General features: G+C 40.3%; 1 protein-coding gene across 2 annotated transcripts; it reads left to right on the forward strand.

The window, feature by feature from the left end:
- The first annotated feature begins 1,577 nt into the window (after positions 1 to 1,577).
- On the forward strand, positions 1,578 to 68,207 carry CTDP1 (CTD phosphatase subunit 1). 2 transcript variants are annotated; one of them, XM_044426327.1, is made up of 14 exons: positions 1,578 to 2,312; positions 9,962 to 10,045; positions 11,303 to 11,396; positions 12,241 to 12,369; positions 13,387 to 13,537; positions 23,616 to 23,706; positions 25,059 to 25,225; positions 27,737 to 28,804; positions 29,487 to 29,628; positions 31,654 to 31,884; positions 36,587 to 36,746; positions 49,860 to 50,032; positions 52,297 to 52,431; positions 67,243 to 68,207. In XM_044426327.1, exons 1-14 carry the CDS (start codon positions 2,011 to 2,013, stop codon positions 67,382 to 67,384), a joined length of 3,069 nt encoding a protein of 1,022 aa, XP_044282262.1. In that variant the 5' UTR covers positions 1,578 to 2,010; the 3' UTR covers positions 67,385 to 68,207. The 2 variants fall into 2 exon arrangements, with proteins under 2 accessions (XP_044282262.1, XP_044282263.1); XM_044426328.1 differs by lacking the exon at positions 52,297 to 52,431 and having other exon boundaries at positions 1,579 to 2,312.
- The last annotated feature ends 75,972 nt before the right edge of the window (positions 68,208 to 144,179 follow it).

Below are 144,179 nucleotides of genomic sequence, written 5' to 3' on the forward strand. Positions count from 1 at the left end.
ACATACACTGTGGATGATAGTGGATGATATCTTGAATATCACTGTAATTCCAGTGTCCTGCATGTTTTAGCTGAGCTGCAAACATTTGCAGCAAAGAATGGAAACTGGTGGTAGCCCCAAGGCATGGTCTGGGGACACATGATGCAGTTGCCTAGCTGCAACTAAGCAGGTCTGGGACTGGTTGATGGCCATATGGGAAACTAACTGGGAATTCCATGCACTTTGCTTTTAGTTCCACAGTGGAAGAAAGGTGGGATAGAAATGGAAGGATATATATATATATATATATATTGCCAAATTTTATCATCCCATTGGGACATAAAGTCTTTACAATCTCATTATAAATGTCTGCTATGCTATATTTTTGCAAGATTTATGAACTTTACTGATGTGCAATGTCCAATACATTTACTGAAGGCTCAGCTACCACTTGAGGAAAAAATGTGTTTTGTATATGGAAAAATGGCTGCTGAACAGCTCCCATCAATAAAAGTTTTGACATCCTCCAAAACTCACTAGACCCACCAATAATTCACTGTATCTTCCATCAACCCAATGTATGTGTCATGTGATGGGAGCCTTATTTTAGGTGATAATAGTATTCTGCCATTCTTGATGATGTTATTCTCGTCTTACACAACTGTAAAGCTTCAAATGCTTGACCAGCTTGTTTACATTTAGTGCAAGTTGGAACAGACTGTTAACTGAGGGGAACCTCAGGCATGGAAGCAAATGAGGGCATAGCCACCCCCTGTGCAGCTTCTGGTGACAGCAATGTTTGTAAATGGGAATTCCCCAACTTGGTAACCTCCAGATGTGCTGGACTGCAACACCCGAAATTCACAGCCAATATACACACAGGTACGTAACAGCCAGTGTGGTGCAGTGGCTAAGAGCACGGGACTGGGACTCCATCAGGCGATCTAGTCCCAGCACAGCCACGGAGGCAACCCAACTCAGTCCTGCCTACTTCACAAGGTTGCTGTTGTGGGGATAAGCCTGAAAGCAGCAGGAGAATAATGTGAGCCGCTTTGAGCTCTTTTTAAAAGAAAATATAAATTTAATAAAGAAATAAAATATCCGAGGATAAAACTAGACTATATTAAAAGAATTGTCACAAGTCAGGTCAAGCATCTCCTGCCACAGTGCGCTCGTTTTAATCTCCCTTCTCTTTGCATTTACAACGCAGAGATGATAATACTAGCCAGTTCATTTGGGATTCACAAACATTTCGAGCGTGATTTTATTTAAACACTGTAAAATCCATACTCTCTCACACAAGCATATTCATAGAAGACAATCTTCTGGTTTTGTTCTGCTGGCAAATCACTGTCGTTATAAATCGAATTTCTGTAGCTTCCGTAGGCAGTCTGTCTACTACTGTTGTATGCATCCGACCAGGGAATCAAAAGAATTCTTGTCCGAATCATTGACCTAAGCTAGTTGCGCATGCGCCTAACTGCCAAAGAAATGCATGCCGGGATACGTAGTCAACGTAAAAAGAACCTTTGGGATCCGCATCTGTATCCCACAATCCCCTCCGCCGGGGCTAAGAACATGGGATCGTATGTTATGCAGTCCACGCGTAGGGCGGACGAAAGGGTGTGCATTTGCGTCACTACTGAGCGATGCCGGAAAAAGCACTGAAGGCGAGGCTAAAACTTCCTGTTGTGGACCTGGAAGCGTGTTAAGAGCCTTCTTTACCGCTTCACTTCTTTGGCGTGTTGAGGTTTGCGGTGCTGTCCCTTTAAGGCTACGCGAGCTCGAGAAAAAAAAGGGGTGCCTCGCGCCTGCGCACCGAGCCATTGACCTCGCGCTCAGTCGGCGCTGCTCGTGACTACTCCTTGTTGTTATTTTTTTTTTGAAGGTAGTAGTTGTGGGGGGAGGGGAGGAGATAAGATAACGTTTTCGTTCGATTGTTATCACTGAGCCGGTAGTGTCGCTGCCGTTGCTATAGCGACCTATCCCTGGACGGGCCCGGCCTGGGATAGCGCCCCAGTAGCCGAGGCCATGGAGGAACCGGGGGCCGCCGCCGCCTCCTTTGGAGGGGACGGCACCGCGTCTGAAGTGACGGAGATCCGAGTCTCTGGCCCGCAGCCCCTGCGTCTCTTGGAATGGAAAGTGTCGGCAGGGGCGGCGGTGAAAATCGGGTCGGTGTTGGCGGTTTGCGTACCTATCCAGGTCCCGGCCCGGCCTGGAACCTCGCCCACGGAGACCGGCCCACAGCGACCGCCCGAGAGAAAAGTCAAGGCGGAGCGGCCCGGAGTGGTGCGAGAGCTGTGCGCTCAGCTTGGCCAGGTTATCCCGCCCGGGTAAGGACAGAAAGGGAAACACGCGCGCGAGGGGGTGCTGGGGTATCGGGTGGTAGGGCTGGGGCCCCCGGCGAAGGAGGTGGATTCCGCCGGGACTCAGAAACGCCTCGCGCCGCTGCGACGGTAGTTCGAGCCGCTTCGGCGCCCGCTCTCTGTTTGGCAGAGAGCGAAGTGTGGTGCACGGCGAGTAGAGGCAGGAAAGCGCGCGGAGCAGCAGCCCGTCCCTTCCCCGCCCTCTTGAGCTGCGGCGCCTGTGACAGCCGAGCTCTGCCGCACCGCCTCCTCCTCCTCCTCCCCCCCTGCCCCCCCCCGTTGCAGCCGGAGAGCTACGCAGGCAGAGAAACGCGGTGGTTTGGCCCGGCGACCCACCTGGCCACTGCGATGCGCCCCTAGATTTCTCTCTTACGATGACTATTCTGTTACAGAAATTTGGGTTTGAATGTGTGAAGGAGGGAGAAAGTGTTGGGCAGTGCAAAGAAAAGTAAACCTGTCAAGCAGTGAGCTTTGTTAATGAACAGCTGCAGTAGCGGAGGCTTTGTCTCCCCCGCATCCCAATTCATAAAGGAGATGAGAGGAGTGAATAGCGAGGACTGCATAGTGAAGCAGAACGTGGTGACTCAGATGGAAGTGCTTGGCTATGCTGGCTGGGGATGATAGGAAATACATGCTAATACTTCTGGAGGGCACCCGATTGGGGAAGGCAGTTGTAGACCATACTGATTTCTTTTTATCACATTTGAGGGAATTTTCTTGTATTTACTTTCACTTTCAGCACTCCACTAAGATAAAGTAGACAAAGAGTTGTATGCTGATTGTTCATTTTGCTAAGAGACAGATGTTAGCAAAGAAGAGCATAGTTTAGATAGTTACTGATCTGCAATCTGCAGCTACCTTGACGGTTAAGGTGGGATTAAAATGTTTCAATGTACTATATATTGTTTGTATGTCACCGACTTATCCGTTCTTACAATGACTATTTTTGCATAGTACAATTCTTTTATTGTCATTGGTGGATCTGTTATGATGTCAAGGAAGGACCTTTCAAATGGGTGTTTTATATTTGCTGTAGTTGTGGTTGACTTTCTTGCTCCAATGCAGAGATAGGTAAGCTGGTGCCTGGCATATGTTTTGGCTTAAAACTCCTGTCAGTCCTGGCTAGTATGACCAGTGGTTAGGGGTTGTGGAAAGCTGCAGTCCAAATCATCTGGAAGGTGCCTTTTATTATCATAAAATAAAAATTTCCAACGTGCCTCTCCCCAATACCCCTAATGCTACAGCACTTAAATAGTAACTTACTGGTTCAGAATACCAATAACACAGGATTTTTTTTTAGAAGACCTGAGAACTAAAATTTTTCACCTGGTACCAAGTGAAACTCTTTGCAGAAGGGCATTTCACAGTTGGGGTACCAACATTAAGATGGCCTGTTAGTCCTAGCCTTCTGCAGGGAGTACTTGCCCCTAATATTTAGCGAAATGTGCTGCAGATTTTGGGAGATGTTGAATCAAACCGTGGTAGAATGTTGGACAAATACTTGACCTGATCCAGACCTCCATTTAGTTGCAGAACTTACTGGCTTACTTTTTGCCAAATGCTGAATTTGAGGTTAATGTACATCAAAGGGATGCTGTGAGGAGAAAGAATTGGTAAAAATACAGTAGTCTGTGAATTTAGGTTTGTTATACATCCTACCTTGAAAGGTTGAAGTGGGCAAGATATACGGCCTTGTTTCGGAAGTAAATACAACAGTGTTGGATCAGTTTTAAGACAGAGCTGCTACCCTACCGGTCGACAGTTAAGGAAACAGAGAATACAGTAGCAAAATAAATTCTTGAATGAAATATTCTGAAATTTACCAAAATTCAGATTTGTTTTTACAAATGTAATTCCTGTTCTAATAGTCATGACAGCATTAGATAAGTCTAACAATTACTGATCTGTATTAATATATTAGTTCAGGACAGTTTGTTGCTTTTTTTAAAAAGGACAATTTGAACTAACGATTATAGCATAATTTCTTGAGTAATTTTGCCTTATGCTATACCAAAGCAAAAAGACTGATATTAAGGAGATGTCATTTTATAAGTATAGATTAAATCTTTGTGTGTGTGTGTGCACATATTAGAATTAAATATTCAGAGAGATTTGTGTGTCTTCAAAATCTAAGTTAGATAGAAATTTGTGTTTGATAACAGGCCCAACAGTAATTGACTGTTTGCACTTGTAGCTTTTTGTCACTGTGTTGTGCATGCGTGTGACCCTTTTTATGGGTTAACCCATTTCCTCAGCATATTGCTGGAATGTTGCTCTAAGCATGTTGTGCAGTAGCTGTTTCCTAACTACAAAGCATTTTTACACGTGGAATCCTCTGGTTGACTGGGTGCTTTTTATGCCCAGTTTTATCATGGATAGAAATATTCAATAAAAATACACTTTAAAGCACTCTTAAACTAATAGTTCAGCAACATAAAAAGTCATGTAACCAGTGTGTTCCTTTTAACTAAATATAGCTAATGGATCTCAAATAATGGATGGTTGTTTGAAGGAGCATCTCCTTCTGTATACACCTGCCTAAACTTTAAGATCTTCCCCTGAGGTCCTTCTTCAAGAGCCAACCTTGACAGAGGTTAGAAGAGTGGCTTCCTGGAGAAGGACCTTTTCTCTGGTAATGTCCCAGCTTTGGAATCCGCTTGCTGACGCTTTAGTATTTCCAGTGCCAGTCCAAAACCTCTTTATTTGCCTAGTACTTTAAGAGTAGATGGGTTCTTAAATTGGTATCTTACCTTTATTGCTCTATTTTAACATGCTGTTATGCATTTGTGGACCATTTTGAGATCAATTTCTCAGCTAAAGTTGGGGTAAAAATGTTTTAAATTTCTGGTATTTTAAGCTCTGAAAAGAAGTGTATTTCTAGATTCTGTGCAGTGCTCCATGTCTTTAGTATCATCTTAGTTTTATTTCTGGTGAATGTTTGTATTCCATACAAGGGAAAGCTTCTGTCCCACGTTGCCAGGATTTTTAAACTTTGTTTAAAGTCTTCCCACCTTAATTATTCTAATGCCAATTGTGAGCTAAGGTCCATTATAATTGCATACATTTGTAAAGGAATCATGAGTTGATGGGAAGGTTAGCACAACCCAGCATCCCACCCTGTAAATAAGATACACAAGGTATTTATGAAACAACTCATGCTACAACCAAGAAATAGTGGGGTTCACCATGGCTTATCTTCCTTCCATTTGGTTATATTATGGGTATCCCAGGACACCCCTTCAAAGGACCCATCTTGTCTGCCTGCCCCACTGTGATCATAAGCACTTTTCATGAGCTTTTTTTCACTCGCTCTACCCACCTTGGAGATTGTGCTTTGAGATCACAAGAAATTTGCATTAGATTTTTGTTTTAGTTGGATTTGCATAAGCAGGCACCCATCATGGGCAGTGACCCAGAGAGACTGCAAAGAGGTGTATTTTCACTTTTCATTCTCTTGACAGATGCCAAAAGGCAAACTATTAAGAGAAATCAAAGCATCAAGTGAGGAGGATGCAGTAGCTCAAAGCTTTCTGATGAGATCCTCTATGAAGTGTTGTTTGTTTTTGGACCTGACTATTGTCAGTTTCCACTCTTTTCTGAGATTCTAAATGCTCAAAAATGTGGAAGTTTGTGTCCCTGTCAAAAGTAAAACAAAACATGGATATCCTTACTTTCCTGAAGTACCTGTAAAAGGACCCAGAGTTTTGAAAGTAGATGTCTTTCTCTGAAAAGGGGGTTGGGAGGATTTTCACCACCTTTATAATAAGTTCCTCCCCTCCCCTCCCCTCCCAGTGCACATTATCAGAATGCACATTTTGTCAAGTGTCTAGGTCAGGGGTTGGCAACCTGGGGCTCTGGAGTCGCACATGGTTCTTGAATCCCTCTGCTGCGGCTCCGTCGCTCAAAACACGCGCTGGCACAGCCACTGATCTGCTTGAAGCTCCACTCAGGAACACAGTGCTAGCTAGTTAAGGAAATCAGCTAGTTAAGTAAATTGCTACATTCCTCTGCTAAACAAGCTTCCTGCAAGCTCTCAAGTTACAGGAAAAGCTGCTGAAAAGATTCTATTTGGCCCAGTGTAATCTCCTTCATCTGAATGTTAAAAGCTGTGCTTGGGACCTGTCACAATTCACAGCACTTGAATGTTTATCTACTAATCAGTCACTAAACACACCTATATCTCCTCTGTGCTGATTTACTGAGCCCCCCTCCCCCCACAGTAGGCCAACCATGGATAAATCAAAGAAAATAAAAGTTTCTGAAGAAAACCAAATGGTTTTAATGGTGCGTGTGTAGATTCACTTGCTTTCACTGCTGACGAACTTAGGGGGTTTGCTGTTTAATGCATGCAGCCCTTTAGCACTGACTTTGACTCTTCAGGAAGCTGTTCTCCTATTCAAAATATATGAAAGGAGTCCTACTAGTTTATAATGTAAGATTAAAAATAACAGTTTTTAGTGACTGAACAAGAGCTGCAGCTAAATCATACTGAAGCTATACATAGCATTAAGGTAAAAAATGATATATGCAGTGTTATCTTCATTTTAGATGTCAAATGGGTTTTGCGGCTCCCCGTGTTTTCTTTTGTGTGGGAAACGGGTCCAAATGGCTCTTTGAGTGTTAAAGGTTGCCGACCCCTGGTCTAGGTACACAGGAAAGTGAAAATGTAGATTCCCTTTCTCATACTTGATTGCCTTAAAATGTGGGGAGATGAGTTAGAAATGGATGATTTCAACTTTGGTCTGTTTGTCCCAGACCAAAAGCAACCATTTCTAACTCAAACCCTTTTTAAAGGGACCACATTTTATGACAGCCAGATGTAACAACTGTCAAAACCCCTTTTCCTTTGTAAAAGTGGGGCACTGCATGTTTGTACTTTCTTAGATACCTAGAGGCTCAGGAGAAAGTGCAAAATGTGTACCTCAATGGGAACAAAGTGAGGAAGGAAAAAAAACGACGATCTTGCTGCATGAAAATCGGGTGAAAATCCCTAAAAGCTCCTCCTCAGCAATTAATTATTCGTGCCTTCAGTTTATCTTAACAGATCACTTCTTCAGCCTGTCAAAAGGTACCAAAGTGGGGTGATGGATTTATTGACTCTATTATCATAATATTAAGGGTGAGGAATTTTGGCAGCAGCCAGCTTCCTGGACATTGCTTCAGCCAAGGCTTCAAACCTTCACAGTGGCTTTACAGATCACAGTTGCACAATTGCACAACTTTTAAAATTAAACATTACTTTTCACATTGTTACATACAAAAATAAAAATACTGTTTGGTGTCAGTTTTGTATCCAAACCATTTTTCCAAAAAAAAAAAAAAAAAAAAAAAGCTGGACAAGACCTCCAAGATGTAGCTGGGGCACTTTTCAAGAACTGTGCAAAATGGGGATCATGAAGGTCAGCCTGACAGCCAGCTTTTGCAGTTTCCCTCAATGCATTATGTTTCAAAGGGTAAGAGAAGCCACTGCAAGCCCAACATGGCTTGCAGCATGATAGGGAGTAGGAAGACAGCCGTGCCAGATGCCCTCAAGCACCACTGGCACTGGAGCTTGCAAGTGGAAGTTGGCAAGAGTAGTGGTGGGGGAGGGGGGTTGTTGCTTTTGCCACATGGTTGGTTAACCTATTCCCCATATCCACTATGGGGTCAGCCATGTGGTTTTGGATGACATTATAACCCACTGCAGAAACAAGAACCTATAAAACAGTTTATAGATTCTTGGGATGGCTTGTTGTTCATGCACAAGCCATCCTGGGGAAATGGTGTAGGGTTCTTATTACATGACAACCCTTCATGGGTAGCAATCCACAATCAGTTATTATGTCCTGTAAGTTTGTCAGTTTGGCCAACAGTGCAAAACCTTATTTATTAATTAATTTTATTTATGTAAAGTTTTTATATGTCGTCCTAATACAAAAAGTCTCTGGACAGCTTACAAAAAGCAAAAAACCCTTATTGAAATATTAGCTCATAAATTTTTGAAGTTTACTTACTTATTAATGAAAATTGCAGCTGTGGCATGTTGCTTCCAGAAATATTTTTTCTTTCAAGCATTCCAGTTCTGAATATATAAGTTATATATTAATGAAATGCAGTGACTGTAAAAAAGGTGGTGCTTCACTACCTTGGAAAGTGTGTAAAGAACCTGTTAAAATAAACGGAAGACAACTAAGATTTCCTAAGCTGTTAATGTCTTAACATGTTTGATTATTTAAAATGTGATTTTTTAAAAAAAAAGTGATTATGTAAGCTTTGGAGCCCTGTCTATGATTACAAAGCCTTGTAGCAACTCCAGTTTTAACTCTGGACGCTTATGGTTGATTTGGGGAAAATGTATTAATATTGTACAAATAGTATAAATGGTATATGTTTATGTGACATTGAGATGACTTGCTTAATTTCATTTCTGCTCATTTCCTTCATAAAATCATGATTCAGTTCTTCTGGAAGAAATTGGCCAGCTTTTTCAGTACTGAGTCCTGCATTCCTGGGCAAGTTAGGCACCTTATTCCTGCCCAAGTCATTTCCCAAACAGGGTGCAAGTGGTGCAGGAAGGAATTCAGGCAGAGTCTTCAGTGTAGGATCAGCCAGTTGTTATATCTGAACAGAGATAACAAGGGAATTCTTCTCCCCAGGCCAGGGGGCAGGTCTTAGAAAGGGAAGAGAGGAGTCTGCAGAGAGTGCTCAACTCTCCCTGGGCTATATTGGGCAACCACACAGACCAGATTAGACTCATGGGCCAGATCGTGCCCTCTTGTTGGTTGGATTGAGGTAAACTGCCTAATTTCAGTTCTCCCTCATGATATTTATTTGATTTTGGGCACAACTTCGCAACTAACAACACTGCCCATTAACCAAGACCAATGCTTGCTATTACATCGTGACCTATGCACTTCATTGGGTCTTAATTTTAACAAATACATGGAATTTTTCTTTTCCTTTTGGATGTTTCATGAATATGTCATTTATGTTAAGTTCCATGTGCTGCCTCATTTTAGGCTGTTGTGTTGGTAATGCTGACCATGATTTAGAGAAAAAATAGACTCCAGGATCATGTGTTCTTTCATACCAATTAAGAGTGTTAAAGATAATAAAAATCTGTATTACCTTTATGCACAAGTAATGTAGAGCTGCACATACTCTGTAGATTTGTATGTTATATTTGGGTTATTCCCTCGTATCCAGTGGCCTATTTCAGATGCTGTAACATTTAAAGCCTGGGCAGTGTGGTAGTTAAAACCTGGGTAGTTGTAAATATACAAACTGTCAATCCCTGGGTTAGTGTTTTACATGAAACAGGAAGTTGGTCTTAGTGGGGGAGAATCAACAGAGTTGGAATCTACTTGGAACATAGTGCTGAACAACCCAGGAAGAAATTGTTCCTACATTGTTCCTGTTTGGAATGGGAATGATCAGGCAACATGTATCACCTTGCTCACAATGCAGGGTTGTTGGTTTTTAAATAAACACTTGGATAGATGTGATATCCAAACTGGGTCAATGTGACAATCACAAAAAGAGGGAAAATACATATTTATAGTTATGTAGCAGATCAGATACAATAGAAAATGTAAAATAATTATTTTCTCTAAATCAGATTTTACTTTATTTCCCAGGGGTGTTCTGATGAGGCTGGAAGGATGTAGTCACCCTGTAGTTATGAAAGGTTTATGTGCAGAATGTGGCCAAGATTTGACACAGTGAGTACCGTTGCATTAAGCTGGACCTTTACTTATTACTGATTACAATGGATCAATTGTGAAATTTGATTGAAAACAAACAGATCCACTCAAATAATGTACTTCTCATGTATTAAGAGTAATTTTTGCCAATTGTAAAGCCAGTAGGGCCAGAAATACTTGTCAGAAGAAAGTGTAGTTAATTGTTATACCACCCTGGCTTTGCAAAGTATAAATATGCCATAATTTGAGGATAGGCGATGTATCAGTCTACATGAAATGCCTACAGTGGACCAAGCATTTGATAGGTATAAGCACAGGTATACTGATATTAAATCAAGATGATAGGGTAAAAACTGAAAATAGCAAATTGCTGAACTAAGAGACATGCATGTGATAATATGCACCAAATGGGTAACTGTTACTTTCATGTAACACTCCCTCTGCTTTTAGCACCTCCCCTCCTTGAACTGTTTTTATCCTTCCTGGTCATTGTAAGAATTATGTAACTCTAAAAATAGTCCCCAAGTTTGCTTTTTTGTCTACTTTTCCCATCCCCTTTTTCTTTTACATTATATTTTTAATTTTATAAGCCCGAGGGCAGGAACAATTTATATTGTTGTTATTACTGGGGTCCTTTTCAGCTGAATAGTGGAGTGAAAATACTTCAAATGATTGCACTTAATATTGGGAGTAATCATTACAGTTCTAGTCTTCTGGCTCTATAAAGCACAATCTTGTATCTCACCAATATAACTCATTGAATCCATCTGAGTAATGTATTGTAGTTTCTTTTTCTCTGGAGGCACTTCTATTTTTGGATGTTGGTAAAGAAGAAAAAATGGTAATAACCAGTTTTATACAGCAAAATACAAGCTCATAGGTGGTAAATGTTTATCAAATTTCCAACCTACCCTAACTATAAACATAGGGACTGTTCTAAGCATTTTCTTATGTTTACTTATGGGATCCTGAACAGTAAACACTTATATTCTGTATTGCAATTTCTTGGTTACTTTCTTCCTAAGAAATTGTATGAAATGAGTGTGACATGAGCTTCAGTATCAAAGGCATACTGTTTGTTCAGTTCTCATGAATATTTAGAGTTCTACCTGCCAATTAAACATGATGTCAATTAGTACTTGTTTTGTTCATGTGATAAGGTAGTGTTCTGTGAAAATTCATGCTATAGTAAACCAGTTAATCCTCTTAGTATATTTTTTAAAAATACTACTTGCATTTGTTTAATTTTTTTCTTTGCTTTCCTTCTGTTATTAGACTCCGAAGCAAGAATGGAAAACAGAACATGCCAGTATCCACAGCAACTGTATCAATGGTTCATAGTGTCCCAGAATTGATGGTTAGCTCTGAGGCAAGTATACGCCCATTCACAATTTTGGCAGACATTCAAAATTCAGTAAATCTAATTCCTTCATTATTTATATATGTAATGGGGCATGCCTATCTTAAGCAGGTTTAAAGTCAAAATTATTGGATGGAATCCCAAGTCATTTCAGGTGTTGAAACTGATGTCTGTTTCCTTTCAAAGTAATGTCAGTTCTTAGAGAGTTCTTTGAAAATGTCCTTTTGTTGGTATGTTTTTACATAATTATTAATGGAACATTGGAAAGCCAGTGTGGTGTAATGGTTAAGAATGCAGGACTGGAACTCAGGAGATCTGGGTTCTAGTTCCCATTCAGCCATGAAGTTCACTGGATAACTTTGGCCCAGTCATAGACTCTTAGCCCAACCTACCTCACAGGGTTGTTGATATTGTGAGGATAAGATAGAGAGAAAAAGGAAAATTATGTAAGCCACCTTGTGTTTCCTTAAAGAGGGGAAATATACATATATAAACAAACATTAGACAACTTGGGTTGCAATCTGTGCATACTTTCCATGGGCTTTTGGTTTATGTATGTTCGCCTCTAGCAAGCCATGCCACCCAGGTTAGAATGACACAACAAGCTACACTTAGGCAGGTGATTAGGTAAATGTTCCAATATCTGCCGTGGTTTAAACTAGTTACTGTGGCTGGTTTTACTCACAGTGATTGTGTAAACCAGGTCAATGAGGCTTGCTTCTAAGTAAACATGCATAGAATTGGTCTGTATTCTTAAGAATGTGCTTTTGGATAGATGAGATATATCCACTGGTGATTAAAAATTTGAACTTTTCTCAGGTATACTTAGCATGTTCATTTCTTTGTATTGTAGCAAGCTGAACAATTGGGAAGAGAAGACCAGGAGCGGCTACGCCGAAATCGAAAACTGGTGCTAATGGTAGATTTGGACCAGACATTGATTCATACCACAGAACAGCACTGCCAGCAGATGTCTAACAGAGTAAATCAACACTATAGATTATAATACTCTTTGATCAGGTTTAATATATTTGGTTAAACATTAATATATTTACTGTTGTAGGCTTAAATATTAAAATACCTTTGAGTATAATTGACACTGGGCAAGACTTCAACAGATGAATGAGTTCCAAAAAAACTGCCACCCACTGCCAAAGACTGATTTTGGTTCCTGAACTTACATGAAGTAGACAACTTTCCAAGTCCTGCAGATCATAAGTGTAGAATTAATTTTACTTCTCAATATCATTGGAAACACCAAAAGCACTGAAAAATAAAGAGACCTTTGAACTTTTAGCATTTTAAAAAATGTATATGCTTTAATACATTGTGGAATTTATTCTTTGTCTTCTGAATATATTGGAACAGAACAGAATAAAATCTGTAATGTAAAATTTCATTGTATGGATAAAATAGAAAAGAATGGCCACATTGTAAAATTCCTTGTTGTCACACTAAAAGTATATAGGTATTGGAACATTTCAGGAATTCCTTCTTCTACCCTACCCTGAAAGCTTCTTCTGAAGGCAGGAATTTGCTACAGAATGGGATTTTATAAAGATGAAAGAAATAGTTGGTAGTCCACACACACACACACACACCCCATAGCTGTCCTGGCTATAGTCTTGTATGCAGGTCCCTCCATGTTAGCAATACAAACAAAACTGAAGTTAGGTGTTTCCAGGTAGTCTTCCTCAAATTTACCTCATTAGAAAATGCTTATTTTCTCTGCATATTTTCAGACTTTGAGATGTGGTGTTAATATAAACACTGAACAAAAGAACCACATGATTCTTTTTATACATGATATATTTTTATAAGTGTATGCAAAGTGGTCAAATTTAATCGTTGCTTATTTAGTTCAACTTAGAATGGTAGGTTCATATTTAAACACACAAATCTCATGTGGGAACTCATTCTATATAAGCTGGAAAATTTTTTATTTGTTTATGAGACCTAGTTTCCATAAGTCTTACCAAGCATGTTTTGTCTCCCATAGGGAATATTTCACTATCAGTTAGGTCGAGGGGAACCAATGCTGCACACTCGGTTACGTCCTCATTGTAAAGAATTCCTAGAAAAGATTGCTAAGCTGTATGAACTACATGTTTTCACCTTTGGGAGCAGACTGTATGCACATACGATTGCAGGTAAATAACACAGTATGGAATAGTCAATATTAAGTGGTATAAGGCTCTTTCTGCGTTGCTTTTCAAGTCTACTTGCGCTAAATTGCAGCAGTTGCAATGAGACTAAGGGCAGTATCCAACACAGTCCATCCTTAGGTAGGGCCTGCTGCTTCCATTCTGAAAGTGGCCCACACCACCAACTCTGTTGCACAAGCAATGTTAAATCTCTGCACTGCAAACCCCAAAGGAGACAGTTAACCCCACCAACCTGCCATGTTCCAGAAAGTGGAAAGCATTATCGGGGGAATTATTTGATAACAATTTATGTAATTGATTGTGCTTGTCGTATGTAGCTACAATTTGTTGGAGGTGTTCTTACCCCATTGTAATCTATCTTCATCTGAACGCTTAACTTTGGCCAATATAAAGCACTCCATTTTACAAAATGTTTTTAATGAAAATGGTTGAGAAACTTAAACGTTTTACCATTTTGCTGCAGTGTTACAGATTGCTTTAAGGCAGTGATTCCTTCTGATTTTTTAACATTTTGCTCCTCCCTTCCAGACTTTCTCTATCCTCACATAAAATGGTGCTTCTCACAAAACTATTAGTCTGTTCCTCAAATGGAAGTACAAAAGATTCTAGTGTACTTTACATGCAGACTACTGCATGAAAATATCTGTGGCCAAATATCTGTTGGCTATAGTCCAACTTGGCCATGAGCATGTGTTTGACTTATTCAGCAAATGGGTGGCCATGAAATTCCTGTCACTTTTGTAACTGTATTCTTCATAGAATGTGACTCAGATGTACTTGAGGTACTTAGAGTATAGGACTGGGATCCTGGAAGATCTGGGCCCTCATCCCCACTCAGCCTTGAAACTCATTGGATGACTTTGGGCCAGTTACTCACTCCCAGCCCACCATATCTCACAAGATTGTTGTTAACTTAAAATGGAGCTGTGTAAGCCACAGAAGAAGGAAAAAGGCAAGCTATAAATGCAATGCACTACTAGTATATGCCCGACCACCCCTTGAGATCAGCAGGAGAGGCCCTTCTCCGGGAGCCCTCTGTGAAGGATATTAGGAGGATAAGTACTCAGAGGAGGGCTTTCTCTGCGGTGGCGCCCAATCTATGAAATGCGCTCCCCAGAGAGGTCCGCCTGGCGCCATCGTTATTTCTTTTTCGGCGCCAGGCGAAGACCTTTTTATGCAAACGTTATTTTAATTGTTAATTTTATTTATTTATTTATTTATTTAATTCTTGGCCAGGTCGACTAAAATTGTATTGTTTTTATATTGTGTTTATTATTGTGAGCTGCCCTGAGGCTTCAGCGAATGGGGCGGCATAGAAGCCTCTTAGATAGACAGACAGACAGACAGACAGACAGACAGACAGACAGACAGACAGACAGAGCTGCTGCTAGTACTAATACCCATTTCTTTATTCAGAGCCCATACTTTCAGTAAATACCATTTAAATTACTCTTGGTTCTTCTGTTTATTTGAAAGGTCGAAGTTTACACATTGATAGAATACACCAAGGCCAGCATAGGCATTCATATTCTACAGTTTATCCACAAACATTGTACTGCTGTACCATTGAAGTTCCGTCGTATGTAGAATGTATTAAGTGGTATTTCACAGGGGAAGTGGTAGTTCCTCAATTGGGTTGGCTTGTATGCATCTTCCACTTACTAACTTGGTTTCTTCTTCTTTGAGAAGTGTGTCTGTGTGTGTGTGTGTGTGTTAGTGCACGTCATTCATACACACTCCCTCACAAAACATAAATTGGCCGTTATTGATCAGTTTTTTTCCCCTGTCCATTTTCCTCTACTAGAGAGAATAGAGTCAAAACCTGGAGTGGTGGAATGAATGATTCAGTTTTATATTAATTGTGATGAGGTGGGGGAGAAGAACAATGATAAAATTATTTTTGTTGCTGTATGAATGCAGGAGGAGTAAGATGTAAAATCAGAGATTTTCAGAAACATTTTGAGTATTATTCTCTGCCTTTACTTAAGCAATGATAATTTACATGTAGAAATAAAGATTATCTTAACAATGCATTTGAATTTCAGGAGTTAATGTGGAAATGGTGCTACAAGTGTAAAGAAGAGATGGACAAATGCTAGATCTGGATCATATGCAGTTGATTGGCAAGGGATTCTGACTCTCATTTGATTAACAACAGCAACATAATGATTCCTTTCTTATTTCAATAGATTATGCTGCTGAAATGATGAATGCTTGGGGTAACCAGGAATGAATCTTTGTATGCAAGGGCTATTAGCTGCATTCAGTTCTGTTATTCAAATTCCTAGGCTCAAAATTCTTTAATCTTAAGACTATTTCTTTTGCACCAAGGCTCTGGTTGGATCTGAAGGATTCTAGTAAAAACAAAGTAAATCCCACATGCATGACATCTTCAGGTACAGAAGCTATTGATAGAAGGCAAGCAGGAAGAAACTGGAGAGGTTCTGGTTGGTGGAGCCTCTGAAAGGTGCTATCACTGATTGCTTACTATATTAGCCCTCAGCCCCCAAATAGGAACAGTACAACTTCTGTGAATCATCATTGCCTGCCCCACAACAGCTTATTCTCTTTTCCAAAACAAAAAGAGTGCCAGCGCCTGCCAAAAACTTGATAAATAGTCTGAAACTGACTATTCCTCCTTGTTCCTGCTATGAGAAGACAGAGATATCTAATTTAATGCTGTTTTCCTGAAAAGAAATAGAAGCATGTCATCTGAGATACAGGTTTCCACTCTTGCTTTCCCAAATATATATGTGAAACTTTATGAATATCTGGTAAGCACTGAATTCTTGAGAAAAGGAAATTGTTCTAGGTGCATTCAGAGTTGGCAGAAATCATTACTATAGCAGTGAGCACATTTGAACCCTTGGTGGCAGTATTTTACAGAGAAATGCTGTTATATGAAGACTTAAAAAGCTCTATTGAGATATTTGCTCCAAGCTTTTAAATAGTTTTATTCAGTTTGCACCTCTAGGACTATATTAAAATTTGTGGTTGAAAATTTACACATTTCCAAGTTTTCAAAGCATTCCAGAAAAACAAGTGTTCAGTGTGCACACATTTGAAAATGTGCAAAGAAAAATGCTTTCATTTGGAAAGTGTAAACAAATGTTAGTGAGTGAATGCAGATGTTTCAAAATACACATTTTGTACCACTTTTTAGATCACAAAGCTATGTAAAAATGGTATAGAGAAAGCAACAGTTCCAAAAAGCAGCAATCTCAGCCTTATCAGACTAGATAGATCTATCTCCAAAATTTAGCTTGAGTTTATTAAGAATATTTAAAGCACTTGCTGCTTTCTTATCATTTTTAGTTGTATCAGCTGCTACTTTAGTAACAAATCTTACAGGTCACATTCTCTTTCTCAAGTAAAACAGAAGTGTAGTTTGCTAAAATGGGGCAAAAATATTAATTAAATCACTTGATTCAAAGTTTCTGACACTTTAAAAAAGATATAATGAAAAAAGAAGGTCTCTGCTAAATGTTTCAGGAAAGAAAAATCAGTTTCTCCCTTTATAGATAAGATCCATCTTGGACAAGGAAACATGGTCCCCTCATAGCTGCTCCTAACAGAGAATAGAAGCATACTTATTTATTGTTTTTAAAGCAAAGAGAAGCAGCAATAGGAGCCAAACCTTAGGTCTTTCATCTTTATGCCTCACTCCCACTAATTGGGTTGGTCACAATTGCCCTCCTCTGGCAGCAAATGCTCCCTTATCTATCATCTACCCTCTCCTAGTCTGGTTAAACAAGCCCAGTTAATCTTCTGCTGCCACCAAAGAATGTTGGGCAGAAAATAGTTTTCTCCAGCTTGTTTTTTGCATTCTGCTAGATCACTTAGGCAACTTACTTCCAGTTGACAAAGGATTGTCTGGCTCTTCAGTTCCTCTTCACTTTCTGCCATGAGAGTGGTATCATCTGCATATCTGAGGTTGTTGATATTTCTCCCGGCAATCTTAATTCCAACTGGTGATTCATCTAGCTCCGCCTTTCTCATGATGTGCTCTGCATATAAGTTAAATAGGCAGGACGACAGTATACAGCCTTGCTGAACTCCTTTCTCAATTTTGAACCAATCAGTGATCCAATCCATGCCCAGGTCTCACTGTTGCTTCTTCACCCTGAAATAGGTTTCTCAAGAGACAAATAAGATGGTCTGGTACCCATCACTTGAAGAACTTGCCACAATTTGTTGTGATCCACAGAATCAAAGGTTTTAGCATAGTCAATGAAGCAGAAGTAGATGTTTTTCTGGAACTCCCTAGCTTTCTCCATGATCCAGCGTATGTTGGCAATTTGATCTCTAGTTCCCTTCCCTCTTCGAAATCCTGCCTGAACTTCTGGTAGTTCCCGGTCCACATACTGCTGGAGACTAGCTTGTAGGATTTTGAGCATAACTTTGCTAGCATGTGAAATGAGCGCAATGGTGCGGTGGCTCAAAAATTATTTGGCATTGCCCTTCTTTGGGATTGGAATGTAAACTGACCTTTCCAATCCTGTGGTCACTGTTGAGTTTTCCAAGTTTGCTGGCATATTGAGTGTAGCACATTTACTGCATCGTCTTAAGATTTTGAATAGCTCAGCTGGAATACTGTCACCTCCACTAGCTTTGTTGTTGCTTTGACTTCTTAAGGTCAATTTGACTTCACATTCCAGAATGTCTGGCTCAAGGTCAGTGACCACGCCATCGTGGTTATCAGGGACAGTGGTTATCAGGGACGTTAAGCTCTTTCTTGTATAGTTCTTCTGTGTAATCTTGCCACATCTTCTTAATCTCTTCTGCCTCTGTTAGGTCCCTGCCATTTTGGTCCTTTATCATGCCCATCTTTGCATGAAACTGTTCCCTTCATATCTCCAGTTTTCTTGAAGAGATCTCTGGTCCTCCCTATTCTATTGTTTTCTTCTATTTCTTTGCACTGTTCATTTAAGAAGGCATTCTTATCTCTTCTAGCTATTCTCTGGAATTCTGCATTCGATTGGGCGTGTCTTTCTCCCTTGCCTTTCGCTTCCCTTCTTTCCTCAGCTATTTGTAAAGCTTCCTCAGACAGCCATTTTGCTGTCTTGCATTTCTTTTTTTAGGGGTGGAGAGTACTAAAACAGCTAAAACCCACAAGGCACCATTAACTCTTCCATGGCAGATAGGACTTTGAGCCAGTTCACATTACAGTGGGCATCACCAGATGGCCAATACAGAAATCAAATAGTGTGTATAATTGGAAGCTAGAGATGAAGAAAGTGTGTTCTTCATGCCAAGTCAAGACCAGGAACAGATTGCAGCAGTGAGCATGATCTCGTGATATCAAAAATCGGCGTAAAACTGAAAAAAATAAGCAGAAATACAGTGTCAAAATACAGCTTCAGTAGCATCTCTGAAAAAAATTAAAGTCCATATAAAGAACAGATTTGCATTATTCAATTTAATTGATTGTGGATTGAAACAAGAGACATTAGGGAAGAATGCCACAAAAAATCCTGTAGCAGAAAGAAAGAAAAAGCCTAGATGGATGACAGTAAAAGCACTCACAGTTGCTAAGGTCAGGTGAGGAGAAAAGGTGACAAAAAGAGGGTCAGAATCTTGAATGCAGTTTTTCAGCGACTACCACATAGAAACAGAAAGACTTATTACAATGCCCAGTGTAAAGAAATAGAAGAGAATAACAGAAGAGTAAAAAGAGACCTCTTCCAGAATATCCAAGAACTGAAAGGAAAATTCAAACCTGGATTAGGAATACTGAAAGGCAAACAATGGAATATATTATCTGACTAGGATATAATAAAGAGAAGGTGGAAAAAATAAACAGAAGAACTATGCAGAAGAGATGAAAGGATAACTGACTTCAATGAGAAATTTTATGAAGAAGCACTTGCAATATTAGCAAATGAAGTGAAGAATTACAGTGGGGTTTTTTTACTTTTTTACTTTTTATTAACATACACAAATTCATGGAACAATGTAGAATAGATCAATAACCAGTATAAACAGAACTAAAATGGACACAATAAATAAAATTGCCAAGGGAATTTTAAACAGGTACAGCCTATATTACAACCCCCCAAACTGACTCTCTTCTTAACTTTCCAGGCTCTATGAGAGTTTACGGAAAATAAATTATTATTTCATATATCAACAGATACTGCTTTCCATTTTCTTTTCCAAACTCCCCTGAACTTCTATTAATCATGCAGGAATTTCAGTTTAAAACTTCAGTCTGCGCTTTATAGGTTACAGCAAAGTCTTTGATTGTGTTGATCATGTGAAACTAAGGATGGTCCTGAGAGAAGTAAGAAATGAAGGGTGAGTCAGCACTTGATTCTGTTGTTGCTTAACCTGTCTCATGGATGAGAAGCTACTGTTAGGACAAAATATAGAGAAACAAAATGATTTCGTACAGACAAAGGTGTCAAACAACGATGTATTCAATCTCCCTATCTCTCTAATATGTACTCAGAATAGGTGATAAGGAAAGCTAGATTAGAATCAGAGGAAGGCGTGAAAGGTGGCAGTAGACATACCACTAATTTCAGGTATGCAGATGACAGCATACTACTAGAAGAAAGCAGCAATGGCTTGAAACAACTCCCAATGAAAGTGGAAGAAGAAAGTGCAAAAACAAGAATGCAGCTGAATATTATGAAAATAAAAAGCATGACCACAGAAGAATTTTAGAACTTTACTTTAACAGTGGTGAAATTGTAATTGTGAAAGATTTACATATCTTGTCTCAGTTATCAAGTCAAAGGGAGCTAGTAGCCAAGAAATTCAAAGAAGACTGAGACTTCAATGGGCAGCAATGAAGGAACTAGAAAATATAATCAAGTGTAAGGACTTTTCATTGAAGACCAAGGCCATAATAATTCATAGTGCCAGAATTCAGTTTTCAAAACATGGTGCTGAAAAATAGCTTTATGAATACCCTGCACCAACAGAAAGGATTAATGTTAAAGCTTGTTTCAGAGACCTTATGCATATTTCTACCAATTGGGGAGGGTGCTGTTATGCTGTGAGTTTCTATTCTTGAATAGAATGCTGGAGCATGACTGCTCTTACGTTTTTATGTTCTTGGATGAACTTCTTGTTTAAGTTCTCATAGAAATTTACAAAACCCAGATTCATATTTAACTCGCCCAAGTTTCTCCAGTAGCTAGAAAGAGTAGTTCAACTTCAGCATATTGGGTCTGTGTGCACTCATGTTCTCTCTACTGTTCACCTACCTTCCATCCAGGGATATTCTGTATTTTAGAACAACAGAAACTGTAACTCCTGCAAAGAGGAAGTCACCTGATTAAGACCAGATTCGTTCACCTCTCTTGTATATTTATAATTTGAAGTATTTAGAATTGCTACATTCCTTTTGTTTTTCTTGTCCATTGCTACCTTCAGTTTTGGCTTAAAGTTTCATTGAACTGCTTGCAGATTGGGAAGTTAGAGGAAGTTCCATTCTTCTAGTTTTAAGTCTTCTCTTTCTGATCCCATACATTTCCTATAATTGAATTCACTTTTATCATTGAGAAAATAAATCTGTCAACACCCTGGTACCCCACCTCTGTAGTAGGTTGTAGTCATTGCATTGTTCGCCAAGAGTGCCAGTGAGGAGTGCTTGAGAGTTATAAGAAAATTGATAAAACATGGATTTTAAGGTAACTTAATTTATAGAATCAAAATTCTCATTGCCATACGTATTATGGCATTTATCAATAGATAAATTTGTGTGTCTCTATTCACATTGGTGAAGCTAAGCAAGTCTAGGACTAGTTACTATTTGGATAGGCCACTGCCTCAGAATCCTGTGTACAGGAGTTTTAGTTCCCTGGTGATAGAAATATAATAAACATGAAGCCACTTCCCTTTTTTTTGCACCAATCATACAGAGACCTTGTTTACATAATTGAACAGTTACCCAAGGATCATGCAGGAGCAAGCAAAGATGCTTCTGGTGTACTATTTTATATGGTTTTGCAATAATTATTCAAAACAACACTAGTTTCAAACTTTTCTGAACTGATACTTGGTTTTAGACTATTTGCTGTTTCCACTGCTTAGCCTTTTGAGCACAGAGATCTCAAATCTAGTAAAATAAGAAGGTGGTATTTGATGATTGTCATTTTCCCCTTAGCTAGAAGCATGGTGTCTTAAGTTATATGTTAATACTTGAAGATCTATAAATAATCATTCATTGTCAAATCCCCCATATGGATGACCACATACGCAAACACTATTTTTCTCTTACTCTGGTGTAGTGGAAGCTCCTGCCTATTCATGCAGGAAAATATGTGAATCCAGTCCATTCTGAGAAAGAACTCAGTAGCAACAAATGTGAACAAACATTGGGTTAAATCAACCTAGATGGCAAATATCATATGGTGTTTCCTATGTAGATAATGTAGAACAGGAACAAACCATGTAAGGAAGTCTTTTGGTACTGTCATGTATTTTTTGAAAAATAGCCCACTTTTATTTTCCAAACTAAGTAGCTTAGCTCACCTTAGTAAGCCTACACATCTTTCTAAGTTTACTTGGTGATGGTTCTCTCTAGCTAATCCTTTCAATTCATTATGCCTAGGTACTGCAAGGGTCTCACAACAGGGATGATCCTACATGAATTTGCTGAAATTCTTAAGCATAGTCGGGTGAGTTAAGGTTGAACTTATATCCTTAACTCTCAAAATTTTCTTGCTTTTGTGGGTTTTAAGTTATTCATGAAAGAGACAACAGCTTTGGTCTTGACCTACCAATTTTAATAAGTGGCCACTGATACAGAATGTGTATCATTAAAGCATTTTACAGGGAATTGTAGAATATGCTATGTAGCCATCTCTGACTATCCAAATCCCTCTAAGTCTATTTTATCACTGAATCATTTGTCACATTTAAAATGGAATCTGTACAATGAAAGTAGCACATGTCACAATTTTAAAATAAGGATTTTTGACAGGATTCATTTGAAAAGGAAGCTTATACTGGTCTTCTCCAGAATGTAACTTTTGACCAACCAAGTTGAATACAGCCCATAAGAGTTATTCTGGCCTGCCTAGTGTTTGACAGGCATTAAGTTTTTGCAGTACTAGGCAGGCAGCAAAGCCACCATATATAATTGGTGAATTTGTGCAGGCCTGCATTAATCCAATTTATTTATTTAGTATATGGCATACATGACCAGGGAGTCTTCAGTGCTTTTTACCCACAGTAGATGTTCTGACAGCCGGCAGTTGCTTGTCTTTTCTTGCACCGGTGCAACAATCTAATAAAAAGTTGGATTCCTTCCCACAAGCTTTGATGAAATTGTAGTTTGTTTCTATAACAAACAACTGAAATGCATCGTTCTTCCTGTTGTTAGAAACTGGTTGCTGTTCTTCAAATATAGTTTTCTTAAGGTTATTTACAAAAAACCTCTTTCAAGATAGCTCAGAATTATGTATGTAGACATCTTACAAGTATAACTTAAAACCTGCAACTGCAAGAATGTCTATTTAAACTTTTCCTTAACTTGCTCAATTTGCTTAAGTATTGTAGCATATTTTCCACTGCTTTAGCTATTTGTAGACTAAAGGTATAGTATCAAACAGAGGAGGGAATTGTTTCAGTCCTGAAATACGAGCCTAAAAGTACACAAGCTTTTCAGATGGGTATATTGGTAACCTTAAAAAATACAAGCAGAAATTTGGGGTCAGATATTAAAGATTTGTGTATTTACTCAAAGGTTAAGTGACTATACTGCTGTACACATAATCCTAAAAAATTTAGCTTCCATCCCACAGAATCGCATACCCTACTGAATTCATTTTATCATGTTTCCACTAACATTGGTAGGTGTTTATTGCACATTCCTTAATACCTTCCAATCAGTATCTTGATCTATGCAGTTATTTAATTCATTGTATTCAATTTGAATGTAGTAGATCAATGTAGTTGGTGATCTCATTAATTAATTTGATTTATGAACATGATATAGATATATTTGTCACTGAAATGATCCTTAATATTCCAGAAAATACATTACTTGCAGAAAATATGTAAAATAATATTCCAAATAAATTAATTCCAGACTTTTTCCCTTTAAAAGCATTCCTGGACTCCGAAAAGAAGCTTTTCTCTCATCGAATATTATCAAGGGATGAATGTATTGATCCATATTCTAAAACTGGAAACCTTAGGTATGTATTGGGAGTAGAATATTCCTTGGGAAAGCACAGAGTAATACTGCTGGAAACAACCAATTTAAAAATTAAAGTTGGATACCACAGGAAAACAGTATATTCTCATCTTGCCATCCATAACTATACACACAAATACAATTATGTCACTGGCTTTCTGTGCATAGAAATAAAATTTCTTGACTACATAGAAATTCATAGAAAATTCAATTGCCATCACACTTAAGTTGCACTGAGTCCCTGTTGAAGTGATTTGCTGGTGGGAAGAACAGATGTATTACATTAATTTGTAGGAATAAAAATCTGTGCTAAAATGATTGGGCAGAATCTAACATCTTCTGAGTGACTGTTCAGTTGTGTGCTGAAATGATCTCTCCTCCATCCATCATCTCAAAATCCTTTCTGGAGGACCCCCTGCAACCTTCTGGAACAGAGTCAGAACACTCAGTGGGTTGCAAGGAAGACGGGGAATCACCTACTTCTTATTCTACTAATGAGTTAATTAGATTCTTCTTAGATTAGCCTAGATTAGAGTCTCGCCTTCTCAGTGGCTGTCCCACATTTATAGAATGGTCTTCCAAAAGTAGCTCACCTGACACCATCGTTGCATCTTTTAGCACCAGGCAAAAACAGTCCTCTTCTCCAGACATTTTAAAAATTGATTTTATACTTAGGTGTTATTTATACTGTTTTTACATTTAATATATTTTAACATTGATATCTGATCTCAGCTGCATGTTTCTCCGTTTTGTTGTAGGTTGTTTTTATTATTGTTATTTTATGAAATATTGTTATTTAATATAATTTGCTTGGAGAGCCTTCAGAATAGTAGCAGAATATAAGTTGAATAAATAAATAAAACAGATCCCAAAAAATCAGATTTACAGTAGATTTATATAACTGATACTTGCATATTGTTAAGTAAGTGTCGTGAAAGTTAGCGTTTTACATTTTCACTGGTGTTTTGTTTTATTAATTTACATGTTTTTAATATTCAAGTTTAGTATAACAAAAAGCATGTTTTAATGAATCTGATTTGAATATTGATTTAAATGGAAGGATTTTTATATGCATATTCATTTTTCTGATAATTTATATGACAGTTTTAATGCTTTTAATTCGGTTTCTGAAAGGTTTTAAGCAAAATTCATTGATACTAAACTTTATAAAGATACAGATGAAATAATATTTCTTCAAGAGACCAAGCTGATAATGGTAATAATTATAAATACCTGTAAATTTAAAATAAATTCTTGTTTTATCTCTCTCTCAAGTTGACAGAGCTTAATAGCAGTCATTTTAAAATAGCTATCTAATTAGTCCATTTTATTGATTCCCTCTTCTTTCTCTAGAAACTTATTTCCTTGTGGAGATTCCATGGTTTGTATTATCGATGACAGAGAGGATGTCTGGAAATTCGCACCTAATTTGATAACTGTGAAGAAATACGTATACTTTCAGGGCACAGGAGATATAAATGCACCACCTGGATCAAGAGAAGCTCAGATGAGGAAAAAAGGTAGCTCTCATTATATGTATACTTTTGTGTATGGCTGGGAGACTGGGTGTTCGCATTTGCAATTATATTTTTTCTGTACCGTGAAAGTCTTAATCTTTTAACAGTTTTTGAAAACCAACAGAACAGGGTTTGTGGCTTCCAAATTAGTTACTTCACCTGCTTTTCAGATATGGGTTAGTATTTTTCAGATTAGCTACTGGACCTCCTGATGCAGCTACAAAATTTGTCAGTATCATTATCTGCCATTTGGGAGGAATTTATTTCATATGGAAAAGAAGCTAGTGCACTTAGTCTTTGTCCTCAGGCACAAAGTGGTTGGCCAGGAACCCATGATATTTTTAGTGTTCCATATTTGTATTTGTACATTTTTCTTTTGGGGCAAACATATTTGTACATTTTTGTTTTGGGATTTACCAGTTGTTAATATAGTACTAGTAAGCGAATGGAAAGATTTGCATTAAAATACTGCTTCTCAATATTCCAGCTTTTCTCCTGCTAAAAGTATTAAGCAATAGGTGTTGACCCATTACACTGATGTCTGGAATATATTGAATAATCCCCATTGTCTTCCCAGGCAAACCATCACCATACCCTCTGGTTGGGTAGTAAGCACATCTTGATTGCTTACAACATACATTATTTGTACTACCTGCTGAATGTGACAGTCATGCAGCACAATTCCCATGTATTCCAAGAATGGAAGAAGGATATATGCAACCAAAGCTATCTATTCAGCATGTCTCTCTTGGGTGCCTAGTTGGGGGATGAGAGCTGGAAGGTCGCTGCTTTGAGGAAAGAACTGACCTACCCCAATAGGCCCTTACTTGATTATGTGGAATAGAAAATTTTCCATTGTTATATTTTTCTGTGGGGGACAGCAATACTGAAACTGAAGGTCTTGTTACTTGAATGGACAACAGCAGCATATCATGTACAGTTCTTTGGATGTACTAAAATTAATAAGTTCATGTTTCAGTACCTTGATTTTCCTTTTATATTTATTGAATGTTGTTTAAAATTTTAAGCCAAGTAATGGTTAGAAAATTGGTTCTAGCAATGGTTAGAAAATTGCTATTTATTTTATAGAAACTGCCTACTACATCTCGCAACTCCAGTAGTGGAACTGAGGTTGCTGGTGCATGCACTTACTGGTGCGTGTTCTTTTATGTCCTTCCTTATGCTCTTGTGGACTCATAAGTCCCTTTGACACAATGACTGGGAAGCACGGCTGTGCTTCCTGACCTGTCTCTATTGTCACAAGTCTAGGCTAACCACACCACTAATTTCTTTGTACTTAGAAAGAGCACAAGCAAGGACATTTTGCCATGGGAAGTTTAGTTAGGTACATCAGTAAAGTATGAATATGGCTATAATTCTATAGATGGAGCAGAGTGATGCAGTATCAGCCAACTCTCTTGATATATACAGCAGGACCCCTGTATCTGCTGTCTCAGTTATCGCAGTTTCACTTAACTAAGGTTAACCGTCAGCCCTCCACAGGAGTTAGGGGTGTTGGACCCCCACAAAACAGAAAGAAATGCAAGTATCTCTGTGGAACTACACACTCACTTTGGGGATGCCATGCTCTTTCTCTTGTCACTAGCCAGCCTCACTCATTTGTTTTATATCTCAGTGGGCGCAAACACTTTAGAAATATTCCCACTTTTACAGGGGTCTTGTGCCTCTACCCCCTGCAGATGTAATGTTCACTACTGTCCACAATTTCAGGCATCCACTGTGGACATGGGAACATATTTCTCTGGGTATAGGGGTCCTGCTGTATTTTGTGTTCCTTTGCTGTAATTGTACATTTTTGATGCTATTTTGTGATAGGATGCTAATTAAATTGTCTTAGGGATTGAGTTGTAATCTTATCCTTTCTGAGTTGTCATAGTTCTTGGAAAGAACTGCACTGTAAAAGTGTGAACAGTACAGATAAAGGATGATAATTTCAGACTATGCAGGACTGAAATCAGCTTATGTACCTATGAAATAATCAATGAATTCCTAACTGTTTAAGATATCTTTCAGATACCTTTCTAAAATGTCCAAGATAAATTAATTTTAGAATCAGTTAAGTCTCCGTATTATTTTTGAGAAACTTAAACTCAAATTTTGCCCCAAATTGCATTCTATGAGTGGGACAATCTTTTATTTTTATTTTTAATGGATATTAGAAGAGAGAGAGAGGTTTTGATAGATGACAGTTGCTGTTCATATTTTTTATGTGATTTTCAACATGTTGTAATAATCCCCTGTAATCCCAGGCTTCTGATCTAAAAAAAAAGATAAACATAATTGGATAAAGTATTTTAACTTTTGGGCTGCAATACCCACTAATGGGTATAGAATTTACCTCTACCCAGTGGTATTTACTTCTGAGTAAATGTGTAGAATTACATAGTTAAGCAATAAGGGATACTTTTTTGTTGTTTCCTTCTTTGTTACTAAGCATTTTAGCAGGCTTCAGAGACTGATTTTTTAAATATATCTGATTATTTTTAAATTTAGCAAATCATTCCTCAAAATCAATGGAAGCATCTGATCCAGCAGTAGTCACAAGGGATGTTGAAGTAGCAAATGTTGAAAACATAGAAGAACAAAGCAATGGTATTGGAAAATCTGCAAAGAGAATAAATGGCAATAACTCTGTCAGTGAAGAAACCTCATCCTGGGATTTGAATTCTAATAATAAAGTTAAAGTAAGAGACTCCATAAGCGATCCTGATTATGTAACAGATGTTACTAATACAAATGATCTAACAAGTGCCAAAGAGTCTCATGTGTCTTCAGACCATGATAATAGGACAATTATAGGCAAGCAACAGATTCAAAACAAGGTAACAAATTATTTGGACTTTGAATTATCTAGTGATAGCGAAAGTGATAGTGGGTTAGATGCTAGGAAATTGTCATCCTCTTCTGCCTCCGATAGTGAAAATGAAGGGAAGAGAAGCTGGAGAAAATCAAAGCAGTCTGTACAAGAAGAAAATATAATGATGGGATCGGATACTAATGTAGAAAAGGATGGACAGTCGAACCATTCCGGAGACCCAGTTTCTTCACCTAGCATCAATCTCCATTCCAAGACATTTGATCTGGAAACACATGAAGAGAGTGAGCAAGATAGCCTTTGTAGTCTAGGAAATGGGTGTGTTGACAAAAAGGAAGCTGAGACAGAGTCTCAAAACAGTGAGCAATCAGGGATTACTGTGGGAGAATCTTTAGATCAAAGCATGGAAGAAGAAGATGATGATGATACAGACCATGATGACCATTTAATATATCTTGAAGAGATTCTTGTTCGAGTGCACACAGATTATTATACAAAGTATGATAAATATGTCAGAAAAGAAACAGATGAAATTCCAGATATAAGAAAAATAGTGCCAGAACTGAAACGAAAAGTATTGTCAGATGTTACAATATTATTTAGTGGACTATACCCAACAAATTTCCCAATAGAAAAAACACGTGAGCATTATCATGCTACTACACTTGGAGCTAAGATTGCAAAAAACCTAGTACTGAATGAAGATGATCCCAATAAACCAACGCACCTTATTGCAGCAAGAGCTGGTAAGTGTAATGTAGAGTAGAACCAAACCAAATTTGTGTAATAGCTATAGATTCAAACCATGGCTCTATGTCACCTGATGCTTTCAATGCTCTGTCTAATATTCAGTGACTGAAGAAATCTTGAGGGATGCTAAAGGCCCACTTGGGGGCATTTTTTCTTTAACCTGAATTGTATTTATTACTAGAATTGGTATTCGGGATTATGTAAGTTATCTATCTAAGCATTTGGGCTTAGATAGATAACTAAGCAAAATAATAATGCTGTGCCTTGTTACACTGTAGCATTTCTCCTTAATCTGGTGTCACCTCCATTGTTGACTATTTACTATTCTGGCTGAGGCTGATGGAGGGTGCAGTCCAGACACACTAGGCTGTGTAAGCCTGCAGTAAAGAATTGTGCTATCTTTGCAGTTGGGTCCTGATTTGTAAAAGAGGCCATCCTGTTAAGACTAAATCTGCAGTTGTTAATGTATTGAAGACTAATTGTGCTGAAATGGGATTTGTAAAAGAACAGCCCTGAGAAAGTTAACAAGGTCCAAGTTCAACTGAAATCATGTTTAAATGTGTTCTTAAGCTGCACTGAAATCAGTGGAACTTACGTGTTATTTAGAAAAATTACCCATAGGTTCATTTATTGCAAAATGCTTCCATCAGGAGCACTAATAATTGGTTGTTTAAACAGGCACAGAAAAAGTCCGGCAAGCTCAAAACTGTAAAAATCTCCATATTGTAAATCCAGATTGGTTATGGAGTTGCTTGGAACGTTGGGACAAAGTAGAAGAACAATTGTTTCCTTTGAAGGATGATTATCTTAAAACACAAAGGTAAAACATTCTTTAATATAATGCAAAAGTAAACTTGCACACATCTGGCTTTTTTATTTATTTAGAGCATTTTTATGCTGCTCCCTTTGCAAAAAGCCTTGGGGCAGCTTACAAAGCAAGCATTTCATTCTTGACCTTGCCAAAATAATCATTTTTTGTAATATAAAACTTAACACCCTAGCTTTCCAAAGGAATGCTTGAAAAAATATATAAAGCACAAATGCTCTGATTGGTCTCTTCTCTTCTTCGTGGTCTCTGTGCATCACACATGATGGGCTCTTCATCTGCACTGGACCTTTTGTTAGGAAGATTTCCCAACTGGACTCATTATGGTTGCAGCCCCTCCCCACCCTGTATATCTGGGAGAGGTTCCCGCCCTTTTCCCCCAGTTCTTTTCCAACTGTCCTGGTGATAGAACCAGTGGGGACCCAGTGTTTCTCTGAGGGGGAGATTAGGGACTTGCTATGCCTTCCCACCATTGATGGTCTCTCTTCCCATTGAGGATCCTCTTCCCCTCAAACCAGGAGCAGGTGATGGTGATGTCACCACCAGGTCCAGCCACTCCTTCACCAGACCATCCAGAAAGCATGTTGCTAAAGAGTGGCTTTTAAGCAAATTGAATACATACATACATACTAGGCTAATGGTTACTCTCCCCATTGCCAGCATGGGACCAGGAGATGGAGTGGATGCCTCTGCCTTATTATTAATTTGTTTAAGCTAATCACTCATATGCTTAATGCACAGAGACCACAGGGAAGAAAGTCAGACCTGTAACTATTAATCTTTAAGTGGTCATTTGAACATTCACACAGCTGCCCCACTGTCCACACTTTGGTGGCATTCAAATATTGCCATCACACCAAGTCAGCAACAGTTGGTCTAAACTTGCACCAAAGTCAGTTTGAATCCTCACTTTATTTCCAAGGCCACAAAATCTTAGGGGAAACTGGGAACCCTCTATAATATATTGGCAGTGTTGGTGAAGGAGGGCTTCCAGCCAAAAACATTCTTAGCTATAGAAACTTCCCAAAGAGAAGTTCTGCATGGATGTGGAGCCCATATGTGTGAATGCAGAGATGATCACTTAAAAGAGCAGCAGCTGCAGGTAAGCAACCAGTATATATATGATGCCCAGTTATCAGGTAGGAATATTGGTCTGAGAAGTGGAGCCACAGACATAGAAGAAACTGAAGCAATACTAGTTAAAGATTTTGTCCTTTGTATGCACTGCTGGATATTAATTAACAGGTTTCTGTATTCATGAGTGGATGCAGTTTTCCTTTAGTTTTAACAAATTGTGTTTTAGAAGACGAAAGTAAATATTCTTCAACCAGTTCTGTTACTTCAACACTCTGTGTGTGCATGCATATGCCTGCATATCTGCACAGTATTTAATGTAAATAACAAAAAAATGGTACAATCTAATATAAAATCTGATGAGCAATACTTGTGGATATAAGAAGTGCTCTTTGGCCAGTGAGCTACAAATACTGAACTGTTTGGTGCTAAAGGTAGTCATTAACATGCAGATTTGTACATCAACAGTAGGAGAGTGTGAAGATCAGTCTAATCATAGATAGCTAATCATATTGCAGCTACTGTTAAGAAAATGTTATGACAATATATTAAAAGAAATTATTATAAATAGTTAATGCAAGTTATGCAAACTAATGAATCAGCTCTCTCAAGCGATGTCTTCTAAAATTAGAAAGTAGATGTTCTCTTTTGCACAGTTTTTTTTCTTCCCCTTTTAAAATACCTTGGCTTAGTTGCAATACAAAATTTGACCTTTTTTTAGAAATTTGATTTAGAAGTGAACTATTTGTTTATTTTGCAGAGCAAAACTCTACAATTCTGTAAATGTTTACATTGTTTCTGAATATGCTTTTCAGTATATTTATTATTTATCAGGTCTAATTTCTACTAAACTTACAAGCTCAAGACTGCTATGTATCATATATATATAAAGGAATGGGTAAAGCAGATTACTAACTTAAATGTTTCAAATATTTCATCTATCAGAGAGAATAGTCCTGCCATGTTTCCAGATATACACGGTGCTTTCCAGACTGCTATTTTCCATCCAACTCCCATTCATCCAAAGTGTCAGCCTGGTCCAGAGGTTCGGCTATATGATCCCAACACTGGAAGACTAATAAGAAAAGGATCTCAGAATTCTAGCCAGCCATTGTATATTCAGCCACCAGCTCCACCTCTTACTCTACCAGTCCATGGGGAGCATTCCTTATTCAGGTACATGAATTCAAATGATGTACATTTTCATATAAAAAGCTAAATGGTGGACAGTATCCAGTTCAACAGTACCCTTAATGTGAATTGTGTTACACTAGTGTAGCTAATGGCACAACATCAGTAGTGTTTTCTGATAAGATGGATTTCCTTAGGAAACCCATCATGCCAACAAATGCTTTTGATGTTGTGCTGGAGTGTGCTTGTGTGATACAATTACCATCCAGTGTGAAGTATGACATCATGCGTTAATTCTTCCCACCACCCAGGGCAGGCAAGGAATATGTGATCAGGCTTTTTGCCTTGATCTGGGCTTCTCTGCCTCCCCTGCTTTGTTCCTTGTTCTTGTCTGGGATGTGTCTCGTTCTTACCTTTCCTCAGCAACTTCTTTTTTCAGATCTTTTGGGTCTTACAGTCTTTGCTCTAACTCTACTTTCTACTAGGAGAGTTTCAATATTATCATCTTTCTACATGAGGGGCCACCTCTGTACATTCAGTAAGAACTCTGTTATACTTCAGTAGAATCCATTCTTGTTTCCCAAAATAAACATTCTATTTTCTGAATTCAAAACATAGTTTATTCAGTCTGTACTAATCTTCCTCACCTACTGAACAGGTCTGGATGTGAGAAGGGCCATCAAGATATACCTTAGGGGGACTAAGGAACTTAGATGTTATGGCTCTTAATTAATTTCCTTTCATCCCACAGCCTTAAAACAAAAAGTTTTCAATGATAGGTGACGCAAAGCATGTAATAATCTCCCTAAATCCACACCTATAGCAGACTCAACTGGCTGCCTCCACTGCTTTTTCTACTAACTCCCCCTTAGAGATCTGTAGGACAGCCACATTGTTCTCATTCTGCACATTCATAAGGCATTATAGAATGCTTCTGCCAGATGTAGAGTGTTATGGCAAGTATTATCTCAGTTGTAAAACTGACTTGCTTTATGTCACCTTTGATGGGAAAGGTAGCTGTTACACATCCTATGTTGAATGTCTCCTTTGCAGCAGATGGAAATGGAAAGCACTTATAATGAAGTTCCATTCCACTTCATGCTCAAGAGTCATACCCTCTGGTGGGCTGACCATACTGGTCGATATTAGTATTATGGAGTGTATCAATCTCCATAAAAGGATTTTCCTTCCTTCTTTTCTACCATCTGATTTGGCTTTCTACATTAATGTCTCCTCAGTAATTCTGTCTAAATGCTTAGTTAGTAAAAACTGGCTGGGAGGAGCCATCGAGGATAGGGGCAAGGCAAAAAGCCTGGTCACATGCACAGAATCACTGTGGTAACTTTTAATGGTGTTTTGTACTTAACTATCCAGAAAGGAAATTGTAGAACTGCTAGAGAGTCAGATAAGAATATACCATTAAGATTTTATTATAAATACAGAGGATATTTTTCCCTAAGGGAGAACTATATTTAATCCTCTACTAGATAACATTACACAATCTGATTTTAAATTACTCTGTGTAGTAGATTATTAGAAATTAAGTTCTGAGTAAGTGCTATCACATTTCCTTTTTCCTGAGATAATTGTGTGTTCCAGTTAATGCCAGAGAGGGATTCCAAATACTGCTATTTTAAAACACATGCAGTCTTCTTAAATTGGGAATCACCATTGTATCTGTAGGGCAATTTGTCCGTTTCATTCAATATCTTTTTGCATAAGACTGAGGTCTTAACCTAATTTATTTTTAGAAACCTTCTCTACACCTGTCTTAAACTGCTGATAGAAATCAGCACTATGATCTTTATAAACATCTTTCTCCTTTAAATTTTCTTTTCTTAAAATCTTAACTGAGGAAGAATTGTATACAACTCAAAAAAATGTGAATCAGGGTTGGTCCAAATGGAAGCATTGGGTTTTGTTCCTGCTTTAATTATTGTTCTGATTGTTGCATTTAACTCCTGTCTGTCTAGGAAAATACTGCTTTTTCCAGAGCAGGGGTGGATAACTTTGCAGTTGTATTGGTAGTCGCATTTTGTTAACAAGATTAACTTGTTTTATTGCACTGTAAGACCAAATAATGGTTATATCCCTGCAAAGAACCTCTCTAGTCATAGGTTTTACTTCCTAGTTTTCAAACAGGCAAGAACTTGTGTTATTTAAAAGGTGTTTGTGTCCAGCACTGTGTCATTCTACACCACAGTTCTTCAAAACATCCATGGTTAAGAGGCATCTGAATTTCAACAGATTGGATGAATGGAAAATCTTATACAGGAGCACTCAAGTCCCCTTAGCACTGTTTTTCTCTAAAACCTATAGAGGGTACAAAGGATGCATTTTGGGGGTCCAGCTCTGCAGCATGTATGTTACTGAGAATAATCTTTTGTTATTTGACTAGATTTCTAAACAGTGTTTGGAGGGAAGTCAGTACAAATAATCTCCAAGATAGTGCTAAATAAGTTTAATTAGCAAGAAACTGCTGTGGAACCAAAAGCAGAGAGGTAATCAGGTTTTCCTTTGCAGCCAGTGACTTGCAGTGACAGTCTGTATGTGCTACCATTGCTGTGATCTGTGCTATCACTCATATTTGGCATATAACTTGGATCCAAATTGATGGCATCTAGTTTACATAACATTTAAGATGCACTTAGCCCTGCCCCTGCAGAGGAACTCTTACTGTGCAACACTGCAAGTCAGGCTATACTTCTAGAGCCCAGTATTGTGCCCAATGTATGTATGCTCTCTTCCATTTTCCCTAAGCATTCTCTGCTGCAGCTGTCATCTTCACTACAGCACCTCACTATCAGGAGCTCTTGTTGAGAGAAAATTAAGAGGTAAGGGGAAACCGATCTAGCTGAAGCAACTACCATGAAGAATGCTGTCAAAATACTGCTGGTCACCATCAGTTTAAGTTACAGTTCTCCCCAGGGAAATTTGCCTGGCACAAACTTCATAATCTTTTAGGTTTATCTACTTTTCACATGATTAATCCACTTTGAAAACCTCCTGCTATTGAAAGCTCTCCCCATCCAGTGCTTTATTTGTATCCAGTGCTATAGTTACATTTTTAAAATATCAAGTTGCAAAAAGTGAATGGAACATTGTAGAAAATTACCCATGAACAAAGAGATCATTAATTAAAATGCAGTGTTAATGTAATTTTTAATGTTTTACTGCATTTTATTATCACTACTGTCTAGTCCTTTGGGTGTTGTATGTAGAAAAGTGAGAAAGAGAAATAAATACAATCCGCACACAGCACTTTTGACATCTTCTCTATATTAGGTTTGCCAAAGAGATAAACTATTGTTTAAGCTGAGAAGGAGCTGTCTCCTCCTGGTTTAATGGGAGAAAAATTTAAAGACAGTTTTAGGCTATGGGCATGATTTCTTATACATGAATTATTTCTTTGGTTTGCAGCCATAATGAGTAATATAGGAAATCTGCATTTATACATTATACTGTATAAAATATAAATAAAATAAAGTTTCTGGAGTATACACCAATCCTCCTGCATCTGCTCCTTTTTTGCACAAGAAGTATTGTGCACTTGCTTTACTTAATCCCCATACACAGCATCCAAAGTGGTACATACAGTCCATTTGTGCTAATTAGCCTGTTTAGAAAAAGGCAAACAAATGCTCAATTTAATTTGCTTTATGAATATCCTATCACCTGGTATGCAGGGCTGTGTGTATTCTGCATACACCACCCTACATGCCAACATATAAGAATTTTTTGGGTCAGAGTAATATATAAGGTACTGGCTCAGGGCAGTCTGAATAACATACTGGTGTTAAAAAAAATACATTTAGGTTCTCCAAGCATGTTTCGAATTACACTTTTAAAAATCTGTGTGGAAGAAACTCATTTAAAAATAGATGTGATAAATAACAGGTGATTTTTCATGGCCTCTGTGTAGTCTCATATATACATTGTACTCCCATATAAAGCAATGTTTAGAATTGTCTTGGTGTGAAATCTGTTCCCAGCCCACCTGGAGTCATCATGGTCCCTTCCTTCTCAATCAGTTCCTGCTTGACTGTTGTAGCAGTTGTACTTTCAGAACTTTTTATCTTAAGTGAATTCCTTTGTGAAAACCTTCTTTGAAGAAACATTATTTCCTGTTGCACTAAAGGGTTGTGCTACCATGGCAGAACTAGTAGAAGAGCATCAAAAGTATACAGTATTGTCCTTTATTAGCTTTTACATGATTTACAGAAATATTGGATCCACTTGTGAAACATCATAGGCAATTTGTCTTGTGTCTCCGTGTTCCCCTGCGTGCACACTTTACTTTTTGGATTTTGTCTGACGGGTTGTGAGTTAACCACATGGCCAAGTGAGTTTATAGGGATACAGAACACACACACACACATATGTGCACACCCAGTCTTTTTTAAAGACCTTTGTTCTGAATCATGTAGTTTTTCATCTTGTGCATATCAGAAGGGGACAATTTTGAGACTTTTATCTTACTCTAGCTTTTTTCTCTTGGTGGAACAAACAGAGCTGGAGGGATGTGGGTCATGGGTTAATCCTCATTTTTAATTGACAAAACTATGACACTGCTTTCAGCATTCCTTTAAATGGAGCAGAGAAGAATCCAAATTGAGCAGTATGATTAATGAGATCATGGTTTTCCATTGTATGAGTTTTTAAATGAATCTCTATTCCGTGCTGAATGTGACATTTTAAATTGTATTCATATTATTTTTATATTACAAAGTTTGGGTTTTTTCCCCAGAGTTGTTCAACCACATCAACAACTTTTTGATGAAGAAGAGATGCCTGCAGGTGAAAATGAAGAAGCTGGGCCATCTAAACGGAAACGGCAGCCAAGTATGTCTGAGACAATGCCACTATATACCATGTGTAAAGAGGATTTAGAGAGTATGGATAAAGAGGTGAGCTTAACTAATAATGTTTTATGATTTGAACTTTACCAAATACAAATCAATACTCATGTTAATGTGATAAGAGTATCTTAAGTAGCAGCCTCTAACTTATGGGAGGAGGTGAGATGTAAAGTGAGGTGTAAGCACAAAGGTTAGGTTTGTAGCTTCCAGAGCTAAAATGGGTTGTCATAGTCCTTCAACCAGAATGATGAGCTGTGTAATGTTTTCTCTGCTTCTTATCAGAACATCCAACTTTGAACAGGTGGTATCTCTTGCATTTTTAGAGAGAATGGGGCATCTTAAAGCAATTTGCTGCTGTATATACGTGAGGTGGGTAGCACAGGCAAGAACAAGTTTTCCATAATTTGTCACCTGTATAGAGTAATTTTCATTAAAATAAGAAAAAGTTTATAATTTACCAAAGGTGATATGAAAGGTTGGTGAGCTTGGGAAGTGACAAACTGGTAACTGAAAATTCTATAGTTCCTCATGTGTAAGACTTTCACACCCCATATGTAATGGCATGTATGTGAGCCACATCTACATAATTTTAACTGGGTGCCAGTGGCAATAATCAATATACTCCAGCTTCAGTACTTGCTTTTAGAGCCCTATTCTAAATCAAATCCAATGCATATTTGCTATGAAAAAAATCTTACTCAGGTTAATAGGATATATTGCAAGATAAATGCATATGTTTTGATTTCTGGGAATTTCAAATCTTCCTTATGTTTCTCTTTCATTAACCTGGATCAGTAACATAAAGCATGGATATGGTGAAATGCCCTACATTCCTTCTCAAAGGAAAACATTACTGCCCTTGAAACTTTGTTGTTGTTAGTTGCGAAGTCGTGTCCAACCCATCGCGACCCCATGGACAACATTCCTCCAGGCCTTCCTGTGCTCCACCATCCACCGGAGTCCACCTAAGCTCACACCAACTGCTTCAGTGACTCCATCTAGACACCTCATTCTCTCCTGTTCCCTTCTTCTTTTGCCATCTGTTGTTCCCAGCGTTAGCCTCTTCTCCAGGGAGTCCTTCCTTCTCATTAGGTGGCCAAAGTATTTGAGTTTCATCTTCAGTATCTGGTCTTCTAAAGAGCAGACAGTGTTGATCTCCTCTAGGACTGACCAGTTTGATCGCCTTGCAGTCCAAGGGACTTGCAAGAGTCTCCTCCAGCACCACAATTCAAAGGCCTCAATCCTTTGGCGCTCAGCCTTCCTTATGGTCCAGCTTTCACAGCCATACATCGCAACTGGGAAAACCATAGCCTTGACTATATGCACTTTTGTTGGCCAGGTGATGTCTCTGCTTTTTAGTATGCTATCTAGATTTGCCATAGCTTTCCTCCCCAGGAGCAAGTGTCTTTTAATTTCTTGGCTGCAGTCCCCGTCTGTGGTGATCTTGGAGCCCAGGAAAATAAAATCTGTCACTACCTCCATTTCTTCCCTATCTATTTGCCTCCATTTCTTCCCCATCTATTTGCCAGGAAGTGAGAGGACCTGATGCCATGATCTTAGTTTTCTTAATGTTGAGTTTCAAGCCAACTTTTGCACTCTCCTCCTTCACCCGCATCAAGATGCTCTTTAGTTCCTCTTCACTTTCTGCCATGAGAGTAGTATCATCTGAATATTTGAGGTTGTTGATATTTCTCCCAGCAATCTTAATTCCAACTGGTGATTTATCTAGCCCCGCCTTTCTCATGATGTGTTCTGCATATAAGTTAAATAGGCAGAGCGACAGTATACAGCCTTGCCAAACTCCTTTCTCAATTTTGAATCTATCAGTGGTTCCATGTCCAGTTTTCACTGTTGCTTCTTGACCCGCATATAGGTTTCTCGAGACTGGTACTCTGGTACTCCCATCTCTTGAAGAACTTGCCACAATTTGTTGTGATCCACACAATCAAAGACTTTAGCATAGTCAATGAAGCAGATGTTTTTCTGGAACTCCCTAGCTTTCTCCATGATCCAGCATATGTTGGCAATTTGATCTCTAGTTCCCCTCCCTCTTCGAAATCTTGCCTGTACTTCTGATAGTTCTCGGCCACCTACTGCTGGAGCCTGGGATTTTGAGCATAACTTTGCTAGCATGTGCAATGGTGTGGTAGTTCAAACATTCTTTGGGATTGCCCGTCGTTGGGATTGGAATGTAAACTGAACTTTTCCAATCCTGTAGCCACTGTTGAGTTTTCTAAGTTTGCTGGCATATTGAGTGTAGCACATTTACTGCATCGTCTTAAGATTTTGAATAGCTCAGCTGGAATACTGTCACCTCCACTAGCTTTGTTGTTTCTCAGACTTCCTAAGACCAATTTGACTTCACATTCCAGAATGTCTGGCTTGAGGTCAGTGACCACCCCATCGTGGTTATCAGGGACGTTAACTCTTTCTTGTATAGTTCTTCTGTGTAATCTTGCCACCTCTTCTTAATCTCTTCTGCCTCTGTTAGGTCCCTGCCATTTTGGTCCTTTATCATGCCCATCTTTGCATGAAATGGTTCCCTTCATATCTCCAGTTTTCTTGAAGAGATCTCTGGTCCTCCCTATTCTATTGTTTTCTTCTATTTCTTTGCACTGTTCATTTAAGAAGGCATTCTTATCTCTTCTAGCTGTTCTCTGGAATTCTGCATTCAATTGGATGTATCTTTCTCTTTCTCCCTTGCCTTTCGCTTCCCTTCTTTCCTCAGCTATTTGTAAAGCTTTCCCAGACAGCCATTTTGCTTTCTTGCATTTCTTTTTCTTTGGGATGGTTTTAGTTGCTACCTCTTGTACAATGTTGCAAACCTCCATCCATAGTTCTTCAGGCACTCTGTCGATCAGATCTAGTTCCTTAAATCTATTTGTCACCTCTACTGTATATTCATCTGGGAGATGATTTAGGTCATACCTGAGTGGCCCAGTGGTTTTCCCTACTTTCTTCAATTTAAGTCTAAATTTTGCAACAAGAAGCTCATGATCTGAACCACAGTCAGCTCCTGGTCTAGTTTTTACTGACTGTATAGAAATTCTCCATCTTTGGCTGTAGAGCACATAGTCAGTCTGATTTCTGTGTTGACCGTCTGGTGATGTCCTGTGTAGAGTCATCTCTTGGGTTGTTGGAAAAGAGTGTTTGCTATGACCATCGTGTTCTCTTGACAAAATTCTACCAGCGTGTGCCCTGTTTCATTTTGTACTCCAAGGCCAAACTTGCATGTTATTCCAGTTATCTTTTGGTTTCCTAGTTTAACATTCCAATCCCCCATGATGATCAGGAGATCATTTTTTGGTATTAATTCTAGAAGGTGTTGTAGGCCTTCATAGAACCGGTCAACTTCAGCCTCTTCAGCACCAGTGGTTGGGGCATAGACTTGGACTATTGTGATGTTGAATGGTTTACCTTGGATTTGAACTGAGATCATTCTGTCATTTTGGAGATTGTATCCCAGTACTGCTTTTCCTGCTTTTATTGACTATGAAGGCTACTCCATTTCTTCTGAGGGATTCTTGCCCGCAGTAGTATACCTGATGGTCATCTGAATTAAATTCACCCATTCCTGTCCATTTTAGTTCACTGATCCCTAAGATGTCGATGTTCAGTCTTGTCATCTCTTGTTTGACCACATCCAGCTTGCCTTGATTCATGGATCTTACATTCCAGGTTCCTGTGGAGTATAGATCTTTGCAGCATCGGATTTTCCTTTCACCACCAGATACATCTGCAACTGAGTGTCCTTTCAGCTTTGACCCAGTCACTTCATTCTTACTGGCACTACTAGTACCATTCCTCTGCTCTTCCCCAGTAGCATATTGGACACCTTCCGACCTGAGGGCCTCATCTTCCAGTGTCATATGTTTTTGCCTTTTGGTACTGTCCATGGGGTTTTCATGGCAAAGATACTGGAATGGGTTGCCATTTCCTTCTCCTGTGGATCACGTTTTGTCAGAGCTCTCTGCTATGACCTGTCCGTCTTGGGTGGCCCTGCACAGCATAGCTCATAGCTTCATTGAACTATGCAAGCCCCTTCGCCACGACAAGAAGGAGATCTTGAAACTTAGTTTCTAATTATTTTGTTAATAGATTTAGAAGGAAAGCAATTTCAGACCTTTTTGCTCCAGAGTAACTGTCTGTGAAGATAGTTGTAAACGAACATTGCTGTGTGGTGAAACTTATATGGAACAAGATCAAACAGGAGCCAGCTTCCCTTACAATTTCCTTTCACAGAACTCTGATTGACTGAGCAGTGCTGCAGCTGCATTAATTCTCTTGGTCAGTTTCATGCCCAGGATTTAGTTATATCTAAATGTTATGTTAAGGGCCACTTACCTTATTAAATTTAGGTAATGTTGGTACACACACCTGTGCCTGAACACATGCAAATGCAGTAGGCCTATTTGCATGCCACTTTAAGCCACGAACTATAGATAAATAAACTAGAATAAGAATGACATACTTCCCATGCACTCCCATGTTGTGGGAAGAAAAAATAAGCAAATAAATGCCTGATGTTCAAACCAGGATTATGGTTTGTCATACCCAAATGACCCAGAATTTTACGCCAAGTTTCAATCAGGGTTTGTTCTTTTTGTAATTTCAGATCAGGGACACAATAACCTACAGTCCTCATTGAGATGTCACACACAGCTCTCACAATCCTGCTTTGTATAATCACGCAAAGGAATGTACAAAGTGGGAATCAATGGCCTTCGTATACCAGAATGTTGTTTGTTCACATTCTGGTTTATTAAGCCCTAAGTCAGTGACATGCAAATGAGCTTTTGAAGGCAGAAAAAGATAATACATTAGCACAGTTCTGAGCCAAGATTCTCCTTTCAGTCTTCCTTCCAGAGGTTTGATCACAACACTATCTCAGGAAAAGTTACTTAAATAAATTAGCACATTATTTGCACACATTTGAAAATGTTAGTGTGCACAGAAGTGTTTTGGCGAGTAGCTCTTAGGGGTGTGGAATACTGGTACATTTAAAGATATGGTAACACATTTTTATATATTCATACAGTATTGGATATCCATTCTAATTCTGGTAAAATACGGGTGCTAGTTGCCAGATATTCTGCTGCATTCCCCCTTATACCTGATATTCAAGACATTTGTCAAAATGAATCTTACATTATTGCATCCTTTTTTTGTCTCTGAGTATATTGAAGAATGTCAAGTCAGTGGTAAGCATTTTGCTTTGTTAAACTGTTTCAGAATAGTGAAGTGCTGCAGTGTTTAGTGTAACATACTTGCCCACAAATGTATTATGTAAAGAGTTATTAATGAAGCTTTTTTAAATCAAGATTTTTTTCACTGCTGTCATTTATGATAGGTTGTGGCATACTAAATATATACTAGCTTCTACCACATGATAAAACTTGATTTTTATTTTTAGGTTATTATATTTTTGTAGTATGCTACTATATATGAATCAATATATGAAACCTGTTGGCAGGTTTGGAAACTAGTTCAGTTATGCTAATGATGAAGATGACAACAAGATTACATTTATATCCCACTTTTTTCCTCCTATGAGGAACCCAAGACAACTTATATAGCTCTATTTTATCCTCACCACAAGCTTGTGAGGTAGGTAAGGATGAGATTAAATGACTGGTCCAGAGTCACCAGTGAGCTTCATGGCTGAGTGGGGACTAGAACCCAGATCTCCCAGGTCTCCAGTTCCGCAATCTAACCATCACGACTGCACTTTTTCAGAAGTGAGTATCTGGAATTCATAGACAGATACAGTTTGTGTAGGATATATTTTATCCTCCATAATTTAATATTTAACCCTGCTTTTCTTTCCCAAGAGAAATCTGAAGTATCTACCAGGGAGATATTTAAATGTACATAAGAGATCTGAAATGAAAGTTTGTGCTTATGAATTTAATTTTCATCAGCCTTTTTTTGTAAGTGTAGATTCAAATAAAATTGAGCTATTTCTTAAAATATGTCCTTAAAAAGGACATGAATTAAATGTCCTTTCCCCCTTTATCTCAAAGCAGTGTTTTTGCCTCACATTTTAAAACTTAGAGAAACCTATGAAGTATAACCTCAATTAAAGGTGAAATTCAAGAACTCTCATAAATCTCAGCAGACAGATAAAAGCTTCAGTTCCACATGCAGCCCAGCCCATAATTCATGCAGTGCCCTTACACCGGATGACTTTCAGACCTCTCAGCTGTACAACTGGACATGAACAAGGAGTAAAACTTCTGCTTTTGAATGATACAGGAACACCAATTTGTTCTTTGTTCTTTTAGCTAACCTTGATTTGTTGGGGAGGGGCTGTCTCTGAAATTGCTTGTTCATGGAATAATATTTCAGTGACTTCTAGCTACTTTGCTTTTTTTCTCTGTATGAATTGGAAAAATGTCCTGTATAGGCAATTACCAAGAATACATGCTGTTTGCATAGGCATTTTTTTAATAAATAGGTTGATGTTGGAACCCCCACTGGTAAGGAGAAACTGCTAGCAACTGGTAATCTGAAAATGAATAGTTTCCCAAGCAATTACATGTAATTTTAAAGCAGAATAAAAATTCTGCATAAACGGTCATCTATGTAACCCTTCTAGGAGAATAGAACTGCTTCAGCACTTCCTACATTAAAAGCCCAGTTATTTTAGGTAATTCAGCCTGTGTTGTTCTCCAGTTGGAGTCAAAATGGGCTTATGATCTGCATGGCTTGCATTTCAAAATGACCAGATTCTCATTATTGAAGAAGGAAAATAACCCTGCACATGCCATTTGCATGCCCATTAATTGCCATAATTCCTGTGGCTGGTGCTGCTCATTGTGTTGTCCAAACCCAGTAAGGATAGGGAGTGGGTGCTGTTATAAACCATCTTGGGACCTATAGCCTGTTCTAGTTTTGAGGGATTATGTCAACAAACTGCACCCAGAAAGGGTAATTATGGTGATACAGCAGTGTGCAGCCAGCATTCATGGTATAGGAAAATAAGCTATTATGGGCTGTGTTTCCTCCCTAATTTGCAAACCTCTCCAATGAGTGCAAGGATGTCCTGAGGGAAAAGGTATTTGTTCATACTTAGAACATACCGCATATTCTTATGACACTGTGAAAAGGTATAGAGGCTACCATGAAATAGTTACTTTCAAAATGGAATGAAGCTGGATTACCTATTATGAAGGAAAAGGATTTATAGTGTGTAGGGATCTTCAGTTTGGTCACTCAGTAAGTCAACATAGGTTCTACGCTACAAAAGCCCTTATTCCTTCTAGTCAAGATCCTTTTCCCAGGACAAAAGGAGATTATAGTCTGTTTGTTGACCATAGCAGAGGAAATAAGTGTGATCTGCAACAAATTGTGGCAATCTCTCTGTCTCTTAACTCTGCCCCAGTTCCTAACTTTAGGCATTTACTATAAGCTGTTAGAGGGAATTAACCTGCTGAAACCTATTTCTCCATGCAGTTCATTTTGCTTTTTTCAAATGATGCCCAAACATTCTGTGTTACAACTGCTCTAAAGCTTAGATATAATATATAGTGCTCCTTTTGCCTTATATTTTTTGAGCTAGGGCTGTGGGAGATTTCATCCTAGTGAAATCTAGGATTTAGAATAACTGAGCTAGGAAGGAGTGTGTACTCATCCTTTTAAGGAAAAAGAGTCATAGGAAAGACAAGAGTTTCTATCTTTGACACTTAGTATGTGTCAAAGTGTACACTTTGTATGTTTACACACCAGTTACATTGTGAAAGGCAGGATCTAAAAGCTATACATACGTACGTATGTACGTACGTACATATGAATCTTGAAATTCCACCTTAAATAATTTCTTATCTCTATAGATTCAGGTACAGAAGTGTGGTGATCTGATTGGAATCTGTCTCGCTTACACTCTCCAGACTTTTGCCCCATGCTTTGCTCTGGCCAGAAAGCATGATTGCGACACTAGCGAACCACTTTTTAGCACAATATACACAGTGCCCACTAGTCACACGTGCAGAAGCTGAACTCTGCTTGCCCAGTGGGCAGCTTATGTACAAACCAATGTTGCAGACTCATTTGGACTCACTTCCTGCCAGACACCCATATGAACACTCGGCACAACGTGGACTTTGGGCAAGGAAAAAGTAGGGCCCAGTTCAGTGAACCAGATGTAAGAAATCCCACAGATTCCCACCCCCAAACTAGATTCTTCTCACATCATTAGGTTCATTTGTTATGCAAATTTCAGGAATCCTAAAAGCTTACATGTCCTTGTTAAACCTTTTGGGGTTAGAAAAAATCTTTTGCTCTTAATTTGCAAACTTGCATATTTCTGTGCATCTAAGGAAATCATTACTTTACTTTTGGATGTCCCTGTTTACTTTTAAGCTTGATAGATACTCAAGCACAACTAGAATTCACCGTCAGAGGGAGCAAGAATTCAAAGTTGCTCCTTTTGATGATTTTTACCAGCAAGTTCTGTTCTGATGAACAAAATGTACGCTACCAGTAGGAAATAAGAGCACTGATACCAAAGAATTATTCTTTCTAAGATAAGTTTATTATTTTCCTTCCTTGAGAATGTACTCTGTTAATCAAGAGTTTCCTAGTTGCTATATTAAAGAAGAATTTTCATTGTTTTGTCTTGCTCTTTCCCAAGCATTCTAAAATTTTGCATATAAGCTAATGAGAAGATAATGCCATGAAGCATCAGATTGATCTTTGGAATGACAAGCAAAATTCTGAGTATGGGGAGGGGGCTTGTCTTTTTAACTGCAAGGGTGGCCAACGTTTTTTCTTTTACCCCATATTGAAAGAGAAGGAGAAGCAGCAGCAGGGGAGCTGTTCATTGCTCTTAGCTGACACTACCCCCAAGAGCTCCACAGGGAATAACCCTGTGCCGTGGCTCTCAAAGGCATCTTGTCCCAGATAATGTTACAGCCTTAGATATATTCATTTTTATTGAAATTATTTTTCAAGGTATCTTTCATTTTGAAAGAAATTAACAGTTTTCTGTATCCACATTTATACAAGTCAGGAGTCTTGGCTACTTCAACCACAGTGTTTACTTTTTATTTTGTGGTGTCCATTTTTTTCTCTCTTGTCATGTTGTTGCTTGATAATGGCAAACATAATCTGTGTGGTTTACTTTGTAACATGTTGTGTAAATACAGACTCTGTGTTATACGTAGGAGTCTGTGTACATAGGAAAAAATCAAAACTGAGAGTTCTGAAAGTTCAGCAAGCACAGTTAGCAGCTAGAAATGTCTGCAAAGTCCATTATTCTAAAATCTTTGATAAGATACAGTTCTGTATTTGTTCAGGTTGTGTGTATTAAATGTCCATATGGTAGAACTAAAATGTTGTTCTTCTCCATGGTCTCCATGCATCACATATATGGGTACTGCGCCCTGTGCAGTGCCTGTTTTTGAGTAGATCCCCTAGCTAAGTGATGGTCCTGAACCCTTAATTTTGCAACCACGTACAAAAATCAGATCATGGTTAGAGGTGCTACTTCATTCATCTTTAAAATGAGAAAACAGGTAAGTCCCTTCATATCTTGAGAATGTGTACAGAGACACAGTAAGATGCAGATCATCACAAGCAATAAGACAAGGTTGATTTTTATTTCTATATAAATAAATTCAATTCCGCGAGGTCACCACTCTTCCCTGGTTATTGCTATAATTCCATTTCAAGTGTTCCAAGTACTGAAGGAATGCATTGGGTGCCAGCGTGTCTTGTAAAAATGTATAAAGCCTGACTAGTTATGAAGACCTGACTGTGCACATTAACGTTAAATTGATCCCTCTTTATAATAAATATGTTTGCAGTATTTGTTCAGTGAAAGGCAAAACATAAAGATCTTCAGGCAACATTAATTATCATCTACAGCACCTTCTCCGTAGCCTGCATACTGCTGCAGTAACCCTTTTTCCCTAACACAGTGTTGAAAAGAAAATTACAAGGAAATACAGTGAAAATATTTATGGAATCATTGAGGCCATAGTGTGGGTGAAAAGCAACAGCACAAAAACTGGTTTACATGTATCAACAAACTGGCTGGTTTAACAGGTTGCCAAGAAAGCACAAATGCACTGCTTGCAGTACACCTACCTCTTCTTCTTTCATGCATATATATTAACCTGTGTAACATTACCTTGTGCTGGTATAATGTTTGATTTGAATAATAGTCTTTCTTAAATAATGAATGGACTAGTTTAAATTGTGACTCATGGGTGCAGTATCCATAATTAGCCTCCAATAACCCTTAACAGTCTGTGGTTTATTGAAGGCTTGATTATCTATCAACATGCCATCCAAGGTCACACAAATCAACAACCATGCCTGGGCAGTGATAATGGAACACATTCCCACATGCACCGTGATTTAAATAAGCCATGGTGAGTTATTTTAATCATGTGAACCGGATCAGTGTTCGGAAACAGAACTATAACTTTTGGGCTTGTGATTCCTTGCAGGAAAAAATGGTAGCGAACTGACTGCCTTCAACCTGGATGTGACCTGACATGCTTTCCCATAGCTTCTCTTCCTTGGCCCAACTCTCCTTTCACCTTTCTTTTTTCTTTAGTTAGCCACTTGTTTGCCCACCATGGTTCCTCTGCTCCTGCCTGCCTTCTTCAGTGGAAGGACAAGAGACTCCACTAAGAACCAGACAGCTCAGAGCAACAGCTTCTGAAGCTCCACCACACCTTTGGAGGGATTATGTGAATGGGTGGAGGGATCCACGCATATGAATAGATGGGATGGTAGATGAGTGTGTGTGTGCGAGTGAGAAAGAAAGGGTGAAGATTTGCCATCCTTAACAGCTGTAATAAACAAGACACAGTTTTCATAAGCTAGGACTGTTTAGACTTCCCCATAACTCAATGTGAGAAAAGTAAGCAAATATTTAAATATATGTAGAACTAGAGTCAAATAGATACATAATATATTTGCTAACAGTTTGGATGGTTCTGTTTAAGTGTCGTGAAAGGGAGAATGGTGCAGAGATACCAACTACCAGAACTTTGTACTATGATTCATATTGACCCAGTTTGTAAATAATGGCCAACCATAAGTTGTTTATCCCTTCCACCCATGTTTTCACAACTTCTGCTTTGCTAATATTTTTTAGGCATTTTCAAATTTGCAGAATAGTACTATTTTCAGTTTCTGATTCTTTAAAGAGAATGATACATTTAGTGCTAATTGGTAACTTCTGAGATCTCATCACAAATTCTCAGCAGTTCTCAACAGTCTTTCCATTGTAGGATATGTTGTTGGAATTAATTATAGCAGTGGGCAATGATTTTCAACATCATTGTTGCTTATATACATGGAATGGGGTGGGATTTTGTTTTTGTTTGTTTCTTGCTTGTTTTCTTTTTGGCCACTGTTAGATTTCCTCCAGACCTATATTGTTATATCCTTATCTACCAAACAATGCTGGACTGTTTTATTACTTACATAAGAAAATGTGCATTCTGCTATTGTGATGGAATAGCAGCAGAACATAAACACAGATATTAATAACAGTCCAATCCTAAACATGCTCATTTTGAAATAGATCTTACTGCACTCAGGGGTGTTTTTTCATAGTATATGAATTCATGATTGCAATCTTAATCAGATACTAATTGAGACAAACATCCTTATTACTGTGAGTGTTCACTTTGTCCATGCCAAAGAATGAGGCTTTGAAATGGAAAGTGTTTATTACTTTTTGATTCAGGCATTCCCACAACTTGAAAAAAGAATGCTTTAGAAGTGGTGAAACAGAAATTTTTTCAGAAGTTTTCACCATCATCTCTGCCTTTGCCCAAGAAAGTATTCTTTTACCTCCTCCCCTTCCCATGCATGACTTAGTAGTTATTGATTGAGTACTATACATGTTCACTTCAGCAGTCATGTATTGAATTACCACTAATTAAAAAGATTATAAGCATGTTGAAGCTTCTCATATACTTTACTTTCCATAACTATTGGAAAGCTTTATCTTATTTTAACTTCATTTAATTTGATGTGTCATCTGGAAGCTCAGACACTTTTTGTAAAGATCTAAGTGGTTACTTTCATGTGACTGTTATATTTGTTTTTGCTTCTTGTTTATACTTGTATTATGCTTCATTAAGATATTTGAGAGAAAGCTGGGATTCACTGACAACATTATTTAGCATGGTTAAAATAGAAGGGGGTTATAGAGAGCTCAAATTATCTATTCAGACTGGGGGAATAGATATTAAAACATCTATTGTTTATAAACCACCCAGAGAGCTATTTGGGCTATTGGGGTGGTATATAAATGCAATCAATCAATCAATCAATCAATGCAGTTTCATATGCAACTTGTAAAGTGATGCACAAATGGGGGGAATCTTAATTTCATATATATGATGGATAATTTGATGGAAAGGTTGGCTAGTGTACAGTTGCTATAAAAAGACACGTTCTATGTTGAGGATTGTTGCATGTTTCAGAACTGGAAAAAATGTGGAAAAGGACAACTTGGATGATTATAGGGCCAGGGCAGCTACCCTGTAAAAAAAGTTTGGGGATTTTACCCTAGAAAGAAGGCAAATAATGGGACACAACAGACATGTACACTGTGTTGAGATACAGAAACATTTTTCTCCCTGTCTTATAATACTAGAAGCCAGGCTTACCTACTGAAACTGGGGTTCAAGACAGGAAAAAATAACTATTTCTTTGCACATGCTTAAGCTATGTAGTATAGCAGTGGCCACTAACATGGATGCCATTAGAAGGAGATTAGACAGATTCATGAAGGATAAGGCTATCAATAGTTACTAGTCATGACAGCTAAATACTTCCTTCAGTTTTAGAGGAAGTATGTCTCTGAATATCAGATTCTGAAGAACATGAGTAGGAAGGTGCTAAATTGTTATCATGTCCTGCCTCTAGACTTCCCATATCCATCTGGTTGGCCACTGTCAGAGCAGAATACTGGAATAGATAGGCCTTTGGTCTGATCCAGTATGGCTCTTCATACAGTATTAGGGTAAACGGGAAAGAAAAAAAAGATTCCATTCAAATATATAGATTCATTTTGAAAGTTTAATTTAAAAAGATATAGTAAAAAAAATCATTGATACTTAAGTTGGTATGCATCATTATCTAATTTTTCTGCCGAACTGTTCATTGTCACTACTAATTCTTACTTGGCAGGTTGACGACATATTAGGAGAAGGCAGTGATGACAGCGACAGTGAAAAAAAGAAAGCAGGAGAAGGAATGGAAGCGCCACAGAGTAATGCAAAAGAGACTTTAAATATAAAAATAGAAGAGAGGCCTGTTTCAACATCATCAAGTGAAAGAAGTTTGACAGGCAGTGTACCCAGGTATATGCTGTTTGGCTTGTTAAAATGATTAATGACTGTGCATTTTATTTTATTCACCAACCACTTATTTAAAGTGGCTACAAAGGTTTGGCAGTAGTGCATTAATGGGAGTGATAATTATACATATGTACATGCAGAGGGATAGATACTGGCTTAACATGATTTTGAATAGTGTCTTTTTAGAGACCTTCCTAAAGAAGTAGCACCATTTTTATGGACTTCTAAAACATATTTGCATAATAAAGGCTGCAGGTCCTGGAGACTGAATAAAACAGAAAGTGCATATATTTTCTTCTTGAAACATCCCCCCACCTATCTGTTCTGCCTTGCACTATATGGCATTACGTGTCCTTTTCTAAGGACTAGAATTATAAAAGAAAATGATCTCACACCACTGAAATATATTCTTAACGTTTATATTCCACTCCTCAAAAAAAAAAAAAAATCTATAGCAGCTCTATAGCAACATTCATAACGAAGACAATTTTATTATATAAATAAAACTGCATCTCCCCAAAGCCATGTTTAGTTCTGTGCTGTCTGCAAACGCACGATGTTAATCAGAAAATCATTATGGAATATTGTTAATTTTAGATTACACTTAATTCACCTTTCTCATTGTGCATATGAACATGGAAGGTAACCTGCCTTCTTGTGCTGATGTAAGATTTGGTGCCATTGAAGTCAATGATTAGGGGTAGGACTGTAGAACAATGATAGAGCAATGTTGCTTGCATGCAGAGGGCCCAAGCTCAGTCCCCAACATGTCCAGGCATGGACAGAGAAATTTCTGCTGAATCGCTGCCACAGCTACTGTCAACAGTGCTGAACTAAATGGACCCATAGTCCAACTGTTTCCTATCTTCCTTATGATTATCATCATCATTTACATGTATATGCTTTAGAAGGTTCAGTGCACATATTAATTTTAAAAAATGGCAGTGCACTGAATATCTTCCAATCCTTATTAAAGAGGCTTTTTTTAGTTTGAAGGTACAGGTTCGCCTTTGAGTTCTTTAGAAATTCATGGTTGCATGTCATCTTGACCAGTGACTTGTTAATTTTTAATCTATCAAATAGCCTAGAACAGTGATGGCAAACCTTTTAGAGACCAAGTGCCCAGACTGCAACCCAAAACCCACTTATTTATCGCAAAGTGCCAACACTGCAGATGCAAATATGCCAGGGGGGCAGCACAACATTAAAAGAATCTTAGTCTGTTAATTAGAACATCTCTTTGCTAAATCTTAGATATTAAATTTTATTTTTTCATAAGAAAACTCATAGCTAAAATCTTGTGTTAATAAAACGAATCTATTAAAACTCACAGCCAGTCCAAGCAAATATATATCCTTGGCAACGTACTGACCAGCCATGCAAAAGCTCAGACGAGTCGCAGCAAATGAGTCACGGCTCGTGACATCATTGCCTGTTGCTGCTACTCCTTTCCGAGCATGCACATGGCCCCTATGTGCTCTGTTTTCCGATGCTGTCGGATGTTATCGGCTGCTGGGGTGATGCTGGGGCAACTTGGCTTACATGCCAACAGAGAGAGCTCTCTGTGCCCGCTGCAGCACGCATGCCATAGGTTCACCTTGAACATTCTCTCTCATCTGTTTGAATCAGTTTTTAAGATGCAAGTAACAAAATACTTGCAGACTGAAATATGTGTACATAAATATAGATAGATGTATAATTAGTATACAGTGGTGCCCTATAGTTTGAATGACTAACTTGGAACGATCCACAGTTTGAACATTAGAGTCAAGAGAAAATAGCTGCAAGTTCAAACAATGCTTCTATGTTCAAACTGCAAGCAAAGTGAAAAAAAATGTGGTTGCAGCATAAACATCATCTGTTGTACACCCAAGTTGTCTCTCATATTTTCGGTGCATGTGTTTTCAGGATTTTTTTTTTTTGCTTTATTTTTTTGGTTATCTACAAGGTGTAATCAAAAATGATGATGAATGTTTAAATAAAAATTATTACAGTAAAAGACACATTGCCATTAATCCCCCTCAAACTACTCCCCCTCACTTCAAACATACTTATCCCATAATTCTTGCCACTTTCTGAAACAGTTCTGAAACAGTTCTCTTTTGTGAATGTCTTTAGTAGTGCTGTCATGATTCAGTGTCCTGAATCAATTCGAAACATTTACCTTTCAGTCGTTTTGACTTTGGGGATGAGCCAGAAGTCTCACAGTGCCAGATCCAGTGAATAAGGTGGATGAGGACACACCGTAATGTTTTTTTGTTTGACAGAAATTGCTGTACCAGAAGCATTGTGCATTTTGAATCGATTCAGGACATCGAGGCAGCCACAACAGCACAATTAAAGACACTCACAAAAGAGGACTTCCAGAACTGTTTCAGAAAGTGGCAAGAACGATGGGATAAGTGCGTTCGAAGCAAGCGGGATTATTTTGAGGGGGATTAATGGCAATGTGTCTTTTACTGTATTTTTTTTTAAATTTAAACATTCTCCATATTTTTTGATCACACCTCATATATAACAATTCCGCACTAAGGTACAGTAAATGTACTAACATAACATTACTAACAAATTCTAATACATTAGTATTAATTTGAACCTAATTCATTTCAGGAGGCCATATTTGCCATTTAAGTTTATTGAAATGGGTATGTCTAGAATGTAGGAATGGATTAATTCATTTTTCAGTATTTCTAATGGGGAAAATTGATTTGGACCTCGAATGAGTTCAAACAGCCTCCTGACACGAATTAAGTTTGAAGTACGAGGCACTACTGTACATGTAAGAATGTTCATACTGAGCTATATGTCCTCAGTATCAAACCTTCTGTGTATGCTAATTTTCAATATAAACCAATTTTTGCCAACCAGTCTATAACCACTACCAGAAGAAAACAGGACAATGTGGTATAGATATTTAAGATACATGAGAGTGCATAAATTCCACATGTGCACTTGAAGTGTGGGCAGTCATGAAAACGGAAAATATTAAGGATGTCCCCCTGCATTAATCTATACATTTGTGTGAGTAACTCTTCCTCTACCCATACCACCCTTCTATATTGGAGATCCATTGCATAACAAGAGAGACTGACATCAGGTGAAAAGAAGGTTGCCTCACAAGAACCACCCATTTTCCCTTCACCATACAATTTATGTATACATGGAGTTTCAGTTGTCACAGAATGGAATTAAAACCTGTTGTTGACAATTGCAGTAAGTAGTAGCTAATCAGATCATTAGCAGTATATTAAGAGAAACTCTCCTTGTGGAAAAGGTCAAAGAAGTGGATAAAAAAGACAAACAGATGAGATTCTCTTACACATTACTGTATGCTTATTCCAAGAGGCTACTATATATCCTCAGAAGGCCAATTCCTAAAAGACAAATGTTTTCCACTAGAACAATTTATTAACTTCACCAACTCTGTGGTCTGTCCATTTTTTATCCTATTGTTTGACAGTTTTCATAAATCTACAAGAACTTGATAGAACACAAGCTCAAGAATACTACTATTATGATTTACTGAGCATCAAGCTGCAAGCTCTCAGTTTAGACATGTTTTATAGCACCCTTCTTGAAAACAAAAGTACTGTCAGCTCATTGTCCTACATACCTCAGTGTGTCAGACTTTTTACAAACATACCATGCAGTCAGCACAACATAGGTTTTATGCTCCATTTTGCAAAAGGTTTAATACAGTGTACCCAATGAAGTGCTCCCACAAAAGTTTTGAACTGAGGCTCCCATTAGCCCAAATCAACACGGCCAATGATCAGAAATGATGGGAATCATAATTCAGAGCATCTAGATTGGTACTGAGATGGGGAAGGATGGCTGCACTTGATTCTCAAATATAAACAAGAAGGAGTGACACTAACTTGAGAATAAAAAGACTTGAAAATAAATGATCACAACTATGGTTATTTAAAAAAATACCAAGAATACAATACAAATCCTGAAGACTAATTGGAAAAGAGGCAAGAAGCTATTTAAGATTGAGAATATTTTTATCCCAACTTTCTTGCCAAGAGCTCAGGGCTGTTTACATAATTGTTGCTTTCTCCCCTTTTTCTGTCCTCCCAACAACTCTGTCAAATAGAATCAGCTAAAGATGAAACTAGATTTGATATTAAATGTGTTTTTGAATGTCATGCTGGAAGTTCTCCTCTTCCTTAGTTTGGTTAACAGCAGGTGTAGACCTAAACTACTTTGTAACTTTGCCATATTAGTGAGAGTCAGGGGAATCCATTTTTCATGCTCTTTCCCTACTGAATATTCCGCTCCAAAATAATTTCTTTTGGAGGCATTTTGGGCAGTATAATTTGGGGTATTTTCAGTGGGGAAACAGTATAGGGAGTCCCCTACGCCATTTTCCCAGTGTGGAGTAAGGTCCCTGTGATTATTCTTAGTCTTTTGTTTACTTGTTTTTCAACAGAGGAAAGGAAGGCATAAACAAGGAAAATACATAATTATTACAGGTATTATAGGCACTTATTTAAACATAGTTACAGTAAGTTATCGAGACTCTGAGGTTATTTTAAACATTTCATGAAGAAAAGGGTTTTGAGAAGAGATTTGTTTGTGTAGCTGAAGTTGGTGGATCTAGATAAGCAAAAATGTGTCAGGACATGAGGGGGGGGGCTTCACAACACTGAGATATTCACCATCAATCTGCTGCTCATGGGTGAGTATATAGGGTACAAACTATAGTTATGTTCATAGTATACATGATGTTTTAAGAGAAAAACAGTAATTATTTTAAAAGGAAAATGCATGCATTTCCATTTATGGTAGATATAGACAAAAGAACTTAATTTTCAAAGTAAGTTCCCATGTTAAAATAACAAAGTTAATATATCATTAACTAGGAACTTGGAAATGTCTTTATTAATTAGTATTTGTATCATGTTCTTATAGCTAGAAAGCAGCTCAAATCACAAGTCTTAGAGCTCACCCAGAAATAATGTCTCTCTAAAGCAAAAATGATTTCCTGGCTAGACACCTTTCTAGTTGAAAAAGTTTCAAAAGGAAAAAGTGGTTGGTAGATACTCAAGTTTTACTCTCTGTTGAAATATTCCCAAACCATGGTAGTTACAGTTAGATAGTTGAGAAAATTCTACCATATTTTTTTCTTTCTGGGCCATGAACTTGAGCATAATGACTTATTTCCTTTGATTTATCCTCAGAGCTTTTCATTATCCGTACAAATACCTTTCCCTTTGAATGTCACTGCATTCTTGACTTAATTGATGTAGATGCAGTTCTAAGTATGCATGATCCTCAAGTGATAGATTTAAATATGCTTTCATGTTTCACTTTTTTATTTATTAGGAGAAAAATGGTACAGCTGAAAAACTATGATCTGCATATTTGCATAATAGAGAACATCCTTAATAAAATGGAATGTTGTCTATGCTTCCCGAATTCTTAAAACATTTTTTCAGATATAACTGAAAAGTGTAAGGGCCAGTTTAGAAATTCAGTAGTTCTTGCACAGCATTGACATGGGGTGGCACAGGATTCAGATTGCCTGTTTCAAAGTCAAAGCTCCAACCTCAGGGCTGGGTATCCATGCTCCAATCCCACCCCTGCCTTGCAGCTGGTACAGAAAGAATTACACCAGCTGCTTTCCTAAGGTTGGAAAATTGACCTCAGAGAGGAGGTAAAGGGAGTGTTAGGGTAGTGGGAGAAGACTGAGGTTGCTAGGATAACAAGTATTGTGGTGGTATTCCAGCCTCCTTCCCTCCCCCTCCAGAGCCCCTTAGCTAGATGGTCAAAAATAGCCATCTAGCTGAACTGCAGGGAGCAACATCCACCCCGCTCCTGTTCTGTACTCAATAAGTAGGGGTGGGACAAACCCTGTCAGGATCCATCCCTTCACACATTTGTAATCTTCCTCTTGTGCTCAGCCCAGTCTTCCCAATCAAGCCTAGGCAGGAGGGAATCTCCGAATGTTCACAGAGCTTCAGTTGCACAACTGGAAGGCTTCTCTGTCAACTGTTGCAGCCAGAAGGTAGCTGCAGCTGGCACAGAAGGGCGATAATGCTTGCACAGGAGTCAGGGAGCTGCTTTCCTGGCAAGCCCTTTGTGATCAAGTACCTGTGACCAGACTTCTTCAGCACCAGAAGCAGCCAATGTTTGACTGGGTGTTTCTCATATGAGAGAGGGATGCTCATAAGCAAGCGAGTGCCCTACAACTAGGCTTCTTTGGCACCAGCAGCAGCCATCAGTGGACAACTGTTCCTGGTGTGAGAGAGAGGTGCTACTGGAAGCCAGGGGGGCTGCTTTCCTTGGGAGCACCTCATGATTGAGCACCCTGCAACCAGCCTTCCTTGGCATCAGGAACAACTGCTGTTCGAGTATTTGATCCTGGTGTGAGAGAGGGCCACTACTTACACAACACATAGGGCTTGATTCCTTCACACTCTGAGCCACTGCAAAGTGGACTGGAGTCCAGGGAGCTGAGCCCAGGAATCAAACAAATTCACTCTGGTTCAGGTTCCTCACATATCTCCAAGCCTTCAGTTTTGCTTAAAGAAAGAATGAAACTACTGGTAGGGTTGTACGCACATCGAGTAGAGTCTGTGTGAGTTAGTGGCCTTAAATACAGACTTTATATTGGAGGTATTGAATCGATTTCATCCTGAGGGATGAATTCCTTTGTTGGAAACTGATTATCATAAGTCTACTTTTCCAGGAAGATTTGCATGTCTTTTGATGTTGCATCTTATCAAGCAAGTAGTAGCACTTAGTGGGTTGAATCTACTTGACAAGACTTTTGAACATTCTAATTTCTGGATCTAATGGAAGTTTTGCAACCAACATAAGAACTTAAACTCATAATATCCTTTTATTATATAGATTTAAGAAAAGCAAGCCTCTGTTTCTCATACAAGGACATTTATTCTCTCTACCCTACTGCAGTTAATCCAAGGTGGCTTCTTTCTCGATTCTCATATAAATGTCACAAAGCTTGAACCTGTATCCCTTACAGTACAGTTGTTCTCAGACTTGTATTCATTCACATGTCTTTTGATATTACCTGCTGATTACTCTTTTTATATATATCCTATCAACTATCCTGTCTCAAATCTCATTTACCCCATCTCATTTTCCTGAGTGTTTTCTTGATGTCTGAATTGGATCAGAGCAAATTGAGTTTATAATATTTCAATTCACTCATACCTCTGTCACTATTAGAAATAGATACTTCAAGAAAAAAATGACATGACTGTAGCATTGGAGTTCTCTTCCTTCTCCTACATAAAAGTGCCTGCACTTTTTCCCCTATAGAATCTCCTTGCTGGACTTTAGTACTGGTTTTTTTTCCTACATACCAGTTTTTAGAATGACTGTGTGAGCTATGGTTTTCAGTATTATTGTCATAACATCCCTTTAGTTAAGTCCTTCTACTGATTTCTTTCTGCTGACCTTTTAAAATCTCTCTGTCTCTACTATCTCTGCAATTGAATTGATGTATTTCAGCTATTCAGACCTTAAATATCCCTGGGCAGCCATGAATGAGCAGAATGAGTAAGAAAATTTGCTGGATCCCACTGAGTGAAACAAAGAATGATGCTTAATTCTCTAGGTTGTTATTAGTTATGTCTGAACCTCATGTTGTAGGTTGTTGGGGAAGGAACAATCCAGACTTGTAACCCATGCTTTGTTCTTGGGATACAATCTAGATTCTTCTCCCCACAGCTCAGGTTTAAGATATCACAGATAGCAACCAAGTGAGTTTTTTTAGCTCAACTATTTTTTCAGAACATACATTGTGACTATTTCTTGTTCATACCTCAAAGTAACTAACTCTGGTTAACTTTACATCTGAATGCAGTCATTGTTTTATTTGAGACAGAAAGCAAGTACTGGCTTAAAAAGTAGAATTTTTAAGATGAAAAACAAGGCATTTCTTTGTGCAGAATTCTTTCAGTGTCTATAAAGACAATTAGTGTAATTGAAAAATACCCTAACAGTATTATGTTTGTTCTTTTAACTTATGCAAGAGTGTCATCTCTAACTTCGTTTTGTTATCCTTCTTAAAATTCTGGATTGCCTCAATGGGATTCATCAAAATAGTTTTCTTGATTATAGAAGCAGTAATGTAATTCTCTAAAGATCCAAAATAGGTTTTAGGATTCTCACCATAGTAAGATGAACTCAGAGTGGTTTCTTTTATATAGTTATTGTAGGAAGAACAAGCTTCCTTAACAACTATGAGGAATTGCCACATTTCTCATTGTCTAGACTAAATTAAATGAAATTATTGTCATTGTTTGAATCTTGAGTTGGACTTAAGAGAGTTTGTTGATCTTTCATACATGGATTCCAACCTGAACCTTGATTTTAAAATTCCTAAAATTATACCAGCCCATAACAAATAGTTTGGAGGAAGCATAGTATATTCATGCCATTTCCAGAATGGTAGCTATGTTAAGCTGTGACAACAAAAATAACTTTGCAGCAACTTTGCAGCTAAATACTAACAAATTAGTTCCTGCCTTATGCCATTATTCATGTTCCAGACCATTCATTACTGAATTGCTTCAACTGCAGCTATTTCATGGTACTGAAGAAAGAGAGGATTTCAACCAATCTGGAACTTAAGATAAATCAATTCTTACTTTACCTTAAAAAGTTTAGAATGACCACACTAACTTCAGTTCTACCCGTTCTTCATAAGGGAGACTGCTTTGTATCAGTGGATCTCGAGGACACCTATTTCCACATCAGAATGGAAGAAATCAGGCAATACTACCTCTCAGCTTCAGCATCAGATCTGATGCATTCCAGTTTCAGGTTTCCTCCTTCATTTTTTTCTATAGCTCCAAGGGTATTTACCAAGTGCATAGCAGTAGTTTGTACCTTGAGCTTGATGTGGCCAGATTTATCTTTACCCAGACAAGTGATTAATCTTTGCAAGTTTGCCCTTCTCACCTTTTCCCTTCTCTGCTCACTTGGCCTGTATATCAGCTACAAGTCTACAAGTGATCCATTATATGGGAGCAGTGCTCAACCCTACTACTGGCAGAGTGCAGGATCTTGTCTCTGCTGCTATACCTGCCTGGCCCCTAAGATCTGGAGCGGAGGTCCTTCTTCAGGGGCCTTCTTTGAAGAAGACCAGAAAAATGGCTGCCGGAGAAGGACCTTCTCTGTGGTGGTGCCCCCGCTTTGGAATGGGCTCCCCAGAGAGGTGTGCCTGACACCGACAGATTTTTCATTTTGACATCAGGCAAAAATCTTTTTATTTTCCTAGCATTTTAAAAGATAGTATTGATTTTAATGTTAATTGTATATATTATTGTGATGCTGTATCTTATGTATCTATGTTATCACAGCCCTGAGACACTGTAAAGGGCAGGATACAAAAAAATTAAATAAAGAAATAAATGATAACCATGTTAGGTAACACAGTGAGAAAACCCTTACTGAGTAAGTTCTTATCTGCTAGTATGGTTATAGAACCCTTCTTCCTCATTATAAGTGCATGAGCATGGATACTGTGGTAGAAGGGCAGTATTCCAAGGAAAGTACATCATGATTATGTGACCTCAGGGTATATTGTGAATTGGTAAATTGATGTAGATGGTATAAACTGTTTTTCCGTATTGTGTTGCATCCCTCACTTGAATATGTTGTAGACAAATTATAGCTTGCCCCGTGGAAGTGCTTTTGAAATGAGTGGCAATGCAAACACTAGAAGAAGGTTTTTTTCTCAAACAGACATCAGAATTTTCAGGAAATCTCAAAAAACAGATTACTAGATTCCTGTTACCATGCACCTTTCTTTCTCCTCTTTTCATAGTCTTTTGTGATCTGTTTAGGATTCTGTGTGTCACACTGATTCGAAGCACTACAGGAATATGGTTTCTGCAATATTTAATGTGGAAGGCTGTTATATCTGCATAAAATAGAAACCTGTTTTTAAAACTAGCATCAGTAGTCTGCATTATACAAAAATAGTTCAGCAAATCAGGAATTCATCTAATCTAGCATTCTCTGGTTTCCCTAATGAACTCTAAAAGTACCATTCAGCTGTTTGTAATAACTAAAGTGCTTTAATCCATAGCACTGTAATATTTAATAGTTCTTTGGCACAATGTAAACATTGAGAAACATCTGCACAAGCTGCTCACTGAGCAAGTTGCTTTCACTGTAATATGTACTGAATTGTACTATAGGGATTGAATGAAGTGAATCTATGAGCAAGATTTTGAAGTGAATCTACGAGCAAGATTTTGTAATGTATACCCTTGAAGAATGCATCAAAATACATCAAATGAAAGAGTAAGAAATATTAATGTGAAGATTTCTAATAAACTCAAATAATAAACTATTTCTAACAAAAGTCAGAGTAAGTAGGAGAAAGATTATAAATATCTGCCCACTAGAAACTTTCAAAGCATAACATAGAATAGCAGAGGTGGGCAACATTTTTGCCCTTGCCTTCCTCACATGTATGCAGTCTTTTGGACATGCACAGTTTTCCCTTGCCTCTCTCTTACAACCACATGCCCACTTGCCCTGATATAACTTCTTCCCCCTGTTCCTGCAGTCATGCCTCTTTGACACCTGATAGGCACTTGAAGCATGCTTCTCAGGTTTCCAGTGCACAGGGGGAAAAATCACTCCTTCAGTTCTCTAAGTAGTGGATCAGTGAACTAGGGGAATCATGGGGCACTGCAATTTGGATTGAGAAGATGGTTCTTTGGTGTAAGCCATATAATGCATGCATTATATTACAAGTTTTTTTAAACTAGTTTAATCTATATGTCAGTAACCAATAGGTCCATTCTACCTACCCTGCTTTTCTTGCACTTGTAGGACCTACTGTTTGCACCATGGATCTTTTGCATTTCTAAAATTTAAAATTAATCCCACAGATTAGCAGAAGCACTCATTTCCAGACTGGGACAGGTCAGCAGAGTTCCCTTTTGAGAGTGCCACTCACCTTCCCTGTTCTATAAAACAGTGAACAAATTAACACAATAGGATACTACTATTATACTTTATTAAGCTTTAATTTTTGTTGTTGTGCAAACAAAATTTAAGTTTATTAAACTCATAAGCTAAAAATAATAAGTGTGAGTAGTTGCTTTTAAAGTAGATGGATCACTATCTTGTTAAAAGCTTTCGTCCAAATAATTAAGGTTGGAGCACCATGTTTCTCAAGTTTACATTTTTTCAAAGCAACCACGTTAAGAATAACCATATTTAAGCAAACCAATAATCTGTTAGATTCTGTTTGCAGGGTTCCATGCATATCTGTATCTGTTCCTTATTGAACTGCTAGTACTCAAAATACAATGTACCTTCTTTCTTGTCTATGACCACCCAACCATAGATTGTACTGGAAGGGGTGGGGGGTCAGTACATGGTTGCACCAGGTTTATAAAATATTTATTTTTATTTTATTTATTTTTCAATTTATAACCTGCCTTTTTTCTATAAAGGGCTCAAGGCAGCTTACATCATCTCTCCTCCTCCATCTTATCCCCACAACAACCCTATGAGGTAGGTTGGGCTGAGAGCCTGTGACTGGCCCAAAGTCACCCAGTTGGCTCCATGGCCAAGCGGGGACTAGAACCCAGATCGTCTGAGTCCCAGTCCCATGCTCTTAACCACTATGCCAAAATAGCAATGTATATGTTGAGCAAGCTATCAAATACAAGTTCAGTTGAAGAGAGCTGTCTTTCAGGATTTTCCTGAGAATAAGAACTGACAGGATGTATTGTGCTTAATGTTCCAAAGATGGGAAGGTTAGAAAGTATATACAATGACAGCATCTTAGTGCAGCACAAATAATCCTTTGTAGAATGAAACACCTCTTAAATTGATTAACTTAAATTTAATTTGACATTCAATAAAAATACAGTCTGAGTGTTTTTAAATAGTGATTTGACAAGCTACTAAGTGAATTAGCTCTTAGAATTGTGCAAGTGGTGTGTGTGTTTGTATGTGTAAAGTTTCCTTGTCTTTCTGCACCACTGCTTGATGGGTTGCATAAGAAGAATAGGAAAGAAGCAGATGTCATCATAGTCAAGTTCTGTAGAAAAACTATGTAAGGAGGGAAAAAAGCTTTTTTAAAGTAAATGTATCTCATTTGTACTCAAGAAAGATGAAAACAAAGCCGCTGAACACTGTAAACCAGCTGTCATTCTTGGGCTTAGGTTTGGAAGTCCAATAATTTTCCATTACTGGTACTACATAAGAGCATCCCATAAAATGTGCAAACCTCAGAGGCAGGCCTTCATGCCATCTTCCACCACATTCAACACATCATACTACAAGTAAATGCTTGGCAGGGAGCACAGTGTAAATGAGGGGAAAGGTGCATTGGGAGAGTTCTTTTGCATCGTGTCCCCTATTTCATTCATGTGTTGTCATCCATCCTCCTTATCCACCCCTCACTTCCCAGCAGATTGACATTGGTAGGGAAGCATGAAGTGATCTCAGTTTGCCAGAAATGGACCTTTAAACTTCCTATCTCTGTACTCTGCAATGGAGAACAGGGAGTGTCAGGGGGTAGCACTGTGGATGCATGCAAGTACGTTTGTGTGTTCAAGAAAGGGAAGAGTGTCTATGTTCACCTGCACATGTTTGTACGTGTATGTGTACAGCCCTTGGACAAAAAGGTGCCCACTGCTGACCACGATTCTGACTGGTCGCAGCAACTGGAACATGCATTTATTTTAAAGGTCCACAAACAGCTCCGGACAGGGTATGAATAGTACTCCTTTGCTAAGAATATTCTGACTTTCTTGCTGAGAAGATGACCATAGATGGGGCATTACAGCTCACTTTTCAGGTACCCTTTAAAAAATCCTGGAAATTAGTCTAACCTTACTCTTCAGACTCTATTATGAGTCTGAAGAGTATATTATACTGTACAATATTATGCTGTACAAGGAGGAGACAAAAGTGCCACTGGTCTGTTACCATTTATGTAAAATCAGGATCTGTTACCTTTCATTTTCTTTCTATAATGTCCTTGGATTAGTTTTGGTTCGTATATGTATGATTAAGTTTTTTATTGCTGTTTCATTAGTATTTTGCTTTTTATAGGTAGTCAAAGAGAACAGAGGTTGATATGGAAAGACTGATGGTGATAAGTTTTATAAGCAAAATATTAAAGGATCTTTGTAAAGGTGTTAATTGCATTCCTTATTTTAGATGTGTGATAATGCTGTTCATTCCTGCACAGTAATAAAATAACTGATTTTTCATTTTTTTCCCTCTCAGTAATTGCAAAGTAACATCAGGAGAAGATAGTTTCCTTACGATATCCCAAGAAAACACTGAACTATAATTAGCATTTATTTTATCAGCCTTAGAAAATGCACAGCATCAACCCAGCCCTTCAGTGATTACTGTCATTTTTGGCACAGAAATATCAAAGTGGGAAAAGCAGAGAAATTTTTCCAGCACACTTTCCCAATGGGGCTGTTTGTTCAATACAACAGCCCAGTGTGGATTATTCAAAATGGTCTGTTTTATACGAGGATTGGTCAATCCTCACATAACCTATATCTGCCAGGTTCACACCACATGGCAACTACCAAGCAGGGGCTTCACATTCAACTTTTAAAAATAAAAAGTTTCAACCAAAAAAAGTTACATACAGATAGATTTGAATATAGCAATTATACATAAACTTCAACAAAGGCAGAGCAAATGTCAGTATGTGCATCTATTCAAAAGATCTCCATCATTATGTCCTCCATCCATCATTAGAAGAAATGAGCCTTTATCCGTCCAGTGCTGTAATATTAGTCTTTTAACTGTTAAAAGGGTACAGAGACCATGCATTAACTTCCATGAAGTAGGGAAGGATCATTTAAAAGAATGTATGAGTCAGTAAATTATTGAAAAGCATTCCAGTACAACTTTTATCCATATTATAAGTCTATTCCAAAAAGAGGCAGTTGCTGAACAGTGTCAAAAGATATGTTTGAAAGAACCATTAGTAGTATTACAGTTCTAGCAAGTAGCCAACTCAGACAAATCCTTATTAAAGAGATGTTGGGCATCCAGTAAACATGAAATTGATCTTGGTTGAATATGATGCAACTTGAGATCCATTAGAACTTCAAATAAAGGAAAGATCCATTGCTTAGACCAAATAGGGTATTTTAGTTTCCCGCTCCATTCCGACTTTAGACCATGTGATACTATTCACTGATAATATTTATAAACATGGATTGTGAGTTATTATAACTAATCAGCCTCAGTAGCAGAGGAGACAAGTTTTAAAAGCTTCTGGGCTAAACATAGCTTCTAACAAATGTTACTATTGCAAGTATTCACCAGGCAAGTCATATTTGGCACACAAATCCAAACAGGATAAAACTCATCAATCAATCCGAAGTGAAAATCAATTCAGCTGACCAAGTCAGCCATGAAAACATTTTCCTACCAATTTTTGAGTCATAATTTTGCCATCAGGTCAATTTAGCTTGTGAAAATGGATTAAACTGTAATTGACATAATATAATCCAACATTCATCTTTAGCAACCACAAGAGTGGAAGGATGCTATCCATCTTAATAAACAAAGGAGATCCATATGAGAAGATTCTAAAACTGACCAAGTATAAAATCTAATCTCAGTAGAAAAGACTTAAATGTAACATAAGTAAGCAAATATACCCAGTGAAAGTCAAACTCATCTTCCTTGATGGAAAGTTGCATTCTTTTTAACAATATTCATGGCAGAGTATAATACAAAAGAGAAAAAAATGCAAAACAGAGAATTACATTTCTATATCTGAAGGTGTATTCTTTTTCTTCTTATATATAGCAGGCACAGGAGCCTGCAGTCTGGATTGGAAAACTAGCATGGGGAATAAGGGGACATTAATCCTGTCTTCCTATGGGATGGCCCAAATCTAGATCACTTTTTCTTCACACCTGCATTTTTTATTGCAAAACGGTAATCACTGTTATGAATTAATATTTTGCAGTAGAAACTGTAGTCAAGGCTCTCAGTCAGGATTTTGCCTATTAACTGGGGGAAATTGTTAAAGCTCCTTTATCCCACTTAAGGATCCCAATGTAGATCAGAGGCCCTGCATTTATTCTGTAGTAAAAATCAAGTCAGGATGGGGACCATAGCAATTATTTTTAAAGTAATGTCTGTTTTGGCCTTCAAATTACCAGTTTACTGATGTTGCATACATAGTTCCTGCTTAAGTCTCCCATGTTTGTTTGTTATGCTGGCAAGACAATAGTGTAGAAATGTTCTGGATTTTACTTCAGAACATTATATAGTGCCACTCTTAACCTGGCATCTTTGTGACTCATTAATTAGCAGTGTAATTATCTTGGCTCCATCCACAAGTCATGCTGAAGTAGTAAAGTTGGAACTGGCTTTCTGCAGCCAAAAGTTTCTCTTGATTGAAATAACTAGAAGTAATATGTATCTGCATGTTTATTTCCTTATTATTGTAACCATCTCAAATTGAACTACTGACATCCTTGTCAGAGCATTGACCGTCAAGGATATGGGTTTTTTCAGGTGTCCCATTTTCTAAGCAAATGTCCAGCAGGGCATTATCAAAGGTATATATTTTTGGCTTCTTAGACACCGGACACTAATGTTGGGTAAATTTTATCTGGGTAGCAAGATTAAGAGAATGTTTTATTCATATCCCACTTGTTTTCTTCTTTTGCAAAGGAACCCAAATCCTGTGAAATAGGTTACTCTGAGAGTCAGTGCTTGATCCAGAGTCACTAGTGCTCTGCTCTGGTCATTCTGTTTTTATCCTGTGCAATAGTCAAAGCTCTCTGGGCAGTTTACGGTAGCCTGACTGGGAATTAGGACTTTTTCCCACTATACTTTTCAGTGATATATGTATTGTGCACTTTGCATTACTTGGTCTAGCTGCTGTGCTGTTACACGTTTAATTTCCAGGCTTTCTGTCAACTGGGAATAGTTTGAAATGCTACTTCAAGTGTGCAAAAGGAACAAGGCCAATACTGTCTCAAGCCAAGCATATTAATTATCCAATATAGGACAAGATCTGACAATAAAATGCCTTGGTACATTTTAAGAAAGAGCTGCCTGAAGGTAGCATCATAGTTCGTGAGCAAAAAAAAAAAGAAAGAAAAGTCTTTTGTTTTTTGAGTTTAGCTGCCAAATGCATCATTATTCTGCATGATGTGCCTATCTTTTGGGGAAAAAACAGTCCTGATACTTCCCCCATTGACAACTAGCCATAGCAGAAGAAGTTTTGTATGAGGAATACTGGGGCAGATTTCCCCACTATACAGTAATGCTGTCAAATCCAACTTGTATACATATGTGTCTCTGCATTTGCGTCCATATGAGTGCACTCTCTCACACACTTGCAGTCCTTAAGAGGGTATTCCAGGGGTCTAAAGGTGTTGGAGACCTTCCTTTCCATGAGCACAGAGGAACGTCAGTGGATGAAGGTTTGCTGCCAGAATTTTCCTTGCTTCAGCAAAAAGAAAAACACCATTGCTGCTCCACTTTTGGAGCTCCAGTATATTAGAAAAAGTGAGTGCATGTCAGAAATAGACCAAGAGTGACTTTGGATCCACAGGGACCCAAACTTCCCTGTTCCTCTGAACTGATCCATAAACAGCAAGAGATGCATAGTTTATGCCCGTTGATGTTAATGGAAGGGTGTGTTGTTGTTGTTGTTGTTAAGGGCCATATTATTATTCTCTACTGCCCCATAAGCTCTAGGTGGATCTGAAGCTCTTTTGGAAGTAAAGAAAAGCCTCCAAAAGTCACCCCACCATAGCAGAGCTAGCACGACATAGAAATCAGCAGAATCTTTGTCAGATTGCAGCAGTGAAGGAAAGCATTTAATGGTCTCTCATTGGCAGATTAAGAAGTGCTCGGTTTTCTGTGTATGTGTACTCAAAAACTTGATCAGATAAGACTGCTAAGATTGTGAAGGTCCTAGAATTAATGCTTGAATTGCTTGCTTTACTTTTCCCTCTCCTTTATCTTTTTCATTTGTGTTTATTAGGCTCTAAGCCTGCACACCTGAAATGTCTTTTAGTCTCTTAGCAGCACTTAAATGTTTATATGGTTTAAAAGAGCTAAATATTTAGTATATTTCTTCTGGATATCTTGTAAGAATTTTACACTCTTGTTTGTAGCTTGTTTCCTTTCTTTTAATAGAGTTAATAAACAGGAAGTGTTTTAACTGTGATTGTTATCTCTGTCCTCATTTGCAGGGGTCACAAGCGAAAGTTAGATGACGATGATGGTGCCAGTGAATCAAGTAAAGGGTCTAGCAATGAAGACGAAGAAGGGAGCAGTTCAGAGGCAGATGAAATGGCAGCAGCACTAGAAGCTGAACTGAATGACTTTATGTAACCTACATAAGGAAGGAGTGTCTAATTATGTGCCACTCAGAATTCCAGTGGTGGACATTTCCTGTCCCCTCCAAAATATGGTGTATATTTTGCAAAATAACATAGGAGGAGGTGATGCGTTATTTTACAAAATCTGAAATAGATGTTTTTAAGGTGTTTTACTAAAGGAATATATACTTTTTTAAAAGAAAAGTATTAAAAGGGGACTTGGTCTTATATGCCAAAGACAAGTTATGAGCTCTGCAGAACCTTCCATAAGAAAGTAGTGCAAAGATTTGCAGCTGAACTTCTGAAAAATAATGCCATGATGGCATTGACTACCGAGCTTCAGAGCTAAGGAATACATTGCATGGATGAGGTAAAGGGATTCTGATCAAGATATGTTTTCTTCACAGTGAGATATTATCAAATAGACTTTTAAAAATAAAGAACAATTTATATTTGTATAGGAACTGAGAATGCGATATGCAAGCTTTGAGAACCCTGCACTTGTCCTTCCTGCCACTTGCTTCTAAGAGAATATATGATGATTGAATTATATGTTTTAAGTTACTTTGTGGATTAGTTGTATTCTTTAGGAGACTATTTAGATTTTTAACTTCTTTAAAAATTGCAGATTTAGCACAGAAAACACTGTGCACAATTGTGCTGCCATAAAACATATCCATTCATTTTGTGTTGTATTTCAAAGGAATGGCTACAAGCTAATTCTAAATAGCATTTTATTTCTTTGAAAGAACAGATGTAAAGTTTTTGTACATTCTATTTCATATTTGATCTACAAAGCAGATTCTTTTCATTAATAAAATACATTTTGTAAACTCTTTTCTCAGTTCATCAGTTATAGTGCTAATCTTTCTATTTTGGTTCTTTTCATAAGATAACACACCTTTTCTGGGATTGCACTTTTAATGAATATAATTATCGACATGTTTTGGAATGAGACCAAAATGTATTTGATGGAAATTTCCTTACTCCAACCTTTTTTCTGTAAGGGTTGCTACTTGAATTTGTAAGGAATACTTATAAACTATTTTGATCTCAGGTTGTAACTTTATTGTTTTCAATTACAATATTTGAACAACATCTGGGTAGAAGAACAACTTTGCTTACAGGTTAGCTAATGGATTAGCTAACTGGTTTTGCTGACTGATTTTTGATAGGAGTTGGAATCCAGACACATCTGCCCACCCCTGCCCTAAACATACTTGTATGCTGCTTTAATTTTTGTTCTCCATCACCTTTGAAAACATTATATGTTGTGTGAGTCAATAAGAGATTAGGTAACTTTTTAAGATACAAAAATACTTTGAAAACTTGACCACAAAGGAAATAGAGCTTCCTTCCAGGGCAAGAGTAATAAATGTGCCACTGAAGCATCTTTATCAATGTCAAAACAGAAGTTTTAACTGAGCAGTGAAAGTTGTGTGCTTGCATTAATAAATGCCTCATATTTAACATTGCTGCAAGACACTGTGGTGTTGGCTTTACACTCAACAACAAATGGTGGCAGTCATGGGAAAGACTTCAGCTTGTTTGTATAATTTCCCCTTCCTGTCCTTGTGCCTAGAGGCACACTGTGCCTGATCGCCAGGGAACCCCACAGTGCCATCCTTAATGCAGAAGCTTTCTGCTGGCTCAGCAGTATATCATCATTCAGCTAACATCCTCCTTGGCTTTGACCTGAGTTGCTGTTGTAGAAAACTAATGGGTCTGACTATGTTAGAACTGTAGCTGCCGACAAAAAAGCAGCAGCGCTGCTACCTGAATCAGCTACCTCAGCAAAGACATATTTTTATTCAGCCTTTTTGTGACCAAAGTACTCTTTCGGGTTGAAAACAGTGTCATCTGCAATTCTTTACCCTTAAAATTTTTAGGATTCACTTCATTAATTTTAAAAGTAGAAACTGCAAACAGTTCCTCCAAAGGCATGTGACAAAGGTGAATGAAGCAAATACTGGCATGCCAAGGGCTCTTCTTTCAAAGTAATTCCCATGGTTTGTTCTCAGATCTGTACAGGACTGTGACAAATACTTAAACTGCAGTTGTTCTTCGTCGTGGCCTCTGTGCATCACACATATGGGTGCTGCGCCTGCACAGTGCCTAAGCCGGAAGATTAGGAAGCTAACGGTTTATGGTGGGAAAAAGTTCTGCTCCGCTCCCCGCTACAGTATAAATAGAGCAGAGCGTCCACCATTTTACTCAGTCTTTGCGACCGCCATTTCACTGTGTCTCGTGCCTGTTCATCTCTCACTTAGATTTCACCTTGTGCTCCTATGGTTATACCTTATTCTACTTACCTTGTTCCTCATTATATTCCCAGTTTTTTCTTCTCTTCCTCATTGTAGTTTTTCTTCTCTCTCTCTAAAAAAAAACAAAAATATTACTCTTACCCTCTGTACTATCATCTCTTTTTTTCCTTTTCGCGCTGGCACAGTGGGTGGCATTCCGCAAGTGTTAACTGCGGCTCCAAAATGTCTCCCACTGACCCACATGACTTATGCCTCCTCTGCCTTGGTGAGGGGCATAGAACCGACAAGTGTGGGCATTGCCTGACCTTTACTAAACAGGCCAGGAAGAGTAGGGAGAATCATCTCCGTAAGTTGCTCTGGGATCAGACCTTGCTACAATCAGACCAGTTGGTCTCAAGGCCTACCCCTTCCTCGGCTGTGCCGCTGCAGCGCTCCACCTCTACGGCCACACCCTCTAAGCGCCTCACCTCAACATCGGCCGCACCACCGCAGCATCCTTTGGACGAAGGCGCTGCTTCGACAGAAGCGCAACACCTACCTTCTCCTCCAGCTAAAAGGAGAAGCATAAGCACTCAGAACCTGATAAATCCTCCGGGGACAAGAAGCCGAATAAAGATAAGGCGGCTAAGGCAGCCCATAAGGGCAAGAAACTCGACCACCCCAAACATCGGGGCTCAGGTTCATCAGGGTTCTCCGTACCAACCACCGCCACGGTACTGACTCCCTCAGGACCGGCCCTGCAATCAGCGATGCAGGTGACTCCGCCGGGATCCCCCAAGCCTGTGGTTCGGCCTGAGAGCGTGTCTCCCCCACCGGAGCCACCACTTAGGGAGTCCATCTCTGATGGAGAAATTAGAGATTCCCCACCCAGGCAACGTTCCCCGACTCCGATGCCTACTGCTGGGCCACCTGAGGGAACACAGTCGCCGCCTAGGCGTAGGAGCCGTTCATCGGAACACTAAGTGGATGACTGGCCTCTGCCTGGCTATGGCAGTTTCCCGGGCTGGAGTGGATATCCATCCTATGCCTATTTCCCTCGGAACCGTCGTTCACCATCGATCCCAAGAGAGGCACCGTCAAGTTCCGGCTGTACAGAACGGAGACCTCCACCATCTCCTGAGACTTCCTCGTCTAGCGAACACTACCGCTGCCACCAGGACTCGGACGAGTTGAAAGTAGACTCCACATCCCCGGATGTGGCCATCACTTCCCAGGACCCTGGATCCCCAGACTAGCCCCATGTCTCCTTCTCGAAACTTGTTTCTCGTCTAGTTCGGTTGCTGGAAATAGAGGCCTACCATCGCCCCGGCCCCAGCACTGATCGATTTTACGATATAGTCCAGGGAGAGCAGTCTGCAACCATTGCCTTGCCTCTTATCACCACGCTCCACCGGGCAATGGTCCAGCCCTGGGATCAACTGGCACAACCGCAAGCGACGTCTCGTTGGTACAAGTCTATGTACCGGGTCAGAGAGGAAGATACTCCATTCTTGCTGCGCCACCCTAAGACCAACTCTGTGATGGTCGAGTCGTCCCAGGGCAGGGAGGCTCAGGGCCATACAATACCCCGAGATAAGGAAGGGAGGAAAATCGACATGATTGGGCTTCGGGTCTATGCAGCTGCAGGATTTGGCCTGCACATATCAAATTACGAAGCTACTCTGGCACGTTACCAGTACTGCATAATGCAGAAGCTGGATAACATCGCCTCCTCCCTCCCGGACCAACAGGCAGACCTTGCCAGGGTCTTTATAAAGGAAGCGATGCAGGTGGCCATACAGCAGTTGTTCACCACAAGATGTCATGTGAACACTGACTCTTGGGCCATGGTCAGTGCTATTTCCCTGCAACGGCATACATGGCTCAGGAATTGTAACTTTCCTGAGGAAATGAAGAGGAGGATAGAGGAAATGCCATTTGATGGCACTGGCCTCTTCCACGCGAAGACTGATCAGAAACTCAAAGCTATCCACGAATCCCGCATGACAGCACGTCGCATGGAGCTCTTGCAAACCAAACATAAGTGACCATGTTCCAGGCCTTACGGATGCCAGCAATATCAATCTCGCCAACAATATCAACAGAGGCAGCAGTGTAGAAGGCAACAGCCTCAACAGCACTTCTCTCAGGACCGTTGGCGCTTCAACACCGAAAAATGCCCTCGTTGACGGTCCCAGCGAACCAATTCATCTTTCCACCTCCCACCTTCCCCTCTCCCTTTAGGGAGCCGGCTTCAAAGCCAACTCCCCATTTGGGAGTCCATTACATCTGATAGGTGGGTGTTGTCCATCATTCAGCTCGGATATAGAATAGAATTCGACATTGTTCCACCGTTGAGCCCTATCCAATTTACGCCACCATCTTCGGTGTTTTGTGCGATGAGGTCTACCAACTTCTTTGTAAATGAGCGATTTGACAACTCTCTCGCACCGATGGGCTACACGGATTCTATTCTAGATATTTGACAGTCCCCAAATGGGATGGTGGTCTTCAACCCATCCTGGATCTGAGAAATGTCAATAGATACATCAAACCAAAAAAGTTCTGGATGACCACCTTACAGAATATCCTTCCATTGCTGAAAAAAGGGGATTGGTTCACCTCATTGGACTTGAAGGATGCTTATTTTCATATCTCCATTCATCCTTCCCATAGACGCTTCCTGCGTTTTACTGTTGGATCTGATATTTTCGAATTCAATGTTCTTCTGTTCGGTCTAGCTACGGCACCGAGAGTTTTTACAAAATGCATGGCCCCAGTATGCACTCACTTACAGCTTCAGGGTATACAAGTCTACCCCTATTTAGATGATTGGCTGATTGTGTCACAGACTAAAGACAACCTCCTTGCAGCTGTCCATACGACTTGTACTTTGCTTGATGACCTTGGCCTATGCATTAACTTTAAGAAATCGTCACTTATCCCTACACAGGTCATCAATTTCATCGGGGCACGTATCGACTCCATTCTACAAAGAGCATTTCTTCCTCCATCCCACGGAGCCACGCTGTGTGCCCAAATTCATCGGATTCGACGACTGAGAACAGTGCAAGCTGTCACTATACAAAGACTGCTGGGGCACATGGCGGCCGCAGTGGCCATTGTGCCGCACACATGACTCAGACTTTGGCTGCTTCAATTGTTCCTCAACAAATCGTTTCACCCGCAGTGGGACTTACAAACCAAGCTTCTTCGGATCCCATCCTCGATCCTTCACTCCCTGACATGGTGGACTGTTACATGCAACCTATCTACAGGCGTTTCGTTCCGTCCGCCCCAACTGAATGTGACATTGTACACTGACGCGTCCCTCATTGGATGGGGTGCGGCATGTGCAGGACTTCGGGTTCAAGGGACTTGGAACCGACAAGAAGCGGAGAGGCTTATCAATTTCCTCGAGCTTCTAGCGATTTTCAACACTCTCAAATCTTTCAAAACCGTCATACACCGTCAAGTTGTGCAGATTGTGTCCGACAACATAGCTGCTGTTTTCTGTGTCAACAAGCAAGGTGGGACAAAGTCACCTCTCTTGGCCCGATTGTCAATGCAAATCTGGGATTGGTGTATCCCAAGGGACATAATGCTACTGGCAGGACATCTTGCAGGAACCGACAACGTAGAAGTGGATACACTGAGCAGGCAACGACCCACGAGTGGGAGTTGGACCGGATGATTTGCAACGAACTGTTCCAGTTGTGGGGATACCCAGACATAGACTTGTTCGCTACCCGAAAAAACAGGGTATGTGAACTGTTTTGCTCCAGAGCAGGTATCGGACAGGGCTCAAGGGGAGATGCCCTCATGATCAATTGGAACAACCTGTTCTTCTACGCGTTTCCTCCAATTCCCCTTCTGATGAAGGTGGTATCGAAGATTGTTCAGGACAACGCTACAGGAGTTTTAATAACCCCATGGTGGCCGAGGCAACCCTGGTTCACCACTCTCCTCATTCAGTCCAAAGGTGTTTTTCGTCGACTTCCACCGGTCCCTCATCTGCTGACGCAATGCAATGGAGCAATCCGGCTCCCGGGACCTAGCTTTGCTGAAATTGACAGCGTGGAACATTAGCTAGATCCGGTCTCTCTATTGGTTCCATTACCATCTTGATCGATGGAATCCTCACCTCAACTGCATACATGACCAACTCCTCCTTTGGGATCATCAGAAACCATCTCGGGACCAATGATTTTACATCCTGAAATCCAGACGATTCTAGAATCTGTGTTAAGACCTTCCACACGTCGATCTTACTCAGCAAAATGGAAAAGATTCTTATCCTTTGCTGACTGCCATTCCTTTTCTCCAGAATCGGCATCCATTGAGAACATTTTGCAATTTCTATTCGAACTTCACCGTTTGGGAGTTAAATCTTCATCTATAAAAGTTTACACAGCTGCCATCTCACATTTCCATGGTAACATACAAGGCTCATTGGTTTTTTCTCAACCTCTGATTCGTCATTTTCTTAAAGGACTACAAAATCTACACCCGTCAATTCGTCTGGCCATACTGACTTGGAGTCTTTCTGTTGTACTCCAAGCGCTTACAAAGCCACCGTTTGAACCTCTGGCAATGGTGGATCTACGTCTAGTATTGTGGAAAACTGCCTTCCTTGTTGCAGTTACTTCAGCCAGACGGGCCAGTGAGCTTTGTGCTCTACGCATAGATCCACCATTTTTGAATTTTCACAAAGAAAAGGTTGTTCTTCGAATGGACTCAGCGTTTCTTCCTAAGGTGGCAACATCATTTCATTTGAATCAAGACATCATCTTGCCTGCATTCTTCCCATCTCCATCGACTCCAATTGAATGCTCTCCACACACTTGATGTTCGGCGCTGCCTAGCCTTTTACAGATCTCGCACAGAATCCTTTAGGAATTCTAACAGACTTTTCGTTAAATATGCTGACCATGACAAAGGTTTTCCAGTCTCATTTCAGTGATTATCTAAATGGATTGTGCAGACCATAGTGTTGGCATACCAGTTGGCAAGAATGGACTTACCTACAGTTCCGAGGGGCCATTCTACGCGAGCAGTAGCGACTTCGTCGGCTTTTGTGGCAGGTGTTCCAATTCAAGATATTTGCAGAGCCGCAACCTGGGCTGCTCCGTGTACTTTCACCAAGCATTATCGGCTTGATGTGCATGCCAGACAGGACTGCTCCTTTGGCAGAGCAGTGCTCTCTGCCATTCTTCAGTGATGACACCTCCCTCCTCCAAGTCTGGTAAGCTTGCTAATCACCCATATGTGTGATGCACAGAGGCCACGACGAAGAAGAGCAGGTTGCTTACCTGTAACTGATGTTCTTCGAGTGGCCATCTGTGCATTCACACAACCCACCCGCCGGCCCTGCTCGGTGTCGGTGAATGGAATTGTTTTTTCTATTGGTTCCGTACTAATCTTACGGTACTGATACTGCTTGTTGTGGTACTGTCCTTGACTGCTAGGGGGCGAACGTCGGTCTTCAAGACTGAGTAAAATGGCGGATGCTCCGCTCTATTTATACTGTAGGGGGGAGGGGAGCAGAGCTTTTTCCCACCAAAAACCGTTAGCTTTCTAATCTTCCAGCTTAGGCACTGCGCAGGTGCAGCACCCAGATGTGTGAATGCACAGATGGCCACTCAAAGAACATTATTATTATTATAACATTTCTATGCCGCCCCTTGCCAAAGCCTCGGGGCAGCTTACAACACAATAAAATACATTGAAATACAATAGAACATAATAAATTACCACTAAATACAAAAATACAAAAAATACACTGAGATACAAACATAATAATATAAAATTAAAATTAACAGTATAAAATAAGTAAATAAAGAATATAGGAGGAGAAAAGAGAAGGAAGACGAAGTTGCCCTGGCCAGATCATATATTTTAACAATTAAAATGATGTTTAAATAAAAAGGTCTTTACCTGGCACCGAAAAACCATTAATGGTGCCTGGCGGACCTCTTTGGGGAGTGAATTCCATAGGTTGGGCGCCACCGCAGAGAAAGCCCTCCTCCGAGTACTTACTCTCCTAATTTCTTTCATGGAGGGTTCCCGGAGAAGGGCCTCTCCCGCAGATCGCAAGGGGCGGTCAGGCATATACGGACGTAAGCGCTCGTTCAGGTAGCCAAGACCCAAGCCGTTTAGGGCTTTATAGGTCATAACCAACACCTTGAATTGGGCCCGGGCTTCAATGGGAAGCCAGTGAAGCTGACGGAGGACTGGAGTCATGTGAGCATAATGCCCCATCCCCGTCAGCAACCTGGCAGCTCTATTTTGCACCAATTGAAGTGTTCGGACTGTCTTCAGGGGAAGCCCCACGTAAAGCGCGTTACAGAAGTCTAGGCGGAAAGTCACCAGCGCGTGTGTCACCGTCGCCAGGCAGTCGTACTCCAGGTAGGGGCGCAGCTGATTAATCAGCCGAAGCTGAAGGAAGGCGCTCCTCGCCACCGCTGTCACCTGAGCTTCCAAAGAAAGCTCCGGGTTACAGGTAAGCAACCTACTTGTTTTGGCCTTTTGAGGATGTTTCTGTTTGGTGTAGGCAATGTGATGCCTTTTTCCATGCTGTTTCATGCCTTGGTTAGCTAGATATGAGATATTAATAAAGCAGAACAATTTAATCAGAGAAATACCACCTTTGATGCCCTGGAAATATCTGTGTCCTGTGCTAAGCAGGAGGGTTGCCAGAGATGAAGGAATGCTTTTCTGAAAAACAGCATTCCCTGGATTCAGGCACCTACCCAGCACCTTCCCTACCAGGTGGCAAGCTCAAGACAAGAGGGCAGTAGGGCCGCACCAATCAGCTGTGCAGCAGATGGGAGCTGAACTCAAGAGCATTCCAGCACTGCCCGTGCAGCAGGTAAGAAGGTGTGGCTGTCACACTAGCTTGAGGCATGAATTGAGGGCATAAATTCCCCAGGAAAATGCCTCATTTCTGTTTGCAGGGTTTCTGTGTCACTAAGGAAAAGACAAACTGCCCCTAGGGTCATACAGGAAACATGTTTTGTGTGTGTTTTGTATAACGACCCTGGAAGTGGGAATATGTTTCCCAGCAGGGTCTGACTATTTTCAAATCGTGGTACACATGGCAGCAGGCCAGCAGCAGTTGCCAAGCTGCTGGGCCCACTGCGATCAGGATGTTCCACTTCTGCTCAAGGAGCAAAAGAATAAGAGGAGACAATGCCACTTGAGCCCACGGTGCACTGGGCTTTGATTGGTGCCAGCTCCAGCCTTTGGGGTAAGGCAATGGGACCCCTCTCAGTGAATCTACTTTCTCACCACCATTCTCGCCAGCTGCTATTGCTGCTTAGCCTATTTCTCAGCACTGCTGCTATGTGCTTGTTTAACAGGCACATGCTCAAAGTGAGCAGGCAGGGGTATCTACTGCTCCTCCACACCACAACTTTCGCCTGAGCCACAGTAAGAGGCCCATGAACAAGTGTCAATGGTGAAGTCAAGGAGCAAGTCCCAGGAGCTCTTTTTAGTGGGCCCCTGCTGTAGAGTGGACCTCAGCAGGGGCCCAACCAGGCCTGCTCTTGAGGCTGGCCTTGATGCTTCTGGAGGCAGTGATGGTAACAGCACTGGACAGGGCATCCTCAACCAGCATGCTGTTCCCTGAACAAGGGTTGACAACAGCACTCCATGCTGCACACTTACTCAGGTAAGGGAAATTTTTAATAGTAGTAGTATTTACTATCACCACCAGCCGAAGAACTGAAGCTCTAGGTTGTCCATAGCAATTAATAAAACACAGGATAATAAATATTACCCACTGAGCTGTTCTTGGATGTAGAATACCAAGAAAGTCCTCATGTATAGATAATAGTGCCCCGGTGTACTCAAGTCATCCCGGTCCCTGTTCTGACTGCTGCATTTTGCACAAGCTACAACTTCAAGGGCAATCTGATGCAGAGTGCATTGCAGTCTTCTAACTTGGACGTTACAAAGCATAATTACTGAAATCAGATTATCCCAGTCCAGACAGGGGTGTAGCTGGACCACAAGTTTAAGCGGTTAGAAGTCACTCAGTGCCACTAAGGCCATCTGAGCCTCATGTAACAAAATGCTCCAGGATCACTCTGAAGCTACAAGTCTGCTTGTAGAACAGGATGTGCACCCTTCAGCCATTCAGAAGAACCATCCACAAGCGCCACTGCCTTTTCTGGACTGTGCTTCAGTTTGTTAGCGCCAATCATATCCATTGTTGCAGCCAGGTACCAATTTGGCATAGCCACAGATTCCCCTAATGAGGATGAAAGAAGAAGCAACTGTGTGTCATCAGAATATTGATGTTGCACTCTGAAAGTATACCTGACAGTCAGTAGTCTGGTGTAGATGTTGAACAGCATGTGAGGTAAGACCAACCCTTGAGTAATCCCATGCTGGAGAATCAATGGGGGCAAACAATATCCTCCAAGCACCACCTTCTGAAACATGCCTACAAGAAGTGGGACCATTGTAAGAGTATGGTGAAGTTACTGGGATGAAAATAAATAGAGAAAAGACAAAATTGCTAGGGGAAAATCTCACATTGGAGCAGAGAGTAACTCTGATGGAACAAGTAGATCTTCAAATTGTTAAAAAGGTTAAATATTTGGGAATTTTCCTTACAGCTAAATGTACCACATTGAAAGGAGATAATTATGATAAACTATTTAAGGAAATTAAGAGTGATCTGGAAAAATGGGAAAATTTGCACCTATTGTTGTTGGGAAGAATAGCATTAGTTAAAATGAATATATTACCAAAGTTCTTATTTTTATTCCAAACAATTCCCATAAAAATTGATAAAACATTCTTTGATGATCTAAACACCCAAATTTCGAGATTTGTATAGAAAAAGAAGAAACCAAGGATTAAATTAAAAATGCTTCTGGAGGCCAAAGGGAATGGGGGTTTTGGCCTTCCTGACTGGATGTTGTATTATCAAGCTTCTGTCTTAACATGGCTAAAAGAATGGATAACTTTAAGAAATAAGAGACTCCTTTAACTTGAAGGACATGATCTGCAAATGGGTTGGCATGCTTACATGTGGTATGAGAAGTGTAAGGCACATGGTTGTTTTTTACATCATTACATTGGAAAGTCATTAATGTTGGTGTGGGGAAAATTAAAGAAAAAACTGTACACTAAATTACCAAGATGGCTTCCACCTATGGAAGCTCTTGTATATCCAAACGCATTGAATGTTGATATGATCGTGAGATATGATGATATTCTGGATAATGATGGAGGATTGAAACCGAACCAAGAACTACAAGAGCAGGAAATTAATATCTCTTGGTGGCATAAGGTTCAAATACAATCAAGATAGGTTAAATATTATAAAATGATTAAAAGACTGTATAATTTTCTTTTGGATATGAGAATGGAAGATGAACAAGTTAAGGAAACTATGATAACATGGGCACAAAATTTTGGATATAATATTGAGTTACAGAAATGGCAAAAACTGTGGGAAAGAAATATCAAAGTAACATTAGCAACCACATATAAAGAAAATCTTTATAAAATGTTGTATAGATGGTATCTATCACCAAATAGATTAGCTAAGATGTTTCCAAATATGTCAAATGGATGTTGGAAATGCAAACATAAACCAGGTACCTTTTATCAGATGTGGTGGACTTGTGATAAGGCAAAAAAATATTGGACTAAAATACATAAATGGCTTGAGGGAATGTTACAAAAATCTTTAATATTTAAACCTGAAGTTTTCTTATTAGGCATTGTACCTGATGATGTTAATAATCAAGCAATGTATCTGATTTTACATGTAATTACTGCAGCAAGGATTGCATTTGCCCAACATTGGAGGAGTGAAGAACCACCTACCGACGAATTGATCTTAAAAAAGGTCTTGGACTGTGCCGAAATGGACAGATTGACTTTGTCTCTGAAGGAGAAAGAGGATACATACTTCTATCAAACTTGGAACTCTTTTTATTATTGGCTAGAGAAATGGGACAATGCATAGATTTAAATATGTTTACGGATTGCTATAAAAAAAAGTGTGGGGTACTGACCCAGTAGGTCTGATGTTTCTGATGATTGATGTTTTTTAGTTTCTTTTTGTTAGTTGGTAGAAAAATAATAATAAAACTTACTTTAAAAAAAAGAAGAAGTGGAACCATTGCAATGCAATACCTATCCTTCTCTCAGTTCAGACAGTTCCCCCAGAATGATATCGTGCTTGATGGTACAGAGATCCACCAATAGATCCAGGTATATCAGCAGGGTCATGTTCGTTCTGTCTCTCTTCAAACATGGGTCATCATATACAGGCAGCCAACGCTATTTTCACTGACCCGAAATCCCAACTGAAATGGATCCAGACAACTGGTCTCATCCAAGAATGCCTAGAGCTGGCTGGCTGCAGGACCTTGTCCAGGAAGCAAACATTGGCCACCAACATAAAGTTGTTAAGAAATTCCAGGTCCAGAAATGATTTCTTCAAGATAGGTCTCAGCACCACCTGTTTCAGTTGCACAGGAGTGCTCCCTCTTGCAAGGAGGTATTAATCAATTCCCTGGCCTAGCTGGCTGTTCTGCCCCATTAGCTGTCAGACACAAGAGGGGCAAGGACCTGCCCAATAACCTTGTCAAAGTCCTCAAGCCTTTCCAGCTGAAATTCATCCAAGGAAACTGGACAAAGTTGAGTACTGAAAGTCATCACAGAACTAGATATTTGAACTAATTCCAGATCTTGTGCGTAGTAAATCTCCACTGTTGGTGTACAACTGCCAGTGTAGTGTCTCCTTAAAAGCAATTTAAGCCACCTTGAGCCTCTTACTAAGAATGTATCTCTCTTGGCATTTTCCAAAAACATTTCCTTACTGATGTTGCTTCCTTTCCTAAACTGCCCCTCATTATCTCATTTTGCCTGAAGCTAGTGAGGGAAGGCTAGGGAGTCAGCAGAGAGGTTGTGTGCAGAGAAAGAAAGAACAGCACATAGGACTGATCTGAACAGGCCACAATAAGCATGTTAAATCTTCCACAGTGTTGCCTGTACATAGGCAGAGATACTCTAGTGCTGACACTGCAACAGAAGTTTTCCGCCCTGATGACTCAGTGCTCCAGAAACAGGACTGGCTTAAACGAGGCAGAGCAGGAAGGATGGGGAGCCGACCAGCACTGTCTGTGGTGAACTGCCCTGGTAGTCACCTGAGCCCCTCATGTGGCCACTCACAAGAAGTTTTTTTCCATCCATGAAAACTGCCAAAATGCAATTGTGACAGAGAAAACCCAAGAACAAATCACCATGACAACAGCCATAAAACCAGTAGAGGAATCATTTGTGATGGGGAAGTACCCACATTTCCAGAAACTAGGTGGTGAGGTCTTAAAAAAAATCCTTCCAGCTCCATTCAACATCTGGCACTCCAAGGCCACTGCAAATGTGCCTACATGTTGAAATCATATTGACAGGTGAGCAGGAAAGGAAAATGCTCCTGGAAACTTCATCTAGATGCCCCCCTTGTAAATGTCTAGATCCTGACCAGTCCATCCCAGTGTCTCACCTCTAAGTCACCTGGCCCAGATCTTATGGGTCACAAAAGGGCTTCCTGAGCTCAGCAGTGGGTCTACAGGACCCCCACTGACCAAGTGGCCAAAGAGCAGCTACAAAGCCAGTCTTCCGCATATGCTTCCATGCTGAGCTCAAGGGAGGGGTCTGTTCTTGCAGTTGGATGCACTAAGTCCTATTTGTTGTTTATTTGATTCTGCAAAACACTTTCCCATTAAGCATGCTGATCTACTGTGTGTTATTAGGTAGGCTTCAGCTATATTAATGCGTTTAATATAAAAAAGAAATAAAAACTCTCAACTATTTTACCTCACCAAGGAGATCGACTTCAAGAAGTCACACACAGCTATTTCTTTCTCCTACGTTTGCTATTATGGTTCGCAGCAAAAATAACTAGGGGGAATATCTGTGATTTGAGTCACAAAGCAAAATAGTAGCAAAGCTGGAAAGGCCTTGAACTTATACCTCGGGGAAGAATTGGACACACCTCTAGCAGTAAACTAGCAGAAATGAAAGCTTATGCTTAAAGTAGCCATTCTATGGAGCAGAACAGAGCTAGCCTGCTGACTGAGGTTGAGGACAAGATGATCCCCTCCCAGTTCCAAAAGCCACCCTAACTGGTGCACCAGCAATGGACAGCATTTGTCCTCTACTGCAGCTGAGGGAAGCAGGCTGGCTGACAAGCTGATTGCAGAAGATGATGCATGGTACACACAACTCTGCCTTCCAACATCTCCCCAGCATCTGCAATCTCAGGTGAATCCCTCGTTCATGGAATGGTAAGACCAACCTGGGAACAGAGTCAATGTAAGAAATCATCCCCTGCCTACTCTTCCCATGCTGGCCCTTCAATTTCCAGTGACTGGTGACAGTTGTCTTACACTAGACATTCAGTCAACCAGAAGATGTTCGTAACATCCTATCCTGCCTAAGAGAATATGTCCCGTCTTCTTGCCCCCTTTTTATATCTGTTGCCCACAAAAAAAATTGAGCTGGTCCTGTCATTGTCAAACATTCTTTCTAGACAGTTTACTATTGCTCCCTTTCCTTTCTTTTTTAGGAGAACTCCCAAGACTTCAAAATCATATTTTCTGCTGGTACTATTTTATATTTTATAAGAGTATATATTTTATATTAGATTGCCTTGGTTTTTTAATTGTCCTTTGTAATTGTAAGCCATCCTTTGGGATATTCACCCTAGAGGGTGGGATATGAAATTTGTGTGACAGTCTTTATGAGCAAGGAAAGTAAGATATTGGTGAGCAGTGCAGTGAAGTGCTTGAAACGTGGACTAGGGAGAGCCAGGTTCAAATCCCAGTCTTGCTGTGTAGCTCTGAGCCAGCTTGGAGCCCAAGTTACCATTTAGGATTGCCATGAGGATAAAATAAAGCAGTTGATCCACCTTGAGTTCCTTGGAGAAGGGAGGAAATATAAATGAAATAAATCAATATTTGAGGAACGGTTTCTGTCTTACAGCTTGTAGAGATAAGCAATTTCCCTTTGCCTCTTGTCCCACAAATTGACATGTGAGGATATTCTAACTGCAATATTACACTGGAAAACAAGAAGCAGAAAGAGTGGTGAAAGCTAACACTGATTTGTTTGTAATTAATGGAGCCCTGCCTCCTTTTTCAAGGAAAGTAAGTTTGTATTTCTGCATTTCATAAGTAGGTCTGGAAAACAAGAGACAAAGAACTAATTTCCCATTAACTGTCTTTACTCACTTGTATTTCTGCTGCTTCTCATAATTCTTCAGCCTTCAGTGCTTGTGGTATCTTGTCACACTCTTCTTCTGAGCTGAAATGGGAACTCATTCCACACACAGACAAGGTTTTGTAATAAAAGATGAGGTCATGAAGCACCAAGAACCCTGGCGTCTTCCAGCTTCAAGGCAGATGGTTCAGCTTCTGAAATAACATTAGCAGAACTTGGAACCTTCAAATGACATCATTTTCATGAACATCCTGTTCTTTATCATGGCCTATAACAGAAATGGCATGTAATTAAAAGGAGACAAGACCATAAACTTTCTTTCTGATCTAAGAAAGCCTGGTAAGTACCGGGATGGGTTGGCATGGACTGGCCTTAGGAATGGGCAAACTGGACAGTCATCCTAGGCAGTAAGCTGAAGGAAGAGAGGAGCTGCACTTGATGAGTTGGTGCTCATTGATTGGGTTCAGACATGATCATGCATACTCAAGGACTGAGTGTGGGTCATCACTGAACTGGGGGTTGTTGTGGAAACATGGGTTAATGTGTCGCCTAAACCCAGCCATGCTAACAAACTATGGTTTATATACCACAATCCATCTACAGTTCATAACTTAACAGTAAAGCATGAGTTCTCTTCATGTCTTGCTTGTGGTTAATAAACCATATTTTGTTAGCATGGCTGGGTTCAGACAACATAATAGGCCATGTTTCAGCGACAAGTCAAGAGTCAAGACAATCCACACTTAACCCATGCTCAGTCTTGTAGTCTGGGTTATCATATTTTTGAACCCAGCCATTGAGTGTACTGTCTGCAGTGAGCCAAGGCACACAGAAGCAGTAAGGATATTTCACCTTAAAAAAGAGTTGTGCAGGATATTCCTGTGCCAACTACTGTATATACATGAACACTGATCCATTAGCTTTAAAGTATGCTCTTTTTTCAATTCCCAGTTGGACATCATTTGTTCTAAATAAAAATCAGCAGGCACAGCTTTATTTTGAGATCTTACCAAGCGTTGCAGATACTGCAAAGCCTATACTAATACAAAAAGAAAACTACAAGTTGATGAGGTGGTACAGAAGCACTCCTTGTCTCGGCCACTACTTTTCCTTAGGCCAGCCCTAGTTATGGGTCCCTCATGACCGCTGTGGGAAGAGTGGCCTGTATAAGCTGCCCTGAGACAGCACCTGGCTAATATCTCATATTGGACAAGAGTATGGATAGTCTATTAAGTTCCTATGTTGGTTCACCACAGGAGCTGAAAAAACTAGGTGGTGATCAGAGATTATGCATCTGGATTCTCCCCATCATAACCCTAATCCTGCCTGCTCTAGTCAGGGAGAAGGGCAAGGTGCCTGTGTGAGAAAAGGACAGTAGCCTACGGTTTGTGAGTCAGCCAAGTTCACATGACATGAGAGGTCATGATGGGCTAACTTACCCATGAGAAGCTATAGTGTGTGCTTGTCACTGTTCTGAATGTTCAAGCCCTGGCCAAGAGCTGCAGCGACTTCTCTTGTCATGCAAACCCGGCTAATCGGTGTTATTTGAAGCAGACTAGGAGCTCTGCAGCAGTTGGGATGAGGCAGCAGTGGTCTTGGCAAGCTGTTGCTGTATTTAAGCTGTGCTTCCACCCATGTTCAAGCTGTATATTTGTAAAACAACACCAACAAGACAAATATTACAAAACAGCAGCAAGTTTACTTTCCTTCCAAAGGAAAATAAACCTAGGTAAGAAGAGAGAAAGGGGATGAGCACAACAATGCATTCAAGTGGCAGTCAAGGACATGAGTTTGAATAAAAATGTGGTTCTTTAACTAGAGCTCAGCCAAAGAAGGCATCATCTGTGTAACACACTCATAATTGTTAGCAAGCAAATGGTCCATTCTTTTTGTAATGTAGATTAAGGGATGCAGTCTTTCAGTTACACCAGTAAGCATGTTTTTTAGACATTCACAACAATAAGCCAATTAAACAGAGTCCGGGGATGATTTAGCCAGGATCACAAATATTCACAGAAACAGCAAGTCAGAAAGGGCCTCCCAGCCTATTTAGCCTGACTCCAGCTGGCTCCTCTCATTTAATACCCAACATGTAGGATTTGCATTCATATTGTATTCATATTGCATTATCATATTGTATTATGTTATTTATGCAAATACAATTAAGGTCCTTAATTTTTCCAAGCTAAACAAGTGGCTACAGGGGGAATCTAGATTGGGACAGTGTAACATGGAGAGCTGTTTAACCCTTCTGTCCATGTACACACACATCCGAAACTGCTATTTGCTACAGGGAGAAAAAGCTTCCAATGGGAAACAGCTGGTAGGAGGGCAATATGGCAATAACCAGGATCAAAGACAATGAAAGATGTAACCCTACACAAATATGGAAGATACGGAATGCAAATTATTACCCAAAGCTGTCATCTTTGTATTAATTCCCAGATGGAATAGATATAGCAGATGCAGACTGGACTTCATGCACAAATTATGAGCAAAGAAGCAAATGCAAACATATTCCACAATTTTTAATTTGCTTCGTGCAGCAGATTTTTGGGGTCATAAATTAGAGTTCCCCTTGAAAACCTGACTGTATGTCTGATGCACTGAAGTTAATAAAACCAAGCAGATTGGAACCTACATTTTGAAGTGTAAAAATAGAGTTTTTCAACAGCCTACGTGACAGAGAAGGAAATCATGTGGGCAGGCTGTTCTTGAACATGATTGTGGAATGATTTATTTAAGTGCTACACACTTGCTCAGAAGATGTTGTTTTAAACATCAGAAATCTTTTCTTTTTCTCCTGATTGGGGCTTAGTACAAGTAAGAACTTTCTGATGTGTTATTCCTCAGCTGAAGAACACTGACTGGTTTGCTTACTTTATGAAGACTACATTTTCTTTTGTTTGCTTTGTTTTCCCCTTGCAACCAACACATCGGTGGATACTTGAAGGGGTTTCATCAATTGCTGCAATTATCATTTACAACTGGGATCCAGGAAAGGAATATAAGGAGAATATGGGCCCATAACAGGTGGCTTTTGGAGGAATTTCAGTGTAGCTCCCTGTACTCATGAAAAGGAAAGCGGCTTCTCAATGTGAAATTTGAATAATAAAAGACTTTCTTCTTCAGTATGAGTTGAACATGTGCAAGAAGCCTCTACGTATTGTACATTTGACTGTCATTGTGGTCTTGGAGCCTACCTGAAAGGAATATTGGATTAACATTTAAGATCACTCATGTATAGCATTCCAAAAATGATTGGTATTTTGTTTTTCTTGTAAATTGTTATTATAGTAGTATCTTTTAGCAGAAGTAATTCATTATACTTTCATCTATTAGAAGTCCTTCACAAATCCACCACTGCGCAATAACGCTTCACCCTCTGGGCCTTGTACAAAGATAGTTACATCATAACCTGATTAATTTGAACAGTCCTTGACTTTGAAGTACATAATTAATATGAATCTCTTCAAAGTGGCCATTCTATTTTACTTAAAATTCAAGACTCAGCAAAGCATCTGGGTGTACTTTCAGAAGACTGTCTTTCCAGGGTAACTCTGTTGCATATTAACATTCCCTTTTTAATTTTTAATTTCCTTCCGCATACTCCCAAATTCTCCCTCACTGATTCACACTAGTTTTAACAATGATCCATCTATTTCACAAAACACCTCAGGAAACACAAGCATTTCTTTATAGTGGGATGCTCAATAGGTCTAATGCTGCAATATGAAAACATTTCAACCTGGGTGCCTTTCAAATCTTTTGGACTTTAATTCCCATCAGCCCCAGTCAGTAAGACCAATGGTCAAGAATTTTGGGTGATGGAGCCTAAAACCTAGAAGGCAGCAGCTTGGGATGCAGATGCTACAGAATCAAAATCCACACAAACCCCTTAAATCCTTACATAACTGCTAGCCACTAATAGAATCTCTACTTAACCATTCCAGTTTCACAGGCACCAAAGGGAAACTACCTGGTTTACATGTAATCTGATCAGGTGCATTTGTACCTTAACAGACACTGACTAGGGCAGTTTCCCAGTTAAAGAACCCTTCTTGGATTGATTGTGGGTGTTGGGAAGGAGAAAGAAAAATCCATGGCAGAATTATGAAAGCACAGTGGGACTTGTACTGGCAACAGAGGACTGGTTACAACAACAACAGAGCATTCTTGACAGCTGTGGTTGACCTTGGCTATTTAACATCTCATTGTTTCTAACTGATGTCCCCACCAGCACCAACAGAGCCTGGAGCGCCACTGGCCAAGAAGGAGCAACAGTGGTAAAGGTGGAGCATTCCAACAGGTGAATGAGAAGGCTCCTCTTCCTCCATCTCCCACAGATCTCCCCTCTTCACTGTGGAGGGTCAAGAACACAGATCTTCCTAGCCGCAATCCAAAGGTTCAGCCACTACACCAGGCTGGCTCTTGCATCCATCTGTGAAGAAAAGAACACACATCTATTGCAATGGGAATCATTAGAAAAGAAATATTTCTCTGCTGATCAATTTCCCTTCTATTATGGCACCCCCTCCCCATCTGCTGCTTTTGACACAACTTGTTTTGACATTCCTTAATTAGAAAAATGCAGGCAAATTAATTAGGAACAAATGACCTTTGTAATTCAGCAAAAGATTCTTGATTGATTAATTTAACAAATGATTTGACATACAGCACCATCTAGCCGTGCCTATTGAGAAGTTAACCCACTGAATTCATAGGGCTTATTCTCAGGTAAGTGGGTATGGGGTTGAAGTCTTAATGTTGCTTCTCTGTACCTCCCTCATACTTTTCACTGACATCTTTCAGTTCCCTGGGAAACATAGCATTAGACTTTGTCTCCTGGTGAAATAGTTTTTTGAGGCAATTGAGGCAGCTTACTACAGTTTGTCTTGTCACCTTTTGTTTTCTTCCACTTCCAGGTTGACATCATGATTTATCTGAATTTGCACAATAAGGTGCTCAGTGGGAAAATGCGGTAGCCCAAATGCTTTTTCTGCATGGGATTTGCTGAAATCCTTCCAAACGATGGATTTGTGAATGTTAGGGGGCCTAATCTAGCATCTTAGTGTTGAGGTAGAGGAGGTTTATCCATGCGTCCAATCTGTGGGACATTTGCTTTATTTTTTGTGGATGTTTTATTATTGCAAAATATCACTGGGCAGAACATTTGTCCATCACAGTATCCTTGCTGAGCCTTCTCAAAGTCACTTCTCATGATCACTTTGCCTATGAACAAGAATGTAAGCAAACTACAAGGGGGGACCCAAGAAAACTAGGAATTATCTTCTGGAGGGAGGGTCCCTTGTAGTACAGGCTTCCCCCACTACATGAATGTTCTAGGAACCCATCTGCCTCAGTGTACCCAGCGGGGTGTTTGTGAGGGGCTGCGTTTGGCTTCAGTGATGGTTTTTTGGAGACTCTTTCAATGTGTTTGTCTATTTTGTGATGGCTGATTTACATAAACAACGTGAAACTTTGTTCCGCTGAGTGGTAGGTTTTAACCAAAACCAAAATCACCCTTGTGCCTCACCCTCCCTATTCACCTGATCTTGTCCTGTGCAACTTTTTGTTTGTTTGTTTGTTTGTTTCCCCAGATGAAAAAAGCCCTGAAAGGGAAATGTTTTGCCAATGTGGAAGAGATGAAACAAAAAACAGCAGAAGTACTAAGGCATCAAAATCGACGAGTGCAAAATCTGTTTTGAGCAGTGGGAAAAAAATGTCTCGATAGATGTATGCATCAAACGGAGAGGAATTTGAAGGTGACTGAAGTTTGAACATACAAAAATAAATACATGATTTTTTATAAATAAATTCCTGGGGGGGGTTGGGTCCCCCCTCATTCTTACAGTTTATTAGGAATCTGGATGCTTCATTGATGCACATGTTGTTTTTGCATTCCATTACATTGTCCCCAACTTATGGTGACCCCATGAATGAACATGCCCCAAAAGGTCCTGACCTTGACAGCCCTTCTCAGCTCTTGTAAACTCAAAGCTGCGGCTTCCTTTACGGAATCCCTCCATCTCATAATTGTTCTTCTCCTCCTACTGCCCTTAAATTTCCTTAGCATTATTGCCTATCCCAGTGAGTCTTGCCTTCCCAAGAAGTGCCTGAATATGACATCTTTATTTTTGTTATCTTTTCCTCCAAGGAATGTTCTGACATATTCCTCTTTCTGTCGGCATCTGGTTTTGAGGCTCTCCTCCAGCACCACATTTCAAATCAATTTGAGCCTTGGTCTCCAGTAAAACATCCTTCACTTGATTATCTTTTCTAGTTCCTTCAATGCTACCCTTCCAAGTTTCAGTCTTCTTTTAATTTCTTGGCTGTAGTCTCCATTCGAATTCATGATTGAACCAAGCCTTGTAACATTTTAACTTCTTGTTGATAGTAAATTTCTATGATTCTTCTGTAGTCACAATTTTTGTTTTCCTGAAGTTCTTCATGTTCACCTGCAATCCTGCTTGTACATTCCAGGAATTGTTCAATGTACTTCTGCTTTCTGTCAGTAATATGGTATCACCTGAATACTTTGATGTATCCTCTACCAGTTTTCACTCCTTATTCCTCAGATCCTAATCCAGCTTTCCTTATGATATGTTCAGTATATAGATTGAACAGATAAGAAGATAAAATACAGCCTTGTCTAATACATTTGACTATATTCAGAACATTCTGTTTCTCCATATTTTGTCTGCACAGTAGCTTCTTGTCCACAGTATAGATTATGTAACAAGATAATCGTGCTGAGTTACACCCATTTCTTTTAGAACCATCCATAACTTCTTGTGGTCCACAGAGTAATCTACACAACTTTGCTGTAATCTAGATAGCTTCTAAAATTCTTTTACGTGCCCCAGTAGCCACCTTATGTTTGCAATGTGATCTCAAGTGCCTCTTTCTTTTCAGAATCCAGCTTGAACATCAGATTTCACATTCCACATAGAGTAAAATCGTTTGTTGCAACAGCTTGAGCTTCACTTTGTTTTCATGGCTTATTAGTGCAATGGTCCTATAGCTGTTGTATTTTTGGAGACTGAAAGGTATATTACGTGTTTCCAGTTTGTGGGCCATCATTTTAAGTTTCAGGTTTGTTGGTATATTCTCTTTGGATTTGGACTGATGAAGTCTCTACTGCTTGGAATAGTTCTATTGGTATCCCATCTACTCTCTCTGCTTTATTCCTTCCATTTACTTTCACAGCGGCTTTCACTTTCTAATATTGTGGGGTCCTCTTAATAGGACTCCTCTTCAAAGGAGTCTGTCATCCCTTTATCTCTTCTGTATAGTTCTGCATATTGTTTCCACCTTCTTTTTATTTTCTCCTGCTGAGATAGTATGTTTCTATCAGCATTCCCAATCTAGGTTTGACTTTCCCTTTGATTTCTTAGTTCTTAAGTGCACTCTTGTTTTTCCTCTTTTGTTGTTCTCTTTGATTTCTTTGTACCAGCCCTTGCCGTACTTTTTGTTTCTGAAAAGTTGCATTCCAGATTCTGACTCAATTTCTGTCACGTTTTGCTTTTGCTTTTTGCCTGCCCTTAGCAAATTGTGAGTTTCTCTTCCTTCATCCTTCTAGGCTTTTTCTTTCTTTTTGCTACAGGAATTCTCTTTTGGCATTCTTCCCTAATACTGTGTATAGTTTGGGTCCACAGTTTTTCTGGTTCAAAGTCATTTGAGTTCAGTAATGCAAATCTGCTCTTTATGTGGACTTTACATTCTCCAGGAATGTTATTTAAGTTGTATTTTAGCGTCATATTTCTGTTAGGAATTTTCTTCAGCTTTATTCTGGTTTATATATTAATAGTTCATGGTCACTACCATTCTGCTCCTGGTCTTGTCTAGGAAGCAAGACTATAGGTTCTTCATCTCCTATTTTCAATTACATAGTCTAGCTGATGCATATATACCCTTCTTAACCTTTCATAAGACTCCTCATAACACACAACACCTGAAGCTGGAAAGCAAGTGATTTTCCATAATCCCATTCTAGATTCAAACCATTACTCCCCATTTTTCAAGATCTTCTTATGTGATGCATTTTCTGATTCCTTGTATAATATAACTATAATATGACATAATTCATTTCACCTGAATCTGCTGTAGTCACCTGTGACATGATTGGAAGCATCAATTATTACCCAGCTTCATTTGCTACATATTTGCCTCTGCTTGCCACACAGAATATTTCCAAAAGAGTAGCCATATCTGCTTATTGCAGCAAAAAACACCACAACAAGACTCTTCCACTGTAACTCTATTCAAACATACTTGGAACTAAGTCCCACTGAACTCAGTGGGGCCAACTTCTGAGCGGACATACAGAACTGCCTGTTCATTGTGTTGATGGAGTATTTAGCAACCCTCCTTTCCACCTCCTTTCACTTTTGACTTTACTCAGGTTAGGATCCATAAGCTCTTCATCATTCTAGCCTTCTAAAAATTCTAAAAATGTAAAAGAACTGGCAGGCTAGACAAAGAAGCCAGCTGCACAAACAATGGAGTTTATCAAGGGATAATGGGCAGGTTCTCTCTCTCTCTCTCTCTCTCTCTCTCTCTCTCTCTCTCTCTCTCTCTCGTGTGCGTGTGCGTGTCTGTCTGTAAGATAATTGTTTCTACTGCCCTTCGTGAGAACACAGAAATGGGTTTAAGGGAGCCTTACTGTTCAGTCATCTGGACAAATTTCTCTGAATAGCCTCTAAGAGAAGGCTGCTTTGTTGTTTGATACAGACAGAGGCACATTGAGCAGAGCTGTCTGCTAGTGCAGCAAGAGCCAAAATGCCTGATATCTGTATTGGCAAGCCTCTTTTGTTCTGCAGCAGACTTCTCTTATAAAAAAAATCCATGGCATATATTTTGGCACTTGACTCTTTGGTTAAACATACTTACAAAGCAGCTGTAAAATGCTACTAATTTACAGCAGCAAATATTTTAGGTGCTAATTGGGACTCATTACATTCTACATTAATTTGTATGAATCATTTATAGAATTTAATCAAGCAAATGACTTTTCTTTAGAGTTTGCCTGATACCTTCTCTCAGCAACACTGCATGGTAATTAAATCACCACATTCCGTGTTTTAGATTTAGAGAAACAAGTCTGTGAAATGGCAGCATTTGCAAATTTACTCATGCAGTAAATTTATATCTGAGTAGGCATTGACCCCTGCACCTTCCTGGTCTAGGGGCCAATTCACCAAACTGAGAAATGATGGAATGAATGAAACAGGGAGTAGCCAAGTGTGCAGGGAGGTGGCCAGAGGGTTGGATTTAGCTGCACAAGTTTCCCACTCTTTCATGACTGCCCCCTGTCTGGCCTTGTGTAGATTCCTGACCCTCAGCTGAAACACTGCTCTGAGCTCCTTGGAGTGAGGGTGGGATGCAAGAGAACCTTACGGACCACCTTAGCTTCTGTGCAAGAGGATGACAGGTGGGGTATAAATGCCATGTAACAGAAGTAGTAGTAGTAGTAATCATTCTCCTGGAAAACATCTCAGACACGCTAGTCCATTCTAGGGTCACAAAGGAGCTTCATACAGGGAATGGAGAATAATACTGCTTTTCTTGATTATGTTAACACCACTATGTTATGGAAACTCTAACTTTTGGATACTCTGGTTGGAATAATACTGTTATGAGGATAACGCTTTTATTTACTAATTTGTTTCTCTATGTATGGGCAGCTCTGTCTTCGTAACAGGACCCCCAGTAGCCTCAGCATCTAGTTGCAACAGTTGCATGAACAGAGGAAGTCGAGCAGAGCGAAGTCCAGGCTACAACACACTGCACCTGAAAGGATCCATCATCCACCTATACATGTTCTGAACAAAATATAAAATTAGTTCATCAGTTTCTTTCCTTCAGTAAGTGCTGCACACTGTAGGCAACTGTAAATTAATCAAGACACTTCTCTTCCAGGTGGCAAAGAAATAACAACGCTATTGCCGATTCTATTCTGGGTGCTGTATATAAGTACTTCCATGGACTACATTATTATATCTCTCTCTGTTTTGACAAAAAGCAACAGTACTGGGCAAAACTGAAGCTTTTAAAGCCAGCCTTCCTCCGCCTCCCAACAATAGTTGTATTCACTAACTACTGCAACCATCCAACTTTTAAAAAAGAAAAGTGCCACATACCAAATATTAAAAAGACTCATTAGCTCATGTACTCCACTCTTAACAAGCATATCATTAATTTTTAAACGATACTTTTTCTGCTCTCTTCTACAGAGATTTTATTAACCAACTTCAGTTTAAAATACATCTGACCATTTTTCTGCCATAGAAGTCCTGCAGAGTAGCATGTTTATGGTATGTTAGCTCTGCGGCGATTTGCTTAGTATTTAGGAGAGCTCCCCAGTATTTTTATGTACTAAGCAATGGCATAAGCATTTGGGGGTGCTGAGTCAACAACCTTTCATGAAGCAAAGGACTACGTTATGAAGAGGTCTCTCCTCCTCGTTTCCTTCTCCCGCAAGCTTAGCAGAAATCTCAGAAGCTCTACAGGTTACAAAACACCATGAATCAAAGTACAGTGGTACCTCGGCTCACGAACGCCTCAGTTCACAACCAAATTGGGTCACGAACAAAAATTTAAGAAAAATTTTACTCAGGTCCCAAACTCCATATCAGGTGATGATGGCGATAGAGCTGTCTCCACTCCCCCCACGCCCGAACCCACCCATGATCGTGTCCATTCCCCCCGAGCATGCCCGTGATGGGGGGGGGCGGGTAGATGGCCACGCTCGGGCTTGGGGGAGGAGGAGATGGCTGCGATTGTTGAGGTTCCTTGTCACTTTGTTTCATATTTTTGTGATTAAAAAAATAGTTACAGAACGGATTAACCTTATTTACATTGAACCTTATGGGTAAATTTGACTTAACTCACAACCAATTTGGGTCGTGAGCAGAGTCGTGGAATGGATTAAGTTTGTGAGCCAAGGTACCACTGTAGCTTCTGACTCCATCCTCAGGTTGGCTCCAGCTGCTTGAGGATTAGATGGTGAGAAGGTAAGATACTTTTAAATTGGTCTGCTCACTTTACCAGTCATCTTGCAGGAACTCCTCTTCAGTCACCTCTGCACTTGTTCAGAAATGTCCCCCTTCCTTTCCAATGTAAATGGGAAATGGCTAGAAAGCCATGATCATAGTTTTGTGAAGGAGATGGGCAATTTCATGACAAAAGATCATCCAGAAGCATCCCTTTTCTTAAAGAATTATTGATAATTTCCATTCCCTACCATCCCACCAGTGAGATCTCCAGAAATATTGGCTGCCTTAATCATCCAGTACATCAAAGATTTTGAGACAAATCATCCAAAATCTTACAAATAACCCTTCACTCTTATTTTATGGCTAATGTTAAATATATGCTTTTGTTTAGACTGAGCACTACCTTCTTATTGTTTGTTTTTAGAGGCAAACATCAAAATATTTCAGATGAAGAGATCCAGTTCCACTGCCTAATGTGGCATTCCAGAATCCAGTTATGTCATGGCTTGGTTTTCAAGAAATTTGATAAAGGGCTCAATCCCATGTAAATTTGACCAGGAAGAAGTACTGCAAGCCCTGTGAATGATGGGGAATTTTTTTTCTATTAATTTTTTTTCTCTCTAAAAACATATAGGATTGTATCCTTATAGACAAACTTTAATTCTAGTTCTTCAACTTAACAGAGCTGTGGATCAAGTTATATTCTTGGCATCTAATTTGATGTCAATTGCCTTATTCTGACTTCTTTAAAACATTGCACTGTGATTTTTTTTCCCTTTCCTTTTCCTTTATCTTTTTCTCTTAGTCATCACTGCCTCTTTAAATATCCCTTCTTAGCTGACACAGAACATTATTATTTTATACACATCAGAACTAGAAGGGCTTCCTCCTCCACAAGTATTCCATGCTGCTATTACCTGGATATTAACTTATCAAAAATAAATATGATGGATGCCTTCAGAGGTGGAGCTCTGCACAGACAATTCGGTCTACTAGGTGAATTTATCCAAGCTTGTGATATGTCTGGAGGGTGACACTGAGAGGAAATAAATCACATGGCCCTATGTAAGGGATCTCCAGTGGGGCGTCCACAGGAACCTCCAGTGACTTCCCGCCAGCATGATGGCTGCGGGCACCTGTAAAAATTTCTTTCTTCACCATTGTTAACATATGTATATAGATTTATTTTATATTATCTATTTATTAAATTTGTTTAAAAGCTGCCTGTCAGCAACATGCTCTCTGGGTGGCCATTACAGTATAAAATCAACAAATAACATTGATAAAATAATACAATTAAAATATAATAAAAATAAAATCATAATAAAATAGTTACATGAACATAAAACATACATTAATGTAATTTAAAAATTGTGCACCGATATAAAAAGTCCCGATAGTACCAAAGGTGTACTGTTAAAGGAAAGGTTTTGGCAGGTGCCTGACACTCAGTAAGGCAGGTGGCTGGCAAATCTCCAGTGGCAGGGTGCTCCATAATTGGGGTGCCACCACAGAAAAGGCCCTCCTTCTTGCAACTTGCTCCCACCTCCTTGGGGAGAGGAACTTGTCGGAGGGCCCCAGTCAAAGATCTTAGACAATGGGCAGGAATGTACGGAGTAATGCGCTCCCTCAGATGGCATGGCATGTGTACAAATTTCTAGCACTTGGGCATAGCCTCCACAAAAACTGACAAAATATTCCAATAAGCAACCGTTTAGAGTGGGTGTCAATATGCTGCCCATTCAAATACTGAAGCACGAGGTGAGTATTTCTGTCGGTGTTTTAGGTGTCAAAAAGGCACAGCGCATCCATTTATGCTGACCATTTGTTAAATTACATGAAGGGGCTAGCAAACTGTGATGCTTCGAAACCAGTTTAAGGATTTTCTTAGAGAAATGTGGTGGCACACTGGAAGAACAGCAATTTTACAGTCCCTTCTATGTCCTTCTCCAAAGCACAGTGGGAGGATCCCATGGTAAAATGGCCCCTAGGATTAGAAGCTGCATCTGTCAGTCACCCAACCACACTCCCTCCCTCCTTCTGCAGCATTTAAACAAACTACATCAAACCATGTTATTTTGAGACATGAAGTATGCAATTCTGGTTAGACTACAGAATTTGTCTCAGTTTAATGCACATCTTTTATATAAATTTACTCACAAATAAGCAAATTTAGAATGACTAGAATTGATTTACATTTTGCCAATGGTAACAGTGGCATAAGGGGTGCCTCTGAGCATAAGCAGAGTGCTTTCCTTTTACCACTGAGCACTAACACCCTCCCACTCCCTATTCTGTTCCCTTCCATATAACTATACTTCCTAATTCTTCTTTCCTCCAGCAACTTTCCATAAAAAGCAGAAGTTTTGCTTCTCCATAGCTCTTCTTAATCACGTCCTTGTTATGGAAACATTTTCATTGTCTCCTTCTCCCCATAATTTAATTTGTGTTAAGGCTTTCCCAGGAAAATAAACACTAAGCTATGGAGGATCTCTGAGCATGTATTAAGTAACTTTTTCTCACCACTGAAGCTAGAGACTGTGCACAAAAGACGGAAAAAATGACAAAAGTCGCTTAAGGATTAAAAGTTACACTTAAAAGTGTAACCAATTCAGTGGACTGGAATTAGCTGGGCGGTTTATTAAGTACCATGCTCACAACTCAGGACTTATTTCTGAGCAAATAGACCAAAGATCAGGCAGCAAACATCTCTTCTCACTAAACATAGTAAGGATTGTATAAATGAGCAGTATTTATCTCTCCTCCTTTCCCTAGAATTGAGCTCTTATTTTTATTCAAGCATTTCGTTCATAGGAATTGAAGAGCTACCTTATACTAAGTTGGGCCATTGGTCCACCTAGCCTGATACTGTCAGCACTGGCTGGCAGCAGCCCACCAGGACCTCAAAGAGGAGGCTTGACCTGGAGATGCCCAGCAATGCACATGGGGCCCCTTCCGTGCCAAGCATGTGTTCTACCACGGAGCTATACGGCACTTCCTTCTCTGGGCAGTGGTAACTAACGAACAAAACAGTCCCACAGTTTGCTCTCTGCAGCCATAGGAAGCCACAATTCTCAAAAGACCTAAGAAGAAAAACAAACCCTCTTGTCTGTTTGAATAAAGGCAAATGCACATCACAGCTTCTCTTGCCTCTCCTCATGAGAAATCCCCAAGATGGGCTCTGGATGGAATAAAGGAGAGAAATAACAGCCAAGATAGTGGGGGAAGGTAGAGGAAAGGAAGAAGCGTGATTGGAAATGGGGTGCAGGGAGCATCTATTTCCCAAGCAGAGAGCCTGCTTTCAGAAGTGCAGCACTTCCGTGGAATTGATGAGGGGGCCTTTGGTGGCACATATTCAAATTAACTTTAGGAGGTGTGGGGGCTGAGGACTTGTTCTGTTTTCCAAGGTAAAGGCTATTCAAGAGCCCCGGCACACAGTCTTAGTCCTCCTTTGGGTATCATCTGCTGCCTGGAGAAGGAGAAAGAGTTTGTGGGGGCTGATTAAATCCTCTGCTGTGCTGAAGCTACTGCAGAAGCCAGAGTGTCCAGCTTGGTCTGTAAAATGCCAGCATTTTACAGGGAGCTGATCTTGCTCTTCTCGCTCCCTCAAAATTTCATTGCAAGCAAAACTGCATTGCATGCAAGCAAGCACCCAGCAGTGAAAAGAGCAGTAAGAGAAAACAACAACAACAACAACAACAACAACAACAACAACAACAACAACAACAAGCAGATCATGGAAGGAAAGGTAGCAGTCTCCCCTCTAGTTTAAAACACTGGTGCTACACTCCCAGCTCCTCTGCTAAGGCAGTGAATTCTAAGGCCATCTACTAATGGCAGCGCTACTGGACTTAGAGGGAGAAAATACACTTGTGTTAGGAGAAATAATGGCATCGGAGCAACTCAGAAGAGCTGTGCCACATGCCCGCATATCGCTCTTCTAAAAATATGCATGGTGACTGAGCTGTCTCCATCCAGGAGATGCTAAGCTGATGAAAGTCATTCCTTGCCAAAGAGGTTCCCTGAGCCTCCAGTGACAATTCTGAATCTAGGAAAACCTCCAGACAATAATCTCAGTTCTTTAGTGGAGAGCAAATCCATCCAGCACATACTAATCTGCTATCCACAAAGTCATGGGTAGCGTTTCATTGTATTGGTCTCCTGGCTTGGCCTGAGGGCCAGGGCAAACCAGCTGCACAGAGCTAAGCAAGGAAGCAGTGACATCAGGTAAGGCAGAACCTTGAGCAACGTACTGCAGAAAAGTGCTAACAGGAATACATTCTTCCACAAAGAGCTGTTGACCTAGACTAAGAACTTCTTATTCCGAGATTTAATGGTGGATGAAGGTCCAAAGGGCCCCACAACCCCTCATCTACTGGGAAAAAAACTGGGAAAACCCAACCCTAATTATTACAAGCTGCCATGAATGCCTGAAACCTTAAGTAAGCTCTATAACAGTTTGAGGACCAAGATCCTAAGATTCTCAATTTGAAGAACAGACCTTCAAGAAAAACCTTCAACCCTCAAGCTCTGGAATGCATAATGGAGAAAGTCCAGACCATCCTGGAGAAGAACTATGATTTCATGAACTTCACAGATCCTTCACAGGATCCCATCTTTTCAGGATAAAGAGAATGCTTCTCCATCAAGCTCACTGTTCACTCAAGACTTAAAACATAGCAACTTGCTGAATCTGACCATATTGGTCAAAAATCCTAAATTCATCCAGGGCCAAAGAGAAAGAAAATCTTTTCTAGCCAATGAACTGACTCTCTCCCATCATTTCTACCAATCAGTTTGATTTTGCGTCAAACCTAACAAAGGAGACCTTAAGTCAGTTGTGGCCTTAAGAAGGTGACAGTGCCTGATCCTGCTGGATGCTTGTGCCAGCTTTCTTGCATGGCTGAAGGACAGCAGTAGCTGCAGGGAGTTATCCACAGAGCTAGATGATGACTTATGGCTTAATTGTACCATGTTAAACCACACAAAAGGGCAAGTGGTTCCCTAGAACAACAACACTTTCCCTTGCTTTTGTGTATAAAAGCGCACAATCAGTACCATATGTTGTTTCCCCTATCACTTCCATTTAGTTTTCTTTTAAAATTATCCTCTATATACAGTTTAAGCCATTCAAATTGTTCCTTTCCCTTCGCTGTCACTTTAAAATCTTACAAAAACTGGCTTTCCGTAGATTGATATTCCGGTACTCTTTGGTACAGGCTCGCTAATGGATTCTAATGCCTATTGCTAATTTAAAGCATCCAGCTAGCTGGCCCTCCTGCTCTGATCCCACACATAAATTCCCAAAGTGTTTACGTCATTAAGCAGAATATGGCCATAGATATTAACTCAGTAGTAGCAGTTATATAACGTTGGCCAACGGTCTCTTAATGACAGGCCTAATGAAGTATAAAATACTTTCCAAAGGATTCGCACAAAAAATAGAGTTTACTGAACAGGTGGAATTAAGGTATGACCCCACATTATATGCCATATTTCCTCTCAGTAGAACAATCTAATACAATGTTCTTGGCCCTGTAATAGCAGTGAGCAGAAATTCTAATAGAATAAAAACCCAGGAAAGTGCGAGTTGTTGGACAGGCTGAACATTATAGCTAATAACCAAGTAGTCCTCTGTGGTTTAAATGCTTTTTGGGCCATTAATGGAAGGCCTGAAATGAGTATTGTCAAACTCTAGCAATACCAACCACTCAGCCATGTCAGACTTTTACTACCTTAATTTTGTTCTTCAGTTCTCAACCAGAGCAACCATCCTTAGTCTGTAGAACAAACAGGGCAATTTCCATATAGCAACTTGATTGTTATGGTTTCTGTTCAGGATTAAACCTAAGCTCCTATAACACTGCATTTGGAAATCTTGTTATGTCTCTGGTCAGCTGAACTTCTGGAATATTCTGCTCTTTAAAAACCTCTATAGAAAATGAAGCATGTTGTGCTAATAAAAAGTTATAGCAGAGGGAACAAGTTCTGTTCAACACTTGGGCAGGCAGGGGGCCAAAGCACCATTCTCAGGGCAACCTTAAGAGTAAATTTAAAATAACGTCATAACCATTAGAGTGGGAACTATTGCTTGGGGAAACATTCTTAATGTTTGTAAGAAATAAGCAGATTACTCTTTTGCCTCAGGCTACTGTTCAGGTTTTTATAGCCATCCTCTTTCCTTAGATTAGGAGAATGACCATGTTCAACCAAACAACTTTTTAAATTTGTATTTCATTTTATTTTATTTACTACAAATACTTGTTTGATGCTGGTTGTCAGTCAAAGCCAGCCTAGTTATTTGGGGAACAGACAAAGGGCCAAATCAATATTCTATTGATAGTGGTGCTTTTGGGGCTCGGCTTTAGGGCAGTGGTCCACTCAACAGGAGGCACAAGAGGGACGCAAACATGGTGGGCATTTTGAAGTAGGTGAAGAAATCTGCACTATCATCTAAAATCCGTCACCTCATAAAGCCATGGAATCCAGAATCTAAATAATATTTTGCTGCACCCGTCCCTCTTGCTCCTTCCTCTATAGCCCAGCCATCCTTCACATTCTTAAGAAGGTGAATTGAACAGGTAGCTTGATCTAAACTGATGAGTTCTTTCAAAACTAGCAATGACCTGCTAGCAAAATGAAACTGCATCATCAGGAAGAGAAACAGCAATAGTGTGATATCTTGAAGAAGCCCTGACAAACCCCACCCATTCTCATGTATCGTATTCCTATGTAAATTGGTGCTGGCACTAAAGGATGGGAATACTAGCTCTTGAAATGGCAGACTGGGGGATACTGGGAGTTGTATAACAAGGCAAAAGACTGTACCCTAAGAAAGCAATATGTCCAGTAATCCAGGAGTAAGCCCCATTTAACTGAATGGGGCATACCCCTGAATGATCATGTACAAGATTGTGCAAGGGAAGTGCTTAAGGACCGTGCCCTGAAAGTCCTGACTGACAAGGGATTGAACACAGATCCAACGTCCAAGTCAAACATTCTAATCACAGAGACATTCTGATTGTGCTTGTTGTTGCTTATTTAATGCTGGGGGCAAGAACCTGTGGCCCACCAGATGTTGTCGGGCTACAACTTCCACCATTCTTGATTGGTTGGAGCACCAACAGTTCTCTGCCCCAGACATGATGTATTGCTACGAACTCTCTACATCCCCAAGTGAAACATTTCTGCAGCACTATGGATTATATTCCCTTTGTATAAGAGTGCACAGAAGACTTGAAATCCAGGATAAAGATGACCTTAAAGATGCTACCACAAAGTTTTCCAGAGAGGTAGTCAGTAGGTCAAAAATTGCTGCATCCTTATTTCAGCTTTCTCCAGCAAGAAACTCTCTTTCCTTATTGTCTTCCTCTGGCCCTGATCCTATTTTGGTGACACTGTCAGCTTTTCTTTCATTGCTTCCTCTCCTTCCCCTAGCTCTGATGCGTATCCCTCTCAAAAACCCAGAGTGGTTCCCAGCTAACACCATTTGTTCAGAATGCTGAAAATGCTGATTTAAAACTTCCACTTAACAGCCCTTAACATGTCTCCGGTTGCTGGGTTGCCTGGCCCAACCCTGTTCCAATAGTGGCTAACTGGCATCCAGTTCTTATGGGAGGAGACCATGTTCTAACCATTAGTTTTGATTGAGGACACTCCCCCTAACTATCCTGGGGCTGGAGCTACCCCAAACTTTTCTTGCAGTCCTGACTTGCTCGCCAGAGACATGCGGCTTGTGTTCTGCCTCTGTCTTATCATCCCTCCTCTTTCATTCTGGGATTGTCATGACCAGCTTTTTCCCATCTCATGCTTCAACAGAGATGTATGTTATGTGCGTGCTCACCTGGCGCTGTCCTTCCTTTCCCTGCAGAATTCCCACAGGAAGGCAGGGAGGCAGTCTTCTCTCTCTGATGTGCAAAGTGTCCCTCTCCTTCCCTCTGGGGAAAAAGAAATGTTTGTGGTGTCTTTCCATGGTTTCTTTGTCCTCTTGCTTAAGAAACAACTTGCTGAAATGTATGTCTACTCAGAAATAAATCACATGACCTTCAGTGGCTTACTCTCCGTTAAATTCTGCTGGCTTCAGTGGAATGAATTTGTGGGAAACTCCACACAGGACTGAGCTGTACTTGTGTGCTTCCAAGTGGAGAGAAAAAGGAGCTGGTCTAACAAGCCCGAAAGCTGCAGCACCGTCTCTCCTTCTCTGATTTTGTGGTGGATGGGCAGGAGGAGCTGTCTATTTTATTGTATTTTATTTTTTAATCTCCTGTCTTTTGCTCTTTTGCACCTGCTCATAGCTTGCTAGTGGAGAGCCTGCATGAGAAGGACTATCTTTGCTTGTTTGTGCGGTGGAAGGAAGGGGGTGCTGTGCCTTTGCCCTTTGGGGGTTTATGAGGAAAGCAGCAAGCAGGGGAACTCTTTCACCTTCTCCGTGCCTGGTATAGGTGGCAGGAGAAGCCGTCGCTGTACTTTCCCCCCATTTTCACTCCTTCACATAGCAAAACTCAGCTAAAAATAAACCTGCACAGAAACAAAGGAACTGTAAAGGGACCGTTTCTCTGCACAGGTCTCCTTTCCAACTCCTCCTGACAGTTCTCAAATAATGACAAACATCATCAAGTTAGCAACACCCACTAACAAAGCTGGGAAAGTGGCATGGAAACTGTGGATATCCCGCAGCAAGTCTTGCCATGTAAGGAATGTGGGATGCTGATGTAGCAGCACCATGCTGGAATCTTAGCAAAACGAAACTGGGTGGATATCCAACCCTGCACTATTGAGCAGATCTAACCAGGGAATGCTCAGCCATGAGCTGCAAAGTACAGTGGTACCTCGGCCCACGGACGCCTCAGTTCACGACCAGATCGGGTCACAAACAGAAATTTCAGAAAAAAATTTCCTCAGGTCGCGAACTCTGCATTGGGCGACAATCGCGATCATGCCCGTCTTCCCTACATGAGCATGATGGCGGCCATGCTGGGGGTTGGGGTGGGGAGATGGCCACAATCTTTGTTGTTCTTTGTTACCTTGTTGTTCTTTGTCACTTTGTTTCAAATGTTTGTGATTTAAAAAGAAATGGTTACAGAATGGATTAATCTTATTTTCATTGAACCTTATGGGGAAATTTGACTTGGCTCATGACCAATTTGGGTGGCGACCAGAGTCATGGAATGGATTAAGTTCGTGAGCCAAGGTTCCACTGTATTACATTAATTATATATTTAATAATAATGTGTATAGGTCTTCCTACAGGCACTGGGTTTTTTTGTTTTTTGTTTTTGAGAAGTTATAGTTTTGGAGGGGTGTGTTTTGCTTCTGTTTAGCTCACTGTCTCATGTGGTTCTTTCTTTCATTACTTCAAAATTTACTGTGTCATGGTGCACTTAAAGAAAAGGCTGTTTCAGAGTTCTTAAGAACAACTCTTTGAGCAGTTAATTCTACTCAAACATTATTTCTGTGTTTCTACATGCAGTTCAAATGGAGATGTCTTTCCTTAAACCACAAGTAGGATAATTGTCATTGTCACAGAACACAATTATCCTAAGACTCGAATAGAAGCTGTTAGCTTTAATCATATGCTGTTAGTAGTACTTCATCTTCAAGATGGTCTAGACAAAATCCAAAATATTTCCCAAATGTGGTTTGAACTTACACCAAGAGAGCGCCACCCTTAATTATAATAAAATAGTGAAATCCACCAGAATTCTGGAGAACCAAAATGTACTTTGCAGTAGGGAAATTGCACTTCCTTCTCCCACAACCCTCTCTTGGAAACGGAATGATTTTTTTTTTAGCACAGAGATGATTTCATATATACATATGAAAAAGCTCCTAGCAGATCTTTCTTCTGGTTTATCTTCTAGCTTAGTCTCTGTATTTCTGGCTGCCAACTGCATTATCTTGTAGATTCCAAATGTGCCAATGTATTCATTGTTCTTCTGCTCTATTTTCAATGAAGTGAATTAAGTGTATCCTCCAAGAACTCACATTAGATGAGTGTCAAATAATAAAAAACCATTGTGTCCACTTCCCCCAACTTGATGCCCATCAGATGTGTTGGATTGTACCTCTCATCATCCCCAGACAGCAGCATGCTGGTCTGTGATGATGGAACTGTGGCCGCAAACATCAGGAGAGCTCCTGGTTCGAAAAGACTGGTCTGTGTGAACAGCCGCCATTTTCTCCTTACCTGTTCAGACTCCTGCCGTTTCCTTCCTTATCAGTTTAAAGTGGTCCTCCTCATTAAAACAATCTCTGTGCACCAAACACTGTACCAGGAGTTTTCCCTTTCCTGCTTTTTCACTACATGATCTGTGCTGACACCATAGGCTAACAGAACACTGAAAATACACAAACGGAAATAGTTCTTCCTTTTGTTTCGACAGTGAAATGGCCCATTTTCTCTGCCTGTATAAAAACTCACCAAAAGTCCTGGTTAGAGAGAGAAATGTCAGCAGCAAAGGACAAGCATGGGAGAAATACCTCTTGTATGTGTCAAATCCAAAAATTTCCTTCCTCTGATGGAAGAACAACTTCCACTGGAGGAAGCCTTCTTCAGTCAAAGGTTCCTCAGCTTTGGGCTCACCTCAATGAAATGCTATCTTCATGCTTTCCATGTGAAGTTCATTTCTTCTATTTAAGGGCCAACTTTTTAAATATCTAAAGGGAGACATCCCTTTGCCCCTCAAATGCCCTTTCTTCTTGGACCATTATAAAAGTATGTTTAAAAGCCCGGGGTACATAACATGTTATTATTTTTATTCATATAGATTTTGTGCAATACAAAAATAACTTAAAATAGTTGCAAGCATTGTCATGTTTTATGGCTGAACAATAAATTCAGATCTTCATTTGTTCTGTTGCCTGTATTCTCATATAGAGAATATGAGATTAGGTTTAGCCATGTTTGTTTACATTAATGTTACAACCACTGATAACAGTTCAGGTGCTGCAAGACTTCCATTAAGTAGCTCACACCGAAGCTGGCTTGTCACCTGCTTTGCTTTGACTTGTCCAGTTCAACTTCTAAACAAGTTTCCTGGAAAGTGTGGAATGGTCATTTACAAAGCAAGAGGGTGGAACTGCTCAAAGCCTCACCACAGGATAAGCACAGTCCTCCAAAGCCAGCCCTCCGAGCTGGTTACCACACACAATGCTAACATTATTTATTTAACACAATTTCTAGAGTGTGCATCATCTTGTTTATTTTTAAATGCATTTCCCTTGTTTCTGGGTAATGTCTGAGACGTCTGGGAGTGAATGGCAAGTCACCCTTACCATGACCTGCTTTGACAAATATACAGACACATTGCATCACAAGGCAAACCAGCTACAGTTGTTCATGCTTTAAGGAGCAAGCCAATGGTCTTTTGACATTGTCTGGCTGGCAAAGTCCGGACACCAAGGTTCTCTGGCCTCAGTGCTTGGACTCTGAACATAGCCCTCACCCAACCCCTCAAAGCCTGTGTAGGAAAAACTGTGCTGGGGATTGGTGTCCCGAACTCCCTCCTGCCCCCTTGCCTTTGCTAAATCTACATGGCCATCTAGAGAGAATCCCCAGCACAAGGGACAGTGGTGCCTCTGCTGCGGCCTGCTCCAGGCGCAGGATGAGTCTAGAGGCTTATGTGCAGCTGCCGTGAGGACAACAGGATCACCTTAGTGACCTTCAGACTGGGCTAATCCAATGCACTGCTTACCCAACTGCCCTACATTCTCTGTGGATGTCAAACTTCAGCTGGTGAACAATCCAGTAACTTGGCTTCTGGTAAAGTAAAGGCCTTTTTCTCAAATAACACCTATTTAAAACTGCAGCACTAGCTATAGTTGTATTTCCAATTAAAACTGCTGTTTGTTTGTGGGGCTGTTCATTTTCAAGCTCTGAACGGTCTGGGACATGATTGTCACAGAGAACACCAGTGCCTAAATAATTCTGGCCACAGACCATTGAGGTCTACTAATGAGGCCTTTCTCTAGACTTCCTCACAGGTAATGGCTGCATTAACCTTCCCAGAAGAGGGCCGTCGTATTCTGCAGCCTCTGAACTCTGGGATGACCTTTCAAAAGTGGCTCTGAACTTGGATTTATCATTCAGCTGACAGTAGTTGATTTGTTCAGTTATTTTCCATTATTTACATCTGGTATGTCTTAGCTGGTTTCTGTAGTTAAATTAATTTGGAAAATGCTTCAGGATGTTGACAATTATTTAAATGAAAAAGTAAACAAACAGATGGGCAGGGCAATGAGGCAGTAATAAACAAAGCCACAAGAATTTGTTCCACATGGTTTCCTCCTTCACTCTGGACAACACTTTTTCATGAGGGAAAGAAATGTCAAATTGGTGCCCAAATGTGCTCAGCTGAGCAGACGGGGCACGGGAAGTTAAACACAAAAAGCCCTGGTTTCATGCACTGCTGGTTAACCTGCTAGAGGAATGTATAATGTGCCATGCAAAAGCACCACGATTCTGTCCCACACTCAGCAATATTTCACATTAAATCTCAACCATAGTAAAAGCAGCCTTGTAGCATAACTGTTAATGCAGCCCAACAACACCGCTGGCTGAGTCTGGATAGCATGCTAAGCCACCCTGTGAATAAGCTCTGTTTGTATGGGACAAACAATCCGATTCACCATGACTTGTTCTCCTGCTCTCTGCTCTCCGTCCTTTAGCCACTATCCCTATGACCTTCTCTGCAGAACCCACCTGGTCTCCTGTACCCGCGCTGATTGGATTGCCACCCCTTTGTGCAATGTTGTGTGTCTTCTTTTTCTGGATGCTCCAAAAGGAACAGAGAGGATTTTGCATCCTCATCAGCATCATTATTATCGGTCTTTTCACAAGTGTGCTCATACTACTGCCCAGTATATGTAATCTTGGCAGGTCAATTTCTACGTGAGGTTCAGTTCTCAAAGGGATCAGCAAAGTTGAGTAGGCAACATACAGGGAAAGTGATGAGACGACATTTAAGCTAATTTGCAGCCTAGGTGGCAAACAGGTGACGGCTGCTCCAAGGTGCTGCTTGAGCATCTCTTGAAGGTGCTCAGAACTTGCACAAGCGACGGTGTGAAGAGCGCCACGGGGGTTGTGGCTCTTGTCAAGCAGCTCACTGGACATTCACCACCATCCATGATGGAATTTTTCTCCCTGGTTTTGATGACACAGCAAGCAATCATGCCTCCAACAATCCCCAGCACAAGCCATGGCTCATCAGCATGGCTTGTTGCCACAAAAGAAACTGCCCCGTGGCACATGGTCTAGGCTTGGGTGACAAGACATCCATGGAATTCTCAGCGCAAAAAATCAAAACCCTTAAAAAGTAGGGAAAAGAAAGGCCATTTTGTTTCTACTTACGTTACTATTGGAACTTCTCAAACATTATATGTGTGCTTGTGCCTTTGAAATATCAATAGGCTTGCCATGTGGTACAGCTCAGCTCCTCCTGCACCCTTTCTTTTCCCTTCTTTTTAAGGGTTTTGAATTTTTGCGCTGAGAATTCCATTTTCCCCTGAAGGTATACGCTGTGAGCTTCAGTCAGTCAGCCCAATTAGGAGCCACAATCTCCACATCCACATGCGCACACTGATCCAAACTACCTTTCCAAGGTTTTGGAGGCAACAGCCTTTACTTTGCTCATTTGTGCCATCAGGCAAGCTGCTTCTTTCCTGCAGCACCTTCAGCATCACAGCGGTATACTGGAACTATGAATCTGTGGGTGCGGCTTCAAAAAAGGGACGGTAGCACCTTACTCAAGATCTAAAGCAGGGCTACGTCACATGTCCCTCTCCAGATATTGTTGGATGGCTACTCCCAGAATCCCTCACTCTTGGTTATGCTAACTAAGGCTGATGAGAATTGCAGTCCAAGAACAGATGGAGACCGCATGCTCCCAGCCACTAAACTAGAGAACAGGGCATTTCGTGCTGCTGATGGAATACTCCAAGGGAATCTAGCAATATTAGTAATGGATAGGCAGAGTGATCTTAAGCCCCTCAGACAGTCATCTCAGGATGTTACAGTGAGGTAGAGGAAACCCTCTGCTGGAGGAGAGGCATGGAAAAAAGTTATATCCACCACTTAAAGGTAGTACCAGCAGAAGGCTCCAAGACAGGGCATTCCTTGCATGGGGCAGAGACATCTTTGGATCTGGTGGACCCAAAGCCCCTCTTTGCTCATGGAGCTTCAAAAGCATGTATACCAGCCTTAGACTGTCCTTGGGGTTTGTAGTGGGGGACAATATAAGTTCTACCTAGACTAGACCCACCAAAATGAATGGAACTTAAGGGGAAAAGAAGATGGTAGGAAATCGCTACCTCACTGTCTGCCCTGGTTGGTTGTGTGCCAGAAAGATTCTGGATGTTGTGATGGCTCAGCAGGAGATTTTGTCTTCTGCTCCAAGTAGGATTGCTTTGTAAATCTTGCTCCTAAACATGATGATCCTGTTCCAGACCATCACAGGTTATGTCATAAGGCTGCAAACTTGTGTTGTATTTCTGACAGAGGTACATAGCTTGGAAAGAAGTCTCCATGGGTCTTGATCTGCTCCCTAGACAGGACTGAAGCAGGCAACCCTATAAGAAATGAAATACATAGCAGAGAATGCCTTGTTCAAACACACATGAAATGAAGACTTGCATTAATGCATTCTGGATAATTAAGATCTATATAAAATATAGCAGGCGTGGCCCAAAATAGATGTCCAGGGGTTTGGGATTTCAGCTCCCAGCATTCCTGGCTATGCTGGCAGGGCTTCTGGGAGTTCACATCCAAAATAGATGTGGATATATTTTCTGTCCAGCTCTGAATTTTAGCAAGCCAAAATGCAGTATCTGAATTTAAAAAAATATGTCTGTACAAATACCATCTGTGTGTGCGCGCGTACACAAAAACACCACCCTTGCATCATAGCAGGGGGAATATCAAGCTCAGAGGATGGAACTTGACTTCTCGTGTTTTTGATTTTCCAAAATAAAGCCTGTGTAAAATGAAAGCAACTATTTGCTAGAAACTGCCAAAGCAACATATGTTCATATAGTCTGTCTGTTAAGAATTTTCTTTAACAAACCACTTTGGCTGCTTCATGAAGTGAAAGTCAAACTCCTGGGAAGTCACCTTTGACTCACTAGGTCTTGACTATAATAGCTTTGGTTGTTAGGTATATAAATCCATGGCCTTTACACTGCAATGAAATGCAGCCTGAGTGTGAATCAGTAGCTGGAGGAAATGAGAAGCCAAATAAAAATTCCCTAGTCCGCATTAGTGTAATACTTTGCTCAAAGGCTATGAAAATGAGTGAACTTCCAAGGTCACTTCAACAGCAAGATGCTACAAAAACCAAGTTCAGGGGAAGGGACAAAGGAGCAAGAGCCTAACCATGCTTAAATCGAAATTTCTGCATGATCTTAAGATGAAATGTCAGAGTAGGGTTTGCAGGCAATCAAGTGGGCCATGTGATGGATTCAGGTGAGCACAGTCTCAGGGATTACTTAGTCGATGATGCAGGTGCCAGGGTATAACTCTGTCCTGAAGCATCTCCTCTGGCAGAGACACCATATCGCTCCAGGCAGCAGACTCATAAACAATAAGGTCTCCATCTGGACTTTCTGCTCAGGCGCTAAACGCTTTGCACCTTCTCCTGGCCTTGGTGCCCTTCTCTTGGTCTGTGGTGAAGCAGAAGAGAAGGGGGAAACAATCTGCGCGTGCTCACTGTCACATGGGATTAGAAGAGTTTCTGAGGCTGGTCCCATTGAATTTTCTGGCTGAAGAAAGAGTCTGGCATAAACACTGATTTCAAGATCATCTGTCAGATCCGACCAGGAGATGGATATGCAAAAACAACAAAAACATTGTGCAAAATGCTTTTCAAAAACTCGACATGATTATGTTCCTACATATTTTCACACACTCCTAATATTAGATTGAAAGTGGTTTGCTGCTGTTAAATGGCTCTTCATTGAAAAGCTTTGGTTTTAAATAGCTTTGATTATACCATACAAAGAAGAAAGAGAAAAGCTTTTAGTCAATGAGTGTTTCTAAACAGAAGGGAATTTTTAAGAAGCATTAATTTCTAAACTGAAGCATTTTAAAAGAAGCAACAATTTGCTATTTTAAAAACCCTCACCTTTCATCATTTCTTTTTTCTCCCAGATACTAATAAGTACCTGATCAGCTATTATTCCTAAGAAAACATTTCAATGGGCACTGTAAAGTCTTTCATTTGAATGTATAATGAGAAAATTCTCTCTATAAATACTTTGTCAGCGTTTGACAAGAATCCCCAGTTCAGAGCTGGCTGAATTTGCAAGCTCTTACTGATATGAGTGTCTGTAAAATCCAACAGCAACTTAGCGGAACTAAACCAAGCCATGGTCTAAACAAAAACAATCTGGGGAAAACCATCTATTATTTAAAATAATACAACCCACTGACATCTGTGCTCAGTTTACATCATTTGTCTCTGATGATAAAATCATAGGTGAGAATCTGCCAACCATTGATGAGATGCCACATTCAATTTTGTAGTTAAAAGAATATAAGTTAATGAGCTATTGTCAGCTGTAACTTCAACTTTCATCCCATGGAAATCATCATGGAACTTTTCAGTTATAGTCCATTTAAAGGGCAGAAACTCAAGTGTGTCCACGGAATAGTCCCTTCCACTGGTTCTCCTCTCTCTCCCCTAGCAGAGGCAATTACCCAGAGCTGGTCCACTTTCTTCAGCTACAGTGCTGCACTGAACCGGCATCAGTAAGCAAGATGTGTGCGCCCATATAATTTGTAAACCCTAAGGCTGGGGCAGCTGTCAGTATTTCTTTTAGCTTATCCAAGGCAACTTGGCAATGATCAGTCCATCAATCTCAAAATTTCTGAGAATATTTCTTCTCTTTATGCTGCCCCTTTCCCCTCATTTCTGTGCTCTCTCTGCTAGAAGAGGAATCAAAGGATTGTGATAACAGAATGATTTCTACAGATTTCTGATAATACCTGGCAACTCCTAGAAATGTCCTTCTTTCTTTTACTAGTTTTGGTCTTGACCAATCGTTCAAAGTGGACAACATCAGGATCAAGTTTTATACTATTTTGTGAGATGGCAAGGCCTAAATATTCAACAGAAATTGCAATTAGAACATTGCTCCATTAGGTGCTACAGAACTTTTATGAACCTCTTTTTACATTCCTACAGGGTTGCTGAGAATATAATCAGATCCTCCAAGAAATCTATGAGCTTGATATCTATCAGAACCTGTTCCATCATCCTCTTAAACATAGCAGGGGCACTACTTAATCCCTGGGCATCATATGAAACTGTAGTTTTCCACTGGTGCAGTAAAAAGGCTTGGCTACTTCAACTTGATAATAAATACTCTTCTGAGATAGTGAATCAGTTTGCTCAGAAAGTAAAGTCACTGTTCCTCTATCCTGGGGAAAGTGTATGAATCCTTTCTGGTGATATTGTGCAAACACTAATCTACCACCATCCTTAAAGCTCCTCTCTTCTTCCCAGCTGGGCCAACTGTTGAAGCACAGAGACTGTTGGATTCCTCACTAATACTACATGCTAACAGTTCATGAAGATGCTATCCTCAAAATCAGCAGATGAGACAGGCCTTGTTTGCTCTGTGAAAGGCATCTGTTCTGATAAATTGATGGAATGGGTCACCCCCTTAATTTAGCCTATATCAAGGGCATGCTGCTCCTATGCCCCACAATATCCAGTGTTCTGTCTACTACCTAGATTTAAAATGTAAATGAAGTCTCAAAATCCAATAAAAGAAGATCATCTTTTCTACTTAAAGATGGCATCATTTTAACCCACTCAATGCCTTCTTTGTCAAGCACGTATTTCTACAGCAATGAGACATCACCAAGACTTGCATTCTAAACCTACAGCACAATTCAGCTGGAAGATGCCTCGGCAAACTGGGCTTTTATTGCAAGTCCCCTAGGAAAGCTCCAGTTATGTGCATCTCCAAACATAACTTCAGTTATCACTGTTTTTAACATCTCGCTATTCCATTAAGTTCTTTTTCTTAGCCAGGGGATCAGGAGACTTTCTTCGATTTGGACTGCAAGGCTTTTTTGTACCTTCCAACTACATATATTTCACTCCATACATTGCAACTTTGCAATTTTCTTTAAAAATGGAAAAGCACTTTAATTTTAAAATTCCCCCTGGAAAGCTTTACTGTATCTTCCACAACCACCTTATGCCCTCCCTTTGAGATGCTGAAAAGGGGTGTAGAGGGAGAGAGTCTCTCGGGAGACCTTAAGAAAGGGAGGTTACAGCTACAGCTGCCTGATAAATAGGATTTGCATGTTCACTCAGGCCTGCCCTGGGGTCATCAGGCCACTCAGAGAAATACCTACCATAGAAATCGTACCCTATTACCCATTCAGTTTAAATAATTTCCATTCTGACCATATCATTTTAACTGCATTTTACTGTATTCACAAATTGCTACTTTGAATTGCATTCAAGGCTGTAATTAACCCTTTGTCAGTAATGGTAACAGGAATTCTGTTCAGCCTAACCGAACAGGTTTGGATCAAGCAGCTCCAGGCTGCCTCGGTCCATGGGGCAACAGAAGCAAACTCCACATTATTCCCATAGTTATGATCAGTGCTTTTTTTGTAAGAAAAAAGGTGCCAAAACTCATGAAATTATTTACCTTTCGCACGTAGTCAATCACTGTACACACACCCACACACGTCAGTTGTGTAACAAAACATAACGGTTGCCACCCGCAGAAAGCACTCAGCGTGCAACCACATGACCAATCACAAGCTGAGCAGCACCACAAGCCGAGCAGCACCCTCATAACCAGGGCAGATGAAGTACGCACGCATCGGATTCGACACACAAGCAGCCCGCATGCACCGTTTTAATGATTTTGCTGCCGACCTGCTACGCTCGACAGGGTGATTCAAATCCATGTGGACCAAACATCAAATTTTCAACAGTTACTTTTAAAACTTGGAAAATCTGTTGAAAAAAGGTGCTGGAACTCTGTTCCAGTGTGTTCTATGACAAAAAAAGCACTGGTTATGATGGTGTTGTTTTAAATGGGTCAAAATGTGAAAGTACCCATGTTCAGAGTATTGGGCTTTTAGCAGCATGGGAAATAGTTTTTTGCTTGACTGTTTTGCTGTAGCAGATCAGAAATGTAGAAGGATGTAAAGCATGGAATCACAGCAGGCTGTTTGTGGAAGATGGATTTGATTTTGTGTGCTTCTCAGGAGTATGAATACACATGGCCCGCTTTGTATTCTTTTCAGTTCCAGGTGAAGACCTTTTTATTATCCCAGCATTTTAACAGTTTCACTTGGTAACTTTATCTTTTAATTGCATTTTGCTCTATATTTCTTCTATGTTTCTAAGCTGATTCAATTGCAATTGCCTTTGTGGTTTTAAATTGATTTTGGTTTGTGAGTGTGTTTTTTAAAACTTTTGCTAACTGCCCAGGGAGTCTCAGCTATTAGACCATATGAAATGAAATGAAATAAATAAATATGACCATGGAAGGGTACTCCTCCACCCACTGCACACATAGTAAAACTATTAGACCATTGAGCCTCAAGATTTAAGACTACCTAGCTCTGTTTTTGCCCACTGGAGGTAATATTCCTCCAGAATATTATATATAGCCTAATAGCTATAGGCATGTTCTAGAAATTAAATAAACAAGTAAATATTCTGAGTGGAATTTCATTTACAACATTTATAACAGCTTTCCTTAATCTGATTCCTTCTGGATGTTTTAGGTGTCAACTCAGCCTTAGCCGGCATGACCAATAGCCAGGAATTGTGGGAGTTGTAGTCCAAAACATCTGGATGGGCTGGGTGGAGGAAGACTGATTTGAAGAATACTCCTAGAATTGAGGAAAAGTTGGATTCAAGCTATAAATTATAGATTTTCAAGATGATGTGTTCACTTTTAAAAGTTTAGTTTTGAGGCTTGTTTGAGCTTGCTTGTATTATTCTCTTAAACGCACACAACAAAACATAGACTTAATTATTCCCTCTGCACTTCCAGAAACATGGTTACTAATTTTTGCAAACTGTTGTGCTCATGAGCACAAGGCATCACAATATCCAACAAATTTGGAAAATGTCTTACCTGTGCTCCTCTAGCTCTTCACATTAAATTTCCATATTCCAGCATCGTAGTATTCCAAAGTTATCTCAAGGTTTCTCTCTGATTATTTCCAACAGATAAGACAGTTAATTCTGTGCTGGTACTTTCTATTAACAGAGGCCTATTTGTGCAGGGCTGCCAGAGCGTTAAGAGAGCCAATGAAAGCAGCAAATTGTAGGTGTTGGAAAACACAAAGGATTATGTAGTCCTGCAAATAAGTAGCCAGCTAATTCTAGGAGACATGATGGGGATAGCTGTCCCCTGGTCGTTGTGCCCATCATTAGGTAAGCAGCAGTACAAAGGGAACCTATAGAAAGGAAAGAGAAAAATTGTATAGAGTACTCCTGTTTCCTCTGCCAGGCCTCCTATGCAGCTACATCCTCCTTGATCATTCATTCCACTCCACTCCCACCCAGTTTTCAATTTCACCCCTCTGTATCACGGACCAGCACCCCATCTCATCCTCCTCAGAGGTTTCTTATCCCTCATCCTCTGAAGCAGCTTCAGAGTCAGTAGAAGTCTCCAACCCAGAAAGGGCTTGAGAGGTTTCTATCTCCACAGAATAGAGTTCTCCAAAGGATAACTCCTCTGCATCCAGGAGAGGGTCCATTTCCATCTCTGAGGACCCAGGCCATGGAAATGCTGTCACATCACAACTGCTTCCAAGTGGCCACAATCTGAGACTGCTAAAATAAACCAAGGGACAGGGATTCAGCAGAGCTGGTACTCTCCAATCCAGGGACCAGTCACTTCCTGTTTAAGTCCCCGTTTTGCTTTGATCTTTGCCAGAGAAGAGTTCTCACCAACAAAGCTTTACTTGGAGCTGTCTATGGTGCTGATCTGATTTTTTCTTCAATCATGAGAAACCTGGCCCTGCTCAGGACCGGCCTACTACCAGAACCCTGCAACCTGGGCAGTATGATCTCACTCTATCATTAGAATTCATGGCCTGAGCTGGTGCACCTTATCAAGCAGCAGTCTGTGCCAATTGGCCTGCCTAAAGATGAAGCAAATAATGCCGGTCTGTTTGGAAAGGACTTGCTGTTAAATGTATGTTTAAAATACTGATTTTTCAGTAATAGCCCTAGATGACTATGTTCACATGTGATGCTAAACCATGCTGCATTTATTGGTTTTATCTTTGATTTTTTCATTAATGGTCAGATGCAGTGTGTTGTTTGTTGGTTTGTTGTTGTTTTTAGTTTTCAGGGGTTTTTTTGTAAGTCATCCAGAGACTCTGGTATTGGATGGCATATAAAAACTCTAAACAAACAAACAAACAAACTAAACCCCACCACATGGTATATAACTTTGGGGCCAGAGTTCAGACAGGCCCATGGTTTCCATGCATGAATGATGTTCATCCTCCCCCACTTTTCCTACTAACGGCAGAGGGTATCTATCTCATCAGCCTCCACAGCAGAAAATTAATCCCAGGGTGCACTGCTCCTGCCTGCATCACCTGCTTCTCCTTCATTGGCCAGCTGCCTTGTTTTTGTTTGGTTTCTACTGCTCAGAGAAGCAACAGCTTACTCACTGGAGTAGCACTATTGCTGTTGAGTAACATAGAAACAGAGCGAGTCAGAAGGGGTCTCCCGGGCCATCTAGTCTGACCTCCAGCACCAGCCAGCTCCGCTCATGACATGCCCACCATGAGCATGTCCAGCCTATCTTTGAACATCTGTACTGATGGGGCCTCAACAACCTCGTGGAAGCCCATTCCACACCCTCGGGGTCCTGACTGTCAGGAAGTGCTTCCTGGCATCTAAATGGAACCTTGGCTCCCTGAGCTTTGCTCCATTGGAGTGCATCCTGCCTTCCTCTGCAGGGGAGAACAGGTCTCTACCCATCTCCGTGTGACATCCCCTCACATACCTGTATGTCACCAACAGATCCCCTCTGAGTCTCCTCTTCTCCAGGCTGAAGAGACCCAGTTCCCTGAGTCTCGCCTCATATCCCATCCCCTGCAAACTGGCCACCAACCTTGTGGCCCTACGCTGCACTGACTCTAACCTGGCTATATCCTTTCTGTAATGAGGGGACCAAAACTGAGCACAATACTCCAGTTGCGGGCACACCAGAGTCATACAGAGTGGTAGTAGCACTAGAGCAGCACTCCCCACTGCTATCTGGCTCTGTGCCAACATGCAAGCATACCCTCCCTCTCCCTCACTGCACATGTGCCCATGCTCCCCCATGCGCAGGACATGCTCATCCAGCCAGGTGCACAGAAGGCTTCAGTGAGGGCACAGAGGCAGCCTGTCCTGCCCAGAAGATGTTCCCAAAGGAGCACATGTGAGCCGCTGTCTGGGACAGATTTCCACCTGGCTCTTGGGAACGTGTTTGCCCCACAGCTGTGCTGGGGCTGAGGGGCTGGGGACTGTGGGGCTTGTTTATAGTCCCAAAGAATGCCAGGAACAAGATAGGGGCAAAGCAGAGGGCAGGAGGCACAGCACTATGCATAGGCTTTACAGAGCAAGCGCCCAGTTGAGGATGCCTGCACACAGTCTGTGTGCGCCTCTTGTGCAGACAACTGCTAGGCAGTTTCCTGGCATCACCCAAGCAACCTGAAGCAAACAGACAAGGTGGCCAGCCAGGTGGGCATCTGTAGACAGTGCGTGGGAAAAGGGAAAAAAGGAAGGCAAAGCAGCCAATCAGAGCACTGCTGCTTCCAAGTCAGCAGTTGCTAGGCTGACCTGGATGGCGATGAGTATAGCAGAAGCAGCTGCTGTAACCACAGCTGCTCTCTGTGAAGAACTCTGTGGAAGAGACATGGAAACCACATGGAAGCATGATTTCTGGATTCAGACATGCAAACAAGCCATGGTAACTCATGGAAACCATAGAGCAGACTTGCTTCCCTTCATGGTTCCATGCAGACCATCCTTACTACACTCCACCATGATTACTGGGTTCAGACACAGCAACAAGCCATGCCACTAGGGTTTCTACTGTGGCTTGTCATTGCACCTGAACATGGCCAGTGTCTATCTTTTGGCCTGATTTTGTTTTCAATTGCTGCCACCATTGAATATTATGCTTTCTTTCAAATTCTTCATACTTACGTGCCTGTCTGGGCTATTCCAGCAATGAATGGCAGAAATAATTTTGTCAGAGAAATTTTCTCATCCTACGAAAAATCACAAAGAGTCTGATAGCTTCCTAAAGACTAAGACATTTATTACAGAATAAGGGTTTGTGGAATACAGCTTCCTAAAACACACAGGTTACTTGTTAGGAGATGTACTGCTTGCTGAGTCCCTCCCTACCATGTAGCTATGAAAAGCACAAGAGCTGTTTTGTTCAGTAATTATCATCCCGAAATTCTATTAAAATGCTTATCCCAAAGGTTAATTTGTCTTACAGAGTGCTTTACCTGGAAAAATATTGTAATGAAAATAATGAAGGGAATGGAGATGAAAGCAAGTACTTTAAAAGAGTTCTTCCATTACTAAGTCCATTATCTGGTGTCAACCCTATATGGTCACAGTGAGGCACAGTATTGTTTCAAAGTACATCAGCAGAATATATTTACATTTTTCATCCACATGGTTGGTTTCTAAATTAGATCGTGCTTCTCAGCAGGAAGTCTTGATAGTAACTGTGAACAGTTCAGTGAAGATGCCTGTTCAATGTTGCAGCAGTAGGCAAAAATAAACCCCTAGTGGAACAGAAAGATGAATTTTTAAGAAGCAAAAATAGTATAAAATTTCTAAAACATATTGCTTAGATTAATACTGCTATATGATAAAGCTGAGTAGAAATGAATGTCTTTTATCTTGAAGTCAATAGATGAACTCCAGATTATCCCAGACCCAACCAAAAATGGTCATAACCCAGACTGATAAACTAAGCAAAATGAACTGTGGCATTAATAATCACTCTGTCTTAAAGGCTTTGATTTCACATGAGGCTTAGGTAACACTAGGAGGAGCAGACAATCCAAGTTAAATCTGTTTTGAATCATATGAGCCAACACTAAGTGACACAGAGCTTTCCGTTACCTGGATCTGGTGATGAAATTGGTGCTTGCATGCACCACTTACACAATTCCAGTTGGTGTGTTGCTAAGCCCTGACCTAAATCTGTTTCCTAGTTCCCCAAATCTATCCCTGGTGCCAGTGAATTTCTTTCCCCCAAGATATTTGCCATGCATTGAACAATGTTCAAATGGGATTGCAGCTAGGGAAGAAATGGTTATTTGTTCCATTCTCACATGCTGCAATACCTTCCCCACCCTTTTCCCCAGAACAGAAAGCTATACTTATTGATTTAGCACGATCTAGATCAGGGTTCAAATCATATTAGAGATAATTTAGATGAAAAAATGATGGCTGCTTTTGTCTTCTGTAAAATTTAAATAAATCAAAGTAACTATTGATATATAGAGATATAAATTAGAATATGCAGATGTCAGCAACACCCACGCTTCCATCATTTCCTGGTCTACCAATGGTAGCAAAAGCGACTCCCAGGCAATCCTATGCTTGTTTAAAAAGAAAATGTCCTACTTTTCCCAATATGCCTCAGCCACCTTTTATTCATGCTTTCTGAAAACTGAATTTGCAAAGGGCAGTGGGTTTGGCCATTATCTAATTATCTTCCTTGGTTTCATTTTTCTCCAATGGGAAGGTTTTTGGATCATTTCTTGGAAATATTGCTAATCTGAAATTCTAGCCAATGTTACCCTAAGAACAAATATGTTCTAGATTTTGAAGGCCAACTCTGTATTGAATACTTGCACCTGTTGGAACTGTTGAAAATTTGTCTATTTGTTCAGCAGCAAGAACCCCTCCCTACGCCAACAGTGACATTTTAGCAACAAAGAAGGCAAAGGCAACCAGCTCCTGGATTCCCCTCTCCATGTGTAAGGCCTCTAAACCAAGGGTCCACAACCCCAGGCCACAGACTGGTACCTGTCCATGGCCTGTTAGGAACTGGGCCACACAGCAGGAGGTGAGCAGTGGGCAAGTGAGCAAAGCTTCATCTGTATTTGTGGACGCTCCCCAGCACTAGCATCACCACTGGGGAGTGGCTGTAAGTACAGATTCTTATTAGGGCACTTTTGGATCTTGGGCCTCGAAAGGAGAAGCAAGCAGTGACGGTGAAGCCAGATGGCAAGTGGGGCAGAGAAGCTGGGCAGGACGCATGTGAGCCGCGAGGGAACTGGGAAGCAGTTAAGGGCTGGGCTGCAGGTCGGGGGAGGCTCCCACTGACTCTGCATTATGGTCAGTTGTACAGATGTTTCTTTATATATTACGATGTAATAATAATAGAAATAAAGTGCACAATGCCATGTGCTTGAATCATCCCGAAACCATCCCTCCCTCCATTGGTCAGTGGAAAAATTGTCTTCCACAAAACTGGTCCCTGGTGCCAAAAGGTTGGGGACCTCTGCCCTAAACTATACTTAGAGCAACAAATGAAGAAGACAGCAATGCTCTGCAATGCCATTTGGTTTTGGTTTCTGACCTCCCTTACAATTACAGTGTTCCCGGGGGTCCTCCATGCATATTGGTTCACTTGATCAGTCAATGATTAAATGAGGAAATACTTGTTTAGTTGTCCTTTCCCTATCTATTGTAGCATCCTTCAAGCTTCCATAATATTTTGCCGTTCAGTATTTACTGATATTCTTGATGCCATTTGTCAAATGCTCTGCTAAGGATTATAATGGCAATGATATATGCATAATTTTCAGTGGGTGGGCATGTCAGTCACTTGCAAATTTTATGGACTACAGCCTTTATGAACGTTCATAGGCTACAGCCTGCTTCATCGGACATATAGGAGACATTTGGCTTGCTGAGTCCTTCCCTATCATGGACCTACAAGGGGCAAAAAAGCCCTGCTTTGACCAGGGATTCCCAATGCACGAACAAAACACTTGTCACAAATGTGAATTTATTATACATGAATATTTACTCAAAACTAACCATAACACCCCTGCTTGGATATTACGAAGAATTTTAGATTTTTATACAGTATGCGCATTGGTGAAGGAATTTGTCGACAGTAAGATCAGTAAAAATTGAAGTGTAGAAAGTACTGACAGAGGCATGACATTATTAACAGTGATTATATAAATTCTCAAGGATATATATATATCCTTGTATATATCTATTATATATATATAACAGATATATATATATAACAGATAGATAGATAGATAGATAGATAGATAGATAGATAGATAGATAGGCAGGCAGGCAGGCAGGCAGGCAGGCAGGCAGGCAGGCAGGCAGGCAGGCAGGCAGGCAGGCAGATTTGACAAGACAATTTGTGCATGTGCATTGCTAAAATAAGACTCAGTAAGTTCCTGAAGAAATAATGTGCAGCATCTGCACATAGCAAGATGCTTTTGGTTTGCATGGCACTCTCCCTTCCTTGCTCTTTCATGTAAACTGAACTTGCTATTAATGGCTGTAGAGTCATCCATGCTTTTTAAACAAGCAAACACTTTAATTGGGCTCCTAATGAACTCAGTTCCACATTGTAGCTGTTCACTAGATAAAATAAGCAGAAAACTTATTATTATTTGAACAAATTATTATGTCTTTTCTTTCAGATTTCATGATGCATTGGAAGTGAACTTTATAACTTAATTCTCCATAACTATGGAAATGCTTGTTTCACATTGAAAACAGAGTAGGTAGTATTATTTTTATGCAGAGACTGAGGAATTTTAAAGGGAACTCTTCCTGGAACTCATTCAACGAGTGCTTGTGCCCTTGTTTCATGAAAGATGAGCCATGTATCTCTAATGCTGGGATCCAGCATAGGCCCATTCTTGATTCTGGTCCTGGTATGATGGGGGAGCTCTAGCAGGGGATGTTGGGTCTTGCTTATTGCACCCACCTTTTGCAGTGCGTTACCTGGGGAAGCAGCCGCAAGATGTCCTGCAGAGATGTTGATGCCCCATGATTCCAGGCTGTGCTCAGGGCCACACTAATGTCTCATTAGGTCTGTGTCTGGGCTACCTGGATCCCAACACAATGCCAGAATTGATATGAAAGCCTGGACATGAGCTCAGATGTAGGCATGGAAGCTCCTCATTAACGATGTTGCCGTCATCTGCTGCCTAGCCTACTGCACAGATGAGGCAGCTCTTCTCTGAGACCTTTCCTTTCTCTCTTCTAGTTTCATCTAGATTAAATAGAAAGGAGTAGAAAATAAATGACATCTCACCTAATGAATATAGCCATATTTTCAACAGCTATTAAATTGATTTTGTTATTTAATGGTATTAAAAGCACTGAAGAGAAATGAGAAGATTTTTATTTAGTCTCACTGGTGGATCTGGCCATTTTTATCTGAGCATATAATGTCCCTCCTTATTCTTGCCACTAGAGATCTACAGTTAATACCCTGAACCTACAGAGGGAAGAACAAATGGGTCCTATATCAAATCAAGGTAGAGCTTTCCCTTGAAGCAAAAATGAGAAAACTGAGACTGTTATACTTTGGGCATGTCATGAGAAGGCAAAATGCCCTGGAGAAGACAATGATGCTAGGGAAAGTTGAAGGGAGAAGAAGAAAGGGAAGCCCAAATGTGAGATGGATTGACTCCACAAAGGAAGCCACAGCCCTGGATTTACAGCATAGCTGTCTTGGATAGGACATTTTGGAGGTCTTCCATTCACAGGAAGTCAGAAATGACTTGATGGCATGTAACAACAGTGATCCACAAATAATTATTGTGCCATCGCAATTAAATTGACAGTTCTGAGCATCAACCAGCTTTTCTTTTCAAAATAACACCTTTTCCTACTCCATTAAAAAAAAAAAAAAAAATCCCTCAGTGCTCACAGAGTTCCAGACCACCTGGTAGAACCCTGCTGTCTCCTTGCAATATGTAGGTGGGCTCATTAGTCCTTGTCTAAGGTGGGAATTTACAGTATATAGCAAAGCTTTCTCAACCTGATTCCCTCCAGATCTGATTTCCACCATCCCGACTCAGCACGGGCAATTGGAAGAGTAACTGGGAATAACAGGTTTTGTAATCTAATACATCTGGAGGACCAGGGACTGGGGAGGATTGATGCAGAGGCCGGGGGCCAGAGTGAGTTCAAGCTGAGTGTGAGGGATGGGCAAATATTTCTACTGAGATTGCTCAGTTAAGGGTTTCATCATTCTCTATTCAGTTGTTTGTGTGTTCTTTGAATGATGTCATCCCCCTCCAGTTTTGCTTCCATATCTAATCAGTGACTTAGATAACAGTGAGTTTAGTTTAAAGCATGGAAAACACAGCATTTAATTATGACAGTGAATAAAAACACGTTTTTCTCTTGTGCAGTGGCTCTATTCTGCTAAACTCAGTGTCACTCGGAGGTTATGTAGCAGCATATCAGGAAACCAAATACTACCTGTATACATCTCAGTTCAATGACAAAACTAAAAGTAGATATAGCAGATTCGTAAGTTTGGGAGAGGGTACAGTTTCACACAGACAAAACACTCACTAATTACAATTGTTTAGAGTAATAACAAAAAGAACTTGGTGCTTACCTATTTCACATTTCCCTTCCATATTAATGAAATCAAGCTCTTAGGACAGCCGGATCTCTGCATTTGTTCTGCATGATCAGCGATGTCTGAGAATATACCAGCATAACGTGGTGCAGGTTTAGCCACTGGCATGTTCCCTTGTTAGACTTTAGGAAACCCCCCCCCCAAAAAAAAGCAGGTGGGGGGCACATTGGCCTGGCATGTTTCATAAAGCATATTATTTTCAGGCATAAGCAAGCAAATGTAACCCTTTTAGAACAGGACCTGAATGCAATGAATTATAAAGAGACCTGACATTTGATTGCCAGCTGCAAGCAGAAGTCCTCCACTCATTCATGTGCAGATAAAGTGGCTGCTTTGGAAAATCAAAGCTCCTACAAAGTATGAACAATTGTGGGTTAAAAAAATTGATCCAAAATGTATTTTGTGGTAAGATGTGCAGTATGTATCTTTCTGCTGCTTTGATTAAGACTATTTACACTGACTTAATCATTTTTGTTCTCATGTATGCAGTATGTGTTACATAGAAGCACATTTTATGTTAAAATAGCCATGGTGAGTGTAGAGAATTGGATTTACTTGATGACATTTTCTTCTGAACAAGTTCTTATACTCTGCCTTAAAAATGAATGTAAGTTTAATAGAATGAGGATTCAACTCTATTTGTTATTAAGGTTCATACTAGTGAAACAAGTATCAGACAATTACACCAGTGCAATAACTCCCAGTAATATGGCTCTATCAGCAATATGCAGGCATTAAATGGAATATATTACTTTCTGAGAAATTTGACACCAGATAGTTTTGTAAGAATTATTTGAAATAGGGTTAAAACTGAAATTGTGTAAAACATGCACCATAACTAGCAATATACATGGTTTTTCTATGTATCATTGCAAAAATGTGACTTCATAAAATGTTCTCCATATATTGTTGTAAAATATTACTTATCTAAGTGCTGTGGAAAAGTGTAAGTATTTATACTGAATAATTCGTTCAGATGCACACAAGGTATACTTGAAGAGGTTGTAAATTTGTTGATGTTCAGCTTCTTACATTGTTCTGTGCACTGGTGCAGCCTGTGGAACTTTGTTTCCTCTGTAGTGGTGTTCTTGCTTAAGATTTTAACTGAGAGAGGTTTTACGTGTAAGTTGAAGAGGATGCTATATAAAGTTTGTTTGTTTATGACATTTTAATACCATTCCTTTAATCAAATGACTCTCAGGATGACTCTCAACACATTAAAAGTTTAAAACATGGCATTCAATGCCAAAATAGATTTAAACAATCCCAAAATAAAACCAAATAAAAATCACTTAATGACGATAAAACAGAGTATACAATCAAGTATATAATCCAATAAGAACAATTATAAAAAATATTAAATAGTAAAACAAATTAAACAAATGACCATAGTCTCATATAAAATAAAATAAGCTGCAATATAATATTTTACCAATTAAATTATTGAGAAAATAAAAAGGTTTTAGCCTGATGCCAAAAGTAAGGATGCCAGGTGCACCTTTCCGGGGAATTAGTTCCATAACCAGGGTACCACAGCTGAAAAGGCCCTTCTCCAGGTAGCCACCTTCCTTACATCTTTCACAGCAGGCTCCTGGAAAAGGAGCTCTGGTGATGACCTTAGGGTCTCGGCAGGTGCGTATAGGCGGAGACGTTCCATCAGATATCCAGGCCCTAAATCATTTGGTTCATCCCAGCCACCTCTGCAACAAAAAATACTCAGCTTTCCTAGATAACAATCACATTGAGCAAACTAAGTTGTTATGCATAAGGTTTATTTTTGTTTCTCAGATGTTTAAATATTGTCCCCATAAGAGGAGGCTACTGCTCTGCAGGTAATTGTGGAATGTTCAGTTATGATCATTATAAAGGCAGCCTGCTGCTCTTTTTATGTGTGCAAATAAGACAGAGCCATTAAACAGAAAATAAAAATTCTAGATTTTTTTTAGTTGAAAATGAGCTAAGAAGGGAATGTTTTTGATGTTGAAATGAGGATCAAATGCAGAAAATATTTTGTACTTTGTGGTGGCCTGCAAAGCATTAACATTATAAATAATAGCTGATTTGCTTGGAGCAAACAATGTGTCCAGCAGTTTTTCTTTCTCTCTTTCTCTCCATACAGATATACATATAGTATACTGTGTTTACAGTTAAGACAGAAATTACATTGGAAATAGCAGGTAAAATTTTGGAAGCAGAGGGTGAGACTTACATGAAATGCTGGGCTACAGTTATCTAAAAAGATCCCATAGAAATGTGTAGGTTGAGGTATAGATGCAGCAAATTAAGGCTGATGTGGAATCCTAAATATGAAATAAAACATTGGTAGAAATCCTTGGAGCTTGATCAGTAATGATGCCTCATTTGAGAGCCAGTGTGGTGTAGTGGTTAAGAGCATGGGACTGGGACTCAGACGATCTGGCTTCTAGTCCCCGCTCACCCATGGAGCGAACAGGGTGACTTTGGGCCAGTCACAGGCTTTCAGCCCAACCTACCTCACAGGGTTGTTCTTGTAGGGATAAGATGGAGGAGGAGAATGATGTAAGCTGCCTTTGTAGGAAAAAGGCAGGATATACATCGAAAAATAAATAAATAAATTTGGGGCATATTTACATTAAGCTCGAAACAATTTACTTTCTAAAACTGTCAGTGGGTAGCAGTACTACAATTTTCATTTTCCTCATGGTAAATTTGCTCTTCACTCCAATGGATGAGAAAGTCCAGTAGTAATTTAAACATGCTGGAAAATGGGCATGAAAAGAAGGTGCAGGAAGATTATGGGAGCATTCTGATGTCCTCCTGAGGGCTGCTGAGGGGCCTTTATATATTCTGGGCTCTTCTGTTCTGGCCACAGAGAAGGACCATGGAGTGAAGGGCCACGGAGAGTGGAGGAATGCGTGGCTACTGGTTGCTGCTCCGTCTGTGGTGGGGAGTAAAATGAAGCATGTTGGAGACACGTTGGAAGTGGCTTGGGAGAGATCGCAGATCCACCAGGGCAAAAGGCTCCTGCATGCCCACCCCTGATACATCCCCAGAAAGGGTGAAACGTATGCCAAGTTTGGAGCCAGCATACCTATATTCTCTTCCATTGAAAGTGATGGGAATGGAAAGCAAGGGAAAACCAGTGGAAAGCATGAGAGGAAGCTAAAACTTAGCTTCTGTCTTTGGCCCTGACCAGCACAAGTGCAGTAGTGGTGATTCCACTCCCTTCTCCTGCACAGGATTTCCCTGAGAATTGGAGAAATGCTTCTGCCCCCCGAAAAGATACCACTAATGTCTTCATCGAATCCAGTACTCTTCATTTCTTTCCTTACTCCCTGGAATCTTTGTGTGATTTACAGGAATGATGGAAATATTGCAAATGTGCAATTACTGCCATGACATGCAATTACTCTGTGAAAAATATATGGGTGTTATAAGAGCTATGTTTTCCTAAATTCACTTGCTCTTTCTAACATGCTGCACTTACACAGGGTAAAGCCTGATTTAGTTTGTTGTTTTTCTTTCTTTTTATATGAAACATGATAATAATACCCTTACTCTGCAAAATATTTCTGAGTTCAATTCAAGAGTTCCAGCCACATTCACAAAAACGAGTCTGCCTTAAAATGCAAATTTATGTTACTTTGGATAACACACAATGATGAAATCAGTTAGAGATCACCTATTTTCTTGAAGCTTCCAAAGAGTAGGATAGCTAATAGATTATTTTGAGATCTCCAAATTATGGTGAAAGTCTTACGTGAGAGGCATTTTATGAAATTTGTACCTGTTTATTCAGACTTTACCACACAGGTAATTGTATGGCTCTGTTTAATTAATTCTATGTTTTAATGTATTGATTACTTTACATTGTTTTGTATTGGCTTTTAGATTGCATTATATTGTACTTGTTGCATAAAGAACATAGGACACAGTTCTAAGCATGGCTGGCTGAGGAATACCAGAAGTTGTAGGACTGTAGGTTTTCTCTCTAAACCTGCATAGGATCACATCCTTAAAGATCTTATGATATCAAACAATATATAAGTAGTTTAAATAAATGATATGCATTCACCCATCTGCTGTGCAAGCTTGTATCGCTCATCCTGAAAATCAACAAGTTGAATCCAGATGTAGGAGCAAACAACTGAGCTTGTAGAAGCAGAACCTCCTCACCCCATTCCCCCTGACAGCCCTTCCAGCTTTCAAAAATGCTACACAGAAGGTTAAGGGATCCTAAATCCTGAATGGTGTAAACAAAGCTGGGAGTGAGGGATGGAGGTTTCCACAAATCTGCTCTACGATTTTTGTCCTGATTTGCAACTCTGGACATTTAGCCAGCTGATTAGCAGTACAGATAAGCATTGCAATCAAATAGTCAGTTAAGGCTGCCTTGGTATTACTGGTAGTCAGCTGTTCATGCTGCTTACTGTACTTGTTAAAATTTGGTCTTAAATTTGACTTTTTAAATGTTGTAGTATAATTTTTCGGGGGGGGGGGGTTAATACTGGATTATTATTGTACTTTATGTGCTGTTTTGAACTGCCCAAAAGCTTCAGCTACTGGGAAAGATGGAAATAAAATTCATCATCATCATCATCCAGCAAATTGTGGGCTAACCTATGATTTGCCACCATTACATACAAATGGGCACATTGGGTCTACTCTTGGTATTTATTAGTTAATAAATATACAGTGTCTTCAACGTGACTATGTCTGCATCCAGCCCAAATTGGCTATCTAAATCTTTTGCAGGACAGGAGAAATGTAGAGGTGACCTTCACCTCCCAACTCCTGCCCTGCATTGAGGTGCTCATAACCCTCCAGGTTTGGAAGGTTCTGGGCAGCCACACAGAATTCTGCTATTATTGTAAAGATAAATATGTGTTGCTATTCCTTCTTCAAGAATGTGGAAAAATTAAGGCTCATAAACTCAGATAAACTGCAGATAAAGCTACAGATCATGCAACATCACATAATCTGACTTTATAGAATTAGGCTGCCTCATAACATATTTCTATTGATTCAACAGAACTAAATTGGCTTAAAGCCTAGCTTTGGCCTAACACAGTTATAGGCAGGGATGTGCATTAGGAAACCAAAGCTTTGCTTTAACATTGGATGACTTTTAAAGCCAAAAAGTGCATTTAAACTGTACGCAGAAAGGATACCGATAGGAACAATATGGAAAGATTGTGCCATCAAGTCATCTCTGACTTAGGGTGATGTTATGAATGTATGTCCTCCGAAATACCCCGTCTTTGGCAGTTCTACTCAGCTCAGTAAACTCAAGGCTGAGGTTTCCTTGACAGAGCCAGTCCATCTCATATTTGGTCTTCTTTTTCTTCTGCCTTCAACTTTCCCTAGCATCATTGTCTTCTCCAGGGAGTCTTGCCTTCTCATGACGTGCCCAAAGTAGGACAGCCTCATTTCATTGTTTTTGCTTCTAGAGAAAGTTTTGGCTTGATTTGATCTAAGACTCACTTGTTTGTCTTTCTGTCAGTCTGGGGTATTTGTGAAGTTCTCCTCCAGTGCCACATTTTGACTGTATCAATGCCTCTAATGCCATGTTTCTTCCTGTCAGCTGCCTTCACTCTTGTCCTGTCCTCCCTGGAGGAGAATTCTTCAGAAGAAGCAAGCCAGTGCAGTGGGTCCCAGCCACCCTCAGACACAGGAGTTATGGCTGCAGGTGACTGCCCTCCATTAGAGGAGCAGGCAGGTTCCTCTTGGGCAGTCCCTCGAGAGTGGGAGCCAGATGCAGAGGAATCCGCCCCTTCAATAGAAGAAGGAATACATGGCTTTGACAGAAGTCTAAACAGACTTGAAAGGGGAGTTTTCCATGAAACAGCACACAGACATAATTAGCTGTGCTGATTTCCAGATAGCTATAAATTAGTTCAGGCAGATCATTGTTATCCATGTTCTCTGACTTTGTTAAAACTAATTAGTATCTAGTTTTCTGGCCTGTTTACTGGACATTCTTTTGGACACTCCACTTGACTTGAAACTTTGGGGTCACATGCAAACCATATGGCCTTGACTCTTGGAATGAACCGATATTTCTTAGGAAGGTAACACAGAAATTGCACATTTGTGAGCACAGGGAAGGACTGTTCAGCTTTCACACCCATACATAGTGATTAGGAATATAATAGTGTGGGTGACCTTGGCCTTGGTCTCCAGTGAAACGCCCTTACACTTGATTATCTTTCCCAGATCCTTTATTGCTGCCCTTCCGAGTTTCAGTTTCTTGGGTGCAGTTTTGCTCCTACTTGATGAATGAGTGAAAGTATGCAAAATCGTTCACAATTTCAATTTCTTCCTTGTTGACAATATAATTAAATAATTCTTTTATAGGCGTGATTTTTGCTTTCCTAATGTTCAGCTGCAGCCCTGCTTTTGCACTTTCTCCTTGCATTTGTTCAGAAATTGTTTCAATGTATTGCTGCTCTCTGCCAGTGATATGGCATCATCTAAATATCTTGATCTATCTTCTGCCAAATTTCACTCCTTCCTCTGATCCTAATCCGGCTTTCCTTAAGACATGTTTGGCGTACAGACAGAACAGACAGGAAAATAACTATCGCCTATAGGAAGCCATTCTGGTTTTCCATATTCTGCCCTCACAGTAGCTTCTTGTCCATGATATGGCTTCCGCATCAGGATGATCAAGTGCTGAGGCACACCAATTTCTTTCAGAACTATCCGTAGCTTCTCATGAGCCATACAGTAAAAGGCTTTGATGTAGTCTATAAAGCATAGACTGAACTTTTTCTTCTGAAGTTCTTTGATGCACTCCAATAAGCAATATATATTTGCAGTATGACTGTAACTGCCTCTTGCTTTTCAGAATCCAGCTTGAATATCAGCATTTCACATTCCACATAGAGTAAAATTCTTTGTTGTAACACCTTGAGCATCGCTTGGCTTGCATGGCAAATTAGTGCAATGGTCCTACAGTTGCTGCGCTCCTCAGCATTTCCTTTCTCAGGAACTGGAATGTGTATTGAATGCTTCCAGACTGTGGCCTATTGTTTTGTTTACTGTAAACAAAACAGGAAGAAACAGAAGAACAGATACAAAAGCTGTGGTCTCAAAATATGCACACAGAGGAAAGAAATAGGCATGCAATTCTAATTTTGTTTCTCCAGTGGTTTCCCAAACAAACCTATGGCTCATAGGTGGCTTTTAGCCAGGGTGGGTGGGTTGTTTTATGAAGTATCCATGATTATCCTGACAGATGATCATACTCACTGTGGATACTTCTCTCCCTCAACCTTCTTGCCCCTCATTTTCTTTGGTGGTATCCCAGGGGACTCCATCTAGAGGAGAAGTTAAGTTTCTTCTGTTAGGCAAGTAGGTGAGCTGAATTCTTTGTGGCTGCCAGAGATTCCCTTTAGTAAAACAGGGCTTGTGCTATGAAGTGTAACAGGATCAACTTCCAACCTCAGCTTGGACCAAGCGCAAGGGCTGTCTGAGCCCTGCTGCACTACTGAGACGAAGAAGATGAAGGTGAAAATGATAAAGCAGCAGCAGCAGTGTTCCCATAGCATGAAAGCAGGGCATACTGTCCCAGGGCATACTTGCCCAAGGTCCCAGCCCCTTGCAAAGACGTCTGCTTCTCCTTGACAAGGAAGCACACTCCCTCGTAACAAGGAAGAGCAGATCCTGGTCGCCCCGTCAGCAGCTCGGTAAGTTTACTCTGCTGCCACTGGCAGACATGGCCACGACTCACCTCTGTGCCAGGGGAGAGCTTGTGAAGCAACCCCAAAATGCCACCTGGGTGCTTTGGAGCCGGCTATCAGTGGGGCTCACCCGTGGGTGGTGGTGCCGTCAGGTGTCAGATGACACAACAACCGGCCATGCATGGCAACAACCCTAAAACAGCTCATGCGTTCTCATGGTGGTTTATTCCAAAAAAGCACGACACAACAGCTGACCTACAGTAACAGGCCATGGTGGGTTGTCTAAACTAGGTCAATGTACTTTAAAAACAGAACACGGGCTCCTCTGTTTAGCAGTGGGAGCTACTATGACGAAAACACCAAAGCTTTGATTTAGCATGCAATTTCTCCTCGTGAATACCATGGCCAGGTACAGATAAAAGGAGAAATGTATATAAAGGTAGGATACATTCTGAAGGAACTGCTAATATTTAGGGAAGATTACTGTACATTAGGATTTTGAGGTCAGCTTGCTTTCTACTACGGCAAGTATAATGACGCATCAATAACTGAATCTGGGCAGAAATGAATGCCTCCAAGTGACAAAGAAGATTTCGGCTTTAATATGGTTTACCTGCTGGTCAAATAGCTCCCCTTAAAGATCCAAACCACTATAGGCTTGTGCTGCAGGTTGCTGGTGGGTGGCTTGCCAAGATGCTCTCAGGAGCCAAATCAAGAGTGCAGATGTCACTGTCCTTTGATGGCATTACACAAAGTCATGGTTTGCTCGCTGATCAGTCTGATAAGTTGCTGAAGACACCTTCATAGTCATCTCGCAGGAGAGAGGGCATGGCTGAGAATGCCCTCAGTGCCATTTAAATGGCCCAAAGATGTTCAGAATGACTGCTTTTGGCAAAAACAACCAACATGAAAAATGAAATATCATGAGAGACCTAGAAGCAAAATATATGTTTCTCACACAGTGGAACAATGCATTCCACTGGGCAGAACTATGTCTCTTTTATTCTGTAGAGGCATGGATTTATATATCTATACATTTTGTGTTTATATAGCAACATGTTTTGCAAACAGGTTAGGCGTATGTTGCTGAATTAATAAGTCCTCTTTTGAAGATAGAAACATAGAAACAGAGCAAGTCAGAAGGGGTCTCCTGGGCCATCTAGTCCGACTTCTGGCTCTAGCTGGCTCCACTCATGACATGCCCACCCACCAAGATCAATGCTTGCATTCTCCCTAAGTATGAAGGAGGCACATGCACTGGACCAAGTAGCCTAGATGTTCATCCTGATACACAGATGCCAGGAGACAGAGCTGCACAATGATCACAATGCTGAGGGTAGGACTAGTCGGCTGGGTTCTTCTTCCCCCTCTCAGGCCCTCGGAAACACATAGGATGCTCTTCTGAAGAGGCTAATACAGGACCAGAAAAGCAACACAGTTCAGAGGGAATAGAGGGTAAAAAACTGGACTCACAACACACATTTTAAACACAAAAGTCCTGGGCCTATCTAAAACAAACAAATAAAAAAATTAAAGAAGTGTGCAAAGTCTGATTAATTATCATCATGTCAGCTTGTTAAAAAAGCAAAAGAAAAATCTTACATCCATATTAAGAAAACATATGTGAAAATACCTGGAGAATTGGAAGAAATTAAATATGAATTTACTTCTGTTAATATCAGGGAGACTCTCATCAAATTTTGCAATTTTTAAAACACATTTTATTGTGCCTTTAAAAAACTTATAACAAAAGTGCGTAAAGTTTAGGTATATTGGTTGCAATATTGGTGTATAAAATTTATACACCTATGTATTACATGTATATAAGGAAATATACTACTCTCAATCCAAGGAGTTATGGATTGCCTTTTAACAAAGGCAATCCAAATATTCCTATATTTTTCCATGCATAATAGCATCGAAATACCACTTGTGAGAGTCAATCCAACCTAAAGTCATTGTGCACATTTATCTCTTATTCACTCCTTCATTGCATTTTATCTGCTGTTTATTATGCTGTTTTACTAATGACATGTTTACAGGTCATCACATTTAGGTGATGGCAATGTAATGCTTGACGGGCAGATTTTTATCATGTTTGTGGAAGTGTGTTTTGGTAGAACTGTACCAGTTTCAGATGGCTGGAGTTGTGTTTGTTTATCGCCTATAATTTCTGCTAGTTGCTGCACAAAAAATAAGCACAACAAACAAAACAAAAAGTCTGTCTCTGGATTGCAGTCTAGAAGTCCAAGACACATAAAGCAGAGAAGGGAGAAACAGGGGCCAACAAGATGGTGCCCCTGCCTATTCCAGGAAAGCCAATGGGAACAGCAGCTTGTTCTGCTTTAAGCACTGTTGGTGAGTCTGCACCTTTGGGGAGAGCCCTGCTGCATCTGGAAATGTGAGGCTAATGTGAGAGGCACAGACCAGCCCCACAGCCTGCCCCCCATGCTTCCCAGCATCTGCTGCCAGAGGCAACTGGTTTGCTTTGCCTGCTGGTAGGGCCAGCCTTGGGAACAAGTGTGAGGCAGCTTCCAAATGGAGGGCCTCTATTGCTCCCAGTAATCAGGTATTTTATTTTAGGTGTTTTTCTGTAAGAAAAAAGTTGAAAGAAACACTGAGAACACATGGAAGAGCTGAACAGAAGTTGTCATTGCCTGGACCGTTTATCCAATTATTTGAATGAGACAGTGTGATGAGACCGTAAAGCTTAATTTGGAAGCACTCACATTCTAAAAAGAGCTAGAGCACTCAAGTGAATAATAATAATAATTTCAGACCCAAGAGCGTTCCAGCACCGTAAAGTAGCAAAGCAAAAATGATACTTATAGACACGATATAAAGAAAGTTTGAGTCTGAATGAGGAACAGAAACTCACAACAAAATTCATGACTGAGGAGGCTTAAGAACAGAAGCAGGAAGACCATAATTAAAAAATAATAATGTTACATTACCTAATGAAGCAAATAGTTAAATAAAATTCTGGGAATGTCTCTAGTGTGAAAATAATGACCTAAACTGAAAACAGAAAGACAAGCTTGGCAAGTTTCTAGTCAAAGGAAGGAAAAGAAGTGAAAATGAGAACATAAGATCCCAAACGTAGAATAAACAGCCACATGATCAACAGGAAGTGGTGTTGAAAAGGGTAATATGCAGGAGCAACAAATATGTTCTAATATAGATGATCTTGAAGGTAATGTGTATAGCTGTAGCAAGTTATTACCGCAAAATCCTTTGCTGGCTGCAAAAAACTTATTTTGTAATAATATTGGCGATGTCTCTTTTCCTTCAATTATGGCCTAATTATTCAAGGGTTTAGGGACTGCATACATGGTATGTTCACCAAAGGAATGGAAAGATGGTTTCTGCTGAATAGTTCCAAAACTGATTGTTAAAATCTCACACTGGCCAAGGAGCGTTAAGGCCTTGTAAGGCCTTAGGAACACACATTTAGCGTTTTACCATCAATAATCACTCAGAAACCCTCTTCTCCACATTTGCTGGTATCCTTCAAAAGACTATCTGGAGAGCTCCCTGAATTATGAGAGACACTTTGTTTGAATAACGTAACTGCGGGGGGGGGAGAGCATGGAGGCGTGATGTGGGGAGCATGGGGTGGGGACGAGGACACGGCTGATAGGACGGAGGCAATGGAGAGCAGGGCGAGCTGCAGGAGGCGCCGCTGCCTGCCGAGCTAGGCAAATGCTCGGGGGCTCCCCGCCCCGTGCTGCCCATGTTTAAGTCGGATCCCGCTGCTCGACGGCGTGGGTGCCCAGTCTGGCGCGTGGGAAAGGATCTTGTTCCTTTGCCTAAGGCAGCAAAGTATTTCGGTCCCATCCTGTACGTTTTCCCGCATAAAACGAGTCTATTACATTCTGCAGAGAATCGTGAAAGCGATTTGCCATACTATTCTCCGGTCGGCGTCCCCCTTAGGCATCCCAAGTAATGCATTTTTAAACATGGCATCAGGGTCAGGCTGACCGTGGAACAAGAAGGCAAGAAGTTGGCCCAGACCGACCTCCTCCAGGTCTCGCAAACGAGGGCAAGCTACACCGCGGCGTTGCTTATGGTTCGCTTAACTGATTCGATCCACTGCACCGCCTGCGGCGGCCGCAAAGTTCAGGGCGCCCCAATCGGCGCCCGCGACACCCGTCCGGCCCCTCGGAGCGGCCCGTCCTCTCCTCCGCACGAGGGGCGCTATGGGGGCGGCCGCCTGCCGGGGCGCACGCTGCGCTCGTGCTCTCCGCAGCCGCCCGTGCCCGGCGAGGAAGGCGCTGCCGCCCCGAGCCACGCGGAGAAGGCTCGCGAGCACGGCCCCGCCCCGCCCCGCCAGCCCCCGGCACGCGGGGCGTCCGCGGCGCGAGGGGGCGCAGAAGGCGGCGCCGGAGGCGAGGCTGCTGCGCGGGCGGCGTTCTGCTCGGCCGCCGCGCTTCTGGCTGCCTTCACCTCAGAGGCGGGAGCGCCGCTGCTAGCGCCCGGACCGGCGGCCGGAGGGACTGGAGGCAGCGCGCGGCCAAAGGGTGCAGCTCGCGGGGCCCCAGCATCGCGAGAGAGCCCTGGGCAGGCAGTTGCGCCGGAGCGCCCGTCCGCCTTCGCCCCTGGGCAAAAGGGGACTATTGCATGGCAGTTTATCTTGCATTGCATTCATCCCGGGAAGCGGCGGGAGCGCGAGGCGAGAGCACCTTCCAGGGCTAGTGCGGCGAGCGAAGCAGAGGAGTTGCGTGCGAGTGGAGGTGAGCCGCGGGCTGGGCTGGGCTGGGCTGCGGTGCGGTGGGCGAGCGGGAAGTTTGGCTGAGCGCAGCGGCCGGAGAGCTGCCCTCCTGACAGCAGCGGCTCCTCTGTCGTGGCGAGGAGTCGGCCCCTTGGGACTTCTCAGATCGGCTCCGCGTGGCTGACCGCAGCCCGGCTCTGCGCGCGCCTGCTCGGGTCGTGGCCGGTCGCATTGACTTCAGCGAGCTTGCTCGCAGGGAAAGGGTGCTTAAGAGTGCAAGCCAGACACGTTGAGGACACTGCTGCAGCGTAGCGAAAGGGGCTAGGTAATAAGCTCGAGCGTTAGCCAGATCCGTTCTCTGGTTCCCGTGACCGAGGGAATCAGCATCTAGTATCCCAGGCTTTCTTTCGATTATGAAGGCTTCAAGAAGCCCGCGGATTCCGTCTCCCTTATTTCGCCGCTGATTTTGCGGGGGTGCAAGCAACTAGGTAGGTAGTTTGTCCGCTGTTTGGATAAGGGCTGGTAGGTGGTTCGCTTGTAGCAACCGAATTTCTCGCATCACATTTCATAAGTGGGACGAATTCGCATCCCTGCTTTCCCCCCATTAACTTCTATTCTTCGTTAAGCAGGAGAAAACTAACTTCAGGAGTATGTGTGCCAACAGTTGGCCTTTTAAATCTCTACTTCCTAAAACAAGAGGCGGCAAAAGTGGGCTGCTTTATCCTTCTTCACTTTAAGTGAATAATTTTGTATGTTGCTGAACCGAGGGATGTGTCTTGCTCGGCATGTCCACGGCCTTGAATTCCGATGAGAGCGTGCTAGCGGTTTCTCCGCTTCTTCTGCCCTTTCATAAGTTATTGGTCCTAGTAGCTGCCAGCATAGAAAATTGATCCCTCCTGAGTGTTTTCGTATCCCAGTGTGGAAGCAGATTTTTCAGAGGTAAATGTTAGAAATTGCATACTACAATGTATATGTATGCTGTGCATCAAAGCTCAGTAATAAAGCGTTGTTGCTCTTGCATGGTGGCAAATGAGTGAATTTTACCTTTCTGTAGGAGAATGTTTATGCGTGTGTAAGCTATAAGAGTGTCACTTTTTGGCTTTCATGTGTGTTTGGCTCAATCAGTACAGTAGTTTTTTCCCCTAAATAAATCTGCCTCTTTGCATGTATTTATATAACTTTATCTCAAACACATGGCTGATGGCCAGAAGGGTACTGTTGAATAAGCTTCTCTTTTATGGAATTTAGAATAAGTCAATGAGCCTTAGCTCTTACATTCTGGATGTTTTTCAGCAAGGGGGTACACTGCTTTAACTTAATAACTAGATGCCAAAAGACTGTGTGTGTTCGGTATAGTATTTATAGCATATACTTTCTGGTAACATACACTGTGTTCATTGTACTGCGTATAACCATTTAATTTAAGATTTCATCTCCATCAGAGACCTATTGCTTGCCGCATAGTTCTCATGAAGACTGGTGTTAATGTCTCACTGGAAATGTGATAAGACATGTGCTTCTATTTAAGCTAAGACTTGATCCTTGTAGAACCAAAAGAAAAGGGGGAAAGCCAGTTTCTTATTTTAAATAAACTTATCTCATTTCTACTGTCTGAATATGCACAGGACTCAGCCCTAATGTCTTTGTCAAGTTCAAATAAAGTTAAGAGAGTTTTGAGCTTTTGTCTTAGAACGACTTTGTGTGAAACACTACCTTATATGAAACTGCTACCTTGCAGAAGCAGTTTCTAGTGCTGTCCTCATGGGACATTGTAGGAATTGGTCCCAGGGTTTGTGACACATCCAGACCTGCCAATTGCAAAGAGATTAAAACAACCCACAAGAAAGAGGCCAATTTCCACCTAACTTTGTTGATTACTTTGTGCTAGCACCATTTCCCCTTCAGGTGCTCTTAATGTAGTATTGACATCAGATGCAAGCAACCTATATAAAATATCTCAAGTTAAAACTGCACCTTCATTTCATTCTTGGTTGTTTCCACACACTAGTGAAGTAGTCTGGATCCTGTTTTGCAGCCTCTGTGTGGGGTGGGGATTGTAATGATATGGGACTTTTTATTTTGCAGTAACTGTAGATGACAGTTATGTAAACCAGATTATTTTATAGTTATTGATTCATTTGAGAAAGGGTATTTTCCTTCTATGGAAAGATTTTGGCTTTGTAAATTCATTTTTATTAATCACATGTATGTTTTCTCTGTTCTCCAAGAAGCCCAGGGTACTGCTCATAAGCATTTGTTTGTTTGTCTGATACTTCCGTGAATCCACTCATGTGGTGGGTTAGGTGGAAGTGGAGTGACTGGCTTAGTTACTCCTTGTGAACTTCGTGGTTGAGCAGGAATCTGCCCCTGTGCTTCCCCAGTCTGATCTAACACTTCAGCCACTACCTGGCCAACTCTCAGTGGCACTCACTTGCCCTCCATTTATATTATTTTTGTTTTTTTGTTTTGCACCAGACTTCTATCATACATATGATGTATTTAACTTAATATGAATACAGCTTTTGTTTAGCTTGTCCATGACAGCAGAATTAGGAGAATATCAGCACAGTTCTGTTCACATTCTCAAAAGAACGAGACGTTGGCTCAGAGCTAATGTTCTGTCAACGGGAGTATCAGTTCAGTGACGTTACACTCATGAGGCTTCCCACCACAATTTTTCTCCCAAAGCATCCTTGAAAATCTGCTTCAGAGAGTTGGGGTAACCACTGGAAAAGTGTGGGGATCATGCAAGGGGCAGCTGTGGGCAGGGTCTGATGACAATTGCTCCTCAGTTTCTCCAGCAAAAGCTTCTTCCTCATCCAAGTCATTTCCATGCATGGAAGGAAGTCTTCTGTTGCAGAGCAGTAGCCAGGTTCTAAGTCACTGAGTCCAGTGTGTCTCACTCACCGGTAAGTCTCTGTAGATTGTATCCCATGCATGTAAGAAACTGCATTGGGTTAATGCCGAATCTTGTGGCATACAAAACAAAGTTTTATTCAGGCAGTTTTGCTGTTTCAAATTTGTTTACTTTTATGTATCTACTTCAAACACAAAGCTCATTGCACCTTGACATAGAAACATTTACTTTCCTTTTCTTAAAATGCAGCACAATATTAAATAAAAAGATGTTATCAATGGAGCACAATCCAGAATATAGAACAACAAAACAAAACAACCTCACAGCAATTACATAAACTCCACTGACCTCAGAATGACCTTCTGAAATAAGAATGCCTTGCTTTTCTTTCTGAGAATTAAGAATAATTTACAACTTAAATAGATTTATGTGAAGCAAGGAATTATTTATGTGTAAATATGTCTCAGAGGAACAGGGAATAATAGTTTTTGTCTGTGTTTCATGCAGCAAAAGATGTTTAAACATTTCAGCTCATTCTTGACTCAGGGCTAGGCTCTTTCAGTACGAAGCAGTGCTTAGTATGTGACCCAGACTGGAGGCCCTGCTTTGTAAGCCAAGAAGCAGCCCTGTTTCATGATAACGGGCTGTAAAGAGAGTAACAAGCCAGGGTCCAGATGACATACAAAGGTGGTATGGTGCTTATAATCATCCCTTTGGGTAGGTGACACAGCTCCATCTCTTTTGCCCAGCACTATCTCCATGGAACTGGGAGAACTGATATTTATATTCTCACTTCCGATCGTCCCTAGAGGACTGTTTTAACCCTTTAAGCTTTCTCACCGACAACTTCTTAATCTCCTTAGAAGGTAACTTTCATTTTTGTGAGTTGGCTGGAACTGCCACTGAGTGACATGGCAAATCTCACCATATTACCTCCTGCCCCCCATCAGCAAAACCCACCAGGTGCTACAAACAGGGTACTGCTTTTCTGTCACTGTAGGAGGGCTACCCTTTGATCCCTTGTGCAAGAATAGCAAGATCTTGCTTTTTATACTGAAAAGTGCAAGTTAAAATGGTTTACTAAGGACTTCGGGGAAGGTCCGTTGTTCTCTGTTGGTAAAATGGGAATGTTGAACATTTGGTTTGAAGTTTGGTTGAGAAAAATGCTGGTGTACATCATATTTGGTAAATCCTGACAGCGTATTCTATATGTCTACTCAGAAGTATGCCTCATCGAATATGCATGTTGATACAGTGCATAGCAAGGCTTTTTTCTCCCTCTCTCATCCAGGGTCATTCCATGGAGCTGCTTGGTTGGAGATTTCGGATGAATCAAAGGATGCGCTTCTTCACACAGTGCAAAGTTAAATGATGAAGTTTAATTCCACAATCACCACCCATTTGTGTGACATTAAAGGGGGATTGAACAAATTGAGCTAGCAGAATAAGGCTGCTAGTCCTGATGGTTTTATGCTACCTCCAACATCAGAGGCCCTGTGCCTGTGTATGTCAGTTGCAGGAACATGGCTGAGAGGTGCTTTTGCACTCAGGCCCTGCTCCTATGGGCAGCTGTTTGGTCACTGTGTGAATGCAGTGCTGGAGTAGATGGACCCCTGGTCTGATCCTGCATGGTTTTTCTTATCTTGGACTATGACCGAGAACCGGAAAGGTCTCTTTGACATGCATTAGAGTATGTGATCCTTTTTACCTTGCACCAGTTGCACCCTCAGGCCTTTTGAGTGCTGCTTTGGATGGCTACTCTGATGTTCAGGGTACTCTTGGGTAGATGAAATAGAGGGATATCTTCATATTGCACGAGCCAAAGGTCCAACTGCATACACAAAATGATGCATGCTGTGCTATCATAGCATATTTAATTTATTGGTCTTTGAACACAAATACTGAAAATGTTTTGTTTATGTATCTTGACATTTTTGTAACTGTTCTCTGGTCAAATGTAGAGTGGTTTATAAATGTTGTAAAATAAATAAATTGAGGTTTAGTATGTTTTCAGGCTGCTCCTATCTAATGCATAATTGTCTCTGTCAGGGAGTTAAAACCACTTGTCCTAGAAAAGTAAGTCTTGTATTTAATGATAAACAGAATTTTCATAAACAGCCTATGGTCTGAGTGCATTACTTGTGAATGTTGTTGAATGAGGGATAGAAAGTAGAAGTATGACAATTTAAAATCAGCTGTACATTTCTAATCAGTGTAAGCTTTTTAGTTGAATGACAGATACAGAAGGTTAATAAATCAATATGGGTCAGACATGACTTTGCAACTAACAACAACAACAACAACAACAACAAAGGGTTCCAATAGCCTAGGGTAAGGGAGTGCACAATTATATTACACTTGGGTTGCTAAAGCCTCACAAAATTACTTTTGTAAGGGAGGAAAGGAGAAAGGGCTGGTAGATGAGGAGGGAAGTTGAAAGACATGAAAATGAGAGAAAGGATGCATATGGATGACGGTTAAGCCGTCAAGGAGTCCTTGTCCTCCTGGTCCTCCTGGGAGACGTTAGAACTCAAAAGTGTATCTGGAATCACTTAACGTTGTTATGTCATTGCTTGTTTGCAGGCATTAATTAAAATGCATGGATATATACAATCTTAATGTTTCTGCTAGCTAGCCATGCTAGTCTGCTGCAGAAAAAATGTTCTAGCACCACAATGATAAATAAGGTTACTCTGGCATAACCTTTTGTGGGTTATAGCCCACTTCATCAAGCACATTAAGAATAATTTGTGCACAGGCATGAATTAGTGGTATTGTGCATTAGCACACATAGATTGAATTTTTTGTATATCCATTAACAAGATCTGATTCTGTCAGTAAGTAGAAAATGGAACAAAAAATCCCTGACAATCCATGTAATACAGATGGAACATATTTAACAAAATCCATACGTTCTTCATCTAGCAACAGGATAAGCCAATTAACACATATGGTGTGATTAAAAATTCCTTTGCCCTGATTCAAGCTGATTAATGGTTTATTCCAATGCATCATAAATTTAATAGGAATTACACCTGGGTAAGAATGCATAGGATTGCAGCCTTAGGCTATAATCTTATTCTACTTACTTGGGACTTACTTTTGAGTACACATGTATAAGATTGTGCTGGATCTTGAACATTTAAAAATGCGGACAACCAGGTAGTAATTCTGAAGTAAACTGTGCTGCTTTTTATTGCAAGCTTCTGTGCAGGCTAAAATGATGATGCCCCAAAGGTAAAGACATCTGCCATGCTATGTCTGAGTTTGTCATGGCTCAAGAAAAGTAATGAGTGTTATATACTGCGTATTGGAAATAATCAGGGAGCAAATTCCTTGATATGTTTTTACTCTAGTGCTTGCTTAAGTGGAAGAAAGTATGATAAGTTGAAAATAAAGCATGATTCTTATCAAGCAGCCTTGATCCAGTTGTACTAAGCAAGATCACTTCCTCAGATTTGCATGGGATTCCATGCTTTGTGGGGTGGCAAAAGGCCTTGGGGCCTTGGCAATCGATGCACTTTTGCTTTTGTGTACCTGAATTCATCTCCAATGAGTGAAAGCCCACCTGCTCATTTCTTCTAAGTGCAAGGCTGTGGCTTCCTTTGACTCAGTCTATCTCAGCTTTTCCTCTGCCTTTGACTTTCCCTAGCATGATGGTCTTCTCCAATGAATCTTGCTTTTTCATTATGTACCCAAGGTATGACAGCCTCAGTTTTATCATTGTTGCTTCTAGGAAAAGCTCTGGCTTGATTTGATCTAAAGCTCATTCCTTCTGCCAGTCCAAAGTGTCCGTGAAGTTCTCTTCCAGCACCACATTTTGATTGGATCAGTTTTTTTCTTAGCCTTGGTCTCCAGTGACTCATCCTCAGTCTCGATGATCTTTTATAGTCTGTTATTGCCCTTCTAAGTTGTCTTCTAATTTCTTGGCTACAGCCTTTCCTTGAAAAGATGACTGAGCCAAGGTATGCAAAAACCTTTACAATTTTGCTTTCTTCATTGCTGAAAATAAAGTTGTATAATTCTTCAGTTGTCATGATTTTTGTTTTCTTAATATTCAACTGCAGTCCTGCTTTTGCAGTTTCTTCTTTCACTTTCATCAGAAGTCCTTTTAATTCATTGCTACTTTATGCTGTTAAGATGGTATCATCTGTGCATCTTAAATTGTTATAGGTCTCCCTCTAATTTTCACTCCTTCCTCTGCTCCTAATCCAACTTTGCTTATGCCATGTTTGCTGTATGGATTGAATAGATGGGGAGATAAAATACAGTCCTGCCTGACACCTTGGCTGCAGAAAACCATTTTGTTTCTCCATTTTCTGAGCTCCAAGTAGATTCTTGTCCCCAGTACAGGTTACCCACCAGGACAATCAAGTGTTGAGACACATCTATATTTTTTTCCAGGACCATTCATAGCTTTTCACGATCCACACAGTCGAAGGTTTTGCTATAGTGTATAAAGCATAGACCGACCTTCTAAAATTCTTTGGTGTGCCCCATCCACAATAGTAAATTTGCAATATGATTTTAAGTGTCTCTTCCTTTTTGAAATCCTGCTTAAACATCAGGCATTTCTTCTTCCTTACAGGATAACATTATTTGTTGCAGCCTCTTGAGCATCACTTTGCTGGAATGGGAAATTAGTTTAATAGTGCTGTGGTTGCTGTACTCTTGCATTTCCTGTCTTGAGGATTGGAATGTATGTTGAACATTTCCAGTCTGTGGGCCATTGTTTTGTTTTCTGCCTTTTCTGGAATATTGTTAGGATTTGGACAGATTCAGTCTCTGCAGCTTGGAATAGTTCTTTTTATAAACTATCTATGACACTGAGTGCTTTCTGAACAGCTTTCACCTCACTTTCTAATATTGCAGGATCCTCATCTTAGAATTCCCCACCCTTTATCTCATGTATAGTTGTTCTGTATATTCTTTCCACCATTTTCATAGTTTATCCTAATCAGGTGCTATGTTCCCCTGTTGTTCTTTCAGCACTCCTAATCTAGGTTTGAATTTCTGTTTGATTTCTTGGATCTTCTGGAAGAGATGTCCTGTTTTTCCGCATGTGATGGCCTCTTCTGTTTCTTTATAGTGGTCATTGTAATCATTCTTCTTGTCTTTGCATGATAACCATTAAAAAGTTGCATTTAGGATTGTGACCTTGAAAAAAAGATCCTCTTAATTTTTGCTTTTGCTTCTTGTCTGCCCTTAGTAATTGTGAGTATTTCTTCTGTTATCCATCTAGTTATTTTTTCCTTTTTGCTACAGGAGTTGTCTTTTGATATCCTTCCCTAATAATGTTTCCAATTTCAGTCCACAGTTCTTCTGGCTAATGGTCAATTAATGCGTATAATGCAAATCTGTTCTTTATGTGGACTTTAAGTTCTTCAGAAATGTTATCTTGGCACTTTGTTTCTGTTAGTGATCTTCAGCTTTACATTGATTTCTGATACTAGCGGTTCATGGTCACTACTGTAATCTACTCCCATTCTTGTTTTGGCAGCAAGAATACAGTTACTCCATCTTTCATTTCCAATTGCACAGTATTGGATTTCCATACTGGCCATCTGGTAATGTCCATGTATACAGTTATCTGGTTGGTTGCTTGAAGGTCATATTTCCAATAAACAGATTTATCGACTTCATAGAATTCTGTGAGTCATTCTGTTCTGTATTGGCTTCATGGAATTCTATGAGTCATTCTCCTGCTTCATTTCTGACCTCTAGGACAAATTCTCCTATAACAAAATATCCTGGTACTGTTTTTTAAAACGTTGCGGAGGTGAGAAAGGGCTTCTGGGGTTCTGGTGATCCATGCTATCTCCCTGATTGAATTTCAGCCCCTTCTCATAAGGTGCAGGGGAGAAAATACAAGTGCCTGTATTATAATGTGTCCCTCCTTCCCCCAGGCAGCTAGCGCTGTTAGCTAACAAGCATCTATTATGCAGAAAATTAATATATCTGCATTTTGGCTGATATAGTCAAAATAGTCATAATCTGGAAAATAACAGATGTATAATACACGACTGCCTGTGTTATTTCTGTAAAGCTTGTCCTCAAAAGTCACATTTTTTTCTAGTTTATTCTTTTACATAGAAATATGGGTTTTAATACAGTGCATTTGATTAAAGGTAAAGAATTCCGTTTTAAGAATGTATGAATGTAGATGTATATATTGTAATTAGTTTGTTATTTTAAAAAAGCTAATTTGTAAGGTGCATTTAACAGAATTGCTATTTTTGAGGGAAAAATAAGTAATACTTTTAAAGCCCTATTTAAAAAAAATCCATAAACATCTATTTTTGTCCCCCCTGACCACTGTAGAATGAAGAGACAGAAGCTTGTGAACTATGGGTTGTATGAATTATGGATGCATATCTAACATCTATCCATCCAAAGGACATATTTACATAATTTGCTGCTTGCATT

This window comes from Varanus komodoensis, unplaced genomic scaffold, assembly GCF_004798865.1.
Source record: "Varanus komodoensis strain SLA01 unplaced genomic scaffold, ASM479886v1 scaffold17, whole genome shotgun sequence".
Taxonomy (NCBI): Eukaryota; Metazoa; Chordata; class Lepidosauria; order Squamata; family Varanidae; genus Varanus; species Varanus komodoensis.

Coding starts and splice junctions, on each gene's coding strand:
- CTDP1 (XM_044426327.1), top strand. CDS start 2,011: ATGGAGGAACCGGGGGCCGCCGCCGCCTCCTTTGGAGGGGACGGCACC. Junction 2,313..9,961: donor GGCCAGGTTATCCCGCCCGG/GTAAGGACAGAA, acceptor TTTATTTCCCAG/GGGTGTTCTGATGAGGCTGG. Junction 23,707..25,058: donor TCTAAAACTGGAAACCTTAG/GTATGTATTGGG, acceptor TTCTTTCTCTAG/AAACTTATTTCCTTGTGGAG.